General features: G+C 37.8%; 1 long non-coding RNA gene across 1 annotated transcript, besides 3 other annotated features; it reads left to right on the plus strand.

Annotated features, from left to right (window-relative positions):
- Window positions 26,970-27,579: an enhancer, noted in NCBI's record as "OCT4-NANOG hESC enhancer chr2:49518647-49519256 (GRCh37/hg19 assembly coordinates)". NCBI's record gives its function as "activates a minimal SCP1, AML or CMV promoter by ChIP-STARR-seq in naive H9 embryonic stem cells {active_cell/tissue: H9 hESC(naive)}" and the evidence as "EXISTENCE:reporter gene assay evidence [ECO:0000049][PMID:30033119]".
- Window positions 33,854-34,355: an enhancer, noted in NCBI's record as "H3K27ac hESC enhancer chr2:49525531-49526032 (GRCh37/hg19 assembly coordinates)". NCBI's record gives its function as "activates a minimal SCP1, AML or CMV promoter by ChIP-STARR-seq in naive H9 embryonic stem cells {active_cell/tissue: H9 hESC(naive)}" and the evidence as "EXISTENCE:reporter gene assay evidence [ECO:0000049][PMID:30033119]".
- Window positions 34,356-34,855: an enhancer, noted in NCBI's record as "H3K27ac hESC enhancer chr2:49526033-49526532 (GRCh37/hg19 assembly coordinates)". NCBI's record gives its function as "activates a minimal SCP1, AML or CMV promoter by ChIP-STARR-seq in naive H9 embryonic stem cells {active_cell/tissue: H9 hESC(naive)}" and the evidence as "EXISTENCE:reporter gene assay evidence [ECO:0000049][PMID:30033119]".
- LOC105374595 (uncharacterized) lies at window positions 42,707-105,515 on the plus strand. The gene is made up of 3 exons (XR_001739461.2): window positions 42,707-42,751; window positions 43,171-43,231; window positions 105,306-105,515. It is a non-coding gene; the product is annotated as an uncharacterized LOC105374595 (long non-coding RNA).
- The last annotated feature ends 38,664 nt before the right edge of the window (window positions 105,516-144,179 follow it).

Genomic DNA, 144,179 nt, shown 5'->3' on the forward strand with positions numbered 1-144,179 from the left:
ATATCAATTCAAGTAGCCTGGAATTGCCCTGTGATTATATGATGTAAGGTGCTCTGAATAAGTTAGGTAACAGAATAATTGATTGACATAATTAGATAGAACTAAAGGTCCAATATGGGGTCTAAATAGGAAGCACGAGGAACTTTTCAAAAAAGGCTGGTAAATATGGGCCACTCCTTTAAGAAACTCAAGGAATGAGCCAAGTAGACCAAGTAGATAAAATATCCAGTGAATGATATATTCCTATACAAGATGCTGAGAAACTTGCCCATTGACATCCTTACCAGTTAGACAGAAGACATGAAAACAGATGAACAGCCAGATAAATATTGCATATAGTAATTATGCACCAGCTATAAATATGGTGACTTGATGTTTTCTGCCTCCAGGGAAGTGCAGTTAAAATTGGGATCGTGATTTTCATGAGAAGGGAATCAGAATTCAGGGAACCTGAGTTCAGAATTTTAAGTAGCCCTAGAGATTGAGTCATCATAATAAAGCATTATAGACTAGACCACCAAGGAGAACTTTATTTTCTCATGTCACTCCCATGATGTTTGCACGTGAAGAGGTTAAGATTCTTTCCTGCCTTTTTGTTTCTAGCAGGATTCCTTGGGCTATGATATCCATTTGTGTTAAAGCATTTAGCCACAGGCAATCTGGTCTGGTTGCCTTTTCTTTGTTTAGATGCTCCACTGAAGTAATAGTAAGATTAGCTCCCGAAAAACCAAAAATTTTGACCCCTGTCTTTGCTGAAAGTTGTTCTCTAATGTTAGGGAAGTGTAAATTCCAAAGCTAAATCCTGTGTTATAGGAGGAAAAAAGAAGCCTAAGCATACCTCAGAAAGATATCTCTGCTAGTGATTTATGTTTTCTGCTTTGTAAGCTGTGATAGAAATATGGTTTTAGATATGAGGATCAAGTGTAATATCCTAGTGTTCAAAATATATATCCCCAGTGCAAGCTTTCCCCACTCTGAGTTGCTGTAATTTTGGTTAACTGCTTTCTTTCTTTTATTCTTGAAAAATCTGTTTCCTGGTATGTGACACAAATAGGCCAATGATAATTCTAGGAAGTGGCTGCTCTCCATCCATCTTGATAAGGCAAACAAGTAAAGGAAGCAGTTGCCATTTGTATGCTTTTATTTGTTGAAAATTAGTCCAGAGCCTATGGGGGAGGGGACCTCATGCTTGCATTGTGCGTTCTTGTGCATTCCTCTGTTGGAATTCTTCCTTAACATGAAAGTGCTCAGGACACATTTCTACTTTAAAATATTACCTGGGGCTGGGCACAGTGGCTCACGCCTGTAATCCCAGCAATTTAGGAGGTTGAGGCTGGCGGATCACCTGAGATCAGGAGTTTAGGACTGGCCTGGCTAACATGGTGAAAACCAGTCTCTACTAAAAATATAAAAATTTGCTGGGTGTGGTAGCGCATGCCTGTAATCCCAGCTACTCCGGAGGCTGAGGCAGGAGAATGGCTTGAACCCGGGAGGTGCAGGTTTCAGTGAGCCGAGATCGCACCACTGCACTCCAGGCTAGGCGACAGAAGGAGACTCTGTCTTGAAAAATGAACAATAAAAAATAAATAAAATATTACCTTGTTTCTTGTCACTTGCCGGTCTGAGTCTGGATTTCCTAGCATGGCATCCAAAGCCTTTTATAATGTGACCCCAAGCATGCAAAGCTTCTCTATTGCTGTATGATCACTGATCATACATCCCTAGGACTACAACCAGCCCACCACACCTTCATTTCTTTTTGCCTTTGACTAGTCTACCTTCTCTGTTTGGAATTCTATTATTTTGTTTTCCGTATCATGTTTCCTCTCCAACTCTTCTTCCTGACCTACTCATTCTCCAAACTCCAGCTTAAAAGTCATCTCTGTGAAGTCTTCTTGAGTAACTCTCTTGATCCTAATGTAACAAAATGGTCTCTGCTTGTCCCTTTTGTTATAAATTGGTTCAATCAAGGTCAAGGATGGTGTCTCATTAACTTCTGTATTTCCCAGTGCCCAGAAGAGTGCTTAACACATACTAAGTACCAGTAGGAAAAAAAAAAAATCAGAGAGAAAATAATGAATAGGTACTAGTGAAATACAAATATTGGTGAAAAGAGAACTATGTTAAAAATTACATAACTGTCTTTTGAATACACAATTCATATTTTAACTTAGATAATTACATTACCCAGATTCATTTTGTTACTGAGAAATCAAACTATTGAAACTCAAAAGTAAATCACAAAATTCAAGCTTTTTTGTTAGTCCATAGAACTTCAGATTTATATGATATGGACAATTGTTCTGATAATCTATTTTTTCTTAACAAGCCATCCTAGAGCCTAGATGCTTAAAATAAAAATTCATTATTTTATTTATTAATTTTTTATTTATTGTTTTATTTAAAATGTTGTAGGTCAAGAATTCAGGGAGAATTTTACTGGATGGTTGGTCTCTATAGTTGGAGCGTAGGATCTCCTTACACATGGGCATTTTGGTGCTGCTTGGCTTCTTTCTATCTCTCCACGTGACATCTCATCCTCCAGGCCTCTTAACAGAGCCTGGAGTTCTCACATGATGATTTCTGAGTAGTTATACTTCTTACCTGGTGGCTGGTCTCCCACAGGCAGGAAGTGGGCACTGCCAGGCCACTTAAGGGCTAGCCCTAGAACTGGCACTGATTGCTTCCTCCACATATTATTGGTCAAAACAGTAACTGAGTCTATCAAGTTCAATCTCTCTTAATGGGATGTGATGAGATCACATAGAAGAAAAGCATGTAAGATGGAGCATGATGTTGTGGCTATATATGAGAAATGCAACCAATGACACAATATATATTTGATAAATCAGCACCTAAAGGCCCTTGTCATAAACATCAATCAACCCTCTAGAAATGTTCAATGTCTCTCACTCTAACAAAGTATAATCCAGTATAAGCTTCTTTCTGTAGCCTCTCTGCCACAGAGATGGAATCTCTGAGGAAGAGAAAGAAATCCAAGTCGACTTTTCTTCACCTCGATGTTTTGATTCCATGTATATTATGAAATATACTACAGAATACAAGTAAGAGTCAGTTTTGCTTCATATTGTGAGTATTCACCCTGGCATAACTAATTTTCCCACAAGGTGGCTTTAGGTAAATTCATGAGTATTAGAGCCTCACTGGGTTAAATAGAAATAGGAGTGTTACCCCATGTTCTCACTCATTAGTGGGAGTTTAACAATGAGAACACATGGACACAGGGAGGGGAACATCACACACTGGGGCCCATCGGGGGCTTGGGGGGCTAGGGGAGGGAGAGCATTAGGAGAAATGCCTAATATAGATGACAGGTTGTTTGGTGCAGCAAACCAGCATGGCATGTGTATACCTATGTAACAAACCTGCACGTTCTGCACATGTATCCCAGAACTTAAAGTATAATTCAAAAGTATTAAAAAAGAAATAGGAGTGTTAGAAACCTATTCCTAGCCTTTGAGGCTGACAGCAAATAGAGCAAGGTTTCTTAAGCTTTGAGTTGTGATTCTATTAATGGGTCAGGAAATCAGTTTAGTGGGTTGGGGCCAGTAGTTTAAAAAAAAAAAAAGAGAGAGAATAGAATACAAAGTGTTAGTTTTATATACATAAGTATGTATAGGTGTGTTTTGTGCATGTGTGTGAATGTGAGAGCTGGATTACAATGTGATCTCTATTTCTAACTATGAGCCACAGTCAAAAATGTTTTAAAGCCACTAAAATAGAGCATCTGTGTCCTCTCATGAACCCTCTCTTGGTACCACTTTCAAAGGCAAACATGGGACTAAAGGGACCATTGGTTTGATCCAGCATGGCATTTCTGATGTTCTTATAAAAAATATTCTGTTTGGGGCCCAGAATGACAAATAGCTCAGAGTCTAATAGAAACATCGTTTTCTAAGAGAAGAGATTGCTTTACAGACAGTGTACAGCAAAATAAAATATCTCACCTCTACAGCTTGTGCCCTCTATCACCAATAAAGAGTTTTTATATAAGATTTTTTCTCTCTCTTTTCAAACTTACATTTGATTGAATAGATTTCCCAAGAGCTTAATTCTTCACCTATCCAATGTTTCTGACCCTTGACAGGCTACAAGAGATGGTTCTGGCTAGACCCTGAAGTACTGAGAAATGCCTAGTTGTGCAGCAACAGCCATGTCTGATTGGATTGGAGGATTCCTTCTGCACTATTCTCAGCTCAAGTATGGGGGTCTTGACATAGAGGTATTTCTTTAATCTCTGTTCTGCCACATGCTACTCAGTCTTCTTCCTTCCTACTAAATGTTTTACCACTCCTATCTTATCTACACCTATAAAGGAAGAATGATTTATTTTAGTGTCTGTTTTTGACTCTCCAAATTAGGCCCCTTTAAGATTATAATTTGTTATGAATAGTAAATAGAGCTTATACGTTGCTTTTCAAATATGTGGTTTCACTTAATATTCAGAAGAATCTTGTGTGATGGTTATTATAAATATGTTCATTTTAAAGTTGGAGAAGTTGAGGCTCAAAGAGGTAACGTTGCTTGTCCAAGGTCATAGAAATATATTAAGCAGCAGACATAAGATGACTTTTGGCCCCAAATCCTATACCATGCTGCCTTCGGCCAGAGAGGAATAGGTCTGAGCTAACTTTCTGGACTTGTGAATTTTCTTGACTTTATTTTAGGTTTCTTTCCTAAGGATGCCTTTAGGGCATTCATCCCTTTATTAATCCAGCTCTCAAAATCAGAGTTAGTTCAAATCTTGCCCTACTTCTAGAAGTCGATGTCATTGCAAAAAAAATAAAAGTGATATTAAGGCATATATCTAATGATAGCTAAGCAGAGATATTTCACATAGAGAGGTACTTTGTTCTGGGCCTGCCAGACTCTTCTATACCTCTGCCTGGCTCTTAATTTGATTTTTTACGAGATGGAGTCTCAAAACTCTGTCACCCAGGCTGGAGTGCAGTGGCGTGATCTTGGTTCACTGAAAACTCTGCCTCCCGGGTTCAAGCGATTCTCCTGCCTCAGCCTCCCAAGTAGCTGGGATTACAGGTGCCTGCCACCCCGCCCAGCTAATTTTTGTATTTTTAGTAGAGCCGGGTTGCAGGGAGGTTTCACCATGTTGGCCAGGCTGGTCTCAAACTCCTGATCTCAGGTGATCTGCCTGCCTCGGCCTCCCAAATTGCTGGGATTACAGGCGTGAGCCACTGTGCCCAGCCTTAATTTGAGAATGTGGTGAATGAGCCCCCAAAACATTGGTATGTGTCTTAGTCAATTTGTGCTACCATTACAAAATACCCAAGACTGTATAATTTATAAAGAACAAAAATTTAGCTCCTTACAGTTCTGGATACTGGAAGTCCAAGTCACCAGCAGCCATGGTGTCTGGTGAGGGCCCATTCCTTACATGGCACCATTTAGCAGTTTGCATATGGCAGGAGGAATGGAAGGGCGAAAGGGGATGAACACTGTGTCCTTACATGGTGGAAGAGCAGAAGAGAATGAACCCACTCTTCCTCAAGCTTTGTAACATGAGCCCTAATTTCATTTATGAGGTGCCACCCTCCTAACTTAATCACCCCTAGAGCCCCCACATATTTATACTATTACATTGGTGATTAAGTTTTAACATATACATTTTTGGGGACACAGTCAGACCATAGCATTTCACCACCATCCCCCGATACCCCGCACCCAACAAACTTTGCAGATAGATCACTGCTCTACTGATGGATGTTGCGAATATCTCTGCTTTGGCCTCTAGAGGGGACACTGCTTTTATTGGAGTTACTTTAAAATATAGACCAGGTCTTCCAACTGTCGCTGCTGCAAAAAAAGACAATTCCTAAAGACCATACACCTAAATCAGACTTCAGAATCCCTTGGCGTATGAATTCCTTACCTCGCTCCCCTGCTGTTCATCACATGACAGTAACTAGTCTACCTTATCCCCATTTTCCACCAATTACTAAAAATCTCCAGAACTTTCTACACTTTAGAATTCAGACCCAGCAAAATTCCCCTGATCCAGAAAGAGCTGTTGCTACCTCTAAGAAAAATGGTTAATGCCTGCCTTACATCTGTGTAATCAAATGGGCTTTGCAAATCATTCTCTCCTAGAACAAAGAGATTCTCTGCCCTAAAGGCAAACCTCAGAAGCAGAAATGACTTACATCTTTTAAAATGGCATTTTTTTCTCTCAGAAATTGGTTGGCTCAGTCTTTGTTGGACACTCCATTATGCAGAGAATTTTACATATTGCCATTGCAATTGCCCAGAAATTCAAAATCTTCACAACTGTTAGCCAGTTGTTTTTATATTTGTAAGTGGAGTGAAGTTGGGAACACCAATTTCCCTAAAATTTGGGTAATGAAGAAAGCACATGTGTTCCTGTAAGCCAGTAAGCACTAATCTTCAAACCCTTACATTCCTGAAACTTTCTGATAAGTTTTCATTTGATTTTAGTTTTTACTCATCTCCTATTTCATATACATAGCCTCTCCATCGTGTACCCTCAGTAAGGTGTACAGCATGTTGGCCAAAGGCCAGAGGCACATTGTTCCTATTCTATTGTCTCTTCCTCCAAAATTCTGGAGCCTAAAGATAAGTCGGGAAAGTGGCTTTTTAGTGCTGCTGCCTAGTCTAAGTTCTGTCTGCCTTAGGCCTGGAAGTCCATCAGCAGGCCAGTAATCTTGCTCAGCTGTGTATATTGATCAGATTACCAAAATGACAGCTGAATTGCCAAGTCATTTCTGTCAACTTTGTTCCTTACTCAGGGCATACCACCTGGAAGGGGTCCAAATTGTCTTTCGTAACATTTATTGTGAAGGACAGCTGTCTCTGTAACTTCCAAGATCCCCTCTCACCAGCTGAGCTGGGATCCTGGGCCAAACTCCCACATGCACTTATACCAGCTAGTGTCAATTTGCTGACAGCTGACATTTCTTATTGCCAATCATTTATGATAGCATGGCCTATTTGGTTAAGAAATAATAGGACTTAGGAAAGGAGGAGAAATAAGACAGAGTGAGAGAGGAAAAAATTGTGATTCTAAAATTACAAAAAAAAAAGCAGTAATTAAAATGACTGAACACATAAGGGCCAGGCTTTTGGATTATATTTGCAGTATGTCTGTTTTGTTCATGTATTTATCTCTCTCCCACTCTGTCTCTCTCCGTCTCTGTCTCTTTCTGTCTCTGTCTCTCTCTCTCTCTCTCACACACACACACACACACACACACACACACACACACACACACAGCAAACATAAATAAAAAGTCTCGTCATAACACAAGGCCGCTAAACCCACCTTTATGGTTCACAAAGCAAATTCAATATTACCACAACATTCTTCCTTGCTTACCTGGCATTCATCATGATTCTTATTAGGCCTGTAGCCTTTTATGAGATTTACTAATATCGATGAGGACTAGATTGGTAGATGACAGTTTATAAGTTCTTCCTTCCACCTTTCCTCCCTCCCCCTCTCCCTTCCTTCCTTCCTTCCCTCCTTCCTCCCTCCCTTCCTTCCTCTGTCCCTTTCTTCTTTTAAAAAACTGTCATTGAATACCTATAATTCATATTGTACTACTAAGTTTTGTGAAGGATTCCAAAAAGCATAGATGAAGGTATCTTTGCCCTTAAGAATGTTGTACCTTGGAAAATGAAATAAAAGCACAGGAAATGTTAAACATTAAATGTCAAATGTTAATAACAACAACAACAATAATACAGTATATGCCACAAGTTAGAGTAAGGACCATTAAATTCCAAAAGGACAATACAGAGTAGATGCTATGTGCTCAGAGCAGGGAAAGAGTGTAAGCTCAGGAGATGTTTTGCAGAAGTGATAGGACTATGATAGAGCTTTTATGAAAATGTATGTTTGGGATAAATGGAATTAAGGTAAAGGAGAAATAGGTAAAAGGTAATAGGTAAAAGAAGAGTGTCTGTAAGCTTCTTCCTGTTGGAGAACATTCGTCTGCTACCTCTTTAGAGCTGAGAATAAATATGCCTTTTGCCACTGAATGTTCAACAGAGGGCCTGGGACCACATGGTATCTGCCGAACAAATGCTGAATGCAAAGATAGGATTCCAAACAAAGCCACAAGAGCATACACACTTACTTCGTGTGTGTGTGTGGTGTGTGTGTGTGTGTGTGTGTGTGTGTGTGTGTGCGTGTGTATCTGTATACTTTAATATGGAAGAGTTAGGGAGCAAAGTGATTTGTTTTCTGCCTTGCTTTGACTACATCTATAATGGCTACTGAAGAGAGAGCTGTAAGCCACTGTCAGGGAAGAGAAATACTTTAGGGGAAGATGAGCGATAAGGACAGGGAGGTTTATTGCTCACAACTTACATAATTATAGACCCCAAACAAGAAGCCACCTTATGGCCCCAAGCTTTCTAATTGTTTTTTCAAGTAAAGTGGAATGAATAAGTTCCTAACATTCCCTTTTTAAGAGCTGTTCTTGAATTGGGAATATTTCTTTTATTACAATCAAGGGAATATATATCAGGATAAGGTAAGTCGTCCAGTTCTAGCCCAATACCACAGCCAGGAGTAGTCTATGAGGGAAAGTAGTCCCAAACCCACACCTGTCCAAGTTCCCAACTTGGAAAAAAAATTTTAAGAAACAGTCTGTCAAACTGTTCTACTTTACCTAAGATTATGGTAGCTACATAGGAAATAAAACAATGATATTCTCTACCCCTGAGACTTTTTTTTTCCTTGTGGTGAGCTTGGTTCAATTTAGATGGAAGAATTGTCTTTTATCTTTCCTGCTTGTAAATACTAATATGTAATCTGATTGGTTCAGCTGTCAATACTTTTACATTTCTTCCTGACAGCATAGTTGCGCATAGGCACCAAAGTTTGAGATCTTATTGCTAATTTGCCAGATTTATTGGGTTATTTTTTTATTACACTCTTCAGGGGTAAAAGTAGAAAAAAATCCAATTTCTGATGCAGCTTTAATCTAGTGAATACTGCTGGAAACTAATAGAAAAGCAGCCATAAATTCAGCATGCACAAAGAGTGCTGGATGGGTGATGGAGATAGAAAGGAGGTTTGTTCGTGTCAGATTTAGAAAGCAGGCATCTGTATTTCTCAATGATAAGGGATACAATGTAATAGGCAGCTACAGAAGTGCACAAATGGCAGGGGATTTTATGACTAATCCATTTATTTTCTTGAGTCTGCAACAATTATTACATGAGCTTGATGTTATGCTCTTTAATTATGAAGCTTCAGGTCCCAGGGTGCCCAAGGAGTGTGTACCTACTTCTCGTAAGACTCAGGTCAACAGGTTGCTATTGTCTTCTCAACCCACAACCTTGGGCAGCTCTCTTCAGTAATCCTGGCTATGAGGTGACTGTGAGGGGAAAAGGCAAGTCATCCTGCTCAGTGCCCTCAGAACATGCTTTTTTTCTTTCAGTATCTACAGTGCCTAGAACTGTGCCTGGACAAAGAAGACCTGAAGTACACAATTGTTGAACTGAGTCTCTTTTAATGTCTAGTAAGCCTGGTGCTATAACTTTATCCTTATGCAGTCAGCAAATATTCGAATATACACTGAGAGAATCCCCAGAAAAAATGAGTACTATAATGGTTAAGAGTACTATTATGGTTTGGACTATGATTGGTCAACTTGACTGGGTCTTCACCCAGATACCCAGATAGTTGGTAAAACATTATTTCTGAGTGTGTCTGTGAGGGTGTTTCTGGAATAGATTAGTATTCAAATCAGTAGACTGAGTAAATAAGATCCAACCTCACTCCCCAGTGTGGGCAGGCATCATCTAATCTATTGATGGCCGAATTAGAACAAAAAGGTGGAGAAAGGGTGAATTTTATCTATCTTTCCTTAACCTGGAACATCCATCTTCTGCTACCCTCAGACATCCAGAGACACTTGTGGCCCCTCCTGGTTCTTGGTCCTTTGGCCTCAGACTGTGAGTTAGAGCATCAGCTTCCCTGGTTCAGAACTTTGGAGTCAGGCTGAATTATAACACTGGCTTTTCTGGTTCTCCAGCTTGCAGATGGTATGTTGTGGGACTTCCTTGCCCCCATAATTGTGTGAGTCAATTCCCATAATAAATATATATATGTATTATATTATATATAAATATAAATATATAATATATAAATATTTTATATAAATATATTATATAATACATTATATATGTTAAATATATATTATATTATATTATATTATATTATATTATATTATATTATATTATATTACATATATACATTTAGTTCTCTATTTCTCTGTTTGGCTCTGTTTCCCTGGAGAACCCTGACTACTGTAAGTACCATTTAATGCCCCATTTTCTCTAACTGGGCTGGAAGAAGTAGAAAAACAGAGACATTCTCTCTTTGTCTTCTCTATCAGAGCTCTACATGAGTCCTGGTGAATTGCAGAATCCTCAAAAACTCTATTGCTTTTATAGAGTGTTTTTTAAATGGCCTTTTCCAGTCCTGATCCTTTATCTACTCACTGAAATCATGACTCTGGCCATGTCTAAAAGTCCTAAATCTACACCAAAGAAGCCAAATTTCTAATATTCACGTCCAGAACACCAAGATGTAAATGGTAGGGTGAGAATATGCCATTCTGAGGCAGTTCCTAGAATGGTTTCTGCTGTTGTACCCCTGTGCCTTAGCACAAGCTCTGTCTAGAACTGCAGACTCTGCTGGTTACTGCCTATTAGTTCTACAACACTCAGCCCAGGCTCATGTCTTCTGGGAACCTTTCGGTGCACTCCACTCCGGGATAGGAACCATTCCTTTTTACTCCTATAAATTTCCATGTGTTCAGAAACTTTATTACTTGCTTCTCTGATTAAGCTGTTGACTTTAGTTATTCTTACACACAAATATATACACAGAATTATAAACACCTTTAAAGCCAGGTCATGCATTTTATTCATCTCTATTGTCTCTTTAATGACCACAATGTTTGGCAGATCCTGGGGATGCAATACATATTTTTGAATAAAAAAGTGAAGCTGTTCCAAAGATACGAGGATTAGGCAAATGAAAATATGGTAGAAGGAGATAAAGAGTGGAAAGGCTGCTTTGGGTACTTCTTGGATTGATCTAATTTGTAAAATCATTAAAGTCCTAGGTTAAGGATGGTGGGCCTGGGCTCTCTAGTCACTGGGATGATGACTTCTCTTCTTCGAAAAACTGTTCCATTCCTGTGAGAAGAATGGAACAGTTCTGGTCACTTTCCTGAGCATAGAGACAAACACTACCCCAGATTATTCTGTACACAAGAGGCTTAAGGACCAGGATATGCAAGGCCAGACTCACAATAAAGGGAAGGACAGCATCCTTTAGCCCCCTGTCCCACTTTACCATCTTGAGTGCATAGTCCAATGGACTGGACAGTCCACTGGATCTGTCCAGATGGGCTGACTACCACTAATGGGAAAAATAGTGAATTTCATAGAACAAAACAACTTTACAACCCTGAGGGAAAAGATAATACTGTTCCCACAAGCATATTAATACTTATTGAGCCTCTCTTGTTCAGAACCTGTTTCTATAGGTTATGTGAGGTTGCATAGACATGCAATGGTAAAAGATATATGACCCAGTTCCTTCTCTCCTGGGGCCCTGAGCTTACAATGTGGCCAATGACAGGGAACAGTACAAAGCCACATATGTTGACATATTTATTAAAAGGTGAATAAAATCAAGTGTCATAAATGTATGTTCAGTAAATTACCATGAGTAGATCTGATGAAAAAAGTAAGTAATGACTGAAGTTATCAGGAGCTGAGAGGTGAGGTTTTTATACTCTTCAGGTTCCAAGGACATTGCAGCCCTTCAGGCTTTGTTTGATTCGTACCAGTAGTCTTTCTCATATATGCCTCCAATCTTGTCTCCAGAGTTATCAAATATCTAGCCTCTGGCTCATAGCTGCTGTCTCTACCCCACTGCCTGCCATGTTTTGAGTGTGATTTCAAGGTCTGCGTGGGCAACTTTTCCCAAACCTTGTATACTTTGTCTCTTGATCTACTCAATTTTAGTGATGTTCATATCTACTCATCTTCAGAAATTCTTACTTAGCTCTATCTAGGTTCCGATGTCCCTGTAACTATTCCTACTCTAAGATTTTAAATCCGAGCTCTACGATCACTTAGAGAGTGAGAGGGGTATGGCTAGACAAGAGGGCAAAGGCAGAACACTGGGGTACCACAGCATTCAGACCTTGAGTAGAGGAGAAGGAGTCAGCAAAGGTCAGTGAGTCGGAAGAAAACCAGGAGGGCATGGCATCACAGCAGAACAAAGCAAGTTTTTTTGAGACACTGTGGGGTCAATTGTGTCAATGCTATTGAGAGATTGATTAAGATAATGAGAGAAAAATGGCTGTTGGGTTTATTAATATGTTTGAGGTCAAAAGACAAAGTTACAACAAATTTAAAGATTCAAATTGGCTTTTATTTGTTATTCCAGAATAAGGCAAAACTTCATTCTTGAAAATAGAATGAGTTTTCTGATGAGCTGACCAGAGGAGGTTGGTTTTACAGACCAAAAAGAGCAGAGAAAAGCAGAAAGAGGGAACAAATAGCTGATTGGTCATTTCAAAGTTACTTTTCTTATAAAGGTTGAAGCCAAGACTTCCTTATGACACCCACTAAAATTGGCCTGTTTAGGGATTTGGTTATTATTTCTCTCTCTCCTGATTTCTTGGAAGGTCAGTTAAACAGTTTGGTTTCAGCTTGGTGGCATGGAACTTCAGCATGAATGATTCCATTTTGGGTTGGTCTATCGGGAGCTCAGTACAAACCAATGGCCTCCTATAAATTTTATTTAACATTGGTAATCTTGTAAAGTGCAACTTAAAGCTTTCAGAATGATACCCTGAATCAAGCAAACCTCTAAGTAAATACTCCTAGGAAGGTGCTACTGACTGGAGGCAGAGGGAACAGCAGGAAATGAACCAGCTTGTACACAATGGAGAGTATGATTTTTGACAAATTGAAATGACTAATCAATTAAGGAACAGACCTGGGAGATTCTACTGAATCTTTAGACAATACTCTAAAAATGTTGGAGGGAAATTAAGTGTCAGGCCTCTGAGCCCAAGCCTGCACATCCAGATGGCCTGAAGCAAGTGAAGAATCACAAAATAAGTGAAAATGGCCGGTTCCTGCTTTAACTGATGACATTACCTTGTGAAATTCCTTCTCCTGGCTCAGAAGCTCCCCAACTGAGCATCTTGTGACCCCTGCCCCTGCCTGCCAAAGAACAACCCCCTTTGACTGCAATTTTCCACTACCTACCCAAATCCTATAAAACAGCCCCACCCCTATCTCCCTTTGCTGACTCTCTTTTCAGACTCAGCCCGCCTGCACCCAGGTTAAATAAACAGCCTTGTTGCTCACACGAAGCCTGTTAGGTGGTCTCTTCACTTGGACACGTGTGACATTAAGTAGCCTAAGAAGGTCAGGAGGACTAAAACAAGCATCAGTTGGGTAGAGACAGGTGGATAGTAGAACCAAAGTGGAGTTCAAATAAGGACTAAAGCTGAAACTAAATATTTCCTGAACATATGCTGGTCATTGCTCATTACATAAAGAGGAGCTGAAATTTGGATTTGATAAACAACTTCAGGGAGAGAAAGGGATATATAGAAAGGAAGAAAAAGACTTGAGGCTACAGAGGAATTCAATGGTTAATACTATACTCTGAAAGGGTTTTGTCACATGGAAGAACAAATACATGGAATGTATATAATCTCCTTAGCTGACCACAACCCTGTGTTCAGACTTTCAGTGTTATGTAGAGAGATTAAAGCATTCTGCCTAAAAAGACCAGGAGAGTCACAATGTCTTCTGAAGTATAATTAGACCCACAAGTACAGTGTTGCTTTGGGCCAACTATTTAATTCTCTGAGCTTCAATACATTTATATGTAAATTGAGGAGCAATGTACTCAGTAAGTCATAGGAAGCCAGTTACTTTCTCATCTTTTCACTGACCTGCCTAAAGGAAGATAATTATCAAACTGGCCAAACCCAGAACAACCTGTTCCAATGAGGCATATATACATTGCAATGGAGCTGTGGGCCCAGCAGAAGGGAGCTTGAAATAGCAATATCCAGAAAAGAGGTGCTGCTGAGACTCCATCTTTAGCCTCATGCATTATGCCTTTGTTTTAAAAGAGGCAAAAATCTAAGGAAGGAACTGGAACAATTTGCTCTGGGCTGGTGACAAATCCTGTGGGCTGGTTCATGGCAAAAGGAGTTGCTATGTCGTTGTCAGTTCCCTCCTCTCTCTTTTCTGATGTGTCAAGACAATTCAAAGACTTTTTTTTTAACTTACTTATGTGATCCTGTATTAAACATGAATTGGAAACATACTGTGTGGTGGGAATAGAAAAATAAACTTGGATGTCATGGTCTCTGCCCTTGAGGAACTCCCAGTCCAGTGAGGAGGATAAATATACATAACAGAGTTAAAATAACTGTAGGTGCTGTAACACCTGTATAGTACACAATGTGGGTATATCTCCAAACTCCAGTTCACCTGGCCTGTATGGACAGTATAGATAATTGACCCTTGGGAGTTCTGTTTGTTAATTCTGCCCACATCTATGTCTTCATTAGACTCTTTAATTTAACATTGTGAGTTTGCCATCTGTAATTCTGGAAGAACTTTCAGAGTGCTATAAGTAGCAAATATTTTAAAGTACCTACTTTAAGTCATGAGTAATCCACAAGGCAAGTTTATTAGTGCCATTTCACAAATAAGTAAACTGAGGTTCTGAGAGTTCATGTATTTGAACTGAGAGGTCCAATAAACTATCTGATTCAGTATATTTCAGAATCATTTTGAAGGTTTTTTAAAGTTAAGAGTGCTAGTCTTTCCCCCCTGATTCATTAGGTCTGGGTTAAGGCCTTAGAATTTGCATTTCTAACGAGTTTACAGATGATGCTAACTCTAGTGGTCTAGGGACCACACTTTGGGAACCACGGCTCTAGTATTGAAAGTGTCTTTACAAAAATTATAACAATGAGAAAAGTATGACAGTAAAAGAGATATAACATAACAAACTCTATCTTGCCTTTACCTCCAAATTGTCCTGGGTCATTCCTGAACATGGGCCAAGCTGACTTTGGAAGAAACTTAGTTTATAGTTTAAATAATAGCCCTTTCCAAAACTAAACTACCTTTGTAAAACTAGTGAAATACCACCAGGTTAGGAGAATGAGAGGGGTCTCAATTCTGTAAGTGTAGCTAAACAATTACCAGCCATGATTCTGGAGGTCACAAGATTTGCAACTTCCCCAGTTACTCCGTAAATAACATCATTATTGTAGAGCCTAAGATTGACCTTTTAAGATGTCTTTTCAGACTTTTGCATTTCTGACTGTGACTCCACTCAGACCAACATCTCCTCTGAAGCCCCTACCCAAAGGTGGACTCTGTGCATGAAGACCATTTTCCACACCTCCGTGATTTCATCCCCAACCAGTCAGCAGCACCCATTCCCTAGCCTCCTGCCTATCAAGCTATCCTTGAAAAATCCTAGCCTCTTAATTTTTGGGGAGGCTCATTTGCATAATAATAAAACTCCACTTTCATGTTTCACCAGTTCTATGTGTATTAAACTCTTCCTCTATTGCAAATCCCTCGCCTTGATAAATCAGGTCTATCTGGGCAGTGGGCAAGAAGAACCCATTGGGTCTTTACAATATTTGTTAGTATCTGGCAGAGCAGGTTTTTGAGACCAAGTCTGTCTGCCTGTGATAACTATGTCCTTTCTACTACACCATACTTTCTCTTCTTGCATAAGCATTGTTCTTAATGTTTCTTTTATGGAAGCTTAGCTTAACAACAAGAAGTTACATGGAATTAATTTTAGCAAATAGCAACACTCTACTGCCTTTTCAAAGGAATTGCCATACATTCCAGGACGCCTAGGATAGTTCTGTTTTTTGTCTATTAATCTCGCATATGCATATTAGTTTTCCATTTTCCTCCAATAAGTGTTCAAGGTTGGATAATACATTATAGGGCTATTCTGCTTTTAGAGATTCACAGCTCAACAACTCACATTCACATTTTAAAAACTCCAGAAAGTACTTGAAAAGGTTTTTGAACTTCATTTAACCCAGTGTTCTCAAATTTATATAAGCATGGGACTCCTTTATTCTATGCAGGTAACACCTTTCAATACTTTGGTGAATGCTGACCTACATTCATTTTTTTGTATTATCTTTTTAAGTATGTGTACCACTAGAAAGTGGACTCCTAAGCATTATATCTGACACTCTATGTCCTTCTATGGCACCTTGTTGGGTGCATGCCAGGCTCCCAGTCAATGTTTGTTAATTAAAATTGATTTAGGCAAAAATAAATCCCATATTTTTTTAGTAGAAATGTTATGGGACAGGGAAAAATTTCAGTGTTTACTCACACTCTACAGAGATGTGATCTGTGAACAGGGCATTGCATCTGGTGGAAAGCAAACCTAAGGCGCCCTATCATCTTTCAACGCAGCTCTAATCTTCTGAGGTGAAATAGACAAATAACAGCTTCCCCACACCAATAGGCTTATGATTATGAAACGCGTCATCCTGGAAACGTCCTCTTTTAGTAAACCAGTGAGAGAGGAAGGAGTCTCAGCCTTGGACATATCCATATCCATGCTGGTTCTTGGGTGACTTTCTTATGTATCACCTTGCTGTTTACTGATAGGTGGAGACAAAGGGCAAAGAATGCTATAGACATCACACACTTGGGGTTAAAATTGACTTTGTTCACTGACATTATTCATTAAAATAGGCTAATAAATCTAAAATCTCATATAGAGCTTGCTAGGTGTCCAGTACTCTGAAGAATTGTTATACGTACATGCATACACACACACACACACACACACAACCCTCAGCCTTATCCTATTTATAAAAGTGGATTTGTAAAAAGTTTCATAGGTTGTACAATTACTGTACACATGAGCCAGTTATATTTGCAAAGAAAGAAATCTTTCTTGGTCCCAAGTCTACTTCTTAATATCCAATAGACAATTCTCAAATGGCTGTCCAAATGCCAAGGCAGAATTCTACAACCAGACCCAAATCCACCTTCTCTTTAAAGATGAATTTATTCACTTTTCTTTCGTTAACTTTCTTAACCTCATGAATCAACTTACACACCCTCTCTAGGATGACTTCCTTCAACCTCTGTCTGGGCTGATAACCCTTCCGTATGGATGGTGGGAATCCTGAGCTAAGCTCTAATGTATCACTTATGTTATATTGAAATTGTCTGTTTATGACATCTGTCTCCAGTGAGTTCCAGACAGGGATGATGTATTGCTCATTTATGCACCTAGTGTGACCAGGGTCTAACACAGTACCTGACACATAATTTTTGCTCATTGAATATGTGTCGAATCCAACTGAGCTTTCTACAGGGGGTCTCATCTGTCACTGAACTCGTAGAACACATTGGTGATATTTCAACAGGGGTGAAATGCCCCCTCAAGAAGGTGAATAGTAATACTTAGAAGGTGATGATAATGTAGAAATTAAAATGGTTGTATCTTCCAAAGGGCCACAGTACATAAACAGATGTACAGTATATTTTGGAATTACAAGTTCATGGCAGAGTGTGATTTTTTATTAAAATGGTTGAAAAGGCTGTTTGCCTGGTGATCGTTGATAAAAGGTTGAGAAACACTGCTTCTGAATAGTGTTTCTAGAAAAATGGCCAAGAGGACATCCCTCCAAAACCAGCTTGAGAGTTTGCTAAAATGTGGATTACAGGCTCCACTGCAGATGTTCTGCCTCACTCACTTGGTAGGTGACAGAGACTAGCACACAGTAGGTGCTCAATAAGTGTCTGCTAAATAATTGTTTGCTCTTCTAATTTCCCATTTCCAGAACAATGACAGGACACCTTTCTTGTAAAGATTCATTCTTGTCAACTAAGGTTTGCATCTTGCTGACTTATATTCATTGCATTCATTACTCAAGGAAAAGAAAATAGTCCTAGTTGATCTACTGACAATGGAAGAGCATCCACAACGTGGGAAAAATCATGCTTACTCAAATTTGGCTGGGTTAAAATGTTAAGCTGGGATAAACACCACATTCTCAGGCCCCACTGTTAACTTCAGAATGTGTGTAGGAAAGAAGTCTAAAATTCCTTTCTTTTTATCCTCAGCCAGAAGTCACTACTTCTAGAAGTTCCTACTTGCCCCATTATCACATGGCTTAACTGCTCCAAAGGGCCTCAGCTGAGCCAGGGAAATCAGCTTTTTAAAGGCAATACAAACTTGTGTGAATCACAAAGAGACACACTGAGAGTCTCTTCAGAGGGTGTCAGAAGATTATGGATTGCTTTTTTTCTATACCTAGTTGTTAATATTCCTTCCAAGGCTAGCAGTGCCTTCTTGCTTTACTCCCTTGGGTGAGCTCTTTCATCTACCTCTTCTTCCACTCTAGTTTTTCCTTCTGCTATATAACTTGATCTCTTTACTTCCTTCATTCCCATTCAGTGTGTCTGCTTTCCTTTGGGCAATTATCCTGAATTATTTAACAGTTGTTCCATTTATTTCCTGCTCATTTCATTCCCTTGTTTTCTTTCTTTGTTGGTTTGTCTGGGTTTCCTTCTGCCCACATATGCAATGCATCCAGCATTTCTCCTCTTTCTAAACCATAAACCATGGTGGATTGTATTTGAACACCAGAAAGGAGAGATGCAGCCCTATGTGGGTGGTTAGAGGAGGAGCATGCATCAGTGACTTGCTTTTAGGAGATAAATGATTTGATCGTTTTTCGGGGAGCACAGTAGGCAGCCTATAATTAGTAATGAAGATACATCTTTCCATCGATTTGCTAGACTGCACAGAACTTGGGTTCACTGTGTCTGCAGTTTTCAAATTTTTTCACTGAGCCTTTCTCCTGGCAACTCTGGGTCAAAGTAAAAAGAAAGTAATTTTGTTGTTAAGAAAAATTCTATTCTAACTTTTTGAAGTTTTTACATTTGTCAACAGCTGGAACAGTAGTTTTCAAAAGGAGAAAGTCACATATCTACAACTATCTGATCTTTGACAAACCTGACAAAAACAAGAAATGGGGAAAGGATTCCCTATTTAATAAAGCATGCTGGGAAAACTGGCTAGCCATATGTAGAAAGCTGAAACTGGATCCCTTCCTTACACCTTATACAAAAATCAATTCAAGATGGATTAAAGACTTAAACGTTAGACCTAAAACCATAAAAATCCTAGAAGAAAACCTAGGCAATACCATTCAGGACATAGGCATGGGCAAGGACTTCATGTCTAAAACACCAAAAGCAATGGCAACAAAAGCCAAAATTGACAAATGGGATCTAATTAAACTAAAGAGCTTCTGCACAGCAAAAGAAACTACCATCAGAGTGAACAGGCAACCTACAGAATGGCAGAAAATTTTTGCAACCTACTCATCTGACAAAGGGCTAATATTCAGAATCTACAATGAACTCAAACAAATTTACAAGAAAAAAATAAACAACCCCATCAAAAAGTGGGCAAAGGATATGAACAGACACTTCTCAAAAGAAGACATTTATGCAGCCAAAAGACACATGAAAAAATGCTCATCGTCACAGGCCATCAGAGAAATGCAAATCAAAACCACAATGAGATACCATCTCACACCAGTTAGAATGGCGATCATTAAAAAGTCAGGAAACAACAGGTGCTGGAGAGGATGTGGAGAAATAGGAACACTTTTACACTGTTGGTGGGACTGGAAACTAGTTCAACCCTTGTGGAAGTCAGTGTGGCCATTCCTCAGGGATCTAGAACTAGAAATACCATTTGACCCAGCCATCCCATTACTGGGTATATACCCAAAGGATTATAAAACATGCTGCTATAAAGACACATGCACAAGTATGTTTATTGCAGCACTATTCACAATAGCAAAGACTTGGAACCAAGCCAAATGTCCAACAACGATAGACTGGATTAAGAAAATGTGGCACATATACACCATGGAATACTATGCACCCATAAAAAACGATGAGTTCATGTCCTTTGTAGGGACATGGATGAAGCTGGAAACCATCATTCTCAGCAAACTATGGCAAGGACAAAAAACCAAACACTGCATGTTCTCACTCAGGTGGGAACTGAACAATGAGAACACATGGACACAGGAAGGGGAACATCACACACTGGGGCCTGTTGTGGGGTGGGGGGAGTGGGGAGGGATAGCATTAGGAGGTATACCTAAGGTTAAATGACGAGTTAATGGGTGCAGCACACCAACATGGCACATGTGTACATATGTAACAAACCTGCACGTTGTGCACATGTACCCTACAACTTAAGGTATAATAATAATAAAAAAAAGAAAATGATAAAAAGAAAACTGTAAAAATAAGGCAAGAATAAGAAAAGCCATATCAAATTGACAATTATATAAATTGGTTATATTTCCCCATTAAAAGACAGAGATGCTGAGCAGGAAAAAAGAAAAAAATCCAGCTACCTGCTATTTTGTAAGAGATGTAAAGAGATGTAAAGTGGGACAAAAGAAATATTTCATATTGGTGAAAGATATGATCCACCAAAATTATAAAACAATGTAGCTTCAGAATACATAAAGGAAAAATGGATAGAAAGCAGAGGATTTGACAAATCTACAGTGGTAACATATTTTAATGCTCTTTTCTTGGATCAGAGAGAGAAAAATTAGTAAAACTATCAAAGATTTGAATAACCCAGTTGTAAGCTTGACCATAGGTAATTTGCATTCTTTTCAAATACATGTGGGATATTTATAAAAATTTAACATGCATTAAGCCTCAAAGAGAAATCTCATTTTCTAACCGCAATGTAATAGGAACAGAAATTAACAAAAAAAGATAGTCAAAAATAAAAACAAAGAAACAGTAAACTTGAAAGTTAAAAAATTTAAAAAAAAAAAAGGAGAAAGTCCTTTTTCCACATGGCTCCTCACAAATACACATACCCTCATACACATTTGGGAAACTCCTGACATTAGATAAGTTAAGCCTTTGGTAATCTCTTCCTAAATGCTGTCTTTCCCTCCAGGAGCCTAGCCATGGAAGGCACCCAATGTATTTTCTAGGCTTCTCTCTCTAAATTGGAAGAAAAGAATATTATAGGATAAAAATGGCTCAGTATGGAATGAGAGCCTCCTACCAAGGAAGACTGCAATTAAGAGGCACAAAAAGGGAGCCTAATCCACTATAAGCATTTCAATTTTCTGGGAATCCAGTTTGGGAGAGACTTTAGAGGTAGTGACAGTTACATTGATATTCCCTAAATCCTTGCTGTTATTTTCTCCTACTTTAGCAGTAAACTGAGGAGGAACCAGCTACGGGCATTTTGATGTCATTTGCCAGATGCTGCTGCTTAGACTGCTCTTTGGCCTAACTTTGTGATAGGGATGCTACCCAATTGGGTACTTGTGAGTGCTTCATCCAAATTGACATTCCGTCTGTGGCCATTTACATCCTATTTAATCAAGTATGAAGCTTATTCATTCAACCAATATGTTCTCAGTTCCTATATGCAAAGCAAAAGGAGTCTTACTGAGTGACACAAATAAAAACAAAATCTAGTCTTGTGTCTCTGCATTCATGGCTGAGTCTCTGTCCTCTAGTAGGAGACAGAATGTATTCAGGTATTCACTAAATTGTTGTCTCTTTAGAACACCAGAGGCACATGGTGGTGTTATAGAGTATTTGTTGTGGGGAATGAGTTCCAGGGTGAAACAAACGGGGGAAACACGAAATTACACTTGGAAAATCACTGGGAAGTTAAAAAAAAAAAAGTTTATTCACTGCAAAGTCTTGCAGTAAAGTCTTTGATTTGCTAATGACATAGGAGCTGATCCTTTCAGAGTTTTTCCAGATTTTATCTTGGGAAAGGCTGCCTAGTCCAATGTGGATAGTGGTTAAGTACTACAAGAGACATATTACAACTTTGGTTTGAGTGAATAGAGGATTATTTTGATGCCTGGAAAATCAACAATTCTAGAGAGAAGATTGTATTTAAGTGGAACTCTTAAAAGATGGGTAGAATTTAGAATTGGGATTTGTGAGGGCACAACATGTAGAAGAAGGACACCTGAAGATAACATTAAAGAGGTAGGAAACGACACATACGTGAAAGATTAGGTGAGGTGGACAAAAGAATAGCTTGTGGAAAAGTCAGTGGTGGTGGATGAAGGCTGGAAAGATAAATTAAAATTCTGGAAGATTTGACTCAGATGAAGAAGACTTTTTTTTCTTTCGGTATTTGTTTTACAGTAAAAATGATAAGCACTTCCTTTCTAGTCTAAAAAGTCCTCCAAGAACAATGACCAGCACAGAGTTTAAAAGCGTAGGCAGGAAGAAGAGACTTAGTAGTTTGTGTCCTAGAACAAGCTGTGTCATATTGTACTGATCCTCTATTTTCCATCTGAAAAACATGTGGAGGATCATAATGACTCCTTGGGGTATTGTGGTCACTAAATGAATGTTCCATGTAGTATGTTTAGTACAGCATCTGATCTATATGTGTGTATGTGCGTGTATGTGTATATATTCTCCCTATATATATATAAAACCTAGCGAATATTAGTTGCTTGAGTTAATACTTCCTGTGAAGAGAAGAAAAGTATAAACAATGACTATAGGTAATTTTTTTTAAAATGTAAAACACTGGTCAATTCCATCTGCTTTGATCAGCATCTGTTAATTCTTTCATTTGTAAAGATTTCCTGTGACCCAGATTTACACCTATACTTACAAATTTTAAATATGGAAATCTGGACTCATCATGTCTAATTTTCTGTCTTTGGAAATTTTACATTTGGTAATATCTGCTCTGTCTTTACTGGGTTTGTGGTACAACCATCTCTCTTATATATTCTATAACAATCATCTCTCTTATATGTCCTATAACATGTACATACACAAACACACACACACACACACACACAGCACAAACTTATTATGAATCTTACTGACATAAAGGATGTGTGGCACATGATTTACAAATCATAGTAAAATAACCAATATTCTTTATGGTAAATTCCGTAAAGCCAATTGATTAGTATAAAATGTTTTTGTTGAAGTCGTAGACAGCCTATGATTGTATTTGATGAATAAGTATATTTCCAACCTAAATATTGGCTGAAATTTCTCTTTACATTAAAGAGAAAGATGAAAGTAAAACAATGAAAATGCATATAAAATTTGTTTATCAATGGCATAAGAAACTTTCTTGTTGAGTCAGATAAAGTTTTTTAATATTGAAAGAATATTTCTTCAACTTTTTGTGCCATTAACAATGTGAAAACTAGAGAGTGACACACATAAGTTAAATGTGCATTATTACTGTTTTCTCCATCACTTAAAAAAATCTAGACAATCAACAAAACAATAAGCTAAACCCTGATTTTAGGGTTTGCTAGTTACTGTAATATAGATACTCCCACCACGGCCAATTTGAATAAAAGTAAAATGTAGTGAGTTAATAAGGAAGTGATGGGTTTTAAGAATCTGTTTTAAATTTAATTTAGTTGGAAATTTACAGAATTTAATTTGAAATAATGATTGTGTTTAACAACTGACTTTCATAATTCCTGAAAATTTAATAGTCAGATATTGAGGGTAATCAGATATCGACACTGAGGAGTTTTTGCTAAAACTGAACTTTATAAGGAAGTGCACAGATGGGCTTGGGAGAAGGTTCTGGAGTCTGACTAGTTTGGCTGACAAAGGAACCTTTGTCACATTGAATTAGCTTGAGTTGGCATTTATGTTTATGGTACTGGGAAAATGTTCTCATGATTGAGACTTTGGAATAGCCCTCTCTCCTGCTCTTCCCTCAGCAATTTCTTGCATTGTGAAAGAAAAATTTTCTGCTTTGATTTTCCAGCACAGACCTGCCTCCACTAGTGCTATTTTAATTTGGTTCTGCAACACCCCTCAATCCTGCCTGCTCTAATCTCATCACAGCATGTTCCAATAACATTTCTTGGCTCATGTTTTTGCTACTTGGCATCAGCACCTCTAAAATGAATGCAGTATTTCATAGAGAGGCACATGATCAAGCATTAGGTAAAACATCACAACTACGGCCACTGTTTTGGGGGTATTCCGGCTTTAAGTTTCTGAAACAAATTTCATGCATGGAGATTTAGCCATTTCACTTGCATAATAATTTCACTTAATGATTAACTTGTACTTCCAATTTATGTCATCAAAATGTGTCCTTTCCAGAAAATGTCAATGATAACCTGCATGATTTATTCTTAGGACCTTCTCAAAAATGCTACATGTAAATGAGGAACATCTGAGTTTGAGGGCATCATTTCTCCAATTTGATACTTTTTATAAAGCTGCATCCCTCTCTTTGTAATGCACAAGTGACTGAGGCCAAATGGAGGAATTTTTCAAAGCCTCTCTGAAAGCAAAGAAATACAATTATCTGTATACCAACCACATCCTGCTGAGGTTAGAGTTAATTCTCATGACTAAAAATGGAGATATAAGTAGCAATTACATAGTTGTGGCTATCCACAGCACATTTAAACAATGGAAATATTAGTCCCCAGGTTTAAATACGTCTGTATTTCTCCCAGACTCCTCTTCAAAATCATGCAATAGGTTATTGGGATCTGCATTCCTAAGTTGGCTGTCCTTCAGGACAATGTTTAAAGGTATATTTCCCTATCTACACTACTTCCACTGGAATCTGCTGAACCGATCTGTGTTTTTATTTCTTAGAACATACTTATGTTTTTCAATTTAAACTGTGTTGGTTTTTTCTTTTCAGTCCCCTATTACAAAGGCTTTTCTGCAATGTCATTCCAAACTACAACACAGTGATTATTTATATCATTGGCAGCTTGTCAGTGCCTCTCATGTGTTTGGGGTTCTTTTCTTTTCCCTCCTCCCCATCTTATGCAAAGACAAATGTTATCCCTCATCTTAAAGGTTAATATGGATGGTGAAATCCCATGATCTCAAAGGCAGTGCAGTAATTTTTATAAGCATCAATACCTGCATTGTTTACAGAGTACAGCAGGGATGAGTTTGCTCATTACCACATGCAGACTGAGAAAATTAGGACAAGTGCATGCTTAATCATTTCCCAAAGAAACAGAAATGCTATCTTCCTCAAATGTTCCTCTGAGAAGGATGTACTGAATGTTAAAAATATAGGTATCCAATTACCAGATGAAAACTGAGCTACATATTCACTGTATCCTTCATCTAAAAAGTTCCATACATAAGGACCTTGCCATATTTTCAGACTTTTTCCCCTTCCATGTATCTCTCTGAGCAATTAAGTGATTTGCCTACTGGCAGTTCAATAAGCTTTTGATAGAATGGACCCATTTATTGTAAAGAAATATGCCTAAGGCTCCCTCTGGGACTCATAGCTAAGGCATGGGTAGTGTAAATATAATATGGGGTAATATTCAAATGTTGGAGTCAAGTGTTCACCCGTCTCCTGGAATGATTTTTCTCCAACCGATCAACTGTGACTCTTTGCAGGGATAAAACAATGGCCACTATAAAAATGCAAAATATTGAATACTCATCTTAAATCTGTCTAATTTCTCTCAATCTCCATAACCAAACTCATCTCTATTATTGTAATAACTTCCTAATTAGTTTGTTTGCTGTTTATGTTTGTTGTTTATGAAAGATTTGTTTCTCTGTGACCAGGGGGTAACTCAGTGACATGCGGTCATTGTGCATTGGTGCATAGAGGCTTCTCCACCATGTCTTCAGCTATACACATTTCATTGTGCAGATATTCCATGGTTTGCTTAACTGGTCCTTATCTGTAACCACCTTAGTTGTTATCAATCAATTGCTGCTACAAAAAATGCTGTAACTTTACATAAACATAATTTCATGTAGCTAGAAATATAAATTCCCCCAAATAAGGTTGCTGGGTTAAAAGGAAAATGTATACTGTGTGTTGAATTTTGTCTCTAAAAAGTTATGTTCAAGTCCTAACATTTAGAACCCATGAATGTGGCTTTAGTTGGAAATAGGATCTCTGAAGATTTAATCAAGTTAAGATAAGGTTGTACTGGGGTAGGCTGGGCCATAATTCAATGACTGGTGCCCTTATAAGAAGAGAGAAGATTGGACAGAGATATACAGGGAAAAACACTGTGAATATGAAGGCAGAGACTGGAGTGATGCATCTACCAACCAAGGAACAGCAAGGATTTCCAGCAACCACCAGATGCTAGTAAGAGGCAAGGAAGGATTCTTCCCCAGCACCTTGATTTCAGACTTCTAGCCTCCAGAACTGTGACATAATAAATTTCTGTTGTTTTAAGCAACCAAATTTGTGGCACTCAGTTATGGCAACCCTAGGAAACTAATACAATACCTTTGTAATTTTGACAACTATTTCTAGATTATGCTTCATGGACATTGTATCATGCTGTCCTCTCACTAGCAAAGCAAGGCAATGGTTCCTGTCCTTCAGCCTCACCAGCAGAGGGTAATGTTAAACTTCTGGATAACTTATTATCATCTATCGGATAGGCATCAAGGTAGTTTTCATCAGTGTAGTTTTAATTTATCATCAGTATAGTTTTAATTAATATTTTCCTTCTTATGAGTAAGTGTTTTGTCATATGTTTAAGGGCTATTAATATCTCTTTTTCTGTGAATACTCTGTTTATATTTTTTGTCATTTTTTTACTGTTTAGCTATTGTTTTGTTTCAATTCGTAATTATATTAGAGGATTAATTCTTTGTGGCAGATTTTGTAAACATCTTTTCCACTTTATCATTTGTCCTTTAAAATACCAATTCACTAAATTTTTGTTTAGACTAATTTATTAATAATTTGTGTGGGTTCTGGAATTTGAATTGGAAAGATTTCTCTACTCCCAGTTTATAAAGGAATTCATCCATGATCTTTTTTTTTTTTTTCATCAAAGCAGTTCATTGGAAATTTTGAAAGGATAAAGTTGGATCCAACTTTATCTTTTTCCAGATGGTACATAGTTTATTTCAACACCATTTATGCTTGAAATGTTACCTTTATCATATACTGAATTCTCATATATGTTTGGATCTATTTCTGGGAATTCTATTTTGTTATATTGGCCTGACTTTCTATTCATGTGCCAATAGAAACCTGCCTTACTTTTTGAAGTTCTGAATGTGTTTGAATGTGTAAGCCATCTAGTCAATTTTACCACTCACTCTCTCTAACGCACCCACTCCAATTAAGCCTCCATCTACATCACTTTACCCAAACTGCAGCCATCAAGATTTCCAATGAACCCCATGTGGCTAAGACAAATGGTTGGTTCTCAGCCCTCAACTAACTAGATTCGTTCGTCAGTGACATTTGACATAGTTGAAGAATTCCTCCTGAAAATACTTTCTTCAGTTACAGTCTTCTCTCTTGGTTATCTTACTACTTCACTGGTTGTTTCTTCTTAATCTCCTTGCACATTCTTTTCATTTCTCTGACCTGCAAGCCCCATGGCTTAGTCTTCTGACATCTCTATTCTCTCCATACTCACTTTCTGAATGATCCCATTTAGGGATAGTACATTAAATACCATCTGTATCCTAAAGACTACCATATTTTATATCTTTAACCAGGTCGTCTCCCATGAACTCAAGGCTCATACATTTAATTGTTTATTCAATGTTTCTACTTGTACTTAAAAATTACTCTCTTGAAGACTCCATTCACAATTTCCCTCTACCAAATATGTTCCTTTTTTAAAAAAACAAAACAAAACAAAACAAAAATCTTAACTCTTTTTTCCCTCTCACACCTCACATCTATTACATAAGCTAATCCTGTCAGTTCTAACTTCAAAATATTTCTGGAACCCAACCTCTTCTCAACATCTTCACTGCTAAGTTCTGGTCAAAGTCCAGTCCTCTTTTGAGAGGACTGCTGTAATATCCTCCTGCCTGGTCTCTGCCTCACCATATAGTCTATTCTTCCCACTGCAGTCAGATTCTTTAGAAGACATAAGTCAGATCATGTTGCTTTTCTGCTTAAAATTCTCCACAGGAATATCCATCTCGCTTAGAGCAAAGGAAAGGCCAAAGTCTTTGTCATGACCCAAAGACCCTAAAATAATGTGAGTTTCACGATGACCTGATCTCCTTCCACACTTTCATATTCATTTCCAGCTGCAATGCCTCCTTGTTGTTTCTCATACCTGCTAGCTACTCTTTAATATTTTATTTCATTAAATCATCACAATTCTACCATGTGGGGATCATCCTCGCTTTGCAGCTGATAAAGGGACACACAGAGAGTATACTATTCTTCCCAAGTCTGTACCATTAGTAGTAGAAGAACAAGGCCTCTGATATGGTTTGGTTCTGTGTCCCCACCCAAATCTCACCTTGAATTGTAATTCCCCAAGTCCCCACGTGTCAAGGGTGGGACAAGGTGGAGGTAATTGGATCATGGGGGTGGTTTCCCCCATGCTGTTCTTGTAATAGTGAGTTCTCATGAGATCTGATGGTTTTATAAGTGTCTGGCATGTTCCCTGCTTGCACTCACTCCGTTCTGCTGCCCTGTGAAGAAGGTGCCTGCTTCTCCTTGGCCTTCTGCCCTGATTGTAAGTTGCCTGAGGGATTCTGCAGCAATGCAGAACTGTGAGTCCATTAAACCTCTTTTCTTTATAAATTACCCAGTCTCAAGTATTTCTTCATAACAGTGTGAGAATGGACTAATACAGCCTCTAACGTAGATCTCTTTAGAAGTTAATTCTAAATACTTTACTTCCTTTTGAGACAAGTTCTCTCTCTTGACCAGGCTGGAGTGCAGTGGTATGATCTCAGCTCACTGGGGTCAAGCAGTTCTCCCACCTCAATCTCCTGAGTAGCTGGGACTACAGGTATGTGCCACCACACCCAACTAATATTTGTGTATACACACATTTATTTATTTATTTATTGGTAGAGACAAGGCCTCACTATATTGCCCAGGCTCTTCTTGAACTCCTGGCTCAAGCGATGCACCCATGTCAGCCACCCAAACATCTAGGTTTATAGGTGTGAGCCACCACACCCAGACAATTCTTCCTATTATAGGAAATTTCTGGTTTGTAGTTATATCTATGTTGCTGTGTTACCTGGAGCACCACCCTGAGTAACATAACTTGGCCACCTGGAGCACCTCTCTGAGTAACATAACTTGGCCTTAGTTTATTCACCTACAAAATGAGGACTTTGGTCTAAGTGTTCTCAAATTTCCTACTCACTCAGAGGCTTAATAATTTCATGACTCTGGAATAGTCCCTGATACTTCTCAAAGAGAAGTTATTAGTGATTTTGCTGAGATGAGGAGAATGAAACAAAATATGAGAAGACATCAGTACAGAGAAAAACTTACTATAGCAGAAGTGAAGAGGTACTAAATGCATGTTTTTTATTACTCAGGAATTTTTTTTCTAGGTCTGTCCCTCTCAATTGTGGGGCATTTCAATTCAGTGTCCATATGTCAGTAAAATAACTTGCCTTTACCTGTTACTCTTTTCATCACCTCCATTTTCAGATCAGACAGTCAGCATGTGGAGAAAGGAGAAAACTTATTTTTATCCAGGCTCATGAAGCTTAAAAGAACTGTTTCCATTTCTTAAGTTTAGAAGGTTTATATAGCAACTCATCTCCCTAATTCTGCTTATAGTCAGGATAAAAGTTAAGTCACTCCAAAAGATAATGGTATACCTATAATCTACTATCTCAGTATCAATTCCATCAGAGGGCCAAGGGGACAACACATTGGTTCCTGACTCTAAATCTATCCATGCTATCATACCAACATTCCTGCATCCTACTCACCTGAGGCAACTCTTCCATAGCTTCTCTAGGGTTTGTCAGGTGGCTATGACATCATCCACTTGGGTTTAGTGCTGCTCTTGCCATTTCCTTGTGATGTAATTTGCTCTGTCTATAGTTGATGCTCCTCTCTCCTAAGGCCTGACTCTATAGGCTTGGGGGCAAGGCCTTCTCCAACTTTCTCCAATCTTTTACCTCTAGTCTCCTACAGTGCTATTCACACTATCATTCTTTATCTTACATTCATGACGAATTGTTTTTTCCTTCTAGGAACCTGAATGGTTTCATTAGAGACTAGGATAGAAGCTAATTTGATAGAGTATAACGTATTACTGCTCCATGCTTCTGTGGAAGAAATAAAACTACTCAACTTGGGGAGTACACAAGAATTGCTGAATTTTTTTGTTGTTGTTTCTTTTAAATCAGATTAAATCTAACTCAGAGCCTCAGTCCACATACATAACAAAAAATGTAAGCTCACTTTTCACTGAGGAGCCCTCCATGAGCTGAAATAAGCAAAGTTTCTCATTTAGAGATTTTACATGATCAAAAGAGTACCTAGGTCCAACTTTCTGAGATCTCATGGCTGAAATAGCTGGTCAGGGAGCTGCATTTATATGCACTGTGATGTGACTGGAAGCCCTGGGGATGAGCAAATATTTTTTAAAAAGTATACGTAAAATAATAAAAGAAATAATGAGTAGATGATTCCAGATGCTCTTTCTGTATAACTGTGATCCCCACTTTCCTTTAGAATCAGTCCAAATTCCCCACATCTCTGTTTTCTGTGGTCTGCACAGTGGTCAATGACACTGTAACATAAGACCAGAGAGCTCTGTGCTTTACCTGTCATAGCCCACTACCCTGGTGGGTAGGTAGAGGCCATTGTTTCTCCCACTTTACAGAGATACAGACATTTTAAGTAATTGGTGCAAGGTTACACAGAGATTAAATAGCACAGCGAGGATTTGAGCCCAGATGCTGTGGCGCCAGAGTTCACCCTCTCAACACATGCCACTGTTAATCTCACATCAGCCCAAGAAGTTGGCAGTCTTCTGACTCCCACTTTACAACAGCAGAACTGAGGCAGGTGTGGGCTCTCTCTTGCTCATAATTACGCACCTATGAAAGGGAGAATGGAGTCCAGACCCAAGCCTAGATCTTCCAATCCCATAGCCCTCATTTTTGGTTTCTCTTTAATCCTTGCTGCTATAGACCGGTTGTTTCTTTGAATAAACAAAATTCATATGTTAATACTAATCCTCAATGGGATGATATTTGGAGGCAGGGCCTTTGGGAGTTGATTAGGTTATGAGGGTAGAGGCCTCATAAAAGGGATTAGTGTTCTCATAAAAGAGACCCGAGATAGCCTGCTTGCTTTCCTTGCCATGTGAGAACACAGTAAAAAAGACTGCTATCTATGAACCAGGACACTGTGACAGTGCCTTGATATTGGACTTCTCCGCTTCCAGAACTGTGAGAAATCATTGTCTGTTGTTTATAAGTCACTCAGTCTGTATAGTTTGTTATAGAAGCCCAAAAAGACCGAGACACCTGCTTTTCTCTTCGTTCCTCTTGTTTTAGAAAAAAGCAGATTCCCTTGAGAGGGGTAATGGGGCACTCTGTTTGCTGTGTATCCCTGAGCTCACTCTTACATGCAGAGATGAGTCCAGGTGGGAGCAGCAGGGGTAGGAAACCTGTGCAGCGGAGGAGCCCAAGGGGATCCAGTGACTAAGGTCACCTGTGCCTCGTGCATGCTTCACTACGACCCTATTTCTTAGCATTTATAATCAGACACAGGCCAACAAGATGTAGACAAATACCTAGAGAGATAGAGACATCCCTTGCAGAGCACACCAAGAGAGAATACTCTGTCTCGAGCCAGCCTAAAAATATACTCTGTTTACAGCACATACACCCTCCCTCGTGCTGCAGTATCTCAGAAACAGAGGCAGAATTTAATCATCCCATCCTCTGATGTGAAGGTGTCTATGGTTTAATATGCACACATCACAGATTTCAAATTTTGCTGTGGAAATTCAGTCTTCAACAAAAACCTAGCTGTCTCTTTGACTTGAAATGTGTTCTAAAATGTATAATAAAGGTCTACTGAAACCAATAAAGCATCTCCAGAAAATGCTGGTTTAACTCACACAGCCAATTCTCTTTTTCATAAATTCAATTTGTATTATTTGGTTGAAGAGACTGTTCTCTGAGCCCTGACACAAGTGAGTGCTGAGGCTGCTGACACTCAGTCCAGAGTCTGCATGGACAAAAAAATCTCTGGGAAAAAAAAAATCACGTATAATAATTGATCTCATTTGTTTGGTTTGTCAGGCCCTGCCTGGCTCTACCTCCCTGCACGCCTTTTCTCTCCACTGCTGAAAGCTGCTTGACCAACAGGGTTGGTCCTTCTATAATCCCTGGATCCAAGAAACTCCAGTCCACCTCTGGTTGGGATGGAATTGTGTGTGTGTGTGTGTGTGTGTGTGTGTGTGTGGTGGAGGGGGCTTGGCCCTGGAAGGCACTGCTTCTGGAGTGTGCCCTAGTTCTCATAAATAAACCCATGTTGTTTCTGAGACCTAGTCCTCACATTGTATATTGATTCTAGCACAGAACTCCCAGCTCCTTATGCTCAAGTCCCTGTTTGCCTTCCTGTTTAGTTCCCTAATTCTGTACAGAATGGAGAAACCCACCTGCTTATGCTAATCTTAACCTTGACACTATTCGTATTTTGGGCCTGATAACTCTACTGTGGGAGCTGTCCTGTGCATTGCAGGCTGTTTGGCAACATCCTTGCCCCTACCCACTAATACCAGTAGTATCGTTACCCCAGTCATGACCGTCAAAAATGTCTTCAGACATTGGCGAATGTGCCCCAGAGGGGGCAAAGCATATTGGTGCTGGTTAAGAATTCGTGTTTTAATTCAATCCAGGGATAAGCACACTGTCTTTGTACGCCAGTGTGGTTGCCAGCAATTGCCAAGAGGCTTCTATGACCTCAGGGCTGACGAATACAATACAATATAAGCCCTGAACGTGAATCACCAATGTCATTTTAAATTTTCTAGTTACTAGGCGTCGTGGCTCACATTTATAATTTCAGCAATTTAGGAGGCCAAGGCAGGAGGATCCCTTGAGCCCAGGAGTTTGAGACCAGTCTGGATAACACAGTGAGACCTCGTCTCTAGAGAAAAAAAAAAGAAATTAGCCATATGTGGTGGCTCATGCCTGTAGTCCCAGCTACTCTGGAGGCTGAGGCAGAAGGACTGCTTGAGCTGGGGATGATGAAGCTGCAGTGAACTGTGATCACACCACTGCATTTGAGCTTGGGTGACAGAGTGAGACCATGTCTCAAAAACAAATAAATAAATATAAATAAGTAAGCAAAATTTCTAGTAGATACATTAGCAAAGCAAAAAGGAATAGGTAAAATTTATTTTCATGCTATATTTTATTTTATCCAACACATTCAAATTATTATTCTTATTTCTATTGGTAAGTCTTCAACATCAGGTGTGTATATTATGTTTATAGCACATCTCAATTTGGATTAGACATATTTCAAGTGCTGAGTAGCCATATATGGCCAGTGGCTACTGTATGGGCAGCACTAATGTAGATTTCTAAAACACCCACTCCTCTTCAATTCATTCTGAGTATCAGAATCTTAAAGTGATAAGCCCCAGTAAGCATGGGGCTTTTGTGTCAGGAGTACCTGGTTTAAATATTTCTATATCTGACACTGTGAGCTTGAAATAATTAATTGATGTCTTTGAAGCCCAGCTTCAATATTTGTGCTAGGGAAATAATAACAGTTATTCTCTAAAGAGCTGTTATAAGAGTGACATGAAATAATGTACACAGTGCCTGGTATAGAGCGGACACTTAAGAAGTGGGATAGCTGTTTTCTGAACCTTTGCTATCATCAGAGAAGTTGAGTATTTAGTTCCCCTAGTCTAGCCTCTTGCTTGAAGCAACACTCATGCTCCATCTTTTGGACACCATGCTCTATGCTTAACTGGACACTCGGTGTGCTTGCAAAAGATTGCATCATCCCAAAGAATTCAAGATTATTCTCTCGAGGGAGGGCATTCCAAGATGGCCGAATAGGAACAGCTCTGGTCTGCAGCTCCCAGAGTGATCGACGCAGAAGATGGGTGATTTCTTCATTTCCAACTGCGGTACCTGGTTCATCTCACTGGGACTGGTTGGACAGTGGGTGCAGTCCATGGAGGGCAAGCTGAAGCAGGGTGGGGCATCACCTCACCCAGGAAGCACAAGGGGTCAAGGGATTTCCCTTTCCTAGCCAAGGGAAGCCGTGACAGACTACCTGGAAAAACAGGACACTCCCCACCCAAAGACTGCACTTTTCCCAAGGTCGTAGCAACCGGCATACAAAGTGATTCTCTCCCATGCCTGCCTTGGTGGGTCCCATACCCACAGAGCCTTGCTCACTGCTAGCCCAGCAGTCTGAGATGTATCTGCAAGGCAGGCAGCAGCCTGGCTGGGGAGGGGCATCTGCCATTGCTGAGGCTTGAGTAGGTAAACAAAGCAGCCAGGGAGGCTCGAACTTGGCAGAGCTCACCACAGCTCAACAAGGCCTACTGTCTCTAGACTCCACCTCTGTGGGCAGGGCATAGCTGAACAAAAGGCAGCAGACAACTTCTGCAGACTTAAACGTCCCTGTCCCACAGCTCTGAAGAGAGCAGGGGTTCTCCCAGCACAGCATTTGAATTCTGAGAACAGACAGACTGCCTCCTCAAGTGGGTCCCTGACCCCCATGTAGCCTAACTGGGAGACACCTCCCAGTAGGGGCTGACAGACACCTCATATAGGTGGCTGCCCCTCTGGGACAAAGCTTCCAGAGGAAGGATCAGGCAGCAATATTTGCTGTTCTGCAATATTTACTGTTCTATAGACTCTGCTGGTGATACCCAGGAAAATGCGGTCTGCAGTGGAACTCCAGCAAACTTCAACAGACCTGCAGCTGAGGGACCTGACTGTTAGAAAGAAAACTAACAAACGGAAAGCAACAGCATCAACTTCAACAAAAAGGTCATCTACACCAAAACCCCATCTGTAGGTCACCAACATCAAAGACCAAAGGTAGATAAAACCACAAAGATGGGGAGAAACCAGAGCAGAAAAGCAGAAAATTCTAAAAACCAAAGAGCCTCTTCTCCTCCAAAGGATTGCAGCTCTTTACCAGCAATGGAATAAAGCTGGACGGAGAATGACTTTCACAAGTTGATAGAAGTAGGCTTCAGAAGGTCGGTAATAACAAACTTCTCTGAGCTAAAGGAGGATGTTCGAACCTATCACAAGGAAGCTAAAAACCTTGAAAACAGATTAGATGAATGGCTAACTAGAATAAACAGTGTAGAGAAGACCTTAAATGACCTGAAGGAGCTGAAAACCATGGCACGAGATCTTCATGATGCATGCACAAGCTTCAATAGACGATTTGATCAAGTGGAAGAAAGGGTAACAGTGACTGAAGATCAAATTAATGAAATAAAGTGAGAAGACAAGGTTAGAGAAAAAAGGGTAAAAAGAAACAAACAAAGCCTCCAAGAAATATGGGACTATACGAAAAGACCACATCTACATTTGATTGGTGTACCTGAAAGTGATGGAGAGAATGGAACCAAGTTGGAAAACACTCCTCAAGATATTATCCAGGAGAACTTCCCCAATCTAGCAAGGCAGGCCAACATTCAAATTCAGGAAATACAGAGAACACTACAAAGATACTCCTCGAGAAGAGCAACCCCAAGACACATAATTATCAGATTCACCAAGGTTGAAATGAAGGAAAAAGTGTTAAAGGCAGCCAGAGAGAAAGGTCGAGTTACCTACAAAGGGAAGCCCATCAGACTAACAGCGGATATCTCGGCAGAAATCCTACAAGCCAGAAGAGAGTGGGGGCCCATATTCAACATTCTCAAAGAAAAGAATTTTCAACCCAGAATTTCATATCCAGCCAAACTAAGCTTCATAAGTGAAAGAGAAATAAAATCCTTTACAGACAAGCAAATGCTGAGAGATTTTGTCACCACCAGGCCTGCCTTACAAGAGCTCCTGAAGGAAGCACTAAATATGGAAAGGAACAACCGGTGCCAGCCACTGCAAAAACTTGCCAAATTGTAAAGACCATTGATGCTAGGAAGAAACTGCATCAATTAACAGGCAAAATAACCAGCGAACATCATAACGACAGGATCAAATTCACATATAGCAATATTAAACTTAAATGTAAATGGGCTAAATGCCCCAATTAAAAGACACAGACTGGCAAATTGGATAAAGAGTCAAGACCCATCAGTGTGCTGTATTCAGGAGCCTCATCTCATGTGCAAAGATGAACATGGGCTCAAACTAAAGGGATGGAGGAATATTTACCAAGCATACGGAAAGCAAAAACAAGCAGGCATTGCAATCCTAGCCTCTGATAAAACAGACTTTAAACCAACAAAGATCAAAAGTGACAAAGAAGGCCATTACATAATGGTAAAGGGATCAATTCAACAAGAAGAGCTAACTATCCTAAATGTATATGCACCCAATATCGGAGCACCTAGATTCAAAAAGCAAGTCCTTAGAGACCTACAAGGAGACATAGACTCCCACACAATAATAATGGGAGACTTTAACACCCCAATGTCAATATTAGACAGATCAATGAGACAGAATTAACAAAGATATCCAGGAATTGAACTCAGCTCTGCAACAAGCAGACCTAACAGACATCTATAGAACTCTCCACCCCAAGTCAACAGAATATACATTTTCCTCAGCACCACCTTGCATTTATTCTGAAATTGACCACATAATTGGAAGTAAAGCACTCCTCAGCAAATGTAAAAGAAAAGAAATCACAACAAACTATCTCTCAGGCCACAGTGCAATCAAATTACAACTCAGGATTAAGAAACTCACTCAAAACTGCACAACGACATGGAAACTGAACAACTTGCTCCTGAATGACTACTGGGTAAATAATGAAATTAAGGCAGAAATAAAGGCATTCTTTGAAACCAATGAGAACAAAGACACAACATACCAGAATCTCTGGGACACATAAAGCAGTGTGTAAAGGGAAATTTAGAGCACTAAATGCCCACAGGAGAAAGCAGATAAGATCTAAAATTGACAGCCTAATATCACAATTAAAAGAACTAGAGAAGCAAGAGCAAACACATTCAAAAGCTAGCAGAAGGCAAGAAATAACTAAGATCGGAGCAGAACAGAAGGAAATAGAGACACAAAGAACCCTTCAAAAAATCAATTAATCCAGGAGCTGATTTTTTGAAAAGGTCAACAAAATTGATAGACCACTAGCAAGACTAATAAAGAAGAAAAGAGAGAAGAATCAAATAGATGCAATAAAAAATGATAAAGGGGATATCACCACCAATCCCACAGAAATACCAAGTACCATCAGAGAATACTATAAACATCTCTACGCAAATAAACTAGAAAATCTAGAAGAAATAGATAAATTCCTAGACACATACACCCTCCCAAGACTAAACCAGGAAGAAGTTGAATCTCTGAATTGACCAGTAACAGGCTCTGAAATAGAGGCAATAATTAATAGCCTACCAACTAAAAAAAGTCCAGGATGAGATGGATTCACAGCCGAATTCTACCAGAGGTACAAAGAGGAGCTGGTACTATACTATTCCTTCTGAAACTATTCCAATCAATAGAAAAAGAGGGACTCCTCCCTAACTTACTTTACGAGGCCAACATCATCCTGATACCAAAGCCTGGCAGAGACACAACAGAAAAAGAGAATTTTAGACCAATATCCCTGATGAAAATCAATGCAAAAATCCTCAATAAAATACTGGCAAACCGAATCCAGCAGCACATCAAAAAGCTTATCCACCATAATCAAGTGGGCTTCATCCCTGGGATGCAAGGGTGGTTCAATGTACGCAAATCACTAAATATAATCCATCACATAAACAGAAACAATGACAAAAACCACATCATTATCTCAATAGATGCAGAAAAGGCCTTCGACAAAATTCAACAGCCCTTCATGCTAAAAACTCTCAATGAACTAGGTATTGATGGAACGTATCTCAATATAATAAGAACTATTTATGACAGACCCGCAGCCAATATCATACTGAATGTGCAAAAACTGGAAGCATTCCCTTTGAAAACAGGCACAAGACAAGGATGCCCTCTCTTACCACTCCTATTCAACATAATGTTGGAAGTGCTGGCCAGGGCAATCAGGCAAGAGAAAGAAATGAAGGGTATTCAATTAGGAAAAGAGGAAATTAAATTTTCCCTGTTTGCAGATGACATCATTGTCTATTTAGAAAACCCCATTTTCTCAGCCCCAAATTTCCTTAAGCTGATAAGCAACTTAAGCAAATTCTCAGGATACAAAATCAATGTGCAAAAATCACAAGCATTCCTATACATCATAAACAGACAAACAGAGAGCCAAATCATGAGTGAACTCCGATTCACAATTGCTACCAAGAGAATAAAATACCTAGGAATCCACCTTACGAGGGATGTGAAGGATCTCTTCAATGAGAACTACAAACCACTGCTCAATGAAATAAAAGAGGACACAAACAAATGGAAGAACATTCCATGCTCATGGACAGGAAGTATCAATATTGTGAAAACAGCCATACTGCCCAAAGTAATTTATAGATTCAATGCCATTCCCATCAAGCTCCAACTGACTTTCTTCACAGAATTGGAAAAAACTGCTTTGAAGTTCATGTGGATACAAGGCTACAGTAACCAAAACAGCATGGTACTGGTACCAAAACAGAGATACTCACCAATGGAACAGAACAGAGCCCTCAGAAATAATGTCAGACATCTACAACTATCTGATCTTTGACAAACCTGAGAAAAACAAGCAATGGGGAAGGGATTCCCTATTTAATAAATGGTGCTGGGAAAACTGGCTAGCCATATGTAGAAAGCTGAAATTGGATCCCTTCCTTACACCTTATACAAAAATTAATTCAAGATGGATTAAAGACTTAAATGTTAGACCTAAAACCATAAAAACCCTAGAAGAAAACCCAGGCAATACCATTCAGGATATAGGCATGGGCAAGGACTTCATGACTAAAACACCAAAAGCAATGGCAACCAAAGCCAAAATTGACAAATGGGATCTAATTAAACTAAAGAGCTTCTGCACAGCAAAAGAAACTACCATCAGAGTGAACAGGTAACCTACAGAATGGGAGAAAATTTTTGCAATCTACCCATCTGACAAAGGGCTAATATGCAGAATCTACAAAGAACTCAAACAAATTTACAAGAAAAAAACAAACAACCCCATCAAAAATTGGGCAAAGGAAATGAACAGACACTTCTCAAAAGAAGATATTTATGCAGCCAACCAACACATGAAAAAATGCTCATCATCACTGACCATCAGAGAAATGCAAATCAAAACCACAATGAGATACCATCACACGCCAGTTAGAATGGCGATCATTAAAAAGTCAGGAAACAACAGGTGCTGGAGAGGATGTGGAGAAATAGGAACACTTTTACACTGCTGGTGGGAGTATAAAGTGGTTCAGCCACTGTTGAAGACAGTGTGGCAATTCCTCAAGGTTCTAGAACTAGAAATACCATTTGACCCAGCAATCCCATTACTGGTTATATACCCAAAGGATTATAAATCATGCTGCTGTAAAGACACATGCACACATGTTTATTGCAGCACTATTCACAACAGCAGACTTGGAACCAACCCAAATGTCCATCAGTGATAGACTGGATTAAGAAAATGTGGCACATATACACCATGGAATACTATGCAGCCATAAAAATGGATAAGTTCATGTCCTTTGCAGGGACATGGATGCTGCTGGAAACCATCATTCTGAGCAAACTATCACAAGGACAGAAAACCAAACACCGCATGTTCTCACTCATAGGTGAGAATTGAACAATGAGATCACTTGGACATAGGGTGGGGAACATCACACACTGGGGCCTGTAGAGGGGATGTGAGGGGCTGGGGGAGGGATAGCATTAGGAGAAATACCTAATGTAAATGATGAGTTGATGGGTACAGCAAACCAACATGGCACATGCATACCTGTATCAAACCTGCACATTGTGCACATGTACCCTAGAACGTAAAGTATAGTAATTAAAGAAAAGAACAAAGGAAGTTACCAAAAAAAAAAAGATTACTCTCTCTTGTTCCTGCCCACTTGCTGTTAATTAAGCCATGTTTAGCTCTGTCTAAGAAAAACGGCAATTAAAAAAAAAAAACTGAGCTTTCTGTTTATTTTTATTTAAACTGATACTTGCTCTTGTTACTACAAGTCAAATAACACGACGTAAAAAAAAGAAAGTTCTTGAATGCATCTTCTCCATTAAGCAGGGTCACGTGTACAGAACAATCTATTAAGCCACAGTAACAGTACTATATTGCTGGCAGGTTTCCTCTGCAGAGACACACAGTCGACATTTTGGCTCCTGTTAAGAAGAGAACAGAACAGAACAGATCCCTCAGAAATAACTCCACATATCTACAACTATCTGATCTTTGACAAACCTGAGAAAAACAAGAAATGGGGAAAGGATTCCCTATTTAATAAATGGTGCTGGGAAAACTGGCTAGCCATATGTAGAAAGCTGAAACTGGATCCCTTCCTTACACCTTATACAAAAATTAATTCAAGATGGATTAAAGACTTAAACGTTAGATCTGAAACCATAAAAACCCTAGAAGAAAACCTAGGCATTACCATTCAGGACATAGGCATGGGCAAGGATTTCATGTCTAAAACACCAAAAGCAATGGCAACAAAAGCCAAAATTGACAAATGGGATCTAATTAAACTAAAGAGCTTCTGCACAGCAAAAGAAACTACCATCAGAGTGAAAAGGCAACCTACAAAATGGGAGAAAATTTTCACAACCTACTCATCTGACAAAGGGCTAATATCCAGAATCTACAATGAACTCAAACAAATTTACAAGAAATAAACAACCCCATCAAAAAGTGGGCGAAGGATATGAACAGACACTTCTCAAAAGAAGACATTTATGCAGCCAAAAAACACATGAGAAAATGTTCACCATCACTGGCCATCAGAGAAATGCAAATCAAAACCACAATGAGATACCATCTCACACCAGTTAGAATGGCAATCATTAAAAAGTCAGGAAACAACAGGTGCTGGAGAGGATGTGGAGAAATAGGAACACTTTTACACTGTTGGTGGGACTGTAAACTAGTTCAACCCTTGTGGAAGTCAGTGTGGCGATTCCTCAGGGATCTAGAACTAGAAATACCATTTGACCCAGCCATCCCATTACTGGGTATATACCCAGTGGATTATAAATCATGCTGCTATCAAGACACATGCACATGTATGTTTATTGCGGCACTATTCACAATAGCAAAGACTTAGAACCAAGCCAAATGTCCAACAATGATAGACTGGATTAAGAAAATGTGGCACATATACACCATGGAATATTATGCAGCCGTAAAATACGATGAGTTCATGTCCTTTGTAGGGACATGGATGAAATTGGAAATCATCATTCTCAGTAAATTATCGCAAGAACAAAAAACCAAACACCGCATATTCTCACTCATAGGTGGGAAATGAACAATGAGAACACATGGACACAGGAAGGGGAACATCACACTCTGGGGACTGTTGTGGGGTGGGGGGAGGGGGGAGGGATAGCTTTAGAAGATATACCTAATGCTAAATGACGAGTTAATGGGTGCAGCACACCAGCATGGCACATGTATACATATGTAACTAACCTGCACATTGTGCACATGTACCCTAAAACTTAAAGTATAATAAAAAAACAAAGAAAGAAATGGTGAGAGGCTCATGGATATGACCTCAAATCTGAAGTGAAGGCAGAGTTGGAATGGAGTTTAGAGCAAATAGAAATATTGGAGTAATTCGTGCTCATGGCCAGCTCCTTCAAAGCGCTGAAGTGTATAGAATGGCTGCAAGGAAAGACCTGAGCTTCTCTGTCTTGTGATGAAAGTGAGTTTTGTTTTTCTAAAACAAACCAGTTCTCTGCCCAAATTTACATTTTTATAGATGCACATAGATTTTCAACCTCTAAAATATTTTGGTTAAGATGTTTTCAAAATAATAAATCTTCAAAATAAAAAAAAAAAAGAGAACAAATGGCTGGACCAATTTGGCTAGATAAATGGTTAAGTAATCCACCCATTTTTTGTTCTAATGAGTGGGATGCGTAAAAGATATAAACTTAGTATAATATCAAAGACACCCCACATTAAAAGTATATCTTTAAAAAGTATAGCTATTACATTTTCATTTACATTTAGTTCAGAACTCGTATCCAGGAGTAGTGGGGTTAACTGCTTATGATAGGAAGCTTACAGTCTTTCTGTGCAGTATTTATTTCTTCATAGTTTTCCTACCTGTGCAGGAGATTTCCTCCTTTCTTCTGTGTAAATCCCTTTTCACTTGTGTGCAAACATGAACTGTTCAGCACAATGTGCTAATTAAAACACCCATTTTGCTTGAGTGGTCTTCGTCAAAGGCTTAAAGAAAGCTTGTGTTTTGCCTGGATCGCCTTGAGATTACTGTGAGAAACCTATCAGGATTAGTTGAGAGACATATTCTAAGTGTCTACAATTTGTCAGGCACTGAGGTTACCCAGATGATTAAAGGACAGTTTGTACTCTCAAGAACTTCATGGCCCAGGAGGAAGCAGCGTGTAAATAAATGATCAAAGAGGATATGTGACTCATAATGTACAGGACACTGGGAGCACAAACAGAGGGACAGCTTTTTATTCATTCACATCTTTATTGATCATCAAGTATGGGATAGACAGGCACAGGGTGGTGAGGAAAAGTGACAGTAAAAATAAAAGATCAAAGGTAAGAAAGGCATATTTTCTGCCTTCTTTTTCTTTGTAAAATTGTTCCTTTTTCCAGGAAGAAAATAGTAAAAGAAATCTTTTGATCTCTGTGTTCCACCATATAAGCATTTTTTAGATTATCCCTTTTCTAACTGCTATTTGATTCTGAATTTATGTGTACACTCAATTAAACCAGACAATAAAAAAAAAACCCTAACAATTTACCTGAACATTTAAGGCTACTATAAACATTAATTTCCCTGGCCAAATTAATAAAGAGGGGGCTCTAATTAATAGAGTTGCTGTATATATGCAAAATATAATTTGGTAATCCACTTTCTGTTAAATATTATAATACAATCAACTTAACTTTAAATCTCTCTTAAAATTACTTTATTCTATTTTTGCTAAATTACAATGTTTTTCAATATCTTGCAGGGTCTTAGAATCTTTACCAGATACAAAAATAATAACTTCACAATGGAAATGTGGACTTATGGTGAGTTGTGTATTTTTCGAAAAGAATTGTATCCTAGGCAGAGCCTTTATATAGCAAGTTTTTCCTCTTCAAATTTGTTTTTAATTCAGTCTCATAGTAGTCCTATAAGGTTAAAACATTATTACAGTATTATTTTTCTCATTTTATGGATAGATCAACGGACCACAAAAAGATTAAGTGACTTGCCTGGGGTTATGTAAAATAACTTTACTGGCAAAGCCAGGACTATATCTCACGTTTCCCGAGTCTCAGTCTTTGAGCCTAATCAGAGAATTTCTACTTATTTTACGTACAATTTATCTAACTTTTAATTGATTATTTGACAAATTTCTATCCTTTAAATATTTTAATATCATTCCTATTTACCTATTAGTTGGGAAACTTCCTAGTTTGAGGTAATCGATCATTGAATATCTATTAGGTATGGGATGGCCTACTACAAAACAGGCAGAAGAAATGCTTTTCTCAAGAAACTTGGAATGTAAATATTGATGTATAAGATCACTTTCACATGGGTTAGACTAATTATAATGCTTAGCATGAAACATGTTAGTTCTTGTAACCAAGGAAAGTATTATGGTCAGAAATCACTGTACAGTTATTCCATCTTTGGTCCTAGAGTTGATGTGATATTGGCAAGAGGTTAGACAAATAGACCAAAGGAACAGAATAAAGAGTTCAAAGATATACTCACATGTCCACAGTCATCTGATACATAGCAAATATGCCATTACAATTCAGGGAAGAAAGAATGGTCTTTTCCGTAAATGGTGCTTAGTTACATGGTTACTCATATGTGAAATAAATATAACTTGACCTCTACCTCATACCATATGAAGAGTAATTTAGGATTAACCATGGACCTAAGTGTGAAAGGCAAAGGCATAAAGCATCTAGATGAACATAGGAGAATGGCTTGGTGTCTTCAGGGAGGCCCAGTCTAATCAAACAGGTCCTTAAAAGTGGAAAAAAAAGAAAGAAGAGTGGTCAGAAAGATGAGGCATGAGATGGTCTCAATCTACCACTACTGGCTTTGAAGATGGAAGAAGGGCTTTGAGCCAATGACTATGGCAGCTTGCAAGCTGGAAAAGGCAAGGAAACAGATTCTTATAATATCCAGAAAGCAGTATAGCCCCAGTGACGGTTTTATTTTAACAAACTGAGACTTGTGTCAGACTTCTAACCTATAGAATTGTAAAGTTACACATGTGTGATATTTGAAACCACTAAGTTTGTGATAATTTATTATGGCAGCAATACAAAATTTAAAAAAAAAGGAAATTTAAAAACAAAACATTCCTATTCCTCCTTTATGAAGAAGCTTAAAAGTGACACTCACCTGCTTCCTTTAAACCTAGTTACTCTACCCCTGGAGAGCTCAGAGAACTCTATTTTACTACCATTCATCTTGTTTTACCTTATATTTCTACTGGATTGTGGATTCTCTGTAGGCATCTTTACATCTTCCATTGTATATATGCCAGGCACCGTACATGTGTTCACTTTATATACTAGGTGCTCTATGCATCTTTGGTAAATTACTTTAAATTGAACCATTTATTTGCATGAGGGGCAGCAACCAGGAAAGACAAGATTCCACTAATGTGTTCTCTTAGCCTGCTTAGCAAGCTTTCCACTGCAAAGATACATTAATGCTAGGGTTCTGAATAATGAAGCTGAGGTTGTTTAAAACAGCAGGCTGGCATCAGATGAAACATTTCCATATCATTCTACATTAAATAAAACATTTACCATTTCATGCTTTCTTTTCTGGTAATTTTGCCTTGTCCTTCACGTTAGTGATTTGTTCCACATGGCCACTCATTTAAGATAACAGCAGGCCAAGAGGTGTGACAAATGGAGACAGGGCCATACCTGATCACCAGGATTCCATTACGCTTCCTTGAGTTTAGAACTAGTAAAACTGTCAGTATCTTAAAACAAAGGAACTGTGCTTGAGTCTACATATTAGGAATTCAGTGACTGCAGTAGCAGTGATCGCATTATATAGCAAATGGACAGACATGGCTATAAAGGGAGCCTACAGTCAAAATAAATGAACTGTTTTTCTGTGTCCAGTCAAACAACAAATATTTTCCAGTACCTATTATATGTGTAGCCCTGTGATAAGTACTGCAAAGGGATATGAGGGGGAGAAGATAGATGCTTTATATTTCAAAAATATTTAACAGTGGGGAAAGAAAAGATTAGGAAAAGTAACACAAGGGTGAAACAAGTATATGCAATAAAAATTCAGTGGAGCGAGGGAGCATTTCACCAGGAAGGCTTTGGAGAATTGATAGGAATAAAGGTAGTAGTAACATTTAAGCATTAAGTTGGACAGCTGAAGATGTATGGTGTTGGTATGTGCGGGGTACATTCTAGGAAACACTCTCAGTCCCATTTGTCTCAAACAGGGTTTGTCAACCTCTGCTCTACTGACCTCCCAGTCTGTGTAGTTCTCTGTTGAGGTGGGGGGGGGGCATTGTAGGATGTTTAGCAGCATCTTTTGCCCCTACCAACTAGATGCCAGTTACTTTACCTCCTCTTGGAGGTATGACAACCAAATGTCCCCTGAGAAGCAAAATTGTCCCCAGTTAAGAACCACTGTCGTGGAGTAAAAGTTCAGAGAGAGGAGACATGAGAGTTACATGCCATGTCAAAGAGTTGGGAATTTCATTCCAAAGGTAATGAGGAACCACTGAAAACATTTATGCTGGAGAATGGCAAGTTAAAAAATTGTTTGAACGCAATTTATGTGATGGAAGCACCCGAGAAAAACTGGAGGGAGGTGTTGTAGGGAAAGGGAAGAACAACTTAAAAGCTATCACAATTGTCCAAGCATAAAATGAGGAGGTTTGGTGGCAGCAGAACTAGAGAGCACTCGGTGGCTATAGGTATTCTTTTTTGTATTTTTAAATTTTATTTTAAATTCAGGATGTACATGTGCATGTTTGTTACATGAGTATATTGCATACTGGTGGGGATCAGTCCTGTAGTATACCCATTACCCAAATAGTGAACATTGCACTTGATAGGTGATTTTTCAACCCTCAACCCCTTCTTCCATTCTCCCCACTGTTGGAGTCCCCAAGGTCTATTATTCTCCTCTGTATGTCCATGTGTACTCGTTGTTTAGCTCCCACTTATAAGTGACTGCGTGAGGTATTTAATTTTGATTTTCTGTTTTTGAATTAGTTCCCTTAGGATAATTGCCTACAGCTTCATGCTGCAAAGAACATGATTCATTCTTTTCATGGCTGCGTAGTATTCCATGGTGTATATCTACCACATTTTCTTTATCCAGTCAACCATTGATGGAAACTTAGGTTGGTTCCATGACTTTGCTATTACAAATAGTGCTGTGATGAACATATGAGTGCAGATGTATTTTTTATATAATTTTTTTTCCTTTGGTAGGTACTCAGTAGTAGGATTGCTGGGTTGAATGTTCTATTTTTAGTTATTTGAGAAATCTCCACACTGTTTTCTATGGAGGTTGAACGAATTTACATCCCCATCAACAGTGTCTAAGTGTTTTTCCCCACATCCTGGTCCTGTGTGTAAGCTTAGATGGAGAAAGGAACAGCCACAAGCAGCAGCTAAAGCAATCTGTAGCTTGGGAACCTTGGCTAGGAACGATTCACAGACTGTTGGTTAGGAAAAAGCAGTGTAGCAGCATAGAAGCAGGCATGTGGTGCCAATCTTCTGAGACCATCTTTCAGGCCCATGGAGAGAAACTAGCAGCAACTTCCAAGCCACCAGAAGCCTCTAAAACAATACATTTTCACTTTCACTCCATTCTGTCTATAAATTTTAAATTCATATCCAATTATGGTAAAAATATTTTAGTAAGTTTTTTTAAATAGTTAAATAGCACTGAAAGGAAAAAGAGGGGAATATATGCTTGGTTCTCCATTCTGTGGCCATTTTTGAAGTTCACTGAACCCAGTTTGGAATTTTGGAAAACCTGTTATTGTGGCTGAGCTCCATGGAAGGTCACTTCCTTCATGTTTTAAAAGTGACACTGAAACACAATAGGTAATTTTCCACGTTTAGGCTACAATGATATAATTAATTAATAAGATTTCCTCAACTGATTAAAAGTTCCATAAGGGCAATTACCACATCATATATTGTTATTCTCTACGTCTTTGCGCAGTAAAATAGGGGCAAATAACAGCTTACGCTTGTCACCTGCCTGAAGTTAAATTCACTGTTACTCATGAGCAAAATGACTTGTGAAAAGAATGAAGTTCTTGATATCACAGGTTGAGGAAATATTCTACCCAAGAGGCATGTGGTATATTACCTTGGAGCACAGGATCAGGAATCAGACAAACTGTGTTCAATTCCTGCAATCACCACTTCTATGTGTATGAACTTGAGAGATCTGTTTACTCTCAGTGCCCCAGACTGACACCTCACACGGCCGGGTACTCCTCTGAGACAAAACTTCCAGAGGAACGATCAGGCAGCAGCATTTGTTGTTCACCAATATCTGTTGTTCTGCAGCCTCTGCTGCTGATACCCAGGCAAACAGGATCTGGAGTGGACCTCCAGCAAACTCCAACAGACCTGCAGCTGAGGGTCCTGACTGTTAGAAGGAAAACTAACAAACAGAAAGGACATCCACACCAAAACCCCATCTATATGTCACCATCATCAAAGACCAAAGGTAGATAAAACCACAAAGATGGGGAAAAAACAGAGCAGAAAAACTGGAAACTCTAAAAATCAGAGCACCTCTCCTCCTCCAAAGGAACACAGCTCCTCACCAGCAATGGAGCAAAGCTGGACGGAGAATGACTTTGACAAGATGAGAGAAGAAGTCTTCAGATGATCAAACTACTCCGAGCTAAAGGAGGAAGTTCAAACCCATGGCAAAGAAGTTGAAAACCTTGAAAAAAATTAGACGAATGGCTAACTAGAATAACCAATGCAGAGAAGTCCTTAAAGGACCTGATGGAGCTCAAAACCATGGCAAGAGAACTACGTGACAAATGTACAAGCCTCAGTAGCTGATTCGATCAACTGGAAGAAAGGGTATCAATGATGGAAGATGAAATGAATGAAATGAAGCGAGAAGAGAAGTTTAGAGAAAAAAGAATAAAAAGAAATGAACAAAGTCTCCAAGAAAGATGGGACTATGTGAAAAGACCAAATCTATGTCTGACTGGTGTACCTGAAAGTGACGGGGAGAATGGAACCAAGTTGGAAAACACTCTGCAGGATATCATCCAGGAGAACTTCCCCCAATCTAGCAATGCAGGTCAACATTCAACTTCAGGAAATACAGAGAATACCACAAAGATACTCCTCAAGAAGAACAACTCCAAGATACATAATTGTCAGATTCACCAAAGTTGAAATGAAGGAAAAAATGTTAAGGGCAGCCAGAGAGAAAGGTCGGGTTACCCACAAAGGGAAGCCCATCAGACTAACAGCGGATCTCTCAGCAAAAACTCTACAAGCCAGAAGAGAGTGGGGGCCAATGTTCAACATTCTTAAAGAAAATAATTTTCAACCCAGCATTTCACATCCAGCCAAACTAGGCTTCATAAGTGAAGGAGAAATAAAATACTTTACAGACAAGCAAATGCTGAGAGATTTTGTCACCAACAGGCCTGCCCTAAAAGAGCTCCTGAAGGAAGCGCTAAACATGGAAAGGAACAACCAGTACCAGCCACTGCAAAAACATGCCAAATTGTAAAGACCATCAAGGCTAGGAAGAAACTGCATCAACTAACGAGCAAAATAACCAGTTAACATCATAATGACAGGATCAAATTCACACATAACAATACTAACCTTAAATATAAATGGGCTAAATGCTACAATTAAAAGACACAGACTGGCAAATTGGATAAAGAGTCAAGACCCATCAGTAAGCTATATTCAGGAAACCCATCTCATGTGCAGAGACACACATAGGCTCAAAATAAAGGGATGGAGGAAGATCTACCAAGCAAATGGAAAACAAAAAAAGGCAGGGGTTGCAATCCTAGTCTCGGATAAAACAGACTTTAAATCAACAAAGATCAGAAGAGACAAAGAAGGTCATTACATAATGGTAAAGGGAACAATTGAACAAGAAGAGCTAACTATCCTAAATATATATGCACCCAATACAGGAGCACCCAGATTCATAAAGCAAGTCCTTAGAGACATACAAAGAGACTTAGACTCCCACACAATAATAATGGGAGACTTTAACACCCCACTGTCAACATTAGACAGATCAATGAGACAGAAAGTTAACAGGGATATTCAGGAATTGAACTAAACTCTGCACCAAGCGGACCTAATAGACATCTACAGAACCCTCCACCCCAAATTAACAGAATATACATTCTTTTCAGCACCACACCACACCTATTCCAAATTTGACCACATAGTTGGAAGTAAAGCGATCCTCAGCAAATGTAAAAGAACAGAAACTATAACAAACTATCTCTCAGACTACAGTGCAATCAAACTAGAACTCAGGATTAAGAAACTCACTCAAAACCGCTCAACTACATGGAAACTGAACAACCTGCTCCTGAATGACCACTGGGTACATAACGAAATGAAGGCAGAAATAAAGATGTTCTTTGAAACCAATGAGAACAAAGACACAACATACCAGAATCTGTGGGACACATTCAGAGCAGTGTGTAGAGGGAAATTTATAGCACTACATGCCCACAAGAGAAAGCAGGAAAGATCTAAAATTGACACCCTAACATCACAATTAAAAGAACTAGAGAAGCAAGAGCAAACACATTCAAAAGCTAGCAGAAGGCAAGAAATAACTAACATCAGAGCAGAACTGAAAGAGATAGAGACACAAAGAACCCTTCAAAAAATCAATGAATCCAGGAGCTGGTTTTTTGAAAAGGTCAACAAAATTGATAGACCACTAGCAAGACTAATAAAGAAGAAAAGAGAGAAGAATCAAATAGATGCAATAAAAATGATAAAGGGGATATCACCACTAATCCCACAGAAATACCAACTACCATCAGAGAATACTATAAACACTTCTATGCAAATAAACTAGAAAATCTAGAAGAAATAGATAAATTCCTAGACACATACACCCTCCCAAGACTAAACCAGGAAGAAGTTGAATCACTGAATAGATCAGTAACAGGCTCTGAAATTGAGGCAATAATTAATAGCTTACCAACCAAAAAAAATCCAGGACCAGACGGATTCACAGCCGAATTCTACCAGAGGTACAAGGAGGAGCTGGTACCATTTCTTCTGAAACTATTCCAATCAATAGAAAAGGAAGGAATCCTCCCTAACTCATTTTATGTAGCCAGCATCATTCTGATACCAAAACCTGGCAGAGACACAACCAAAAAAGAGAATTTTAGACCAATATGCCTGATGAACATCGATGCAAAAATCCTCAATAAAATACTGGTAAACCGACTCCAGCAGCACATCAAAAAGCTTATCCACCATGATCAAGTGGGCTTCATCCCTGGGATGCAAGGCTGGTTCAACATACACAAATCAATAAACGTAATCTAGCATATAAACAGAACCAAAGACAAAAACCACATGATTATCTCAATTGATGCAGAAAAGGCCTTTGACAAAATTCAATAACCCTTTATGCTAAAAACTCTCAATAAATTAGGTATTGATGGGACATATCTCAAAATAATAAGAGCTATCTATGACAAACCCACAGCCAATATCATACTGAATGGACAAAAACTGGAAGCATTCCCTTTGAGAACTGGCACAAGACAGGGATGCCCTCTCTCACCACTCCTATTCAACATAGTATTGGAAGTTCTGGCCAGGGCAATCAGGCAGGAGAAGGAAATAAAGGGTATTCAATTAGGAAAAGAGGAAGTCAAATTGTCCCTGTTTGCAGATGACATGATTGTATATCTAGAAAACCCCATCATCCCAGCCCAAAATCTCCTTAAGCTGATAAGCAACTTCAGCAAAGTCTCAGGATACAAAATCAATGTGCAAAAATCACAAGCATTCTTATACACCAATAACAGACAAACAGACAGCCAAATCATGAGTGAACTCCCATTCACAATTGCTTCAAAGAGAAGAAAATACCTAGGAATCCAACTTACAAGGGATGTGAAGGACCTCTTCAAGGAGAACTACAAACCACTGCTCAATGAAATAAAAGAGGATACAAACAAATGGAAGAACATTCCATGCTCATGGGTAGGAAGAATCAGTATCATGAAAATGGCCATACTGCCCAAGGTAATTTATAGATTCAATGCCATCCCCATCAAGCTACCAATGACTTTCTTCACAGAATTGGAAAAAACTAAAGTTCATATGGAACCAAAAAAGAGCCTGCATTGCCAAGTCAATCCTAAGCCAATAGAACAAAGCTGGAGGCATCAGGCTACCTGACTTCAAACTATACTACAAGGCTACAGTAACCAAAACAGCATGGTACTGGTACAAAAACAGAGATATAGACCAATGGAACAGAACAGAGCCTTCAGAAATAATGCCACATATCTACAACTATCTGATCTTTGACAAACCTGACAAAAACAAGAAATGGGGAAAGGATTCCCTATTTAATAAATGGTGCTGGGAAAACTGGCTAGCCATATGTAGAAAGCTGAAACTAGATCCCTTCCTTATACCTTATACAAAAATTAATTCAAGATGGATTAAAGACTTAAATGTTAGACCTAAAACCATAAAAACCCTAGAAGAAAACCTAGGCATTACCATTCTGGACATAGGCATGGGCAAGAACTTCATGTCTAAAACACCAAAAGCAATGGCAACAAAAGCCAAAATTGACAAATGGGATTTAATTAAACTAAAGAGCTTCTGCACAGCAAAAGAAACTACCATCAGAGTGAACAGGCAACCTACAGAATGGGAGAAAATTTTTGCAATCTACTCATCTAACAAAGGGCTAATATCCAGAATCTACAATGAACTCAAACAAATTTACAAGAAAAAATCAAACAATCCCATCAAAAAGTGGGCGAAGGATATGAACAGACACTTCTCAAAAGAAGACATTTATGCAGCCAAAAGACACATGAAAGAATGCTCACCATCACTGGCCATCAGAGAAATGCAAATCAAAACCACAATGAGATACCATCTCACACCAGTTAGAATGGCGATCATTAAAAAGTCAGGAAACAACAGGTGCTGGAGAGGATGTGGAGAAAAAGGAACACTTTTATACTGTTGGTGAGACTGTAAACTAGTTCAACCCTTGTGGAAGTCAGTGTGTCGATTCCTCAGGGATCTAGAACTAGAAATACCATTTGACCCAGCCATCCCATTACTGGGTATATACCCAAAGGATTATAAAACATGCTGCTATCAAGACACATGCACACGTATGTTTATTGCGGCACTATTCACAATAGTAAAGACTTGGAACCAAGCCAAATGTCCAACAATGATAGACTGGATTAAGAAAATGTGGCAAATATACACCGTGGAATACTATGCAGCCATAAAAAATGATAAGTTCATGTCCTTTGTAGGGACATGGATGAAGCAGGAAACCATCATTCTCAGCAAACTATCACAAAGACAAAAAACCAAACACCACATGTTCTCATAGGTGGGAACTGAACAATGAGAACACATGGACACAGGAAGGGGAACATCACACACCAGGGCCTGTTGTGGGGTGGGGCGAGAGGGGAGGGATAGCATTAGGAGATATACCTAATGTTAAATGATGAGTTAATGGGTGCAGCACACCAACATAGCACATGTATACATATGTAACTAACCTGCACGTTGTGTACATGTACCCTAAAACTCAAAGTATAATAAATAAAAAATAAATAAATTTAAAAAATAAATAAATAAAATGGGGCTAAACAGCACCTACCTGACAGGGGAATTATAAATAATTAATGGATATATATGCTTGAGGATGAAAACTATTATTAGAATGCTGAAGACAAATTAAATATAAAGTAAATATTTTAATATATATATATTTTAAAAATTGGTATTTGAAATGTGCTGGCTATTTAAAGGCCCACCCCCCTAGAAAATCCTTTGGTACTATAAAGAATCACCTTCTAATTTATTATTTAGTGCTAGTGGAGGTATATTAATTTACTGAAAGCAGACAGCTCCAACAAATCATGGATCATCTAGGAGTCAGCAAAGGGTAGGAAAAGCAAGATTTGGGGTCAGACCTTAGCTGTGACACTGATTCTCTCTATGAACATCCTCTCCTGAGCCCCATGTCCTTGCCTGTGACAAGGAGATAACCACCACCTCCCTTGCTAAGAAAATTAATGTGTGTAAGTCACCTACTGCAGGGTTTGGGTCACAGAGAAGTTTAGTGTCGCACTGACCTGCCTCAAGAAAGGAGACTTTGGTCTGTGTGACTACGTATGTCTCTCCTAATCTTAGAAAACATAAAAAAATCTAAGAACTACTGGTAGAAAAGTTCTCATTCTCCATATAAATGCAAACATATTTCCATTTCAATGACAATCAATCTCAAATGCATGTCTCTCAATCACCTTTACTTTTTCCATCATATACATCAAGTAAATGGGCCTGATTCAAGTGGGCTACAAAGCTTGCTGGGGGAAGGAGAAGCTAAAACATTAGAGAATAAAGTCCTGCATTATGATTTTTGAGGAAGAGCCATATCTGCTTTGTAGCAATCACTTCCATAGCCCATGAAACTCTTTTTTTATTGACTATGGAATGTAGACATACTGTCAAAGGATTTAAATCAATTTTTACAATCGCTTTCTTGAACTATCATTACCTCAACAAGATTCATAGCTGTAGCTGATTTGGAGAGAATTGTGACTAAAATATCAGAGCTGCAGCTCTTGTGGAAAAATTTCTCTCTGTGGATTGTTATTTTTCTGACACTTAAAAGCCTAATGCCAGAAAGAAATGAAATCCCATTTTGCATCTGCCTGTTTAAATGTGAGCTTTTAACTATCATAATTCCTAAGCCTGGCTTCGCATGTATCACTTTACTCCAAACAGAACATTGGGATTAATGGCCTGGTATTAAAAGCAGAAACAAAAAGCAATTGCTTTGGGAGGCACTCAAGTACAGTAATACCTAGCAGAAGAAAAGGGTTTGATACATAGCTGAAAAGCTAGTTTTGCACTAGTTATCAATGCAATCTTGTGGAAAAGTAATAGATCATTCTTCTATTTACTGGCATTTTGAAACTATGGATGCAATAGTTTAACCCTTGAAAAATTGGATTCATTTACTGAAGCATTGAAAATCAATGGAAAAGACCAATCCAGGTATCTCTCCATCTTCACTCTCTGCTAAATACTACACTTCTTGACAGGTGGGATTCCGTGTTATGTTATTAGCCTTCATAAAAGCCACAACCCTCAACCCACACGGGTCCTCAGTATGCCTTCCCAAGGAATTGGGCAGCAACTGGGGTCACAAAGAGGAAGAAGAAATGATTCCTGCCTTTATGTACCAGTAGGAAAGGGCAAAACAGATGCCTTAAAGTAATAGAAAATTGCTGTCTAATTCTAGACTAATTGGAAAACAAGCAGACTACTGGCTCCCTTCTCTAGATATTGGGATCGCCACAAAAGGGATAAGGAGGTGAATGGGTTTCAGAACAGTTTTATCAGACAAAACCAAAACACTGTCAAACACTTTGAGAATAAGATGATTTGACCTCTGGATGTTTGTTTGGTGGAGGAGAATTGGAATTAGTGCTGAAAACCAAGAGAAGGATGTGGTAATATAAATTAGACTGCAACATGAGAGGGGCAAGGGGACATTGAGGGTTATCAGAAATCATTTTCTAATCATTCTCTTTCCCTTCTTTTATATTGAGTTGAGTGGATCACCACATGCCTAATAGCTACCATGGGAGAAAGAAGTAGCAGATCCAGTCTAGCACCAACCATATCCAGTAAGCTCGTATCAGCATGGAAATTGGATGATGGATAGATGCTATACCCGGGACTGCAGGCATGCTGTTCTGATGCAGACCACCCTCACCCTGCTTGCTAGTACTTCTATCTACAACCAATAGAACAATTACATAAAAGGTTGGTGAAGGACCCCAGAAAAGAGTAGTACCTGAAACTGAGGCATTAGGAGATTTCCTGGAGTCAGGAGATGCCTATGGGAAAGGTGAGAGATGCAAAAAGGAAAGGTCAAACTGTAATCCCAACTAGCAGGCTAGATATTTGGGTTGAGAAACTATCTCAGGAGACATCAAGAAGAGATAGATTAGAAAAAAAAAATCCACCATGAAAGTGGAGCTCTAGAATCCTCAGAGAAACAATCCTAACTGGTGAATATTATCTATTTATTTATCTAACCACTTAACATCTCTGGAAATTGTCCTGACTGCTTACAACAAATGAGTAAGTGTTCATTAATGAAACACTAGTCAGGTGTGTACTACTCTGGTCAGGTATGGCCAAGAAGACAGCTCCCAATCAAGGGATATGATGTCTCACTTGGAGGGGCAGGACACTAGCATTTCTCATTACTCCTAGTTCTAAGTTGCAGAGGCTAATGTCCTGGTAAGTATAGTTTAGAAGCTAGGGGTTCTCTTCTCTCACCCATCTCCAACTTGTAAAGTGGAAGCTCTAACCCAAGGGTGTTAGGCTGAGAATGTTGGGCCTAATTACTCTTGCCCCAGCTTGCTTGTAGGGCCTACATTCCACACTGGGTTAGGTAAGCTGAAGAGACCAGAGTCTAGTGCCTGCACCCAGCACCCAGCTAGTAAGCAGGCTGCCATGTGAGAGAAGCCAGCCACCGATTCTACCCTCAACTCCAGGGCTGTGGCTCAGGGATTCTTATCAAATAGGATAAACGCACAATGAACTTCAAGTAGGATAAAAACAAAGGGATCCATAACCAGACATATGATGTTAAAAATGGTGAAATTCAAAGACAGAAATTTTGAAAGCAACAAGAGAAAAACAGCCCCCTGCAAACAAGGAAGACTTAGTAAATTTAACAGCTGACTTCTCCTGAGAAACAATGGAGGCCAAATTGCAGTAAATGACGTATTCAAGGACTGAAAGAAATAAACTGTCAACCAAGAATCTTATCTTCAGCAAATGTATCTTTTAAAAATGAAGGCAAAGTAAAAGTGTTTCTAGATACAAATGAAAAAGTAAAATAAATCATTTCTTCAGATCTACCTTATAAAAAAAACTAAAGGAAGTTCGTCAGGCTGAAAGCAAGTAAACCTAGATGGAAATTCACATCCAGATGAAAAAATAAGGAGCAAAGGTAATTATATAATTACAAAACATTATATATATATGTGTGTGCATATATATACACACACATACATATGTATATTTATTCTCTTACCTGATTTAAAAAAAATTTTTATAAAACAATAGTATATAATTAGATTGTTTGGTCTATAGCATACAGAAATGCAATATATTTGACAATACTAGCACAAAGAAGGTTGGTGAGAACAAGCTCTATTGGAGGAGGAAAATGACACGAGACAGTAACTTGAATCCATGGGAACAAATGAAGAGAACTGGACATAGTAAATAAGATTAATGTAACAAAGTCTATAAATATATCCTTTCTTTCCTTTCTTTTCTCAGCTTATTTAGTAGCCACAAAACTATACAAAGTACTTATAACAATGTATTTTGGGGTTTGTAACAGGTATAGATATTATATCCTTAACAATATTAGCATAAAGAAATAAAAATGGAAGAGAAATAGAACTGTATAGGAGCAGTGTTTCTTTATTTCACTGGAAATATTTTCTTGACAGTTTAAGTCTGATTTTGCCACCATGCAGACAAGGTAGTTTGGTTTTGCTGCTGCATAAGTTATGAAAAAGCGCTCAGTTTTCAGAAATATTTAAATTTTGGGTTTGTGAATAAAGTACTGTAGTCTGTATAATAGAATTTTAATAAATGTAAAAAATACTGAAACATGTTGAATACCAGAGATACACTTAGAAAGTGTGAAAATACAAGGATAGAAAAAGTATACCAGGCATATCAGAAATAAAATATTTCTGACAAAATTAAAGTCAAATGATCAGTGTTATATAGACATACAACAGCATATACCATTTTATGCTTATAAATGGAGCAAGAGAATAAATCAAAATCAGATGTGTGTAGCCTCATAATAGACCGACCCAAATTGCATAAAGTAACAATTGACAAAATTATGGGGAGATAGGTAAATCAACAACTATAATTATAGATTATAGTATATCCTTCTTGGTAACTGTTAAAGCAGAGAAAAATAAGGATAAATAATATCTGAAGAGTACTATCGACAAACTCAGTTTAAATATTTAAATACATGTATATAAATATAGTTCTGCACTGTATAATGACATTTTGGTCAACAATGAACTGCATATGTGACAGTGGTCCCATAATATTATGATGGAGCTGAAGAATTCCCATTGTTCATGATGATGTTGGTGTAAATAAACCCACTATATAGCCAGTTGTATGAAAGCAAAGCACATACAATTATGCGCAGTACATAATACTTGAGGATGATGGTAAATGACTATGTTACTGATTTATGCATTTATTATACTATATGTTTTATTGTTATTTTAGAGTATATCCCTTCTACTTATAAGGAAAAAAAAGGTAACTGTAAAACAGCCTCAGGCAGACACTGTAGGAGATATTCCAGAAAAAGGCATTGTTATCATAGGAGACAGTATCTCCATGCATGTTATTGCTCTAAAGACCTTTCAGTGGGACAGGATGTGGAAGTAGAAGGCAGTGATACTGATTATCTTGACCCCATTTCGCCTAGGCTAATGTGTGTGTCTGTCTTAGTTTTTAACAAAACCAAAAAACTTAGCAATTAAAACATAAATAAAAATGGAAAAGAGCTTATAGAAAAAGGATATAAAGAAATAAAATATTTTTGTACAGGTATACAATGTGCTTTTTAAGCTAAGTATTATTATAAAATAGTGAAAAAAAATTAAATTTGATATAGTTTGGCTCCGTGTTCCCACCCAAATTTCATGTCGAATTGTAATTCCCAATGTTGGGGAAGGGACCTGGTGGGAGGTGATTAAATCATGTGAATGGATTTCACCCTTGCTGTTCTGGTGATAGTGAGTGAGTTCTCAGGAGATTTGGTTGTTTAAAAGTGTGTGGCACTTCCCACTTCTCTCTCTCTCTCTCCTGCTCCACCATGGTAAGATGTGTTTGCTTCCCCTGACACCATGATGGTAGGTTTCTTGAGGCCTCTCAGCCATGCTTCCTGTATAGGCTGTAGAACTAAGAGTCCATTAAACCTCTTTTATTTATAAATTACCCAGTCTCAGCTAGTTCTTTATAGCAGTATGAGAATGGACCAATATAAAATTTAAAAAGTCTATAAAGTAAAAATGTTACAGTAAGCAAAGTTTAGTTCATTATTGAGGAAAAAATATTTCTTTATAAAGCATACAGTAATGTCCTAGGCCTTCATATTCACTCACCACTCACTCACTGACTGTATTAGTCCTAGTTCATTTTACATCACTATAAAGAATACCCGAGTCTGGGTAACTTATAGAGAAAAGAGGTTTATTTTGGCCCATGATTCTGCAGGCTGTACAAGCATGGCATTGGCATCTGCTTAGCTTCTGGGGAGGCCTCAGGAAACTTTTAGTCATGGCAGTAGGGAAGGGGAGTCAGTATGTCACATTGTGGGAGGGGGAGATACAGCGAGAGGGGAGAGGTGATGGCCTTTTTTAAACAACAAGATTCCATGTGAACTCACACAGTGAGAACTCACTCATTACCATGGGACAACACCAAGCTATTAATTAGAGATTTGCCCCAATGACCCAAACACCTCCCACAAGGCCCACCTCCAACATTAGAGGTTATGCTTCAACATGAAGTTTGAAGGGAACAAAAAACATCCAAACCATATAATTGACTCACCCAGAGCAACTTCCACTCCTGCAAGTTCCATTTATAAGAAGTACCCAATGGGGGTATACCATTAAAAAACATCTTTTATACTGTATTTTTTACTGTACCTTTTCTATGTGTAGATATGTTTATATATAAAAATACTTACCATTGTGTTATGATTGCCTACAGTATTCAGTAGAGTCCTATGCTGTACAGGTCTGTAGCCTAGAAACACTAGGCTATACCATATAGGTGTGTAGTAGGCTCTACCACCTAGCTTTGTGTAAGTATAGCCTGTGATGTTTGCACAATGGTGAAATCACCTAATGACACATTCTCAGAATATATCCCTGTCATTAATATTTGGAATCTATAAGGAACTTAAACAAATCAACAAGGAAAAAAAAAACAAATAATACTATTAAAAATGAGCAAAGGACATGAACAGACACTTCTTAAAAGAAGAGATACATACAGCCGAAAACATGAAAAAAATACTCAACATCACTAATCACCAGAGAAATGCAAATTAAAACCACAATGAGATACCATCTCATACAAGTTAGAAAGGCTATTACTAAACAGTCAAAAAATAATAGATGTTGGCAATGATGTAGAAAAAAGGGAGTGCTTATACACTGTTGATGGGAATGTAAATTTGTTCAACTCCTATGAATGACAATGTGGAGAGTTTTCAAAGAACTAAAAATAGAACTACGATTCAACCTAGAAATCTCACTACTGGACAGCTACTCAAAGGAAAACAAATTGTTTTATCAAAAAGATACCTGCACTCATATGTTTATCACAGCACTATTCACAATAGGAAAATGTCCACCAACAGTGGATTGGATAAAAAAAAATTGTGGTACATATACACCATGGAACACTACACAACCATAGAAAATATGAAATCATGTTCTTTTCAGCAACATGGATGGAGCTGGACACCATAATCCTGAGTGAAGTAATGCAAAAACAGAAAATCAAATACCACATTTTCTCACTTTTAAGTGGGAGCTACACAATGCGTACACATGGACATAAAAATGAAAACAATAGACACTGGGGACTCCAAAGGAGGGAGGGAGGGGAGAAGGGTTGAAAAACCATTTGAGTGATAGATTCACTAGAAGCCCAAACCCACCATTACAAAATATATTCATGTAATAAACCTGCACATTTACCTTCTGAACTTGCAATGGGAAAGGAATAAAGTACACTGGAAGTGGTAAATATGTGGGTAACTATAAACAATTTTAAAAATAAACAAAACAATGAAATTCTTCACAATAAAAAGAACACATCCCTATTGTCAAATGAGGCATGACTTCACAGAATTTAAAATTAATACACAGAAAATTTCTTTAATTATACATATATACACATATATATAATTAATAGAAATTGATGATACATTAGGCCACATGTTAAGGAACAGAAAAGGAACACATCAGAAAATGTAAGTTGTTGATAATTTTCTAGTTCTTGCATTAGATGAAGGGCTCCAAAGTGTCTATTATAATATACATAAATAAATGAACATGTAAATAAGCAGACAAAAAAACAAATCAAAAAATAAAAGTAGGTTATGCACGGAAAAATAGTTATAGTGTATTATGATCCAAGGATTAGAATTAAAATTTCTGTACAAAAAAGTAGAAAAACATTTTAAATGTAGGCCTTGGACATCAGGGAAGATAGTAAAGAAGGAAGTGCCAGGTATCCACATGCCCATCTAGACCTAGACAACAATTGTACTGGTAGAATCTGTTGGATGTGACTATTTTGGAACTCGAGAGTCTATCAAAGGCTTGTAGCTTCCAGAGCAAGACATGGACACTGAATCAGAGTTGATTTTGATTAGTTTCAGCTTTCTGTGGGTAGCAGCTACCTATCTCTTTATCCAACTCTCTGTCAGGCAGCCACATTTGCGTTCCTGGAACAGCTTATGCACAGTCTGTGGGAGTCAGCATGGGCAATAAGGATCTTGTCCTCTGCATATCGGAGATGTGTGTTCAGATTACCTATTGCTGCTTTTGATCATGGAGGTGCAGACATAGAGGCAGGCTGCCATTCCTACAATGCCTTCTGCTATTTTTACAACATCCTCTGGCTGAAGTGGATTCCAGAGGATATAAAGCGCCAGACCCTGTGTTTTGTTTAGTTTTTCCCCTTCATTTTCTTTTGGAAATCAAACATTTAAAGACTAGGACATTTAAAACCAACCATATATCCTAGGGAATTTAGAGAGTTACCACACATGCCTAGGAAGGAACAGAGGTTCAGAAAATAATTGAGAAGACCTTAATTATACATCTCAGGCTGATCCCTGGCACAGAGACATCCTCCAACAATCAGCAGCAAACAGACAGACACAAAACAAACGAACAAAAAAACAGTAAACCCTAGGAAAAGACAGGAAGCTTTTCTTCTAAAATTAGAAACAACAAGCCAAGGATGCTTCGTTTCACCACTTCAATTCAGCATAGAAGTTCTAGCCAGTGCAATTAGGCAAGAAGAAAAAAGAGGAATTCAAACTGAAGTGGAAGAAATAAAAATATTTCTGTTTGCTGGTGACATGATCTTATATGTAGAAAGCTAAAGATTTCACAGGGGAAAAATATTGGAATTAATAAATGAATTCAGAAAAGTAGCAGGATACAGACCTCACACACAAATATCATTTGTGTTTATATCCACTAATAATAAATAATCCAAAAAGAAAATTAAGAAAACAATTTCAATTACAATAGCATCAAAATGAATAAAATAATTAGGAATTAGCTAAGAAGGTGAAAAACTTATACAATGAAAACCACAAAACATTGCTGGATAAAATTAAAGAAAAAAATGAGTAAAAAGATATCCTATGTTCATGGGTTGAAAACTTTGTATTGTTAAGATGTCAAAGCAATCTACAGATTCAATGCAATCCCTATTGAAATCCCAACATTTTCTTGGAGAAATAGCACACTTCATTCCAAAATTTGTATGAAATCTCAAGGGACTTCAAATAGCTAAAACAATCTTGAAAAAGAATAAAGTTGGATTACAAATACTTCTAGATTTCACAATTAAGTGTTAAGCTAAAGTAATCAAAACAGTGTGGTTTTAACATAAAGATAGACATATATGCAAATAAAATAGAAAATCCAGAAATTGACCCTCATTGCGTATGGTTGAATGTTTTATTGACAACGGTGCCAGACTCAACAGAGAAATTATACCCTTTTCAATAAATGGTGCTGGGAAAAATGGAAATCCATATGCAAAAGAATGGACCTTTATATACAAACTTATACAAATATTAACTCAAAATGTATCAAAGACATAAGTGTAAAAGCTACAACTATAAAACTTTAGAAGAAAGCATATAAGAGCTTTTTGACATTGGATTTGGCAATGATTTCTTGACTATGACACCAAAGATAGGCAACCAAAGGAAAAATAAACAAATCAGACTTCACCAAAATCTAGATTTTTTTTTTTTTGCATCAAAAGACACTATCAACAGAGTAAAAATGCAACCCACAGAATGGGAGGAAATATTTGCATCAGATGTCTGGCAAGGGATTAATATGTAGAATATATGCAGAACTCTTAAAATTCGACAACAATAAAACAACCCAATTTATAAATAGGCAAAAGACCTAAAGAAACATTTATCCAGAGAATGTGTACAGATAGCTAATAAGCACATACAAAATATTAATATGCTCAGCCTCACAGATATTTAGAAAAATGCAAATCAAAACAACTATGAGATACCACTTCAGAACCATTACGATGGCTATTACTAAGAGAACAGAAAATAACAAGTGTTGGCATGGATGTGGAAAAAATGAAAACCTTGCACATTTCTGGTGGGAATGTAAAACAGTGCAGCTGCTGTGAAAAACAGCATAGTGGTTCCTCAAAAATTAAACATACAATTACCACTTGATTGAATAATTTCACTTCTAGGTATATACACAAAAGAATTGAAAGCAAGGACAAACAGGTATTTCCACACCCATGTTTATAACAGCATTATTCTCAATAGCCAAAAATAGAAACAACCCAAATGTCCATCATCAACCGGTAATCAAAATATGCTGTAAACAATAGACATATATACCTTAAACAAAGAAATTCTGTTACATGCTATGACATGGATGAAATGTGAAGACATTATGATAAATGAAATGTCAGACACAAAAGGAGAAATATATGATTCCACTCTTATAAGGTAATTAAAATAGTCAATTTCACAGAGCCAGGAAGTAGAACAGTCATTGTTAGGGGTGGGAGGAAGGGGACAATGGGAAGTTATTGTTTAATGGATACAGAGTTTCATTATGAAATGGTAAACCTTTCTGGAAATAGATAATGGTGATGGTTTCACAACAATGTGAATGTACTTAATTCTACTGGACTGAACAGTTAAAAATGGTTAAAATGGTAAATTTTATGCTATGTGTATTTTACCATTTTTTTAAAAAGTCCTGAATTAATTTCAGAAATTAACATAAAGAACATTTCCTTGATTAAATGCTATAAAATTTAAAACTATAACAAAAGCATAAAAAAAACTCCTATTTCTTGAAATCAAAGAACCTCTTATTGACACTTTAAGAAAGAAAATTGAAATAAAAAATACTTAAGAGCTGAATGACAATTAAAACACTAAATGTCAAACTTTTCAGAATAAAGCTAAATTATTTATTGGTTATTGGTTTGAACTCATACATTAGAAAAGTAGCAAACAACGACAACAAAATAATGAAAAAGCAAATGATCTAAGCTTTGTACTAAACTAGAAAGATAGAAGAAGGAAAAAAATATTAAAGTTAAGAGTATGAATCAAGAAGTACAAAAATCTCACTAACATGACAAATTAAGAAACTGGTCCTTTAGAAGATTAATGTGATAGAAAAATTTTTGCAAGACTTGAAACAAGTTGATACAAATAAGCAGAGTATTAAAATGCATATATAAAAATATAAAGTATTACGAGTAACACATGATTTATTTGAAATATATACTTAATATAATATAAACAAACTTCTAGAGTATAAAATAATATTTAAAGAAAATATGAATAGACCTATAAACATTTATGGAATTTAAATGGAAATCACAGTATTTATTTACAAAAAAGACTTAAATCCAGATAACTTTATGGTTAAGTTCTGTAAAAGTTTCAAGAATAATCCTTTCTTAATGAAGGTTTTTAGCAGAATAAAGATAAAGAAGGCAATCTGAACAAGTAAAAAGAGACAATCCAGTAAAATGAAAGTAAAGCCAATTTTACAGATATGTATAAATGACTAAATCCTAAATGAAATGTTAAGTACCTGAGGATAAATGTTCACATATGTACCATAATCAAGAGGGATTTATCCCAAGAATGCAAGTCAGAAAATATGTTGATATTATTTTCCCCATTAAAAGATAAAGGAGAAAAACATACGATTATGTTAATCGATACACATAAAGCAACTGAAAGTTCAAAACCTATTATTATAAAAAAAATCCTAAAACATAAACATTTAGAAAAATGGAAATAGGTGGTAATTTCTTATCATGATAAAGGTTATTCAATGCAAGCCTGTAGCAAATATATTTAATGGAAAACCTTTAATCGTCTTTGAAGTAAAAAATATGACAAGGATGCTTGCTACCACTCTTACTGGTTAACAGAGTTCTTTCTCTCTCAATCTCTTTCTCTCTCTCTCTCTCTCTGTGCATACATATGTATGTATATATGACTTAGAAGGTGTGGTAGGCACAGAGATGGACTGTTCACATTCGCCTTCAGCAAAAGCCTTGCCACCAGCCATGGGGAGTAGATGGCCTTCAGCAGTCTGCTCCTTTAGGGCTTTGCTCACTTTCAAAGAACTGAGTCACCTGAGGTCATGCCCTTCTTGGATCACCTGTCACCTGGTGATTGAACAAGGCAGTACATAAAGGTCTGGCTCTTTTGATCCACCAGAGGACAATTCTGATTAGCATTCCTCATTTCAGAACTCCTTGCTGAGACGTCTGAGGCTGTGTTGGATCTGCATAGCAGTTTTAACTTCTCTCATTCCCCTATGCTGAGACCTCCTCTTTCCTTTCATAGGTGTTGATCCCCCATTAAACACCTTGAATTCTTAACTCTATCCCAGAATCTTCTGCAGATGAACCCAAAAGAAACAAATATATGATCAGTGACATAGAAAACTTAATGGAATGACTAAGAGTGTTTAGAAATGTTGCTTAGAGGATCAGTATTTTTTAAAAATCAATTTTCTGGCTATGTTGGACTAGCAATTTACAGATTGAATTTCTCACCAGTAACAACTAAGAAGGCGGGATAAAATATAGAAAACATATATTTGAAAGAAATAGAGAATTGAAAAGAGTAATAACTTGAGAGGCCAAGATAAGCCAACTTTCCCTTTGTTGCATTTGCATATTTATTATTAGTGCAAGCAGAGAGACTAAGAAGCAGTGCATAAAGTAGTTGTTAAGAGTCAGAGAATCTCAACAAAAATTTTAGCAGTCCCACTTTTAGGGGAAAAGAGAAACCACAGATAAACATCTATTTACTAAGGTATAGTTAAAGAAACTGTGTGCCACTAACCAAAGAACCAATCAATAGGTAATAAAATAAAATAGAAAACCTAGGATCAAGCCTACATCTAAAGAGGACACTGGTGTGTAATACAGGTGTCACATATTAGTGGGGTAAAGAATGGATTTCTGAAGAAATGATATTGGAAAAATAGGTTCACTGTACTGAAAATCATAAAAACAAAATTATACCTTTATTTCCCAGCTGAACTCCAGATGTATCAGAAGCCTAAATGTATAACTCCAAGTTAACATAAGAAAAATATAAAAACTTGTGTCATCTTGGAATAAGAAATTTTTAAAGAATACACAAAAAAGGACTATTCAAGGAGAAAAATTGGTAAATTTTCCCACATCCAAATCGCACAGTTCTCTTTACTGAACTACCTAATAGACAAGGCTACTGGTTTTGTGACAAGATTTGAAGGTGGTATTTGCTTCATTTAAACAGATAAGTGATTGATATCTGTAATATAAAACAACACCTGGAAATAAGTAAATGACAGAAAATCCAACAGAAATTTGAGGAAAGCATATGAACAAGGAAGTCACAGAAAGAGACCAAATGACAAATATGTAACAATAATGATGAAAATATTGATAGTAATTGTTATGAATAATTCTATTGTATTAGTCCATTTTCACACTGCTATAAAGCCGCTACCTGAGACTGCATAATTTATAAAGGAAAAAAGTTTAATTGACTCACAGTTCCACATGGCTGGGGAGGCCTCAGGAAACTTATAATCATGGCAGAAGGTGAAGGGGAAGCAAGGCACATGTTACATGGCAGCAGGAGAGAGAGCAAGCGAAGGGAGAACTGCAAAACACTTTGAAAACTGTCAGCTCTCCTGAGAACTCCCTCACCATCATGAGAACAGCATGGGAAAATCACGCCTGTGATCCCATCACTTCCCAATAGGTCCCTCCCTCAATTACAGGGATTACAATTTAAGATGAGATTTGGGTTGGGGGACAGAGCCAAAGCATATCAACTATGTTCCTAGGAATAAAGTACATATATTAATTTTACATATATTAATTTATAGAGCTCCACAGAGAGACCTGCACAATAAGACCCATTTCATAACTGCTTATGGTAAAAGTAGGACAAGAAGAACACAGGTGGTCCTCACTATAAAATGAGAAAAATGTAATATGTGCATGTGGTAGAATACCATACAGTTAAGGAATTAGACATATATATGCCATCATGGAATAAAGTTGAAAACAGCAGGAAATGCATACACAATACCTTTCATGGAAACCAAACACATACGCGTAATACCAATTTTAAGTTCACATGTATATCAAAATATATATGTTAAGATGAGTTTGATAATTATGTACCCAAAACACTAGAGCTTAAGAAGGGAGGAAAATAGAAAAAGTGAGAGGAAATGCTGAAGGGGTGCTGCCCTTAAGAGACAGAATAAACATTGGCTGTTATTTTGAGAATATCATACATTCAGTTTTTTATAAACATTAAGACTTAAGTGCAAAAAGAAGGAAGCAAAAAAAGGAAAGAAGGAATGAAGGAAGGGGCAAGGGAGGGAAGAAAGTTAGGGCGGGAAGAAAGAAATCCCATCAGAAACCAATTTAAACAGTTAGGAAAGTTTTATCTCACATACTTGGAAGGCAATCCAGTGGCTCTGTCTCCATCCCCTGAGACGCTCTACTCTATGTGATATTCATCCTCAGGCTGGCAGCAGGACAGTTGCAGCAGTTCCAGTCCCACCTGTACCCAACAATGTTCAGAAGGAGAGATGATAGTTTTTGGAGGCTCTTTTGGGGAAAGAATATTCCCCCAATACCACAGTAGACCTCAACTCCAGTCTTATTGGCCCAAATTTGGTCACATGTTCTTTCCTGAAACAATCACTGGCAAGGTGATCGACTGACTTTATTCCTAAAAAACTGGTCTTACCAACAACTCTAGAAGTGGGGTTGGCTTCCCTGAGGCTGTGGTTCTCAACTGGGAGCAGTTTTGCCTTTCAGGGCGAATTGGCAATGTCTAGAGACATTTAAAATAATATATCACAACAAGGGGTCAGTTGCTATTGGCATCTAGTGGATAGAGACCAGAGATGCTGCTAAATATATTGCAGTGCACGGTATAAGCTCCCAAAACAAATAGTTACCCACTCCAAAATAGTATAACCCCCAAAAACAAATAGTTACCCAGTCCAAAATGTCAATATTTCTGCCCTAACACATACAGCCTCTATGAATAGCTGAAGAATATAAATGGAATAACTAGATAGGAAGAAGGAAGAAGAAAACATAAATAATTATTTGCAAATAAAATGTTATGGAATCTCAAATACAGGGGGAAAAACTACAGTGGGACGAAAAATGTTTTACTCCATCTGGTGGTGATGAGTAGATGGATATTTTCAGGAATGGCTAAGAAAAGGTATTTAGAGGATAATTAAGGCCACAGTGTCTGATGTTCTACAGACATCAGTTTGTACCCCAACCTTGAAATAGTCTAGCTATATAAATTTGGCAAATTATTTAATCCTTCTGTAAGTTTGCTAGATAAGGCATCAAAATACAGAATTCAGTTGCATTTCTCTATATAACAAATAAAATATGAAATTTAATAAAAATATGATTTACAATAGCATCCAAGAAAACCTTATAATCAAATCTAGAAAAATATGTATAAGACTTCTACCTAGAAAGTTAAAAAATTAATAGTAAATTTTAAAAAATTAAGTAAGTGGAAGAATATACTAATGTCATGGTATGGAAGACAAAAATGAACAGATTAAACACAATTTCAAACAAAACACTACCCTATCCCCTCTTAGGTGGTCTGTAGTTTTAACTCTTGAACTTCCTTTGGGATATATCATCTATAAAATGGGAATAATAGTGTCTATCTTATAGTGGCGGTGGTGGTAGCTTTAAGTGAGATAATCATGCAAAGATATCACCATACTGTCTACAATACATTAAAAATCAACAAATGCTAGACTTCATATAATTATTATTGGACATTATAATAATTAAGACACTTGTGCTAAAAATGATTCTTGAAAGAGGGAGAAATTATCCAGGCATATAATGACAGAAGAAGAGCATTGCAAATCATAGGAAAATCCTAGGCAAAATCCTGAGCCATGAAGCAGTATTCATTAAGAGAATTGTAAGTATTTCTGTTGGGTTGAAGCCAGGGTTGTATGGTTAGAGGTGTCACCTATAAGCAGCTAGAGGGGTGAGAAGAGGTTACAGCAACTACCTTCCCACACTCTCAAAATGCTACTTGGCTTTACTTTAGTTTTAAATGAATGGCCTCTTTTTCCTTTCAAAACTTGATTCTAAGTCATCTGTGATATCCTTGGATTTTCAAAACAGACAGGATATATCTGGAAAGCTGGTTTAATTTGGAGATGGGGTAGTGACTGTAAGGAAAGCTGTATGTTTTCTTAATAAAATCAAGCCTTAATTCTGTAAATTGGGTGATGGAAAGAGGTGTTGCCTGTGGTATCAAAGTCCATTTCAAGAGATCAAATGGGGCAAGTAAAATCTTCAGGTGGTCTATGACTTCCAACTCATTGACCCCTTCTCACATGGAAATTCTTCAAGGGATCCAGAGGTATTACTTGGAGCCCAGGTGGAGAGAAGAATGAGAAGCCCATGACACTGAATTAAGCCCAGTGAATTGTTTAGCTTTAAAAGGACCAAAAAGGTCCTTTTGATTTGCAGATTTTTGAAAGAAATATAAGGTCACCTATAAGAATAGCTTTTTAAAGCACTTAATGGGGGAAAAATAAATTACTAGAGATTAACATTTTTCATTTTTCTTTAAAATTCTACATTGCAAGGATGAACAAAATGGGGAAAAATGCAGCAGAATGGACATTATCTTGTGTTTTATTCCAGGAGAGTAGAGAATACAAATTTCAGAGCTGAAGAAAAAGACATTTATCCCGCCAGCTCTGGGGCGGGAAGCAATATGCTTTATACTTCATTTCTATTCTAACCATCAGGTCTCCAACAGTTTCCCCTTAAAATACAAAAATGAAAATAAATTGCATTCAAATGTACAATGAAAGATAAGAAAGATCTGGTTTGTTTTTGTTATTTCTTTATAGTTCAAATATGTCTGAGGCTCTTTTTTTCAGAATGACAAGTGCTCATGGTCTAAAATGCAGTCAGTCTGTGTCTCCCAGATGGTTTAGCAATCAGCAAGTTGCTGTGCTGCATTTTGAGGGTAAAATAAAGTCAGGTGGGGGCAGGGTCATGCCAGCATTCTTGTACAGACTACATAGGGGACAAAACACACAACCTGATTGGGGTTAGGGTCCACGTTCACTCAATGGCATGATGAAATCACATATTATCCTCAGGGGTCCTTCCAGAGATGCTCCCAGGAATTGCATGGCTCCACTCTATTCCCACCACTCTCTAAACATCAAGTCCAGCCTAACATAAGACTGGTAAATGTCAAGAATTTTGTCTCCTTTCAAAAATGTCTTCATGTAAGTTTCCCAGCAGCTGGTTGTTACTTAGGGGCTATTCCAGAGAATACGTATTGGAGGAAGTACACTCACACTGTGTGTGCAAGTAGGATTCTGTGCTACTGTTGATAGTATTGATTCACATCCAAAGGCTATGCCTCCTGTGCTCCACCAGGGATAGGATCTGTGTTTTTGTTTTGGAAACACTAATAACTGCTACACAATTTTTTTGCAGTATCTGTGTACCACCTAAACTGGTGTTTCCTTGAAACGTTCTTCCTCCCTCCTTTCTTTCCCTCTTTTTCTTTCTTTCTGTATCTATTTTTCTTCCTTCTTTTCTATAAATAAAATTTTAAAGAAAGAAATTATATGTCACTACATTACTTGACAATAGAAAGTAAATTTAAAAAAATGAAAACAAAAACTGTTATTACATTTCAGCCAGATTTAGCTGCCTACCAAAGATCTATGCCTGCAACTTGACTTTTTTAATCAAAAAGGAAATTAATAAATGTTAATGAAATTTTAATTTCCAAAGAATCTCATCTCTGATGTAATCAGAGGGAATGGATGGCAAGGGAATATATATATATATATTTTTAACAATGTGACTCAGTGTTGGCCAATGCCTTGTCCATGTGACACATAAAAGTTCACGTCTGGTAGCACCAGAACAGAAAAACACCGAACTAAGTATATTTTTACAAAATCATGGTCTCAGGGCCAGCTCATGACAAATCTGCTTCTCCACTCAGCAAATACTTATTGCACATGTACTCTGTGCTGGTCACTGTTCTAGGCTCTGGTGATACAGTGGAAAACAAAACTCATAAAATCGCTCTTCTCACAGAATTGCACTGTATGAGTAGAAATTGAAAATACACAAATAAGTGATAAGGAAAATACATAGCAAGGCAGAAGGAGATCAGTGTCGTAGAAAATAACAAAACAAATATTGAGGATAGAGCGCTGGGGTGGTTGTAATGGGAAAGGGTGCCTTTGGCAGCAGGAATGATAAGCACAAAGTACACACCTGCTCTGCTGGAGGAACAGGGAGGGGGACGCTGGCTGGAGCAGACTGAACGAGGAGAAGCATGGTAGAGATGAGGAGAGACAGGTAACATGAAACTGAAATATGGACAGATCATGCATGGCCATGCAGGCTGCTTTGGCTTCTACTCTGCAGAGTGGAATAACAAGTTGATTGAAATTTGCTTGACTGCCCAATATCTCCTTGTAGCACTTTTCTCCTCTTACTAGCAGTATTTCCACTCCTATCTCCCCACCTCAGGTGGTCTGCGGTTTTAACTCTTAGTTTCCTATGTGGTCCTGTTCTCAGCAACATATCTGAAAAGCATACTCACAATGAAATAAAGGTCTGTTATCTCTGGAAAGTTGGTGGGGGGCATTGCTTTAATGAAATTTCTCTCCTGATTGGATTCATGCCAGAGTTAGTTAGGTTAATGCTCTGTTTTTGTGTCCCAGGGCAGAGTCAGAACAAAACCCTTTTGCGATTTCTATTTTACATATCCACACTTGGGTACATGGATTAGTTATCTAACCAGAAGGACAAGGGAAAAACTGTAAGGAAAAATGTGCAGAAAATGCACATTAAAATAGCTTCAAATTTATGCAGAAATATAAACTAGGTAAAACTGTATGAGTCAGAGTAGAGCAATAAACTTTGTGATTTCTAGGTTGGAAAGAGCAAGATCCTTGCAAATTGTGAGGAGTAAGATCCTTGCAAATTGTGAGGAGTAAGATCCTTGCAGATAATAGTTTTCCATGGATGTAAGCAGTGAAAGAGCTGGCTACATGGTATAGTAGTTTAAAGAGAGTTGAAAGTCTCCATTGGTTGCCAAATATATCTCATATTCTATTATAGTGCAAAGAAATTGTATAGAAGGAATTGACTATCAAATATAGGTTTTCTGAGAGTAGTGGCTTAATACTTCAGAATAAGTAATTGACACCATAGCTGCAATTAATCTATCTGAGTATGTTATCTCCTAATTGGAGATAAGACCCAACATGTATTATGTCAGGTATAGAGGAAAGGGGGAAATTAAAGGAAGGTTAAAAAAATAAGAGTTTACCTATGTGGGACTTCCTACTGGAAAGCCATGACTAAAGCAAGTAAGTGTGTGTGTGTGTGTGTGCGCGTGCACGCGCACATGTATGTTATAGAAAAACAAGAACCATACTGTGATATAGTCTTGCTTATTTTCTCAGCTCTGAAAACAGCACCTAGCACATAATGAGTAATCAAAATATATTTTTGAATTAATTTACTGAGTAAACAAATAGTGAAAATGTGAGAGGAAAGAGAAAGTAGGATATAAATACCTCTAGGGCAGGGAGTTTTTCAGTAAGGAGAAAAATGACTACTTGAAGGAACTTTCTGAAGACAGGAATGCTGAAGTGTGGTAGGGGAGGGTGATAAAATAAAACTGATAGGGAGGATAGATGTCATCATTATCATCTGTCCCAGATTATAGAAAACACTTTGAGTATAAGATAGACATGACATTGACACCAAGAGTCTGAGGGTGGGTCAGGCCTAGGGTTTCCTTTGTCTTCCCATTGCCTCAGAGTAAATAAGGGGCTGTGATCTTGTTGCAAGAGAGTGTTTTTATGCCTGAAGGTTCATATGGGTTTAGGAAGTCGTTCAGGTTTGCAGAAAGAGAGAGAAAGACAGAGATCCATTAGAAATATGCTTTGCTAGTATTTTTTAAGTTGAGGAAACAGCATTGACCTGGAATTCTAGTATTATAAATGGGCTGACCACTCTATAAGGCAAATCTAAATTTGTACGATGCTCATCATCTGTATACTGGGGAAAGAATCTGAATTGCCTGGGGACCTTTTAAAAATGTAGGTCTCCAGGCCCACTGATTTATATCTTCTGAATTATAACTTGTTTCTGTTTTTAAGTTGAATCCCTTCATATATTTCCGAAGTTAGCATCCTGGCAATAGGAAGCTACCTGGGTAGGAGTCAGAGCCACCTTTGACAAATCTCAGACTTATACATTTTCTTTCTCCTTGAAAAATAGAAACACTAATAGCAACTTCCCCTATCGTATGTAATACTACAATGTCTCATACACAATATACAGCGAATGTACAGTTATACCTTGTTATATACCATCTCTATAACCTTAGTTCCATTGTCCTCTTAGTTATTAACATGTTTGGTATAAATGACCACCTATCTCAAGGGACAAGATATAAAGGTTAAAAGCTTGGGCTTTGGAGTCAGGTATTCAGAATACGACACTACCAGATACTCGCTGGGCAATTTCTTCAAGGTCCCTGAAGCTGGCTTCTCTGCGTGTGTGCGTGTGCGCGTGTGCGTGTGCGTGTGTGTGTGGGTGCGTGTGTAGGTTTATTTTCTCCCCTGAAAAAGGAGGATAACATTCATACCTGTATCACAGGGTTGGTAGGAGGATTAATATAGTTATGGTGCTCTGAAAGCACTCAGTTTAATGCCCAGCACAGAACAAGAGCTCGTATTTTGCATTCACTTCTATTGCATTGATATTCCAAACCAGAATCACAGTGTGAGACGAAATTGTGTTTTAGGTGTGAAAGGAACATAGAACAAGAAGAATCAGTAGGGAAGTTATGATTGGAGACAATTTTCAGTGTAGGGACAGGAACCTTTGTTTCTGAAAAATAGTATGTTTAAGGTCAGGTGATAGGGAACAGGGAGTTTGGCTATGCATTTGGATATAAGTAGCCTATAGTGAAGTTCATCTCAAGAAGACATTCTCAAAGTCTGCTCAAAACATTGAAATTTTAAAGAACCCATAAAGCAAGGCCAAGCATGACTAAATAACTTGCCTGAGGTCTCAGAGTTAGGGGCAGACTTAAGATGAGCTGAATTCTAATATGTTGCACAGATGTTTAACACAGTCCAAATGACTAAGAAATAACTATAGCAAAAGTAGTTACTGAACATATCCACATCTGTGCACGACATCCATAATTTTTAAGCCTGCTGACCTGCCATCATATACCAGTTTAGTTTCTTTGTTTGGTTTACAGCATATGACAGTAACTGAAATATGGGGGGGGGAGTGATGTTGGGTAGAGATTTATTGATCTCTAATCAGTTGAGGGAATGCCATGCCATTGAGGTGTGTTAGAGCATAAAACGAGTTGAGAACTACTGTTTTATGTCTGCGATTGCCTTATTTTCTTTGAATTTTTTTCAATAACCCATTATTTTGTGTCTTGAGTGTAATTTCATGCCTGCCCTTAGTACCTGAAGAATGATGATTGTGTGTGCTAATGAATCCTGGACTGACATTCCCACCAGGATGGGCATAGCACAGAGTGCTGGGAGGCCAGGCTGCGTAGTCAATGGAGCGTTTGAGATGAAAATCCAGTCCACATTCTGAGGAGGGGGAAAGCAAGAAGTCTGTGAGGGTGGCATCTGGAAGTTACTGCCTTGACCCTCCCGTTGGCCATGATGCCTAAAGAGGAGAATAAGAGCCCTGCCTCTGGTTCTGAAGGCAGCTGTCAGTAAAGCACGAAGCTGGAGTGAGTTGGAAAACAGACACTCATGAGACGGGCCTATCTCTGTGTCTGTTTCCCAGCTCTCCCCAGGTGGAATGAAAGGGAAAAGTGTAGAGGAATCCTTATTCAAATGAAGGGCCAGAGTCATACCTGAACCACAGCAGCTAAGCAACAAACGGCAATGGGCAGTCCTTGCAAACAGTCTACACAGATCAAACCAAGCATACTTTATGTGAGCTTTGCAGAGAGAAAGGCCAGTGCACGTGCAGGGCTTACCTCACCGCAGCACCTCCTCTGCCCCTCATCTCCATTCTCAGATCCATTTTCAGGCCTGTATTCCCTAAGAAGCAACTAACAGCATTAATATGAACAGCTAACAAATTTTAGCAGTTGCTGTGCTTCATGTACTGTGCTGAACCCTTTGCATGTAAGCCTCACAGTGACCTCCCTGGGAAGACACCATTTTAATCCTTCATTCACAAACAAAGAAACTGAGACTTCAATAGGATAATTCCTGAGAGTAGGTTGTGGATATGGGAAGGGAAATTGAGGTGTGAAGGTGAAGAGAGACATTAAAAAGGTCTGAAAGTAGTTTGTGTGGGCTGTTTGTAGGAGCTGCTTACTGCCTTTTCTGCTAGAAATCTGTTAAAAGGAAATCTGAATAAACTATGGACCTTAATCATCATGTATCAATATTGGTTTATTAATTATAACAAATGTACCATAGTAATGTAAGACGTTGATAGTATTAGAAACTGGGTGAAGGGTTTATGGGAACTCTTTGTCCTATCTTTACAATGTTTCTGTAAATCTTAGACTGTTCTAAAGCATAAAGCTATTTAAAAAAAAAAATAAGCATGGTCCCTGACCCCATAATCATTATGGTGTACTAGGAAAGACATACTGGTTGCTGAGAAGGGGTAGAGGTGGTTGAATCAGTTAGGAGGCTATTCAATAATACTGCAAGAGAGATTATGGCACTTTGGAATAGGGTGATGTGCTATCGATGTAGAAAAGAATAGATTTCAGATTTATTTAGAAGGAAAAAGAGCTGAATTGGTGAATGTTTGGAAATAACATTAGTTCAGACTTGTGCAGGCTGATGAATGGTGGTAATATTGAGAAGATATGAAAGGCATATGATTCTTGGGATGATCATGATTTCTGGCATGCTTGGTTCATGGTGCCAGAATAGTGCACAATACATTTGTATTTACCACATACCTAGAACTCAAAGTGGAGGTCTGGTTTGGAGGCACGACCTTTAAAACATCTGCTTAGGAGTGGTAATTAAATCCAAAGGATAAAGTCAAACAGAGAAAAAGTACTGAGAGGGAAGAGAGCCTAGATTCAAGTACTAAGGAACTCCAAAATAGAGTGGAGTTAGATGAGCTTGCAGAATGGTTGAGCTAGAGTTGCTAAAAACATGGGAAGTCGATCAAGAAAGAATAAATAATATCGTGGAAGCCAAAAGAAAAGACTGTTTCCAGGAAGAAGTGGTCATTGGGAATATCTCTGAGAATTAAAGTGAAATGAGGACTGGAGACATATGGCGATTTAGTAGGATGGAAACCTATAGTGGGCACTACTGGATCCCCTTTGCCATTTGTGCACCCCTCACTTGATAGTGGGCTCTTATTCTAACAACTCACAACTGCAGTTCCCTTTGAATGACTTGCCTCAGGCTGTCATTCAATATGTTATATATATATATATATATATATATATATATATATATATGTATATATATACACACACACATTTATTTATTTATTTATTTATTTATTTATTTATTTATTTATTTATTTATTTTTGAGATGGAGTTTCGCTCTTATCACCCAGGCTGGAGTGCAGTGGCGTGATCTCGGCTCACTGCAACCTCCACCTCTCAGGTTCAAGCGATTCTCCTGCCTCAGCCTCCTGAGTAGCTGGGATTACAGGCGTCCACCATCACACCCAGCTCATTTTATGTATTTTTAGTAGAGACGGGGTTTTGCCATGTTTGCCAGGCTGGTCTCAAACTGCTGACCTCGTGATCCGCCCGCCTCGGCCTCACAAAGTGCAGGGATTACAGACGTGAGCCACCTGCGCCCGGCCCACGCATGCACATATATTTAAATCCTTCATATAAAATGGGGATAGGTGAGAAAAGGAGCCCTTTCTACCAAAGATTTCCCCTTTCCAAGACTGGAGCAGTGCTTTAGAACTAGAAGTCCAACATCGCAATTTGCAAACCACTGAACCACAACAAGCCACCTCTCCAGGAGGCCAGTAAGTCCTCATTATTAAAGACAGCCATGGCATTCAATGCCCCCTCTTTATGGGAAGGGTCTAGCATAGAGGTAGGTGTGATGCAGAATATATGTTTGTGTAGACAGCATATGAAGTGGCTGGAATATGGAGGGACTCATGGGAGATCCTAGATTCAAGGGTCCACAGAGACAGAAAAGAATTGTGGAGGACTGGATGTAAGCAAATGTGGCTCAGCTACTTCTAGTAGCTGTTAGGGAGAAAGATATGGGAGTTTATAGTGGCCATGTGGCACTTACATGAGCACACCTACTTGCCTGCATATCATGTAAAATGTTGGAATACCATTTTTAAAAAGGGAGACTTTAAAAAGAGGATAATATCATCTCAGAAAGAAATAAGTTAGTTGTAAACCTTTGTAAAGATAAACTTTATCCAGCAGAATCACATGTTTTGACCTCATTTCTCAAAATATAGTTTTTCAGGATAAAGATCTAATCATTAGCATTTTAGATTTATGATATTCATTAGGCTATAAGAGAGGTTTTATTTCTCAGAACAGAATGAATCAAAGACAGCTTTCAGGCAAAGACCAGGCAAACATATTAGTTTAAAACAACAATGACACCCTATGGCAACAGATAAATCAATAAAAGATTTTTTAGGATAAATTCTTATATATTATGCTCAATTAGCTCATATATACTGAAAGAGTTTTTATGTTATGGATACAGTGAATGTGCTTTAAGTGCAAGAATGATTTAAAGCCCCCCAGGGTGAGGAAAAAGTAGAATGTAGCAAAGGCAAAGGGTGTGAGGTCATCCATTAACCTACTTACATAAACAGGCCGCCTCATGCATTCACAGAGCCAGTTTGCTGCATATGTATGTTATGTCAGGGGACACAGCAGCATCAGATGCCCTGTCTTCCCCTAGCTGATACCTCTAATAGAGCTTTAGTGTACACAGGCATGGCAATCATCCTTCTCTGTGTCCAGTGTTTCTAGCTAGAAAAATTCTACCCATGGCCCCTGCAAGAAAAGAAACTTTGCTCAGGAGCTGCCCCTGATTGGATCAAGAGTGATACCTTTCTCAAGGGTGGCCTGCTCACAGGCTGATCAGTAAGTCCATGGGTGTTCTGGTGCAAAAGTCATGGTAAGAATGATAAGAATGATGGTTTGGGTTATAAGCTAGCTAATTAGGTCAGGTGCTTACAGAATTTTGATGGGCAAATTTTAGAAGATTTCCTAGTTAAAAATTAGAAGACAGAAAAACAGATCCAATTGTAAATCTGAAAACGTGAGTCACAAAAAATCCGGGTTAGCAAAGCACAAGTTGATAGTGATCCTTTTGCATACTACATTTCAAACAAACTATTTTGGTTCCCGATAGGCTGGCCTATGTGCTGGCTGTGGACTTCATATTGACTTCTTAAACCGAGAAATTTATATTGCTTTTTGCTCTCAAGTCTCATCCAAGGCAGTCTGAATTCTAGATCTACTTTATGAGATTACTGCTGTTTTTCTCCCCACCACCCCCCACCCCCGCCAAATTGAGATTATAATGATCTCTGAAAGAGGGAGAAGTGATGTTCTTCAAGGGAAAAAAGGAAAAAGGCATGAGGCCTCATTATAACCCAGTGGCACAATGGTGTTGAACGTAAATTTTAGGCCTCAGGCAAACTTTTGCAAAAGTTCATCTCCTTGGCCAAAAAGTTATCTTCCATTGGCTAATTCTTTCCTATACTTTATATATAATTTGTACGTCTAAATGATTGAATTTTAGAGCTAACAGGATTATCTCATTTGTTTCTGTCCTTGTTTGGATGAGATAACTAAAGCACAAAGATAATGATATGACATTGCCAGGCATTTGAGGTCAGAGGAAAAACTACATTCCAGGTTCCTAACTCTCTCCTGATGGGTGATCTTTCACACCATCACACTGTCTCTAAGGCCAGCTCTCCTAGTTCTACAGGACACCATGCATCAGCTCCATCCTACCCCATCCCATTGTGCACGCCAGAAATTACTCCTGCCTTAGTTTCATTGAACTCCTCTAACAAGGAGCACTTATGTAGACACTGTTCCAGGATCTCCTGACTCAACCATATATTAGGTTCTTGATGACCTCGATTACTCTTTCTTTCCTTAGCTTCAGGATTATAAACCTCTTTAAATTTTATGCAGAGTTTGCGTCTAAGTGCCTCCAGTGTAAAGGACCCATGATTTTCATTAAAGATATTAAGAACCATGGCTTTAAAAACGCATTGTAAGCCTAACTCTTGGCTCTCCTGAATCTAATGAATGGTATGCCTCCCACTATGGTCTCTTAAGAGTCTGTGCATTGATTAGATATGACAAAACCTTTACAGGGAAATAGAGATATTACTACATGTTGCATCAGTTGTCTTTGCAGTATCTGGCTCCAAATATTTCTTGCAAATGTGCCCTGTTTCCTGCTTGAATCTTATGGTAGATGGCACCTTGTTTCCTGATGATAATAAATGGTAGGCATAGGAGGTAAAAGAGAAAGCAGCACCAGATGCTCACGCATCTGCAAAGTTTGAATCAGACTTGTCAAATAAACCTCCGAGAAGCCTTTCCTGATAACTCTTAGAAACCAACAAACCTATTTTCTCTAACCATAAAACTTGGTATGTTCTACAGAACACAGCTAATTTTTATTTTGGGGCAAGATAGTTCTTCTGCACAATTTATTAACACAAAATTATAGCACTTAAGACATGCAAGGCTAATCTTCAGTCCTCTCATCTGGCAGGGGATATGACTAGGACCCAAGTCACTTCCCACTGAGTACCTACATATCTTACCCTCCTTAGTAAAACCTAAAGACCAAATAAGGGTAATTACCGGTTAATATTTTGAGTTCAATACCAACCCTCACAGTGTTCACTTTAGTCCAATTGTGAGGCTAAATTCAGAAAATGGACAACTTGTTTGGACCAGAGGAAAGGGTCAGAATGGACTTGTGCAGGTTGAGCTCTGCAAAATCCCAGCACTGTGACACCTCTCACACATCAGTCCAATGTAGAAACAGTGTCTCCACTACGTTTAGGAAGCATTACAATCACTTACTGTGCATTATTAATTTCTAATAAATATTTATTAAATACATACTAAAGGCCAAGAGACATGCTAAGTGTTAAATACATGTTAAACATATATATGTATATATATAAAGTATAATACATATAAAACAAAATCAAAACCAAACAAAAACCATGGTCCTTGCATCCAAAAGCTCATAATCTAGTAATGGTATTTATGCCTCCTATTTATTGCACACTTACTATGTGGTAGGGGCTCCCTTAGCAATTTCAGCTTTTTATCTCATTTAATTTTCTTAATACTATGAATTTACTTAATACTATTTACTTAATTTACTTAATGCTTCTCATTGTGTAGTCTAGGTATCAGTATCAGTCTGCAAACTGTTAACTTGTCAAGACCAGGTAAGTTTAAAAATCGAGACAAAGTTTAGAAACTTTAATAGAAGTGTGACATTGTTGTGACATTCAGTGATTCATTGACGGTCTCATCTCATTGAACAGGATATAGATCATATGTGTGTTTTTGTACTTACACAGTGAATTGTAGTGGAGTGTAGGTAAACTGACTTTCAAGAAAAAGCAGCAAACAACAACAACAAAAACCCACTTTGACTTGTAGCCTTGGCCAATTTATGATGTAAATACTCCCACATGGTTGATTTGAAGCTACCAATATGATACAGAAAACAGAAAATTTAGCAATCAGCAGTTCCAAGCCAGCACAAGCTGGCTTCAACACATCCTTGGGTGGTATGAGCTGTATACTCATGATATACTCATGCATGACAAGTGGTCGTGCATGATAGGGTCACTTATTAATCCATGACAGATTAGAGGAAAAAGAACTTATCTTTCAGAATTACAAGGTACAAATTACTGGCTAATTACACATTGCTGTGAATTCTTCCTGTTTTTATTATCAGGTCTAAGTTAACCTTAGACGTAATGGTTTAGGGCCATCTTCCCAAAGATGTCAGGTGTGAAGATGAAAATTTAGCACACTTATCAGGATCCATTCCTCCACTTTCCTCCTGGAAATTTTATAAGAGTTTTTATTTTTTATTTTTACGTTAGTTTCCACTGTTTACTTCACTGTCACTCAGTACGTAGTTTTCATTGCTGAGCCAAGAAGTAGATTAATTGGAGCTCAGTGGTCTCTTTCAATCCAGAGATTCGTGATCTTCAATTCTATTATTTTTTTCTTCTTATTTGGTAATTTCCTCTCCTCCATTTTTTCTGTACTGTTGTTCTTCTGGAACAACGGCTTTCTTGCCATTTTTTTTTTCTCTTATTTTCTATCTCTGAGTCTTTCTCTTCCACCTTCAGGTAGATTTCCTCCACTGTATATCTCAACATCTCTACTGACTTTTAAAAATTCAGCTAGTATATTTTGATTTCCAGTAGGTCTTGATCTCTGTTCTTTGATTTAAAAATAGTATACCATTTTTCTTTCCAGAATGTGATGTTTCTCATTATTTCTCTGAAGATTCTATATTAGGCTCATTAATTTTTATTTCTTCTGAGTTTATTTTTTTCTGTGTATTATAAAAACTCTCTTGTACTGGAAGCTTTTTAAATTTGTGGTGATTCATTGATGCTTGATTACATTTTAGAGTGTGGCTCTAGAGATCTAGTTGGAACCACTACGTGTGTTTGTTTGCAGGGATTGTCAACTAGCGAGTTCCTTTGTGGGGCAATGAGGAATAACTGGCTTTCTTGATAAAGAGGCCCACAAATGTCAAATGTACAGGGTTTATTCTCTGGTTCAGTTTCTCTAGAAAAACATCCTCTACTTTGCTGTGTGAGGAACAATGTTGGGTCTCAGTGTTCTTGGCTCTGAGGGACACAAAGACCCTGGGGGTTTACTCCATTTCCTCTATAGGCTTTCACTTAATTCTCTTGTTTTCAATATGGCATCTTTCTTCTGCCTTCCTATGTAACTTTATCAGTGGACTGGAGTCCCCCTTTGGTTCAATTTCGTTTCAGAATATATCTCTGATCTCCTTCCTGGATTAGAGAGAGTTGTTTGTGTAAGACGATTGAGGGGCCTCAAGGATAAAGCCTGCCTAATAGGCTCTCAACTACTTTTGTTTTTTCAGCCAATTCATGAGCATTTCTGGGATTCTGTAGCACAAATGTGTGGTCATCCCCATCTACTGTCACTTAGGATTCAGCCTTCTCCGTTTTAGTAGCTCTTATTTTTCCTTTCTATTGAACAAAATTTGACATCTCATATATTTTATTAAAAAATCTTTCCCAATAAATATTTTCAAATTTTTCTTGTGGATTTATGCCTCTTTTTGTGCTTTTCCTCTTGGTTTTGGGAAAATATGAATAAAAATGTGTTTTGTTTCAACATGTTACCAAAAGAAGGGTGCTTTTAAGTATAAGCTATAATTCATGTCATAAGGCCTTGACCAGCTTATGACAATAAGCCAATTTTATAGTTCATTTTCAGGTAGATATTATTAAGGCATGCAGTTCTAGCAGCTTAATTGCTGAAAATTAGTTTTCTAAAGAGCTCTTTCTGTGATTTCTCAAAGTATCGTTTCATTTAAGATCTGGAAACCCACAGTAAGCCAAACGGTACTATAGTACTGGTACAAAAACAGACACAGACCAATGTAACAAACAGAAAACCTTGAAATAAAGCCACACACCTACAACTAACTGATCTTTTACAAAATCAACAAAAATAAGCAATGGGGAAAGGTCTAACCATTAAATAATGCTAAAATAACTGGCCATCCATATATAGAAGAATGAAATTGGAACCCTATCTATCACCACATAAAAGATTAAATCAAGATGGATTAAAGACTTGAATGTAAGATGTTAAACTGTAGAAGTTCTAAAAGAAAACCTATGAAATACCCTTCTGCACATTGCCCCAGCAAAGAATTTATGACCAAGTTATCAAAAGCAATTACAACAAAAACAAAAATTGACAAGTAGGACCTCATTAAATTAAAAAGTTTCTGCATAGCAAAAGAAACTATCAACAGAGTACAGAGACAACCTACTGAATGGGAGAAAATATTCACAAACTATGCATCCAACAAATGTCTAATATCCAGAATCTATAAGGAATTTAAGGAATCAACAAGCAAAAAACAACCCCATTAAAAAGTGGGCAAAGGACATGAACAGACACTTCTCAAAAGAAGAGATACATACAACCAACAAACATGAAAAAATGCTCAACATTACTAATCACCAGAGAAATGCAAATTAAAGCCATAATGAGATACCATCTCACACTAGTCAGAATGGTTATTATTAAAAAGTCAAAAAGTAACAGATGTTGATGAGGATGTGAAGAAAAGGGAATGCTTATACACTATTGTGGAAATGGAAATTAGTGCAGCCACTATGGAAAGCAGTTTGGACATTTCTCAAAGAACTAAAAATAGAACTACCATTCAATCCAGCCATCTCATTACTGGTTATATAACCAAAGAAAAATTAATTGTTTTATCAAAAAGATACCTGTACTAGTATGTTTGTTGCAGCACCATTCACAACAGCAAAGTCATTGAATCTATCTAGGTGCCAATCAACAGTGAATTGGATAAAGAAAATGGCATACATATACATCACGGAATACTATCCAGCCACAAAAAGGAATGAGATCATATCCTTTGCAGCAACATGGATGCAGCTGGAGAGGATTATCCTAAGCAAATTAACAGAAAACCAAATAACTCATGTTCTCACTTACGAGTGGGACCTAAACATTGGGTACACATGGACATAAAGATAAGAATATTAGACATTGATGGGACAGGGAGCAGGGCAAGGAATGAAAAGCTACCTGTTGGGTAATATGCTCACTACCTGACAGGTTCAACCATACCCCAAACCTCAGCATCACATAGTATACCCATATAACAAATCTTCACATGTATCCCCTGAATCTAAAAAGGAAGAGTTGAAATTTAAAAACAAAACAAATAAAATCTTAAAACTGATCTGGAAACCTTGTTTTCCAACCAAATCTCTATTCTGATTGCCAGCTGCTCTCCTGAGAAGGCCATGGGGCGGGCAAAGCAGGTCTCTGCTGGGCAATCACTGGCCTCCTCACTCTGGCTGTGGAGATGACGGAGTTCTGCTTTGACCTCCCCAAGATATACTTCATGCTCTCCCTAACTCTCCATATACAATTGCAACCAGTGAAAAGAATTGAAAGATAATGTGATTGAAGTCTTGGATGTGACAAAGCTACAACATAGAGAAAAAATTATCTTCAAGAAGCTCACAGGTCTAAACCTCAAAGGTTCCCTTCTACGCTCCTGGTGTGCCATTACTGGGCTAGGGCCAGTTCACTCCCTATTTCTGGTCAGTTCCAGTATTTCAGAGTCCAGTGGAAACTGACCCACATTGCCCAGAGAGGATATTTTCCTTCCATATTTAAAGACAGCCTGATTTCTCCCCTTTTATGATTAACACTGATTTCAGGGGAAGCCCCCTCACTGTCACTCCCTAGAATGTGATCTGACTTCACAGACTTTAGGTTTCCAAAGACTGAACTATTCAGACTTCCCTCATGCCTATACAGAACACCAGCTAGCCAGTTCACACGGTGCTTGGCCAGGCTCATCAGTTCCTTTTCTGAGTCTTTACTTTAAATAAGCAAAAACAGAATAAGCCTTTCAGTCTCCTCTTGCTATAACTTTCTCTCTGCTTCTGATCAGAATACATAACCCAATTTTAAAAAGGGGCAAAACACACTTTAGCAAAGAACAAAGAAGGATGGCAGATGAATACATGAAAAAAAAGTGCAAAAACTTTAGTCATTAAAGAAATGTAAATAGAAACAACATGGATATCACCTCTTATCCACTAGAGTAGCTAAGATTCAAAAAACAGCAGAAACATCAACTGATAAAATCAAGTGCTGACAAAATTGCAGAACACTGGGTCTCTAACACATCACTAGTGGGAATGCAAAATGGTATCATCACTTTGGAAAACAGGCAGTCTCTTTTAAAGTAAGTATAAATCTCTACTCATAGTATGGTACCGTAGCCATCATATTCCTAGGTATTTACCCAAGAGAGTTGAAACTATCCATACAAAGATCTGAACATGAACATCTACAGCAGCTTTAGCCATAATTGCCCCAAACTGAAAGCACCCCAGACGTCCATCAGCTGGTGAATGGTTGAAAAGTTTGGATACATATCTACAGTGAGAGAGTACTTAGCAGTAAAAAGCAATTTTTAAAAAGCAGTAAAAAGCAACATGCTACTGATACAGGTAACAACAATGATGAATCTCAAAAACATTGTGCAAAGTGCAAGAAGCCTGACATGAAAGCCTGTATGATGCTGTATAATTTCATTTATATAACTTTCCAGAAAAGGCAAAACTTAAGGAACAGGATAGATTACATGTCAGTGGTTGTCAGCAGCTGGGAATAGGAGAGGAAATTGATTTCTAAAGGACATGAGGAAACTTTGTGGACTGACAGAAATATACTGTATTTTGATTGTGATGGTGGTTACATGGCTATATAGATTTGAAACTGGATAGTTCAGCCCTAATAGAGCAGCTTGAGATGAATGTAGCCCAGAAATGCTTGAGCAACCTCATGAGGGGCCTTGAGCTAGAACCACCTAATTAAATTGCCCTCAGATTCTTGACCAACAGAAGCCATAAGATAATAAATTGTTCTAAGCTGCTAAATTTGGGGGTAATATGTAATGCAACTATATATTAATCTATATTATATATATTCAATATATTAATATATTACACATTAAAGTTATCCATGTGTCATATTATTTATTATATATTATATAATGTTATATATTGATATATTATTATAACATATATTATGGTGTTTTTTTTTTTTTTTTTGAGACAGGATCTCACTCTGTCACCCAGGCTGGAGTGCAGTGGCATTATCTCAACTGCAATCTCTACCTCGTGGGTTCAAGTGAATCTCCTACCTCAGCCTCCTGATCAGCTGGTACTACATAGAGGTGCATGCCACCATGGCAGGCTAATTTTTGAGTTTTTGAGTAGAAAGGGGGTTTCATCATGTTGGCCAGGCTGGTCTCGAACTCCTGACCTCAAGTGATCCACCCACCTTGGCCTCCCAAAGTGCTGGGGTTAGAAGTGTTAGCCACTGCGCCCAGCCTTATAGTATATATTGTTTTAGTTAAGGTAGTGGACATGTCAGATTATGCTGGATTTTTAGGTCATACATATGTATTAACTATTTTTTTATATCTGCTTTATATATACATATATATATATATATATATATATGTATTAACTATTTTTTGTTATATACCATCTACTGGCCTATCTACCTATCTATCATTATTCCAACATAATCTGCACGGGCTTAGATCCACTGAAAAATATACACACTGTCCTTTCATAAACAAAATACTTACAGTTTAAGTCTGAAATATTATCATTTGTATGACTTTAGTTTTCTTCTTTTCCACAATTGTCTTTTATATGACTAACCTAAGGGGCTTGTCACAATGATTCCTTACGTAATTAAGAGAGGGGCTTTCTTCAAAATACAGTATAGCATTTGGCATAAAAAGCTACAGTTTTAAACTGGTCGTAATTTTTAAATGGCAGTACATTTATTCAATAATTGTTTTGTGAGCATCACTTCTGTTTGAGACACCAAGCCAGGCATAGAGGTTATACTGCTGTAGGACATAAACGTCATCTCCACCTCCATGAAACTTGTGGTCTAGAAGGGAAGAGAGACATTAAATGAATAAGCCAACAATTGAATATCATTGTGATAAGATGCCATGAAGGAGATAGGCAGGATGGAAATTTTTCAGTTTCAAAGATATCTTATGGTTTCTACCAATCATTTCTGTATACAGGAAAATATTAGTTGGTTCATGATTATAAAACATATTTATGCCCATTTGACATAAAAAGAGAAAAATTAAAAAAGATTTAGAGAAAAAAGTATAAATTACTCCAGAAAGCCTTGTGTCCTTTTTAATCTCCTTTACCCATGGAAGTGTTCCTTCCTTTTTTAAGCGGGAGAAACTGGTTCTGTGACTGACCCTACAACTGAGATTCCACATAAGCACCAGCTGTTAAATTGTGACCTACATCCTGCCCCACACCTTGATAGGCTGAATTAGTATGTTGATCTTTCTGTCAGCAGCCACACAGGTCTACTAACAGCAACCAGCAGTGATTTCTAACGGCCCTGAATGGCCTTCAAGTCGTTTATGAGGTTGGTGTGAGCTTAGGCAGTATGGTGAGAAATCAAAGAGGTGGTTGCCCTGGGACTGAGCTGCTGTTGTCTAGGCAACTTTATTAAGAACCTTCTGTTCCTGGGAAAACGAAGCCTAAATTAACTCTTGAGTTCTTACAACTAAGACTTTATTTCCCTATTGGTCTCTGGTATTTGGGAACTTTCTACAGTTTCCAATGGAATTCTTTTTACCTTGTTTGGGGCCCTAAAATATTTAGCAAGTGGTATTGGTTTTAAAGATCTCTTAATCCTTCATATACAATTGAAAACAAACTCTTTTACCATTCAGATGCCGGTCAATATATTTATAGAATTAGATCTAACTCCAAATTCAATGATCAATTTCTGATTTGACCTCCAATTCTAAGGCTTTCCATACTAAGAAAAACCCACAGAATGTGATTTTTTTTTAAAAGCATGTTTCTTCACCTAAGTATAATGTACAAAAAATCACGTGCATTTCCTAAGTTTCAGCAGTGGCAGCCTCACGTTTATAAATTACAGCATGCGATGAGATATGTGCTTCATTGGAAATCAACATACCTTCTTTCAATATTTCCAACATGGAGAGTTTCTTCTCCAGTGTTGGAACAGGAAGCTGTTTGTTCAGTTGAGGAGACAGGAATACTTGCTGTTTTATGTAAATATTTACTGTGCACCAGGGACTGTGTTAGGTACTTTGAAGGTATTAACTCATTTAATCTTCATAACAACCCTGTGAGACAAATGTACTCGTATCCTTATTTTTTAGATAATGAAATTGAGACACAGAGAGGTTAAGCCCAAGGTCACACATGTGTATAATTTGGAGACAGGATTTAAACTGAGGCATTCAGGCTCTAGAGTCTATGCTCAATCATTGTTCCAGGACTTCCCAAAGTGGCCAGCTTGTGCTTAGAAATTACAGTATCGGAAAAATTGCCACTTTTAAATACTGGAACACACTTAGCACACTAAATGCTCACACTACGAGAGGTGTATACAGGGACTAAGACCAAATTATAAAATTGCAGGTCAGACTCACATATCCCAGCTTAGTTTTTTTTAGGGCATATTCCCATTGAACCATTGAGTAAAATGGTAGGCTGGATTGTCAGCATTATGACATTCTCCCTCTCTCTGTCTTTTCCTTGACAAAGCATAGGCTCTGGAGTCCACTTTGAGTCTTGGCTTTATTTTATTTATTGTCTTTTTATATCAGTCCATTAGCTTTTTGATTTTCTCATCTATGAAATTGGCCTGCTATTCCCACCACAAAATTCAAAGGAGGTAGAATATGTGAATGTTATGTAAAATATAAAGCACAAAGAATTTCAGGAACTGATTTTTGCTGTCTATATGTGCAGTAGGTGACCACTTATCTGGTGGAATTTGAAATCTTCCACGAAGGTCTTGCTTTCTTCTAATATATCTCAGTTTTTTTAAAATCAGTGCCTGAAATCCCACCATTAATGAGCAATTAAGTTTTGAAGATTTTATTTTAAAGAACTGATTTTTTAAAAAGCTAATACTAATTACAGGCATAATTCTTAAACCTATTCTGCCAATACACTGGGGATTTTTCAACAGATAAACTGGCCCTGTAAGAGACAGTTAGTCACCAAACAGGAAGAGGACAATAGGAAAAGAGGAAACATACACTTTACAGATAGTACATTGTTGCTAAATCCCAACCTTGAATTATTTGAAAGCCAGATCTCTGTGTCTCTTAATAATGATACTGTGATAGTCTTTACATTTCTCTTATAGCAAATTTGATTGCAACATTCTCATTATAATCATATTTTTATTCATTTATTAGGCATGTATGTATGTATGCATGTATACTGAGCACCCACTCTGTGCCACACAGTTTAAGATGGAGCACATACAATGGTGGGTAAGAAAGATAATGTCTAGTGAGGAAAAGGGAATTGGGACCATAAGCAGGTGATGGTTGCACAGTGTGATGAGGGCTAAGGGAGGTGTTAAGTGCGGGATGCCCTGGAACCACATTGGAGGAAAACCTAACACTGCCTTTGAAGGTCAGGAATGCTTTCTCAGAGGAAGTGATGTCTATTGTAAGAACGGAAGCAAAAGGAAAAATTAGCCAGGCAAAGCTATGGAAGAAGGGGAAGTGGAGGATTGATGTCTCAGACTAAAGGAATGGTGCATTCAGTGTTTCTGAGTTGAAATACAGCAATATGCAGATTCAGAGAACTCAAAGTTCCCCAAATGACTTAAGCATAGAATGTAAAGATAAGAAATTTGGTTAAAAAGGTAAATGAAGATAAGGCCAATGAAGACCCGGTAACTCAAACTAAGATATTTGAATTTTACCATGATTTGTATTATTATTGATCTGGGAGGCCAGATTTGATTCTGCATCTTTCATGGTCCCCAGTGCTCTCTGATCTCATCTTCTACAACTTGTCCCTCTACCCACTGTGCTGTAGCCAGGTACACTCTCATGTTATCACCCGTGCACTTGTGTTCTATCAGTCTTGCCCCTTCCCCAACTCTTTTCCTTCAGGCCTTTGCTGAAATAGCAACTTCTCAGTTAAACCTTCTATGTTCCTCTGATTTTAAGATCAATCTTCCTTCCTAACCTTCTCTATCTGTACTCCTCCTCCTGACTTCCCCTCTCAATTGTATTTGCCACCTTTTGATAAACTATGTAATTTATTTATTTGTTTATTTACCTCCACTCCACTTCTGGTTAAAAAGGAGTTTAAAAATGTACCTCCACGAGGGCAAGGACTTTTGATTATTATGTCCCCAGGATCTAGAACACTCCCTGGAACATGGTAGGAGGTAAAATATGTATACTGCTGAATGAAAAAAGAAAAGATTTTTAGAATGGTTACTTTAACTTCAATGTGGAGATAGGATTGGTGGCAGGCCTGAACCAGAAAGGCCAGCTGGAAGCTACTGGAGAAATCAAGACAAGGGATGGTGGTGAACTATACCATGGATTCTAACAGTCTTTAAAAGTAAAATCAACAGGGCTTAGTGATTGATTGGGAATAGTGGTAGTAGAGGTGGTGATATGTTAAAAATAAGGAGGAAGAAATACTTAATAATGATGTCCCAGTATGACAGATTGAATTATTTGTAGAGAAATATTTACTCTCATCCCCATTAATGTTCGATTTGGCGCTGTGGCTCATTTTGGCCAATGGAATATTAGCAGAGCAATACGAGCAAAAGCCTTAAATGTCTTTGTTCAGTTTTGCATGGCTCTTGCACTCCAGTAATCTGGTATCTGAAGAAAATGCTCAGGGTAGTCATTTGTCCTTTCAGCCTTGGCCCCAGAAGATATATGGGTGGAGCAGACCTGGTCCCAACTAGTTGACTTGACTAGTTGAGCCACACTAGTTGATCTGTAGCATGAAGCAGAGCTGCCCAGCCAAGTTCATACAAGATCAGCCAAATGAAAATCAGCCTTTAGACCTACAGGCATGAGATTAAATGCTTGTATAAACCAATGAGTTTAGAAATAGTTGTTCTGGCTGGGCACGGTGGCTCACGCTTGTAATCCTAGCACTTTGGGAGGCCAAGGTGTGAAAATCACGAGGTCAGATGTTTGAGGCCAACATGGTGAAACCCTGTCTCTGCTAAAAATACAAAAATTTCCCAGGTGTGGTGGTAGCACCTGTAATCTCAGCTACTCAGGAGGCTGAGGCAGCAGAATCACTTGAACCTGGGAGGCAGAGGTTACAGTGAGCTGAGTTCATGCCCTGCACTCCAGCCTGGGCAACAGAGGAAGACTTTGTCTCAAAAAAAAAAAAAAAAGAAAAGAAAAGAAATAGTTGTCATACAGCAACATTTTGGCAATATCTCACTAATACACCCAGGTTCTGGCTTAGGCTAGTTGGTAGACAGTTGGTGCCTTCTACAGATATAGGAAATCAACAAAAAGGAGCAAGTTTAGAGGAAAGATATTCAGTTTAAATTTGGACATACTAGGTTGAAAGTGCTTCTGTGGCATCCAAATGCTTTTGTCATTAGACAGATGGATGATTTGGTCTGTAGCCTAGGAGTGAGAACTGACCAAGAACTATGTTTGGCAATCTTTAGAAAACAGCAGATGATGGAAGCAATGAAAGAGAGTTTTGAATGAGAAAAGACCCTAGGACAGAGACCTGAGAGGCAGTTCACTTTATAAAGGGCATACAAAGCTCTTTTGAGCTGAAGTACCTTTTAAAAAGCTGGGTTTTATATGCCGGTTGAAGGCAGCAGAGTGTAGACAGAGTACATGTTCCACGGTTCTGGTTTGGGGGCTAAATTCAGCAAGTGTGTCTTAGGTCCAGAGAGTTAGTTACACCTCACAGCTTCTCCGAGTTTGATTCTGTCCTGTTGGTCACATATGTCACAGCTCTCAACAGATACAACAATAAGCACAAAGGACTGAGAAGGCCAATTTATATTGCCTTTTTCTAGGCTATATGCAAAGGCCATTTCTAAAATCTTCGTTATGGAAACACATAACAAGTTGCAATTTCCTTCTGATTATTAGGAAGGACAAGGAAGGGCAGAAATGTTCTTCTCTGCTCAATGATCCATGCAGTTTGAACGATATCCATCGTAGGCAAATTCAAGGCAGAGATAAGTTGAGATGTATAGCTCAGCAGCTCTCATAAACGAATTTAGTTCAGGTTGAATTAAGGTGATCTGTGAAAATGTGTTCCAAAACGATTCTCTTCAGTATTGGGGACACCAAATCATTGTGAAAAATGGCTTAGCACTTTTGGTAAATGTTTCTATTATAGCCTCATAACTCTATAGAAGTTAGACTAGGGACCTCTAATGAGCTTATTGAAATGGTGACCACTAAATACTATTTAATATTTGCTGTCCTTTTCTGAAGGCAAAAATATCTCTTCATTATGTTTTTGCTGACTGTTCTCAGCTCTATTGTAAATGGGTAGAAAGACCATATTTTCCCGGCAGGGAAAAAACAGTCTGCTAAAGCTAGGAATTACAAGTGATTGTTCTTGGTGAATAAGGGTGATGGCACTTGAAAGAGACAGGGACTTTTTCTGCTGGAGAATTCTACAAGCAGCATTTTCAGATTTAACGGAAAATGTCAGGCGTCAGATTTCTCTCATTGTTTACTTATCAACCTAGGCCAAATTCAGCTTAGAACTACTTCAATCCCACTTTATAATGTGTTGCAGGGATCAAGGAGATGTTAAGGAGGCCAGGGAAGGTTTCAAGGCATGGGGCACTTCCGGAGGAGAACTAAAGAAGTATGATTTCACTGGCTACTGAAAGGGAAGGGATTAAGTCTCTACATTCAGTACAATTGGGAATCATTAAGTATTTCAAACATTTGGAAAGCATGAGAAGATTTACCTTTGGAAAAAAAGATCACTTGGGTAACTGACTGAAAGGAAGAAAGAGTTTATAAAAGTGAATCAGTTAGGACCCTATTGCAATTGAGTTGTCCAGGTAAGAGATACTGATAGGTTGTATGAGGGCAAAGATGGTGGTTATGTACATGAAAATATGTATTTGAGACATAATTAATATGTAATCTAGGCAGGATTTGAAAATAGATGCAGAACAAAGAAGGAAGTTGTAAGAATCACCTTAGGAGGCTGAATAACTCTGGAAGAGGTCCAGTTTCTACTAATTAGTTAGTTAGGGTGCAAAGTGGGATAAGTTGGTACAGAAAGATTATTGACTTGGTTTTGGACATTTTAAGAATAAAGTCTTATGAAGACATCAAGGTGTAGAAGTACAGTAAGCAGGTGAATATACTGGTCCGAACTGCAGGGGTAGTCTAGCCTGGATATAAAGATTGGTGAGGATCCTGCATTGGTGGTAATTAAAGCTAAAGGAATAAATATATTCTTGTAGGGGGAGGATACTGAGTAAAGATCTTGGACAGGACTGAGGACCTACAAAATTTAATGCTTAGGAGAGAAGGAGATGTCAGAAAAGGGGGATAAGCAGTGAATAGGAGAAGAAGAAGGACAATGAGATATCTCAGAAGCAAAGGAATGAGTGTTGTAAGAAGGATGAAGCATCAGCAATATCAAGTAAGATCAGAATTGAGACACATCCCCTGGATTCAGTGACATGGAGACATTTTGTGAAACAATGAAGAAAAGAAAGCACATTTGAGTAGAATATGGGCAGTGAGTACATGTAACGCCTTATGAAATTTGACTCTGCAAGGAAATAGAGAGACAGGGTATTAGATGAATCAGGAGGGAAATGGCATGTCAAGAGGGGTTTTTGTTTACTTGTTCTTTATATGGGGGACACTTGATCATGTTTAAAAGTAAATAGATTAAGAACAATAATGAGGTAGGAGAAATAATTTTCATTATTTCTAAATAATGGAAATTATTTAGAAAATGGTATAGTTCAAGGGTCTAGCAAGGACTAAGGTAGATCAGGGAGTGCGCACTGAAGATGGAGTGGCAATGTGGGTCACTGGAGGAGGGAGTCAAGGAAATGAATGGTCAGCGGGTTGGACCGGGAATTCATGTGGATGATAAAGTGCTCAGATTTATAGCAGGACTTGGAGTGAAGGGCTGTGGACCAAGTACCAAAGTCTATAACTCATAAGAGCACAATCAAACACGTGATAAAAGACAGCAATGAGGAAGGGACAGAGTGGTATTGCTGTATGGCCTAGAAATCAAAGCAGCAGAAATTTTCATTAGAGGGTCAAAGCAGTGGTAGAGAGTAAGGAAGACGCCTCCACCTTTGAAGCCTAAGGTCACAACTGAGAGGGCTGTACGAGAAGTAGGATCTTCAAGGAAGGTGCATATTCAGTTAAAACCAGTCGCCAGGCGCGGTGGCTCACCCCTGTAATCCCAGCACTTTGAGGGGCTGAGGCACGCGGATCATGAGGTCAGGAGATTGAGACCATCCTGGCTAACACAGTGAAACCCAGTCTCTACTAAAAATACAAAAAAAAATAGCCAGGCCTGGTGGCGGGCGCCTGTAGTCCCAGCTACTCGGGAGGCTGCGGCAGGAGAATAGCGTGAACCTGGGAGGCGGAGCTTGCAGTGAGCCGAGCTTGTGCCACTCACTGCACTCCAGCCTGGGCAACAGAGCGAGACTCTGTCTCAAAAACGAAAACAAAAAAAAAAAAACAAAAAAAAAACCAGTCATCCTGAGGATGCTCAAGGGTGAGACTGGGTTTTGGGGGTATTTTTACTATATGTGGAATAGCAGACCCACTAGTTACTATGAAAGGTTTAGCATTCCAAAAATAATAATTATCTTATAAAGTATCTTTGCTAAATACTTAAAACTTAAATACTAAAAACAAGTATACATAGTAAATTTTTAAAAATTAATTTCTCAAAACTTATCTAAATTTGCTTTTGGTCAATTCAAATTGAGTTTTTAAATTAATAAGTCCTATTTCTCTGTATGCTACACTTCAGAAACAAGTTGTTTCTGTCTGCGATATTAGTGATCTTGCTATTTTCTTAAAACTGGAAATAATCATAATTACATTTTCCCTAAACATTATACATGGCATATCTAATTGTGCCACCGGAAGACTTCATCAAACAGCCACTCTAATAAGGAAAGCATAGCTTTTATTTGAATGGGGATTTTCAGTGCACTCAATGCCAACGTGCATGGTAGACTGTGATGTAAAAATGCAAGGCTGTGCTTCACCCTGAACGCAGTGGGTCTTCTACATGGATAAAATTTGGTAGCTGTCCAATGGCTCCCTACAGTTGCCCACAATAACCAGAACCTCAAGAACCCTTACCAACTCAACCAAGCGGGAGGATTGAAAGGCAAAGTGTTAGCACCCAGATGGGTATACTTTTTATTATTGTTACTTCTATATCTATCTGTATTCATTTTTCTTCCTTGGAATGTACTCAGCTCTATTCTGGGGAGCTTAGAGAATCTTATCCTCTCATCAGAAAGTTGATGAAGGAATGAGAGATGCTGTGGAATGGGCAATTTTAATTAGAGACATTTGAATAACATGGAAACTGAGGACAGAATTTATAAAATGAGTTACTTGTTGAACCAGAGATTTCTAGATCTCAATTTGCCAGTTAGCTTTGGGCCTTAACATATCATATAGTGTCATTTTCAATTCCATTTTAAATGCCTAGAAGTGCTTTATTCATAGACACCTATGTTGCCAACTATCTTTTTAGAAACTGGCTCCAATTTTTTCCCCTCTCTCCAATACATAACAAGCATGTATGCTATAACTTGCCAAAAAAGAAACAGGCACCCATTCCTATAAGATTAGCTCTAAAAAGCTACAATCATCACAGCCAGTGATAAAAACTTCTATTCCTAATTGGCTACGGGGATTAGGGATATAGTTCTTGAGACCTGAAAGTCACACAGACACTGGAAAAATGAAGAGAATGGTAATTTTCCAGTGTCCCTAATTAAAGCCATCTGTGTTTCCCCAGTGTGGTTCCCCTAATGTATTCTAATGCAAAATATCCTCTCCCCTTGTTTATTTTGGAACACAGCTGTTGTCTTAATTGAGCCTAACAGATAATGGAAATACTGTTGCTTTCCTTCCCCTTCTTCAAACCAGCAGTTTGTGGGATTTGAGGGAGATGGAAGGGAATCTTCTTTACTGCTGGGAATCTATATGTTCGTTTTAATTCTCCAAATTTATTTAGTTTAAAAAACGGGGATGGAATATATATGTATAGATGTGTGCACATACATGTGTGTATGCAACTTCTCTTGGAAGTTGAACTTTGGATAATTGCTTTCCTCTGAAGTCTTTTAATAGATACTTTTTCCCCACATTGTTATCACGTGATACATTCAGTGATTTCAGTTGGACTTACAAAGATTTTTTTTCTAGCATTTACCTTCTCCAAACTGAAGGAGGTACAATAATAAAGATTGGTTGGTTTGCACTTTTCCCACTTCCTACCCATTCCACCTGCCCACCTCCCCCACCCCAAAGTCATTGCATGCTACTTTGAGCAAGTTAAACTATTTCAAATTCCATTGTTGTCTTGATCTCTAGCAATTTACTTATATCATTACAGGATATTTCAGACTTCTGTAATTTAGTTTTTGCGGGCATGAAACATAAAATCTCATGGGCTGTCATGAATGAAAATAATGCAACTTTTAAAAACTAATAGCTCAGAATTTGCAATTTTAGAAAAATATTTTTATTAAGTCCCAAAAACAGTTCTATAGGAGCTTCTTTTTCCTATACATTTTCACTTCACACCTTTTTCTTGTTCATTAGATAATGAGTTTTAAATTATTTTCTATTGGGAGAATAAAAAGACAAGTCAGTCTTTTCTACAGATTTTTTTAATTACTGTAGTTAGTGTGATACATGAAGAGTGTGATTTCACACACAATTGTAATTACTGTTTTGAACATGGCTATAAATTTGTGCTGTAAAATACAGAAATTCCAAAAAATTTATATTGCATGAGTTTCAGCAAAAAAAGAAAAAAGAAAATGTATGGGGTTCCATACACAATGTAACTAGTTCTGGACTTGACCTCCTGCCATAAACTATAACACTGGACAAAATATAAAGGACTGACATTGACAATAGGAAGGACTGTAATTCCTGGAAGGACATCACAAAAAATGTGCCTCACATTCACCATGGCTTTCTGATTGAGGCTAGTTTCCTGATTCTGGCAAGAGGTAGAATCCAGGCAAAAACCTAATGAGTGGTATTCCTTCGGTGAGAAGGCAGATATGGAACCCAGGAGTGCTGAAGTCCATGGAACTTTCCAGGGAAGATATAGGAAAGGAGAGAATTCTGTATATGGGGGAACCACAGAAATTGCGTGGAGTTTCCTGTAGGACCTTAGTGAAGGCCTGGGCTGCATAGGTATGGAGTGAGACCCCTTGACTACTAGCAGAGAACAGCCAACATGGAGTGAAAAGTGAAATAATGATACTAAGGGTCACACAATGCTGGCAGAAATAAGTGCTCTAGCCCAGTCAGAATGGTAAAATCCTGTAAAGATCCATTCTTTTACCTAAGACACCAGAAAGGGCACCCCTTTGCAGTAAGAACACCCTAGAATAAGGGCAACTCTAGTGAAACTTAAAACCAAACCTCAACAGGATCATAGAGAGTTGCCAAAAATATTAACTCCCTGGCCCCCAAAATAAAACAAAAAAATAGCAGCAGCTCAATACTCTTCAAGTTGAGATTTGGGTGGGGACACAGCCAAACCATATCATCCCGCCCCTGGCTCCTCCAAATCTCATATCTTCACATTTCGAAACCTATCATGTCTCCCTAACAGTCCCCTAAAGTCTTATCTCATTTCAGCATTAACCCAAAAGTCCACAGTCCAAAGTCTCATCTGAGATAAGGCAAGTCCCTTCTTTCTGTGAGTCTGTAAAATCAAAAGCAAGCTAGTTACTTCCTAGACACAATGGAGGTACAGGTATTGGGTAAATATAGCCATTCCAAATGGGAGAAATTGGCCAGAAAAAGGGGGTTACAGGGCCCATGAAAGTCCAAAATCCAGCAGGGCAGTCAAATTTTAAAGCTTCAAAATGATCTTCTTTGACTCCAGGTCTCAAATCCAGGTCATGCTGATATAAGAGGTGGGTTCCCATGGTCTTGAGCAGCTCCACCCCTGTGGCTTTGAAGGGTACAGCTCCCTCCTGCCTGCTTTCATGGGCTTGTGTTGAGTGTCTGTGGCTTTTCCAGGTGCATGGTACAACTGCCGGGGGATCTAGTATTCTGGGGTCTGGAGGACGGTGGCCCCCTTTTCATAGCTCCACTAGGCAGTGCCCCAGTAGGGACTCTGGATTGGAGCTCCAAGCCCACATTTCCCTTCTGCACTGCCCTAGCAGAGGTTCTCCATGAGGGTCCAACTCCTGCAGCAAACTTTTGCCTGGGCATCCAGGCGTTTCCAGACATCTTCTGAAATCTAGGCAGAGGTTCCAAAACCTCAATTCTTGACTTCTGTGCACCCACAGACCAAACACCACACATAAGCCACCACAGCCTGGGGCTTCCACACTATGAAGCCATAGCCTGAGCTGTACACTCACCCATTTCAGCCATGGCTGGAGAGGCTGTGACACACGGCACCAAGTCCCTAGGCTGCACACAGCATGGGGACCCTGGGCCCGGCCCATGAATCCACTTTTTCCTCCTGGGCCGCTGGGCCTGTGATAGGAGGAGCTGCTGTGAAGGTCTCTGACATGGCCTGGAGATATTTTCCCCATGGTCTTGGGGATTAACACTAGGCTCCTTGGTACTTTTGCAAATTTCTGCAGCCAGCTTGAATTTCTCCCCAGAAAATGGGTTTTTCTTTTCTATCGTATAGTCAGGCTACACATTTTCCAAACTTTTATGCCCTGCTTCCCTTATAAAACTGAATGCCTTTAACAGCACCCAAGTCACCTCTTGAATGCTTTGGTGCTTAGAAATTTCTTCCACCAGATAACCTAAATCATCTATCTCAAATTCAAAGTTCTACAAATCTGTAGGGCAGGGCCAAAATGCTGCCAGTCTCTTTGCTAAAACATAATAAGAGTCACCTTTGCTCCAGTTCCCAACAAGTTTCTTATCTCCATCTGAGGCCACCTCAGCCTGGACCTTATTGTGCATATTGCTATCAGCATTTTTGTCAAAGCCATTCAACAAGTCTCTGGGAAGTTCCAAACTTTCCCACATTTTCCTATCTTCTTCTGTGTTCTCCAAACTGTTCCAATCTCTGCCTGTTACCCAGTTCCAAAGTTGCTTCCACATTTTCGGGTATCTTTTCAGCAATACCCCACTCTACTAGTACCAATTTATTGTATTAGTTCATTTTCATGCTGCTGATAAAGACATACCCTAAACTGGGAACAAAGAGAGGTTTAATTGGACCTATAGTTCCATGTGTCTGAGAAGGCCTCAGAATTATGGCAGGAGGTGAAAAGTACTTCTTACATGGTGGCAGCAAGAGAAAAATGAGGAAGAAGCAAAAGTGGAAACCCCTGATAAACCCATCGGATCTTCTGAGACTTATTCACTATCACAAGAATAGCACAGGAAAGACCAGCCCCCATGATTCAATTACCTGCCCCTGGGTCCCTCCCACAACACGTGGGAATTCTGGGAGATATACTTCAAGTTGTGATTTGGGTCGGGACACAGCCAAACCATATCACCAGGTATAAAGATGAGTTGAAGAAAGTAAAATATAAACTGGTACAATATTAATTCTATGTAGACTTTGATAAGAATACAACCACTAAAGAGTAATAAAAAGAGACATTACTAAAAACTAAAAAGCCAGTATAGGAAATAAAGTGGAATACAAAGGATGCTTAACTCAAAGACAGCCTCAAACAGTGTAAAATAGTGTAAAAATAGTATAAAAAGAATAGTGTAAAAAAAGACATAAATAGAAAAACTAGCAAATTGTTAGACTTAAATCTGACCATAACAATATTACATTGATATGTAGTAAACTAAATACTCCAGTTGAAGTTAGATATTGCTAGACTAGATAAAATAGCAAGGCCCAAACATATAAAAGGGAAACACTTTAAATATAATGATGGAGATGGTCTGAAAGAGTAATAATATGTCATGTAACAGCATAAGAAAGAAAAAGAATATTACACATAAAGATGACCATTTCATAATGATAAAGAGAGGCTAATTCAATGAAAAGACAAAATAATTATAGATTTATATGTAACTAAAAATAGAACTTCAAAATTTTTAAAGCAAAAATGGACAAAACTAATGGAAGAAATAAGTCAATCCATAATCACGGTGGGGAATTTTAATATCCTATTATCACTAATTGTTAGATGAGCAGTCAGAAGAATTCATTGTCAAAAGGATATAGGGGATCTGAACAATACAATCAACTCAGTGGATCTGATTCACATATTCAGAATACTAAACCCAGCAGTTACAGAGCACAAGAGCACACATTTTTTTTAAAGTCTCAACATTCTTGAAGATAATTAATTCTTGTAGACTATGTTCTTTAACCATAATGTAATTAAATTAAAAATTAATAGCAATAAGATACTTGTAAATTTATCAAGTAATTAGAAATTATAAAACACTTCTAAATAACTCAAACCTCTATAATGAGTCAAAGAATAAATCACTTGGGAAGTCAGAAAAACTTTCAAACTGAATGATAATGCAAATATAACTTTACAATTTGTGATGCAGCTTAAGCAGTTCTTAGAGCTATGTGTATAGGTATAAATGCATATTTTACAAAAGAAAATAAGTTTAAAATTAATAATCTATATTTGTACATTAGAAAGCTAAGAAAGAAAAGGATATTCAAATCAAAGTAATCAGAATAGAGAGAATAAAGATAAGAACAAAAAACAAAGTAGAACAATAAACAAAGTCAACAAAAATAAAACTTGGTACTTTGAAAAGATTACCAAAATTCACAAATCCAAGCAAATCTTAATAGGAAGAAAAGAGGAAAAATACAGATTGCCCATATGAGATGGAAGAAAGAATCCACTACAGATTTCAGAGCCATAATAAAAGGATGGTAAAAAATATTGTGAATAACTTTTTCAATAAATTCAATAACATAGGTGTAATGGAAAAGTTACTTGAAAGTCCTTCTTGCTAATACTTATAAAGGTGAAATCAGAAATATGATTATTATTTTTAGGAATGAAATTGAATCCATAATCAAAACCTTTCCTGTTACTATAACTTCCCATGTAATATAACATGATTTCATTAGTAAACTTCATCAAACATATAAAGAATAGAAATCTTAAACTCTTCAGATAAAGGAAAAAAGGAATACTTACCCATATTTTTTATTATACCAAAAACTGTCAAAGGCATTAAAAGAAATCAGTATCTTTTATAAACATAATAAAAAATCTTAAAAATCTTAGAAAATTGAATCCAACAATATATAAAAAGGTAAAATGTCACGATCTATCAAGTGGATGGATCTAAGATACAAAAACTTCTAATAATACAAAAATTTCAACATTAATCATTAGTCAACACTAATCTAAGTTAATAGAATAAAGGAGAAAAAAAATCTTATTATTGTCTCAATAGAAGCAGTAAAAGCATGTTACAAAAGTCACTTGGGATAAAAGTTTCCAGCAAATTAAAAACCAAAAGAACTTTATCCATTTAATAAAAGGGATCTGTGGATATATTGAATGCTTTTCACTAAGACTGGGAAAAAGCAACAATGGCCACCCTTAACCATTTTATCTAGTATTATCTTGGATATTCCAGCCTGTATAATAAGGCAAGGAAAGGTGTAAGGATTAGAAACATATTTTCTATATGTTCTTTCATATGGAAAATATTAAAGAATATCTCAAAGTTATGAAAATTAGTAAGTGAATTTGATGTTACAATATACATAAATGAACAAACAATTGGCAAATAAGGTTCTTATAATAGCAAATAGCAAATATTAGATTTTTAACAAACAACAAAATATGTGCAAAATCTCTATAATGAAAACTATAAAATATTGCTGAGAGAATTTAAGGACCACTTACAAAGTAGAGAGATATACCATATTTGTCAATTACAAGATACTGTTAAGATATCAATTCTTTCCAAATTGACCTATCTATGCAATTCCAATCAAAATCCAAGTGGGCATTTTAAAGAATGGGAGCTAATGAAAAAATGAATTGCTCTGCGTAAAGTAATAGAAATCTTCTGTTAAAAAACAAAAAACAAAACAGCAAGAAACCGATGAAAATGACAACTGACAATGAGTCTTCTTTTCCATGAGACAATAGAGGTGATGGGGTCTATGTCAAACTGAAGAGCACACTTGTCTCAGAAGGGTCACACCTACTGATTTAGTGTTACTTGATGTGTCGAAATGGTAGTGGCCAGTATTATGAATTTCTGACTTTTCAAAGGAAGCTAGAAATTATTTATGTGAAAGTTTCTAATTTCAATTTTCAGAATACTTCAACCCATTTTTTCTAACCATAAGAATGGGAAAAATGAGATGTCTGAGAATCTGAGGTTCATATTCCATCATTATGTGTTCTGGTATAGACTTTAAGAGATGGTAGTTTTGTAAAGAAAATAGCCAATGGGAGATAAGGTTGAGTTGGAATTTAAAGACCTAAGCCCATAAATTTTAATATGTATTGAATACTTTCTTTGTATCAGGAAGTAAATGTAGGAACTACTTGTATTTTTGAAAAGGAAACTGAGTCTTCAAAAAGTAGCACATACAGGGAAGAGCTGGTGTTTAAACTCAAGTTCGTATGATTCTTGAGCACAAACTGTCAGCCACATAACTCTGTTTCTCCCCAGTCCTTAGTAGGTGTCTGGAAAAAGTCCAAGTTAAGGAAGCAGCACAAGTAAGGGGTGGAACTTAGAACTCAGCACAAAGCATACCTCTTATCTTATCTGTGTTGTTTCCTCCCAATTGCCACCATCAATTGCCACCATCAAGAACAGCACAGCTTTGTGTTACCATGTCAGGACCAAGACAATCAGCACACTTACTCTTTGCATTGAGAACATCCTCCAGGAATGTCATTCATTGTTTAAGACTTATCACTGTCTCTGCAAGCAAAGCTCATAGTCTCAGCTGACCTCAGTGAACACAGTAATTTCCAGACATGAAACTAATAATCTACTTGAGCATTTGTGAGTCCAGTGGAGTGAACTGCATTACCCACTCCCATGTGTGATTAAAATCAGAACAAGAAGACAGGCTCAGGAAGCATAGTAAAGCCCAGGGACACACAGGGGGATACTGGTTATGCTTTCCAGCCTGCCTGCCTCCCAGGTCTTCCACCTCCATCACTTCCTGGGAAACTCCACCACCTCTGCAAGGATCCTAATGTGGTTCAGGGGAGGAAGACCCAAGGACAGAGAATGTTGTTCCAAATAAAGATGGATCCTTGTCCTCAGAGAGCCAAGGGGACACTCCTGCTCCCAGAGGGCTCTAACTAGATAAAAACAGAGTTGAGTTGGTATGTATTAGTATAGCATGCTGGTAGGCAATCCATAGACAAATGTGGATGCCTAGTCATCTCCAGTACACATGGGGTCTTGGCTTGCCAAGATGCACTGCTGGTACCTTCCTTTCCTTAATGCCTCCCTCCTGTTCCTTGCTGCATCCACCTCTTTATTCCCCCAAGTCTTACGTGGGAAATATCAAGAACAAAGGCAAAGCAAAAATAGTCCTGAGATGTTTGAAAAATACCACTAAGGGAAAGACTGTAGAGTGTGTTTGCTCAAGGCAGTTTTTTAAAATAATGTTAATTCAGTGGACTAGTCTTCAGAACATTCACAGCTAGTGGATAGAACACACACTGCTGTAATATAGTAAGTGCCACACAGAGATCTATACCCAGTGCTTTCCTTACCCCCACTTCCAATTGGCTTCAGGCAAAATTAATCGCACTCTGGAAATCCTCATACATTGAAGTTGGGGACAGGACAACACAGCTTGAGCTCTGCACATGCCAAGAGGGCAATTTTCCAGCCCCACACCCTACTCAGTTGTGCAATGCAAACTCATCTATAATTTCCTACCTAAACTGGAGCTGTTTCAGTGGGAGGACTTTATTCCCTGTGGTTTTTAGTACATTTTGACTTTCACTGCCATGAGGTGACTTCTCTTAGTTAAGCCAAGCAGAGGCATCTCACTATTTGATTGGCATGTGCCTTCACAGGAGAGTGAGCAAACATCCTGGACAGCAAAGGAATGATGCCTGACTTGCAGATGTTTCATTTTGATGGAGGGTCTGATGCTTTACTGCTCCAACTCTTCCTGTTTTGTGGGAGAAGAGATGAGCTTCCCAGTTAGATGAGTCTGGGTTTGAATCACAGTAATGAATGTCCTTGGGCACATTATTTAAACTCACCGAGCCTTAGTTCCTTCACATGTAAAATTATGACAATAATACTTGCACTACTTAAATCATAGAGTTGTTGTGAGTAGTTAATGAAACCATGCCCACAAGCTACTTAGCACAGGACCTAAAACATATGAATTTTCAGTAAAGGTTATTTATTGCACCAACTGCCACCCACTCACACATAAGAGATGTTCAATAAACACTGTGCAAAATCAACAAGGGAAAAAGACAAAATGAGAACATGCAAACATACATCCTTCAAAGCTGAAGTTACACTTATAAAGTAAACTCATTGCATACGTTCTTCTCAAAGCCACCTTCCCTGGGACAGAGAGGCTATATGGTGCACTGACAGGAAACTAAGAGGAGCCACCTGGCATGGCTGACTCCTGCTTTGTTCAAGAATGGAAACCTTTAGTTGTGCTGAATTTGTGAGATTTGCCATCTCTGGATGCACAAACACAAAACACAACCACATAATGCAGTGTGGAAATTAAGTATGATACGCTATATCAGTTCTAGGCACATTAGTGGAGATTGAAAATGGTTTCACACTTAGACATTTTCAATGGATGATAAATAGGGTTAATGGATTGTGACTGAAATACTTCTGCCCTCTTAAATCTTCCAGGAAGCTTTTAAAACTGGTAAATACATATTCTTCATGATGGCTTGCTAAAGTCTGCTCTAATTCAATTTCAAGCTGCTTAGGACTGTGCAAAATGCAAAAACCTGCTTGCAGAAACATCCAAACGTTGGCACTTTAAAAAAATTGAAAATGATGCTTTAAATCATTAAGCTTCCTAGAGTTTTTTGAAGTCCTATACATTAGCATTGGCCTGGTGATATTCTTTTAAGAATAGAATCCAAGGATAGTATTTTGTTTGCCTGTTTATCTCTGGAAGTTTTGGAATGCTCAGGCATATTCCTTGGATTGATTTGTGTAATGCTCCACATATGTGGAAAGTCAAAGAGGGATTTTGAGCCATGGATCTTGTCATCTTGTAGGATGCAAGGTCCCGCACTTTAAGACACTTAGTCGTGAGGGAACCAGGCTCACTTGAGTCAAAGGAGGAATAAGACAGACAGTTAGCACTGCCACGCTGTGTAAAGTTACCCACCATTGTTTCCTTAGTATAACTACAAAGGCTTGACAAACATATTCCATGAAGAGCATTATGATCCAGTTATCTTTACCAAAGTATTCAGTAGTTACCTGCTGTGTTGCCCTCTAGTGATAACGAAGAAATCATCAATGGCAAGAAACTAGTAGCTGTGACATCTCAGCAGGATAGATAAAACACCAGGAACAAAGAAGAAATCGGAGGCAGCTGCAGTTTGCCATGGAGCTGGTGAGCCCAAGATGGAAAGGATGTAAGGAAAGAACAGCGAAGCATGAGAAATATTAAGACACGAAGCACACAATTCAAGCGGAGACTAGATAGGTGTGTCTTAACTTCCCCAAACATATTACCTTTGAGGCAAAAAGGGAACAAAGTCATTATCTTTTAACCCACATCCTGGGGATTGTAGAAGTTTTTCTACTGGAAGACCAACATAGCTGTGCATTACAGAAGCATGCTTTAATTTGGGTGGGAACTCTGGTTTCAAGCCACTTTCCAGCTAGACTGGCTTTTCATTTCTGTTTTTTAAATTTTTTCTTGTCTTGAGATTTTAATTGTATCTTTTGAAAAGGGGAATAGTCAAATCTGCTGCACAAGACTTCTTTTCTATATTCAGTGAGACAGAAATGTTTTATAAACTTCAGTTCTACACAAATGTCAATCATCTACACTAACACAATCATTAATTTCTCATTAGGAAATAAACCAACAAGACAGAGTTTCTCCTTCAAAGGAGCTCAAGTCCAGAGACCTTGAACTAACACGAGTACTGATTCCTGGTGGATGGACTGGAGAAGCAAGTTTACCTAAATTATGTTTTCATCTTACTTCAATGTAGCCTCCACAGCATCCAAATAGTAAATTAACTACAATGAGTATTTCTAAAATGATTTGCTAACAGTAATGGTGAATCGAATATTTTTTTTTTTGTCTTAGGAATATTCTCAAGAGATTTAGAAGAAATGACTCCTGGGGGCCAAGCATTGTACAGATTGAAAGTGGTTCCACTTTTTTTTTTTTTTTTTTTAAGTTCAAGGACCCTTAACATCTGTGCCAACCTGGGAAACAGATAAAGAATTATCAGTGCTTTGGTTAACCCAGTAAAGACTCGACTACAAAACAAAACAGAAAATTACTATCTATTCTTATTCTCATTTTATAAAGGCAAGATCATTTTAACGCCCTTTCTTCAAAGTTGGAAGGACACAATCACTTTTTTTATTTTTATTTTTGTAATAGCATCAAGAAAAACATACTTAAAATCCTTCTGGTGTCCTAGAAAAGTCAAACATTGCCAAGCTGGTAGTGTCTGCATACCTGCATTTGAAAACAATTTCAAATTGTTTTCAATTTGAATGGTTCTGGGTACATTGGTCTTCTAAGACATCTCCCAAACCTAATTATTTCTTGCCTTCTTCTCTCCTATAAGTAGCTACACCATCTTCAGGAGCACTGAGGACAGATGAGACTCTAAAATTTATATTCTCAGAAGCTTGTAACCCTTGTTATGGTACTTCCTGGAATAACTGATTTCTCACTGTACTGGGCATTTGACAGCCACACTTTTCCCCCTGCATGTCTTTCATCATATAGAAAGAAAACCACTCAGGATAATGGAATAAAGTACCACATTAGGATCTATAAGCATATGTGTATTTATTCATAACAATCCTGAAAATAATTTAAGGCATTTAAATCAATTGCACATGTATTCACCATATAATTTAATTAGCAATTATGGAAGGCACCATAAGAGCTCCTATTACACTGTTTGTTTCTATTAGAAATAATTACAAATGAAAAAATACTTGCAGCATTAGGAATGGTATTCTCTTTGTGACTGTAAGAGGGCAATTTGTTTAAAAGCTTCACTGATGTCATATATGCAATAGCTATTTGTCATTTCAGCAAAATGCAGTAGGTATATCTCTGTTAAAGGAAACACTGTCACTGTAGCACTTCACATTATTTAAATATACATAATGAAGCCAACAGAGTTAGGCACTCACTATCTACTTAAATGGTCTGATTTTTAAAATCAAATGGAATTTTGGGGAAAAGGAAGGGAAATATTAACCTCGATTTTTATATTTACCATAATAATATTTACCACCATTTATTATATACCTGTTTGTTCCTGGGTAGGGTACTAGATTTAACATATTTGATGTCTCCAGTCCTTATGAATAACTCTAATTCTTACAAGTAATCTCCATGTTACTCATGAGAAAAGTAAAACTCAGCCAGTACTTTATGTAAATTGTACAGGGTCAAGTTACATGCATCAGAATGTAAAGTTGTATAAAAATGTCCATATTATTTCCAGAATAGCACATTTTCATCACTAAGGTATAGTGCTTTAGTGTAAATAATCGGCGAAAAATCCACTGTGACGTGCTTTTGGATTTCCTTTTAAGAAGAGCCAAAAGAGGCTAAATTATACACTGCTAGGTGCAGAAGATCCCATGAACAGTCATAGAAATTCAGACCTATTCATTGTTTCTAAATTTCATTGCAAATATTTTTGACTACCTTAGTGAAAGCAAACAAAAAATGAATTCCTTTCTCAACAATTTTCCTAAGAAAAATGAAAGACCTTTTTTTCTTCTTCTACAGAGATCAAACATAATCAAAAGACCTTCTGAGCACTTAAAATATAAGATCAAAGGGAGAACCTCATTCATGCAAACTAAAACTCAACTTGAATGAGACAGTCAGCATATGACCTTAGTTACTTCCTCGTTCCTCTTTCAAATATTTTTGATGAGTTCTCAAAAGCATAGCAGGCTCACCTCCCAACCCATTTCTTTTCTTTCTTTTCTTTTCTTTTTCTTTTTGAGATGGAGTCTTGCTCTGTCACCCACGCTGGAGTGTAGTGGCCGGGTTCAAGCGATTCTCCTGCCTCAGCCTCCAGAGGAGCTGGGATTACAGGTGCACACCACCACACCCAGCTAATTTTTGTATTTTTAGTAGAGATGGGGTTTCACCATGTTGGCCAGGCTGGTCTCGAACTCTTGACCTCAGGTGATCTGCCTGCCTCGGCCTCCCAAAATGCTAGGATTACAAGTGTGAGCCACTGCGCCCAGCCTCCCAACCCATTTCTTTGGAGAAAGAACAAATTCATCTGGTAAACACAACTGGCAAGTTTTTTTTTTTTTTTTTAGTTGGTGTTTCAATACCTTTAAAAGTACTCCACTTTTTTTTCATAATTTTAACTTTTACTTTAAATTCAAGGAGTACCTGTGCAGGTTTGTTACCTTTTATCTGGGTATATTGCATGATGCTGGGGTTTGGGATATTAATATTCCTGTCACCCAGATAGTAGGCATAGTTTCCAACAGTTTTTCAACCCTTTCTCTACTCCCTTCTTCCCCACTCTATTAGTGCCCAGTTGCCATCTCTATGTTCATGAGTATCCAATATTTAGCAATGTTCTATTGTGGCCATCTTTATGTTTATGAGTATCCAGTGTTTGGCTCCCACTTGTAAGTAAGAACATGTGGTATTTGGTTTTCTGTTCCTGTGTTAATTTGCTTGGGATAATGGTCTTCAGTTGCATCCATGTTGCTGCAAAGAACATGATTTCATTCTTTTTTGTGATTGTGTAGTATTCCATGGAGTACAGTCAACTCAAATTGTTAATTAATAGAAAATTACATCTCTAAAAGAATTCTAAGAGTGATTGCTTTATTCAGAGCTTGCTTATTTCTATGACTCTGAAACCATTCTGTATGTTGTTGGAAAGGGGTACATATCTGATACATTTCATTGTGAATATATGTTCCTCAGGAACAGGACTTTACCTGGGACTTTATCGTTGTAAGAAAGATACTATCTGAATGGATCAGTATTTTTTCTCAATTGGTATAAACTAAGTAAAAAGTATCTGGAAGTTTTGTTGTTTGGATCTAGGGAACCACAATGCACATTAGTATTATAAAGGCTCTGAGACGTTCTGCAATAAAGAAACATGTTTAAATTAGTTTAACTGAGCAATTATGGTTTGAGAGTATTGCACTGTTTTCCAGCACTTCTGTTAACATCCTGTAGAACAATTATAGTGGACACAGAAATGTGCTATCCAGATATCCCTGTAAGGAAGGATTTCTTGCTCCAACTATCAGCTCTTTTAGGGTTTGCCTCAGCTACAGAGAGCCTTACCCAAGCGTCTGCCCCTTCCAGTGGTCAGGAGGGGAGTGGCTCCACATCCAACGGCTTATTGAAGTGCTAGTGTAAATGCCTAACCATTCTGGCCAAAGGTAAGATAGCTTTGACTGGCTGCATGTAATTCCAAAGCTCTCCATGGGGTTGAATAAGGTTTTATTGGGCTTGAGTGGCAGTTTGACTTTTCCTCTGCTTAATCCTGCTTCATCTCCCTCCTTTCCACCGGGTGGAACTCAATAAATACCTTAAACACCAAGCTCCACTTCAGAACTGTTTCTAGAGAATCCTATATGTGAACTTGTTACCAGGAGTGTTCTGAGAAAGGAATAAGATAAGATTTTAAAGCCAGGTAACTTATTACCCAGCAGGCAATGGAGACCCTGCTATTGGTGTTAGGGGAAGCACAGAGGGCTTCCAGCACCAATATGTCAGTGAATTGTTTAAATTCTTTTCAGTAGTGAACCAGGATGGTGCATTGGTGAAAAAGAATGCAATGGCTGGTGTAATTTATCATGTATATGAGAAATCCAGAGGAAGTAGTAACTATATTGATATGAGATAGGATGACTAGTGATTGCTTAGCTCCACTGGTATCCACCCCTCGATCCCCCTAAAAAATAATAAAAAGTTGTGATTGACTGCCAGGCAAATGAAAGCCAATTTTAGTGTCAGACAGTCTCCCTGGTAGCTTATAAAGATGCTCTTATCTTTCCAAGTTGAGGTGGGGAAGAGCAAGTTGTGGACAGGACTAGGACTTAATAGTCACAGTGGCCAATCTATGACTAATCAGAGGAGAATAAATGCTCAACCAAGGCAGATCTATTACTCCAAGGTCAGGGCACTATCTGGGCAATATATGGATCATGGATATCATTCCACTCTGTTAATTGGGGCACATGAGCAAGAAGTGGTCAGCACTCTGGAAGCCTTAGTAAAACACATGATCTTCAGAAGATAGGAGATAAATCTTAGGAAGATTCAGGGCCCTGCCAAATCAGTGACATTTTTAAATTTTATTTTATTATTATTATACTTTAAGTTTTAGGGTACATGTGCACAATGTGCAGGTTAGTTACATATGTATACATGTGCCATGCTGGTGTGCTGTACCGATTAACTCGTCATTTAGCATTAGGTATATTTCCTAAAGCTATCCCTCCCCTCTCCCCCGACCCCACAACATTCCCCAGAGTGTGATGTTCCCCTTCCTGTGTCCATGTGTTCTCATTGTTCAATTCCCACCTATGAGTGAGAATATGCGGTGTTTGGTTTTTTGTTCTTGTGATAGTTTACTGAGAATGATGATTTCCAATTTCATCCATGTCCCTACAAAGGACATGAACTCATCATTTTTTATGGCTGCATAGTATTGCATGGTGTATATGTGCCACATTTTCTTAATCCAGTCTATCATTGTTGGACATTTGGGTTGGTTCCAAGTCTTTGCTCTTGTGAATACTGCCACAATAAACATACGTGTGCATGTGTCTTTACAGCAGCATGATTTGTAGTCCTTTGGGTATATACCCAGTAATGGGATGGTTGGGTCAAATGGTATTTCTAGCTCTAGATCCCTGAGGAATCGCCACACTGACTTCCACAATGGTTGAACTAGTTTACAGTCCCACCAACAGTGTAAAAGTGTTCCTATTTCTCCACAAAAAGGATTCCCTATTTAATAAATGGTGCTGGGAAAACTGGCTGGCCATATGTAGAAAGCTGAAACTGGATCCCTTCCTTACACCTTATACAAAAATTAATTCAAGATGGATTAAAGACTTAAACGTTAGACCTAAAACCATAAAAACCCTAGAAGAAAACCTAGGCATTACCATTCAGGACATAGGCATGGGCAAGGATTTCATGTCTAAAACACCAAAAGCAATGGCAACAAAAGCCAAAATTGACAAATGGGATCTAATTAAACTAAAGAGCTTCTGCACAGCAAAAGAAACTACCATCAGAGTGAACAGGCAACCCACAAAATGGGAGAAAATTTTCTCAACCTACTCATCTGACAAAGGGCTAATATCCAGAATCTACAATGAACTCAAACAAATTTACAAGAAAAAAACAAACAACCCCATCAAAAAGTGGGCGAAGGACATGAACAGACACTTCTCAAAAGAAGACATTTATGCAGCCAAAAAACACATGAGAAAATGCTCACCATCACCAGCCATCAGAGAAATGCAAATCAAAACCACAATGAGATACCATCTCACACCAGTTAGAATGGCAATCACTAAAAAGTCAGGAAACAACAGGTGCTGGAGAGAATCTGTGACATCTTTAGTCAGCTAGTGTTCAAGGGTGTTTTGCAATATTTCATACAAGTAAAAGACAAGTTATTGCACATTGTACCTCCACTATGAAGAAGGAAGGACAACACCTGGAGGCCTATTTGGGCTCTGGAGTTAACATATCCTACAGTCAGGAATAGAGCTAAAACCCATATACCAGATGGCATGAAAAGCTGTCAGTTTTGAGTAAAACCCAGAGTAGGAAAAGACTCCACAGCAAGTCGAGGCTGTTGTGCCACTTGAGCCATATGACCAGACTCTACGGTAATGGAGGTACCAGTGGTGATGTCACATGGAACTATGGAAAACCCAAGTAGGAGTCTTCCAGTGAAGATTCCTGGGGTTCTCAAGTGAGGCCAAGTCATCAGCAATATAAATTTTAGGTCTTTTGTTAGCACCAGGTTGACAACTCGCGGTATGCTATCTCATCCTACTAGAAAAGGAATACCTAGTGATGAGACACTAAATAACCATGCATCTGGATTTCTTATGATGAGCTGGGTTCTTTCAAATCCACCAAGTCATAAGGTGAGGCAGGCCCGTCATTCCTTCATAAGATGGGAGTAGTACTTGGTATATCTGGGATGAAGTATTTTAGTCATGAATGGAGCACAAGCAAACTGGTAACCCAAACTCTCATGTTAGCCACAATGGTGCAACAGAGCTTCTTCCTCAGCTCACATTTATGGTCATATAAAGAATTCTTTAAGATCAGGTAAGAGAAGAGCAAAAAGCCTAAATGTGGCTTGCAGATGTGTGAACTTAGCATGTGAATGTAAACCAAAAATGACCAGCAGCTGAACAGCAGCCTCACTTAGGAGTGGCCTTGAACGACAGTGGTAGAGGAAAACGTCTCAAGGGGTGGAGTGAGGAAATGGATTTTCATCTTGTGTAGAAAGAGAAGTGGCTTGAGATTAGAGTATACACAAACTCATGAAAGTGGTAAAAGGCCTGGCCAGCTGGCCAGGAGCTTTAAAAAAAGAAACCTTAGAATTGTGGGACAAGATCTGAGCTAGAGGGATGTAGAAAATCAAACACAGGAATGTGGAAAAACAAATCTAGGAATGAGCATGAAGTGGAATCTTTGTGTTAATACCCACAAAAGAGTACCCAGCAGGGAAGAGGCAATATGCGACTGTGTGGACGGAATAATAACTTGACCATTGTTACCAGTCAGCCTCAGACATTGCCCACCCCAGGGTTGGCACAATAAGCATATGAATGGAGTGGTCAGGGTTGGAGAGATTTAGGCTGTTCAAGGGCATAACAGCATAAGCTTCTGTTTACAAAGGTTGATTTGGTTATTTTGCTGCTGAGTGTCCACCTGTCAGCAACAGAGATTAACACTGAGACCCCGATGTAATGATATTCCTCAAGGAGACCAACTAGCCACTTGATAGCAAGTTGACTATGTTGGAACAGTTCCATCCTGGAAGGACCATATATTTGTTCTAATAGTAATGGATACATATTTCATGTATCAGTTTGCTTTTCTGACTGTGGCATAACCATGACCAGTTTTTCAGAGGCTTATAGAGTATTTAATCTGCCCAAATAGAATCTTAAATACAACCATTATGTCAGACCACAGGACTCATCTCACAACAAAGTAAATGTTGGAGTGGGCCTATTAGCATGGGATAACTTGGTCAATCACATACTATACCATTCAGGAGCTACTTTGAAAATGAATAATTGGAATTGTCTGTGAAGGTCAGCAGAGATGCTACCTGAGGGTAAGAGAGATTTAGAATAAATAATAGCAGTGGAAGAAAAACACAAGTATCAGTTGTGGCTTTGAGAATATACACAGTATCAGGGATTGTGGTTTGCCAAACTAACTTTCATCTTCAAAGATTCATCCAGAAAGAGAGGCCCGCTGGAATGTTAGAGGAGCTGCTTCCTGAAGGAATATGAAGTGTGTCTGAGCAGCACAAAGGGGCACCACTGTGAGAGAGAGAGGTGTGTTGCCCACATGCCTTTTCAAGGAAGAAATTGTTGCCCAAGGTATAATACCTTCAGGGTTTGCCTTGGCCACAGAAGGTTGCTTCTCACAAAGGCTGAACCTTCCCAAGGCAGCCCATACGCAATGAATGATGGAAGAGAAAGTACAAAGGCCTGGCTCACGCAGACAAATGCAAGACGGTTCCGATGAGCTGCATTAAACACACAACTTCCGAAGGGGTAGGTTGAAGGTTTGTTATACCCGAATAACGGTTCAGCCTTTCCCTCAGCCCATTCTGCTGCCCCACTTCCTTTAAGAGCCATTGATCCCTAACCTCCAAACTCAGTTCTAAGCGTCTGCTTCAGGAAATGCTACCATGACAAAAAGTGTTCTTTAAAATACGGATGTGGGAAAATTTATACTAGAAGATTGTAAGAATGAATTGTGTGCTTCTTACTAATAAACTCCGAAAAAATAAGTATCTTAAAATTATGACTGCCAAGTTTCTATCTCAAACCCTTTCACTGAATTTTATTTTAATTAGGTACATGTGGATTCGAGTAAGCAAAAAGAAAGGGAGAAAGAAAATATTGTATACTTTCATGCAAGACATTACTAAACCTGCAAACTATAAGGATTTTATGGCAGTATGGGTTACCATGTTGACTGTAAGTGGCTTAGAATCCTATCGAGAGACTAGAAATATGTGAAAACATAATCAGAATCACAGTTATGGTACAATGGTCATAAGGCAGTACACGGTTAATTTCTAAATGAGGGAGTAGAGCAAATACATGCTGTAGGAGCTGGAGTCACAAAGGGAGGACACTCAAAAGACTAAAAAAAATTAAAAATAAGAAAATAAAATAATCTCAGACTGAAGTGTTTGGAACCTCTAGAAAAACAGAGGGCTTTGAACTGAATTGGCCCCTCCCTTTCAAATATAACTGCTCCTGTATAAGATCAAAACGCTTGGAAAATTGTTGGAAAACTCTGCACATTTGTAAGGCACAGTGCAGTATTCTACAGATAACATGTGCTATGGACTGAATTGGTTCCCCCCAAAGTTTACATGTTGAAGCTATGAATTTGCTATATGAATTTGGAGACAGAGCTTTTACAGGATAATTAAGGTTAAAGGAGGTCATGAGTGTGGGTCTTATTCGACAGGATAGAAAGCTTTATAAGAGGAGGAGGAGAGATCTCTCTCTCCACTTGATGGCACAGAGGAAAAGCCATGTGGGACCTGGAGGGTAGGGGCTGACTGCAAGCCCAGGCAAGAATCCCCACCAGGAACCAAACTGGCCCCAGTACCTTGGCCTTGGACTTCCCTATAAATTTCTATTGTTGAAGCCACCCATTTTGTGGTATTTTGTTATGGCAGCCTGAGCTGACTAAGACAGAAATTACCCTAAAAGGAGAGGCAGCCTCTTCCCTGTCAGAGTTTATTTTCTGCCAGAAACAGAAAACACTGGCAAGACCCATGTCAAGAAGGGAAATGTTCCAAACACATGTGTTGTATATGAGTGGGAGAAGAGAAAGATAAAATACACACATATAGCCCACTTTATTTTCGTTTGATATACCAAGTTTATTTGATTATAAGATATTATAATCCTTTAATTCCATAAGTACAAAATAAGCATGTTGTGTGAGAGACATAAAGAAAGGAAAATATTCTTTAAGTAGGAATAAGACCCTACAGAGAATGTATGGCAGTTTGGAGGGTAGGGCTAGTGTAGGGGGAGAATTGATGATATAATCTTTTGATTTAAATAAGAGAGAGCAATTAAAATGAACAGAAGCCACAGCACCTAAATGCAGAACTGCATTTACATAGAAATAAGAACATTTCATGTTCAAGAAATGTCAGTTTTCTATAAATATAGAGGTTCAGTCATTACCACCAGAATTATTCATCATACTATGATTCAAAACAAGATGAATATACTGGGCCAATATTCGGACTCCAATCCCAAATGAGGCCTTTAATGCATTTTTCAAAATGTCTTTGTCCATTCAAAAATAGAAGTTTGCTGAGTATCAGATAAGGTCAGGAAAAAAATGCACTAATTTCTTTCCAGGTTCAAGTGAGTAAGGATTAGTTACTAAAAACATTTGGGGCATTTAACTGACTTGCATAAATTCTCATTTTTAATATTAATTTATTATAATAAATCTAAAATTTGGTAATGGAAGAATATTAGTATCTGAGTTCTCATTCTAATTTTCTGATTCCCATCCAAGCTTCAACCTTTTCTCTTTTTTCTTTCTATAATCTACCTGTCTATGTCATATTCATTCTTCAAGTCCAAATTGAGACTCTCAGTTCATCCACAGAAGTATTTTTTTATGATTTGCTTTTAGGAATTTTTAGGGGACTGTGTGTGTGTGTGTGTGTGTGTGTGTGTGTGTGTTCAAATACCCATGTGCATTCTTATATCTTGCTCAGAGTTTAGTGTACACTTTAAAATATAAATCTCATTCCCAATCTTCACTTTCAGGATTTTTTGTTCTATTATTTCTTTCATTATTTCTTTACTATCATTGCCTGTATTCTCTCAGAGCTCCAATTAGACATATTATATTCATCTTGAATATATGATACTGGTTTCTAAATTTTTCTCTTGTATGTTTCATCTTTTTTTTTATACTTGAAGTTCTAGGGTACATGTGTACAACATGCAGGCTTGTTACATATGTATACATGTGTCATGTTGGTGTGCTGCACCCATTAACTCGTCATTTACATTAGGTATATCTCCTAATGCTATCCCTTCACCCTCCCCCCACCCCACAACAGGCCCCGGTGTGTGATGTTCCCCTTCCTGTGTCCAAGTGTTCTCATTGTTCAATTCCCACCTATGAGTGAGAACATGCAGTATTTGGTTTTCTGTCCTTGCAACAGTTTGCCGAGAATGATGGTTTCCACCTCCATCCATGTCCCTACAAAGGACATGAACTCATCTTTTTTATGGCTGCATAGTATTCCATGGTGTATATGTGCCACATTTTCTTAATCCAGTCTATCATTGCTGGACATTTGGGTTGGTTCCAAGTCTTTGCTATTGTGAATAGTGCTGCAATAAACATACGTGTGCATCCTATCTCCGTTTGATTCCACTGTTGCTACCAGGTCACAAATTTTTTCTTCAATGGTGATAATTCTAGTAAGTTAGTTCAGTTATAAATATGTATTTCCTTTTCAAACACATCTTATTTTCTATTATTTTGTCATAGCATGCTAAGTTTATATTATGTATAAATTACCTTCTCTGATCTCACTGAGACTCAATAGGATTGTTTCGAAAATCTTCTTCTGGCATCTCAATTATTTTTCTTCTAGGACCAGTCTTTCTGTTTGTTCTCTTTAAATCACGGCTTTGGCTTTACTCAAATGAGTGGTGGTTCTTGGTGGTGTTTGTTCGTATTGACACTTGTACTGGGTTAACGAAGTCAAGTGGCATGGTGTTTTTCTGAATTTCTTCTACTCTTTTCTTCCATAGATTTCTACCCTGAATGGAAAGGCTTAAATAGGTTCTGGGTGTGTAGTCAGGTTATTTCAACCAACATGCTGTTCTTTAGGTGCATGTCATAGAGTTTCCTCAGGTTTAGATCTACCTATTGCCAAAGAAGAAGAGATTTATTCTGGTAGTAGAGAAATTTAGTGTGTTTCTCTCACCAATAGAGCTGTCTCTTTCTCATAAGAATTGGACTTATCCCTCAGATTGAGTCTGAGCCTTCCCCTTGTAGTCAACATATTTTCTTCACTTTTTGGATTTTAGCCTGGGGAAAAGTGTTTTTGTCCCCACTGCTCAGTGTGTGTGTGTGTGTGTGTGAGTGCGCATGTGTGTGTGTGTAGAGGTCAAATAGCACTATTACTTTAAATAGAGTTCTTTAATATTAAATAGTTCTGATGGATTGCTCCAGGGGCACTTTTAGTTTTTTTTATGTTTTGTTTCATGTATTTACTTTGAGCTTGGAATTTCTCTGCGTCTGTGATTATCTCCATGATAATTTTCACTTGCTCTTGCTTTATGCTGTGATTTACTCAGTTTCATCAAGTCTGATCCATCTGCTTTTTATGTCAGGACTCTCTTAAATATCTTCAATTTTCTTGTTTTCCATCTGTTATGGACCCTGTCTTCATCTCAATCTGATATGATAATGTATATTCTTACAATTTATTTTACTTACTTTATTGACTGGACAAATATAACTGAGAAAATGATACTTCTTTTTGTCCACTAAAATGTTAATATTGAGGTATATGTGAAAAATAGCAAAAAGGAGGTAACTTTTTAATCTTTTTATGCAGAATTCAATGTTGGCCATATCTTAAAGCTACATGGAACCTCAGGTTGTTCATTACTGGTGTAAGATGATTACACTCCCAGGGGTATTTGCATTTTAATAGGGAACTCCTGTAGCACAAAAGCCTTAAGACCAAACGAAATTAATCTCTAAAAGTGAAATTTGAGATATTATGACAAAACTCTTGGGGCAAAAGAGAAAGAGGATCTTTCAAATGGCAGGATCTCTCTCTACTTTCAAATTACATCATGCCTATCGTAAGACAATCTTTAGTAGGGAAAAGCAGGAAATCTTAGGACCCCCACATTTCCCATAGGAAGTAAAATTTATTTTCAAATAGTCAAAAATATTAAAGGGCTGTCAAAAACACATCAAATTATTTACATATTTTGAAAAATATACACCATGGCTCTTTTAATTTTTATATAGTATATCACTGTATGAAATGCTACTTTGAACTATTACCTAGTCCATATAATGTCCTTTCTTCTAAAACCCACCAAAGAGTTTATTAAGATGATTTATATTAAGTGTACAATATTAAATGACACCATGCAATATGAAATGACATTCACACCCATGTAAATCAATACAGTGCCTGCTGTGACTTCAGGTATTTTGGAATAATTAATAATAATTAATTTCTCTGAGTTGGGCAAACTTCCAAAATTCCAAATGCCCATAAATGAGACTGAGCCCATGATTCTAAAACATGATTAAAACTAGACTTCTCCATTAAGACACAGTGGATCAGATAAATGACATGTTCTCTTACAGACTCTACGTTACTCAATTCTTTTTCTTTTCTCTTTGATTAAACCATATACAAGATTAATACACCTTAGGTTTCCTTTCCTCCTTATTTTCTTGTCCATTTTACTCCTGAACCTGGCAAGTAAGTAGAAATGGTGAATAACACTCTCAAAGCCTAGCACTTATTGTGATTATAGAAGATAAGTTCCTTAGTTTCTATTTTGATTGAAGAGATAAAATAAGAGAAAACATCAAGATGGAAAACAGCAAGAAAAAGAGATAAATACGATTTCTGTATCTGTTCAGATAAACCTAAAATAGAATTTTGACCACAACACAACTAGAACAATTGGTAGTGATAATGTAGACATGTTATTTTGCAAAATGGTACCCATTTTTCCTTTTATTTAAGCAACATAAATAATTGTCTTTACTTAAAAATCCAGTTAAGAACTGGAGAAAGATGCTTTTTTCCCCCTCATTGTGAAACAAATATAGACTGGAGTATATAAATATCTCTCTCATTAGATACAAGGAAAACATATTAAAAGTTGTATATCCTCAAGAACTTATAAAGACAAACATTTCTGGTCATCTTAGGCAATCTGTTGTCTGGACTCTGTGAGTCTTGATCATATCACTTTCATATTTATATTGATTAAGCCACAGCAATTACTGATTTTACTCCATCAAGTAGCCATTTTCTTAGAAAAGTCTCCTCTCCATGAATAAATGAAACATTTTTACCATGAAACAATTAAATATGAGACTTGGGGACTATTATTTTTAGCTTAGAAGAATTGTCTATCTGGCTTTTTGAACTTTAAGAAGCATTATCACAGGCTGCTGTGGAAATAGCAGATGTCACAGATAAGAAGAAACTCTTTAAGTCAGGTGTCACAGAAAGAGCAGGTGTGCCCTCCAGGAAAAAAATTTTGTTTTCATGCAGTTATCTTTTTTAATGAAAATAAATGAAGGAGAAAAACTCACAAGAGCATATCAACATCAGCATCTTCTTTTTCCATCTCCCAAACATTTTCCCCTGAAACTAAAGCAGCTCTTTAACCTCTTCAATTCTTGAATCATCTACTAAGTAAGCACTCATCACGATAAGTACTGAAATCTGAAAAGAATCTTACTGATTGAGTTTCAAAAGCAGCCATTCAACCTCATAAGAGTAACTTCTTTTTAATTAAGAACAGAACAGTAGGTAGATTACAAGAAGATGGTAGAACAGATAAAAGAAGGCATTATAAATGCAAAGAGAATCTTAGATAATAGATGTGAGAAGGCATTCTAAATATACTGCCCTCAAATGCATTTTATGTTATAATTTAAGAGATCAGATGGGGAGAAAATCAGAACATTATAGTCCAGAATAACAAATTAAGATACTTAGATCAGAGAAGAGGCTGAAGTATTTCATAATTGTACTCTTACTCCATTTACAGAGAAAAGAACAATGGGAAAATTGCAGTGGTTTGGAGAAAAGTGTAAAAACAGTAGATTCCTTGGAAACCAGTTGGCTAATACTGAGAAATTTAAGTGTCATAACCCAATGAGTCTAATTTGTGAGTGGTGTGAGTTGTAAAGTGTTGAGGATTAAACTCTTCATTTGTTCTGCGCATGTTAAATAACCTCACCTTTCCTCATTTCTTCTCCCATCAAGAATTCTTTCTCTCTTTCTACAACACTTACTTATATTCTATCATTCTTCATCTTCTACCTCATCTCTTAATACTCATCCTTCTTTTTTCAGTCAATGGTGTCAAAAGAAAAGAGAGGGACAATTAAAAGGAGTCAGTGTGTCACCCACTGGATGCTTCCAGTAGGTATTTTAAATAAACAAAATACACTTCAGGTTGGACCTGAAGAGTAGCATATATGTTTTTAAAAATATAAACCTGTAAGTTTTAGATTCTTAAGGATTATGGAAGTTAGAAAAAAAGAAAGGATGTCTAGAGTGATTAGGAAACACCAATGGAAGACGATGGACTTAAACTTTGTTTTGAAAAGTAGGGAAGACAAGTGGGAAGCGGAGGGACAGGAGGGCAAATCAAGGAAGTAGAAGATCAAAGGCATAATGATAGGAGTACCAGGTATTCTTAGAAGGAAGCCTAGGCTGAACTTTCAAAAATGTAAATCAGATCATGACCCTCCTCTGCTTAAAAACCTTAAATGATTTTTCATTGTAAATAGAATAGAATACAAATTACTTCTATGACCCTCAAGATCCTATATGATCTAGTTGATGTAGGTCCTACCCACTGCTGAGATATCATCTCCTACTATTTTCTTGCTTGTTCATTCCAATGCAGTCATTAGCCTTTTTATAAAAAAATATTGATTTGTTTGACACATTGTAATTTTACATATTTATAAGATATGTTTGTTGTTCTTGATGTTTCAATACATACCTATGTTGTGTAATAATCGAATCAGGGTAGTTTGTGTATTTATCACTTCATGCATTATTTATTTATTTGTGGTGAGAACCTTCAGAAGCCTCTCTTTTAGCTATTTTTTAATATACAATATTTTTACTCTTTTTTTTTTTTTTTTTTTTTTTTTTTTTGAGACGGAGTCTCGCTCTGTCGCCCAGGCTGGAGTGCAGTGGCGGGATCTCGGCTCACTGCAAGCTCCGCCTCCCGGGTTCACGCCATTCTCCTGCCTCAGCCTCCCAAGTAGCTGGGACTACAGGCGCCTGCCACTACGCCCGGCTAATTTTTTGTATTTTTAGTAGAGACGGGGTTTCACCGTTTTAGCCGGGATGGTCTCGATCTCCTGACCTCGTGATCCGCCCGCCTCGGCCTCCCAAAGTGCTGGGATTACAGGCGTGAGCCACCGCGCCCGGCCAATATTTTTACTCTTAACCATAGCAACCCTACTGTGAAGTAAAACACTAGAAATTATTCCTCCAATCTAATTATAACTTTGTAGCTGTTGAACCAGCTTTCCCTGTCTTCCTCTCTCCCCTCTCTTCCCCACCTCTGGTAACCACTGTTCTACTATCTGTTTCTATGATATCAACTTTTTCTTTTTTCTTCTTTTCTAGATTCTACATATAAGTGAGATCATGCAGTATTTGTCTTTCTGTGTCTGGCTTTTTTCGCTTAACATGGTGTACTCCATATTCATCCACATTGTCAAAAATGACAGAATTTCATTCTTTTTATGGATGAACAGTATTCCACTGTGTATATATACCATGTTTTCTTTATCCATTCACCCATTAATAGACACTTAGGTTGATTCCATATCTTGGCTATTGTGAATAGTGTTACAATAAACATAGAATGGGCGACTGTGCAGCTATCTCTTGGACATAATGATTTCATTTTCTTTGGATATCTATCCAGTAGTAGGATTCTTGGATCATATGGTAGTTCTACTTTTAATTTTTTGAGCAACCTCTGTACTCTTATGTAATGGCTGTACAAGTCTACAATCCTGCCAAAAGTGTGTAAGTTTTCCCTTTTCTCCACATTCTTGCCAATAATTCTTTTATTTTGTCTTTTTGATAATGATCATTCTAACTAGGATGATGTAATAACTCATTTTTGTTTGCATTTCACTGATGATTAATTATGCTGAACAATTTTCACATACCTGTCAGCCATTTGCATGTCTTTTGATAAGCACCTAGTAAGTTTTTTTTTTTTTTTTTTGCCCATTTTCCAATCAGGTTATTTGGTTTATTTTCCCTTGAGTTGTTTAAGTACCATATATATTTTGGATATTAATTCCTTGCCAGATGTATAGTTTGCAGATATTTTCTCCGATTCTGTAAGTTGTCTCTTCACCCTGTTGATAGTTTCCCTTACTGTTCAAAAGTTTTTTAGTTTGATGTAATTCCATTCATCTATTTTTGTACTTGTCACCTGTGCTTTTGAGGTCTTATTTTGAAAAATCCTTCCCAGCCCAATGTTGTGAATCATTTTCCTTATTTTTTCTAGTAGTTTAATAGTTTAAGGTTTTACATTTAACTCTTTTTTTTTTTTTTTTAAGACAGAGTTTCACTCTTGTCACCCAGGCTGGAGTGCAATGGCACCATCTCGGCTCACCACAAGTTCCGCCCCCTGGGTTCAAGCGATTCTCCTGCCTCAGTCTCCCAAGTAGCTGGGACTACAGGCGTGTGCCACCACGTCCAGCTAATTTTTGTATTTTTAGTAGATACGGGGTTTCACCATCTTGGCTAGGCTGGTCTCGAACTCCTGACCTCATGATCCACCTGCCTCAGCCTCCCAAAGTGCTGGGATTACAGGCATGAGCCCCCGCGCCCGGCACATTTAACTCTTTAATCATTTTGAGTTGATTTCTGTATATGGTCAGAGTTAGGGGTCTAATGTCATCCTTCTGCATGTGGTTATATAATTTTCCCAGCATCATTTATGGAAAAGACTGTCTTTTCCCCAATGTGTATTCCTGACAAGTTTGTTGAAAATCAATTGGCTAACTGAGCTTCATAAGTGAAATAGAAATAAGATCCTTTTGAGACAAGCAAATGCTGAAAGAAATTGTTACTGCAAGAATTGCCTTACAAGAGCTCCTGAAAGGTATAGTGAACATGGGAAGGAAAGACCATAACCAACCAATATACAAACACACTTAGGTACACAGACCAGTGACACTATAAAGCAACCATACAAACAAGTCTGCCTAATAACCAGTTAACATCATAATGGCAGAATCAAATCCACACATATCAATACTAACCTTTAATGTAAACAAGCTAAATGTCTCCCAGTGAAAAGGAACAGTGTGGCAAGCTGGATAAAGAAGCAATACGCAATGATATGCCATCTTTAAGATACCCATCTCACATGCAACGACATCCCCAGGCTGAAATTAAAGGAATGGAAAAAAATCTACTAAGCAAATAGAAATCAGAAAAAAGCAGGAGTTGCAATCCTAATTACAGACAAAACAGACTTTAAACCAACAAAGATTTAAAAAGACAAACAAGGCATTACATAATGGTAAAGGGTTCAATTCAACAAGAAGAGCTAACTATCCTAAATATATATGTACTCAATACAGAAACACTCAGATTCTTAAAGCAAGTTCATAGAGACCTATGAAGAGATTTAGACTACTATAAAATAATAGTGGGAAGTTTCAACACTCCACTGACAGTATTAGACAGATTCTTGAGGTAAAAAATTAACAGGTATTCAGGACCTGAACTCAACACTTGACAAAATGGACCTAATAAACATCTGCAGAACCCTCCATCCTAAAACAACAGAATATACATTCTTCTCATCACCACATGGCACATACTCTAAAATATACCACACAATTGGACGTAAAACAATTCTCAGCTAATTCAAAAACAAAAACAAAAAAACACAAAATCATACCAACCACACTCTTGGACCAGAACAGAATAAAAATAGAATTCAATACAAAGAAATTTTCTCAAAGCCACATATTTACATATAATTCAAACAACCTGTTCTGGAATGACTTTTGGGCAAATAATGAAATTAAGGAGAAAATAAAGAAGTTCTTTGAAACTAATTAGAATGAAGTTACCACATACCAGAATCTCTGGGACACAGCTAAGGCAGTGTTAAGAGGGAAATTTATAGCACTAAATGCCCACATCCCAAAGTTAGAATGATCTCAAATTAACAACCTAACATAACAACTAGAAAAACCAGATAACCAAGGGCAAACCAACCTCAGAGCTAGCAGAAGACAAGAAGTAACCAAAATCAGAGCTAAACTGAAGAAGATTGAGACATGAAAAACCATTCAAAACATCAATGAATCCAGGAGTTTTTCTTTGAAAAATCGAGTAAGATAGACCACTAGTTAGACTAATAAAGACAAGAGAGAAGATCCAAACAAACACAATTAGAAATGACAAAGGGGACATTACCACAGAAATACAAATAATAAAGACTACTATGGATACTTCAGTATAAGGACTACTATGGATACCTAGTTTGTGTGGATATGCACACAAACTAGACAAACTAGAATAAATAAATTCCTGGAAATATGCACCTTCCCAAGACTGAATCAGGAAGAAATTGAATCCCTGAACAGACCAATAATAAGTTCTGAAATTGAGGCAGTAATAAATAGCCTACCAACAAGAAAAGGTACAGGAACAGAAGGATTCATAGCCAAATTCAACCACATGTACAATAAAGAGCTGGTACCATTCCTTCTGAAACTGTTCCACAAAATTGAAGAGGAGAAATTTCTTCCCAACTCATTCTGAGGCCAGCATTATCCTAATATCAAAACCCGCCACAGACACAACAAAAAAATAAGACTTCAGGCCAATATCCTTGATGAACATGAACACAAAGATACTCAACAAAACACTAGCAAACTGCATCCAACAGCACATCAAAAAGCTAATCCACCGTGATTAAATAGGCCTTATCTCTGAGATGCAAGGCAGGTTCAACACATGCAAATCAATAAATGTGATTCATCACATAAACAGAATTAAAGACAAAAACCACCTGATTACCTCAATATATGCAGAAATAGCTTTTGATAAAATACAACATTCTTTCATGTTAAAAACCCTCAATAAACTAGTTATTGAAGGAACATATTTCAAAATAAGAAGAGCCATTTATGAGAAACACACAGCCAGCATTATACTGAATAGACAAAAGCTGGAAGCATTCCCCTTGAAAACCAGCCCAAGACAAGGATGCCCTTTCTCACCACTACTACTCAATATAGTATTGGAAGTTCTAGTCAGAGTGATCAGGCAAGAGAAAGAAATAAAGGGCATCCAAATAGGAAGAGAAGAAGTCTAACTATCCATGTTTGCCTATGACATGATTCAGTATCTCAAAAACCGCATAGTCTCACCTGAAAAGCTCCTTCAGCTAATATCTTCAGCAAAGTTTCAGGATACAAAATCAATATAAAAAATTAGTAGAATTTCTATAAACTGACAACATCCAAGCTGAGAGCCAAATCAGGAATGTGATCCCATTCACAACTGCCACAAGAAGAATAAAATACCTAGGCATACAGCTAACCAGGGAAGTCAAAGATCTTTACCACAAGAATGACAAAACACTGCTCAAGGAAATCAGAGATGGCACAAATGAATGGAAAGACATTCCATGTTGATGGATAGGAAGAATATTGTTAAAATGGCCATATCACTCCAAGCAATTTACAGATTCAATGCTACTGCTATCAAACTACCAATGACATTCTTCCCAGAACTGCAAATATCTATTTTAAAATTCATATGAAACCAAAAAGAGCCTAAATAGCCACGTTAATCCTAACCAAAAAGAACAAAGATGGAAGTATCACATTACCCGACTTAAAACTATACTACCGGGACACAGTAACCAAAACAACATGGTACTGGTACAAAAACAGATACATAGACCAATGGAACAGAAATGACAGACCAGAAATAATGCCACACACCCACAACCATGAGATCTCCAACAAAACTGACAAAAACAAGCAATGGGGAAAGGACTCCCTATTCAATAAATGGTGCTGGGATAAATGGCTAGCCATATACAAAAGATTGAAACTGGACCTCTTCCTTACATCATATACAAAAATCAACTCAAGATGATTAAAGACTTAAATGTAAAACACAAAACTATAAAATCCTTGGAAGACAGCCTAGGAAATATCATTTTGGACATAAGAAATGACGAAGGTCTCATGATTAAGACGCCAAAAGTAATTGCAACAAAAGCAAAAATTGGCAAATGGGATCTAATTAAACTAAATAGCTTCTGTACAGTAAAAGAATCTATCAACAGAGTAGACAGACAACCTACAGAATGGGAGAATATATTTGCAAACTATGTATCTGATAAAAGTCTAATATCCCTATAAGGAACTTAAACACACTTATAAGCAAAAAACAACTCCATTAAAAAGTGGGCAAAGTACATGAACAGACACTTTTCAAAAGAAGACATATATCCATCCAACAATCATAAGAAAAAAAGCCCACTATCACTGATTATTGAAGAAATGCAAATCAAAACCGCAATCATATACCATCTAACCCCAGTCAGAATGGCTACTATTAAAAAGTTGAAAAAAAAAAAACAGATGCTGGCAAGGTTGTGGAGGAAAAAGAATGCTTATACACAGTTAGGGGGAGTGTAAATTAGTTCAACCATTGTGGAAAGTAGTGTAGTGGTTCCTCAAAGACATAAAAACTGAAGTACCATTTAATCCAGGAATCTCAATACTGAGTATATACCCAAAGAAGTATAAATCATTCTACCATAAAGACACATGCACACATATGTTCATTACAGCACCAATTACAATAGCAAAACTGTGGAAATCAACCTAAATGCCCATCAACGGTAGGCTGGATAAAGAAAATGTGCTATATATACACCATGGAATACTATGTATCCATAAAAAAGAATGAGATCATGTCCTTTGAACATGGATGGAGCTGGAGGTCATTATCCTTAGTGAACTCAGGCAGGAACAGAAAACCAAATATCACATGTTCTCACTTATAAATGGGAGCTAAATAATGAGAACCAATGGGTACAAAGAGGGGAACAACAGACACCGGGGCCTACTTAAGGAAGGAGAGTAGGAGGAAGCAGAGGATCAGCAAAAATAACTATATGTACTATGCTTAGCACACAGGTGACAAAATAATCTGTACAACAAACCCCCACGACACAAGTTTTCATATATAACAAACCTGCACATGTACTCCTGAAAGTATAATAAAAATTAAAAAAGAAAATCATTTGGCTGTAGGTACGTTAATTTATTTCTGGGCTTTCTATTTTGTTTCATTGGTTTATGTATCTGTTTTTATGTCAGTACTATACTGTTTTGTTTACTATAGCTTTGTTGTATATTTTGAAGTCAAGTACCATGCTGCTTTGAGCTTTGTTCCTTTTGCTCAGGATTGTTTTGGCTATTTCAGGGTCTTTTGTGGTTCTATATAAATTTTAGGACTTTTTTTCTATTTCTGTAAATAATGTTATTGAATGTTCTGATAGGGATTGCATTAAACTATGTATTATGTTGGGTAGTATGGCCATTTCTATAATATTAATTTTCCAATCCATGAATACAGGATATTTGTGTCCTCTTCCATTTCTTTTATTATTAAAGTTTTAAATGTAGAGATCTTCTCCCTCCTTGGTTAAGTTTATTTCTAGGTATCTTATTTTTTTGTAGCTATTAAAAACATAATTTTTTGACTTCTTTTTGAGGTAGTTAGCAATTAGTGTATAGAAACACTGCTGATTTATGTATGCTGATTTTGTATTCTGCAACTTTCCTCAATTTGTTAGTTACTTTGAACAGTTTTTTCGTGAAGGTTTTAGGGTTTCCTTTATATAAAATCATGTCATCTGCAAATGGACAACTTGACGCCCTCCTTTCCAATTTAGATGCCTTTTATTTCTTTCTTTTGCCTAAATGTTCTGGCTAGGACTTCCAGTACTCTGTTGAATAAAAGTGGTGAGAGTGCGAATCCTTGTCTTGTCTCTGACCTTAGGGGAAAAACTTTCAGATTTCCCATTCAGTATGCTGTTACCTGTGGAATTCTTATATATAGCCTTCATTGTGTTGAGGTATATACCTTCTATACCCATTTTATTGAGAGTTTTTATCATGAGGGATGTTAAACTTTGTCAAATACTTTTTCTGTACCTATTGAAATGATCATATGTGGCTTTTGTCTTCCTGTTAATGTGGTGTATCACATTTATTGGTTTCCATATGTTAAATCATACTTGCATCCCTGTGATGAATTTCACTTGATTACATGAGTGATCTTTTTAATATGCTGTTAAATTCATTTTACTAGTTTTCTGAAAATTTTTGCATCTATGTTCATCTAAAATATTGGCCTGCAGTTGTGTTTCTTTTTTTTCAGGTTGTGTCCTTGTCCAGTTTTAGAGTTGGGGTAATGCTGAACTTAAAATGTGTTTGGAAGTATTCTCTTCTCTTTGGTTTTCTGGAATACTTTGGTAAGAATTGGTATTAGTTCTTTAAGTGTTTGGTAAACTTCAGCAGTTAATCCATCAGGCCCTGGGATTTTCTTTGATGGAAGACTTTTTCTTACTGATTCAATTTCGTTACTCATTATTGGTCTGTTCAGATTTTCCATTTTTTCATAATTTAATCTTAAGGTTATATGTGTCCAGCAATTTGTCCCTTTCTTCTGTTACCAAATTTGATGGTACACAGTTGTTCATAAGTCAGAATTCTTTGTATTTTGCATATTTTACTGTAATGTCTTTTTTCTTTCATCTCTGATTTTATTTATTTGAGTATTTTCTCTGACCTTTCATTTTCTGGGCAACACCAAGTTGTTTCCACTTTAAGGTTATGTACTAGACTTTTCCTCTTACTGGAATGCTCTTGCTTCCACCCATCTTTGCATGCCTGGCTTCTTGATATGCTTTAAGTCTCCTTCCAAATATTACCTCCTATGTAAGCCTTCTACCATTTCTTCCAGTTTCACTCTATCCCATTAATCTTACTTTCTTCTTAGCAGTTATCATGATTAAAATTGAGTAGCTTGTATCATAGTGTTGAACAGTGTCTCCTTCATCACTCCAAATTCATGTAGAAGATGGGCAGGAGAGAACAGATCTTTTTATCTTGCCCAGTGTTGTATCTCTAGCATTTGCCCAGGTTCTAGCTTGGTGCAATAGCTAGTCTGTGAACAGTTTGTTGCCAGTTTGCTAAAAGATAAACCAACACAGAGCTTTCTACTAAAAAAAATATATATATATCAGCTAAACTAAACAGTATGCCTAGTGACTTAGTTGATTTATATTCTGACAAACTTCTTTTCTGCCTATGGACTTCTAATAGTTTCTGGAATGCTATGGTCCACCGACTGTACCTTGAGTAGCGTTGACCTCATTTCTAAGAGGGGCTGGAAGATTTTATTTCAGTAAAAGCTAAAAGATAACAAAATGTGAGGGATTTAATAAAATATTTGATAGTTTTAGTAGATTGTTTATATTTCAAGTATTACAATCAGTGATAATTTGTTAGTAAAAAAATTGCTTGTACTTAGCTTGTGAGAAGTAGGGTGGTGTCATCAGAAAAGTCTACTAATAGCCATTAAGGCCAGGTGAGAATAGAGTGTGAGAGAAAAGGCCAACCCACTGAAGCAGTAGATAAAGCTTAATACCAGAAGTCCTATTAGAAGGTAGGACAGACATGGGAATATTCTAATGACAACTAGGGAGAATGTTATTTTGTTTTCCCACAAGAGATCAGCATACTGTATTCCAAACAGAAAAAAGAACTCCAAACTGAAAGAGGTTAGTGGGCTTGAAAAACACCAACCTACACCTCAATAATCAGAGGCGGTGAAGATTTCCATAAAGGAAAATAAAAGTTTAAGATTCCAATAAATCGGCCGGGCCCGGTGGCCACGCCTGTAATCCCACCACTTTGGGAGGCCGAGGCAGGCAGATCACGAGGTCAGGAGATCGCGACCACCCTGGCTAACACAGTGAAACCCCGTGTCTACTAAAAATGCAAAAAAATTAGCTGGGCATGGTGGCGGGCACCTGTAGTCCCAGCTACTTGAGAGGCTGAGGCAGGAGAATGGCGTGAACCCAGGAGGCGGAGCTTGCAGTGAGCCGAGATCGGACCACTGCACTCCAGCCTAGGCGAAAGAGTGGAACTCTCTGTCTGAAAAAAAAAAAAAAAAAAAAAAAAAAAAAAAAAAAAAAAAGATTCCAATAAATCATTAAAATACAATTGTTACAATAACTTACATTTGTGGAGTACTGCCAATGTACTAGATACTGTGGCACATCCATTATGTCAATGAATTTCCTCAGTAATTCTTTAGGGCAGATACATCTGTTACTCACTTTAACTGAGGCTTAAACATGTATTAAGTGGCAGAATCAGTACTTAAACACAAAAAGTCTTAAATGGGAGTCTATGCTCTTAAAATTTATGCATACGGCCTTCCTGTGTAAGAAGCTTAACCCCAAATATTCACAGATAGATAGATAGATAGATAGATAGATAGATAGATAGATAGACAGACAGATAGATATAGATATAGATATAGATATAGATATAGATATAGATATAGATATGTCTAGAAGGAACCTAGACAGATATTCTAAACACCAGGTCTTGGGTGAGATACGAGATTGAATATAGAGTGATAAGTGCTGAAAAATAGCTTTTTACCAGAAGACCCTCAAAGCCTAAATGTCTGTAATTAGGAATTCTTTTCTTTGGATCTTGAAAGCTTTTCCTATTACTAAGATCTCATAATAACAAGGGAGAAATAAAAAGTTCTGAAACTTGCCTCCTACTGTATCAGAATCCCTGAATTTCTGAATCTGCATTTTTCAAAAGCTCCACATGTGATTCTGATGAACAGACAAGTTTGGAAACCATTGCCTCAAGCTAACCTTTATGAAGAAATGGTTGGAAGTTTGCTCAGTGACAGAATGATGGTGTTTGGACAGTGAGAAAAGGGTAGGAAAAAACAAAGCATTAAATAGAAACAACATGATTTTTCTTTCCCAAGAGAAATTTTTTTTTTTAACACTTTCTTACTCCTTTCAGGGCTCTGAGGGACTTTGAAGCAAATTGACCCAATGTACTAAATAGAATAGTAATTGCATATTCGACAGGTGTTAGTGTGTCTCTTGGAGGAACAGGTGTCCTGGGGATAGAAAGCTCAGATGAATACGATATCATCCTTTGGACAGACAGCTGGAAGTCAACGGTAAGCGTCACTACATGTGGAACAGCATAAACAACGTCCTGTGCTAAAGTGAAGGGACATGGCTTTCCCAGTAAGTTCTTTATTTCAAAATCACATATATTAGGGACTTTTTGTTTTCTAATGATGAATCGATATTCTGCCTGCTATTTTGGGATGTCACTCTGACTCTTGCTCTCATACAATAGAAAAATGGAACTACATAGCAGGAATCCTTGGAAGATTGTATTAGTCTGTTTTCGCACTGCTATAAAGAACTACCTGAGACTAGGTAATTTATGAAGAAAAGATGTTTAATTGACTCACAGTTCTGCAGGCTTAAGAGGAAGCATGACTAAAAGGTCTCAGGAAACTTACAATCTGGTGGAAGGCAAAGGGGAAGCAAGGACCTTGAACTTCTTTACATAGTGGCAAGAGAGAGATAGTCGGGTGAACTGCCACACACTTTTAAAGCATCAAATCTCATGAGAACTCCCCTACAATCATGAGAACATGGAGAAAACCACCCCCATGATCCAATCACCTCCACAAGGTCCCTCCCCTGACATGTGGGGGTTACAATTCAACACGAGATTTGGGTGGTGTATTAGTCTGTTCTCACATTGCTATAAGGAAATACCCGAGAATGGATAACTTATAAAGACAAGAGGTTTAATTGACTCACAGTTCTGCATGGCTGGGAAGGACTCAGGAAACTTAGAATCAAGGTGGAAAGCGAAGGGGAAGAAAGGCACCTTCTTCACAGGGTGGAAAGATGGAGTGAGTACAAGCAGGGGAAACGCCAGATGCTTATAAAACCATCAGATCTCATGAGACTCACTAGCCATAGAGACAACAGCATGGAGAAACTGCCCCCATGATCCAATTACCTCCACCCTTGGTCCCACCCTTGGCATGTAAAGATTATGAGGATTACAATTTAACATGAGATTTTGGGTGAAGACACAGCCAAATCATATCAAACATAAACCAATACTGGGAAAATCTCAGCCAGTAGGTCTCAAATTGAGGTTCAGCTTCATGTTCTTCTCTACGCCCATTTGTGGCCCTGAATAAAGCTGAATTTTTTTTTTTTTTTTTTTTTTTTTTTAGATGGAGTCTCAGTCTGTCACCAGGCTGGAGTGCAGTGGTGTGATCTCAGCTCGCTGCAACCTCTGCCTACTGGGTTCAAGTGATTCTCCTGCCTCAGCCTCCTGAGTAGCTGGGACTAAAAGCCCCCGCCACCACGCCTGGCTAATTGTTGTATTTTTAGTAGAAATGAGGTTTCACCATATTGATCAGGCTGGTTTCAAACTCCTGACCTTGTGATCTGCCCACCTTGGCCTCCCAAAGTGCTGGGATTACGAGCGTGAGCCACTGCACCTAGCCAGAGTACAGCTGAGTTTCTATCAACCTATGTCCATTGGTCTTGTATATCTGTTAAAATGTGCCATGAGACTCATAATGCCTTATCTAATATTGCCAATATCCATTGTATTCAACTATTGTTTGAGTTAATTTAATCTAAAAGAATTCAGGAGAAGCAGCAAGACTACTTTAAGTCCACATTATAACAAAATATGAATTATCCTTTATCTGTAGCTCTGAATGCAGTGCACAACATACAGGTTTATTTGTATCAGTAGATAATGGTGATGCTAATAACACTTCATATTTGACATAAGTGAATCCTAAATGGAATAACACTTCATATTTGACCTAAGTGAATCCTAAATGGAGTCTTAGAGAAAAAGTGGAAATATCTATATTTTTTACTTGAGTTTAAGAGTATTTACACAAAATTTATTCATTACTTAACTCATAAATATGAAAGTAGGAACAAGAGGAAGCTTATGCCAGATGTTTGCCTAGGATTGGCATATATTTATTGGAAGATTATGAGAGTTATTGAGAGCAAGTCTAGCTATTATCTGTTTAATTTTTTAAAAGTATATTTATCAGAGAAGTTTACTTGACTTAGAAGTTTTAAAAATGTCATTATTTGCACAGTACATGCAAGCAAGAAGATTTAACTGTCAATAGTTGCTAAGAAAGTGTAACATTAGGTTATACAAGTATGGGGGAAATAAAGACATTTTCATTCATTAAATGTGTGTACTATCATGTTGCACGATATTGAATGTATGAAAGGTGAGATTCATAATAATTAGCATGGGTTAAATTCAGACATTTATATTTGGTGCCAAAAAAAATTGTATACTTACATGATATCCATGTGCCCATTCTGTGCTTTCAGCAAAATGATGAGAAAAATACATCTAGTTAATTTATTTTAGAATAATTTATATATTTGCTTCATTATAGGTGAGAAAGTAGAGGAGAATACATTCCCCAAATGAGAAGACTGAGGAAAAATAATAACTATTTGTAAACCTGAAATTTGTTTGAGGTTTGGCGCAAGTGCAAGATAGAGTTTAAGGTCATTTCTTATTTCATCTAAATAAATCTTCTTAGGCTGGATGATATATTAAGGGGATATAATCTATAAAATGTTTTAAATCACTTAACTCTATGTCACCTGGATGCATTTACTGTGGCTGGAAGGCTCTGTTCAGGAAATGAAGGTTTCTAAATTGTGACTGTTTTTATCAGGGGGTGAATCTTTCCGAAGAGAGAAGATTGGGGATGTGAGAAAAGGTCCTGGCCAGCAGCAATAGCAGACTGTGTCACACTGCCAGCAGCAGCAGCAGGGGAATAAAATCTAAAAATGAAATGTGCTTTTTGAAGGATGCATCCTCTTTGTCTTTTCCCCAGATGTACTCTCTTCCCATTGGTTTACCATATTCTCTTGGCTTGGATGACCACAGTGAGGATGAGACATAGAAAGGAAAACTAAGTCTTTGAGCGAGTTAATAAAATGCTTAATTATTAGTGATATGTAATGTTTCCATTCTTATTGCTTTATATAGAATTTCAGGAAAGATTTTGGAGTCGATAGATCTCTGATCCTTGCATCTGATTTCTGCCTAAGCAGACATCTCTCCCAGAACCTATTTGGGAGCAAGGAGAGAAATGGAGTCAAAGGTGAAAGCTAGCATGAAGATGATTTATTCCAGTAAAACTTGGGCAATGCATCCCCGTCACCATGTCAGCTGTCAAAAATGCCACCGGCCTTTTATTTAGATGTTTGAGTACTTACTCCTAAAAATCATCAGTCTTTAGAATTGGCACTTTAATTAAAACCTAGAGGGAAGTGGTTGGTATGAATTTGTGCACGGGTTTAAGTGTATATGTGTGAATATGTGCACTTATATGCTTTTGGAGTTTCTGTTTGTGCATGTATGTTAATATATTTTTCATATGTATACACTTACTAGTCTCTTTATACTTTATGCACTTAGGGTTTATTTAAAGCCGTATTTGTGGTTTTGAGAAACCTATTTATAATCACACTGAGATACAGATACATCAAAAATTGTAATAAGTGAATGTATTCTTTGAAGGAGACCTATTGTAAATACCGTAAAAAACAAATATTTATTCTAAAAACAAATATTTATTTCTAAGCTATATTCTAAAATATATCCACTGCAAAAACCACAAATTTTTATTCTAAAGGTAGGTTATTCTGGATAATCTAACTTTTTGTAATTCTTATGCTTTTTTTTGGTAATATTTTAAGTTTTAAACAAGAAACCTGTGTATGACAGTACTGACTATGGTCAGGCAAAACACAGTTAGATCTGAGGATGCTCTCAAATGGCCCAGTGTCTAGGAAACCAATGTCTTAAGTCTCTACCTTTGTGAGAACTCTGGTTAGATTTTCCACACAGAGCTTAGCAAGATGATAATATTTCTGATTTCCTTCTCATCTTCCTTATTAGTGGCACTCTTCATTTTGGGCCTGAGTCACTCTCTTCTGCTATCCCCTGGATAACTAGTCAGACCCCTCCCATCTGGCACTCAAATGGGTACACTCTTTTCTAAGAGGAACTTCTCTCTATAAACCCCAAACTCCATGATAAATTTCCTGTCAAGGAATTGTCTTTAGCTAATATCCATGTTGAATAATGCTAATCACTGTAAAAGTCTGATGAAATATTACAAGGGGAATTTCCTTAGTTAGGGCGAAGCCATGACCGAGACAAGTGATTGTCTAAAGGAATGTCAGATTTCAGCAACATGGTCAGTGAGACACATAAAGAGAAAAAAAACCAAGCTCTTTTTCTCCAAAGAGCTCACACTCTGGGTTATCTTTCCACAGTGCAAAGAAGTATGTGATGTTTTTGCAACAGTGCAAAAAAGTACGTGATTGTCAAGACTGTATTCTAATTTACATAAAGTGAAAGGCCAAGTTGAATATTTGTCCTGTTTAGTGTGAACACCATGAAAATTCATCCAGCAGGACCCCATGCCTGCTGTAAGGGACCCTCATTCAACAAGCCATAATTGCCTTCACAGATTGACCCCCAAAAAAACAATGATTCTAAAGAAGAAAATTCCAGGCCAGTTTTCTTGCATCAGTAACAAACAAAGAGGGATGTTATAATAGCTAAGAGAGGAATCATCTGCAATTAGGATCTTCTGGACAACAGAATATTACAAAGGTATATGATATTTTAGGAACAACATCAGTAAAAGTAACTCTGAACTGGCAATGAAATAACTGATGGTTCTGTTTTACTGTGTTGGCCTAGGCTGAATATAGAAAAAAATACATATGTATGTTATATTTCCAGAATCTCCATTCTTTGTCTCACAGGGATGGATTATATTTGGCAAGCTGTGGCATCTTGGCAACTGTCACCTCACATACAGATGGAGATAGGCATGGGTTGGTGAAGATAAAGTAGAGGGGCTGTGAGAATGGCTTGTGTGAAAGTGGGAGAGGACAAGTACTTTTCAGAGTCACAAGAGAATGAGGGGACACACCTTGTGTAAGAACAAGAAGAGACTATTGTAGGGGCTCTAATGTATTAATTTGCTAGGGCTGCCGTAACAAAATATTATACCACTGATATGGTGGCTTAAACAACAGAAATTAATGTTATCATGCTTCTGGAGGTTAGAAGTTCAAGACCAAAGTGCTGGCAGGGTTGGTTTCTTTTGTGGCCTCTCTCCTTGGCTTGCAGATGGCTGCCCTCTTGCTGCCTCCTCACATGGTTATCTCTATAAACACATGTTCCTGTTGTCTCTATGTCCTAATCTCTTCTTAACAAAAACACCAGACAGACTGGATTTGTGTCTCCCCTAATGGCTTTGTCTTAATTTAAGCACCTCTTTAAAGACCCTGTCTCTAAATACAGTCACATTATGATACTTGAGGTTAGCAATTTAACATACGAATTTTGGAAGGACACAAGTCAGCCTTAACACCCACATTACCATATACTACAACATGCTCCTGTCAAATCCAGAAATTAGCTTGGTCTTGGTTACTTACACAGGTGGTCAAAGCTCTGAGGCTGAGTTTTGTTTGTTTCTCTTTCAGCCTTTCAGCAATAATGGCTCCAGGCTGACATATCTGGGATATTATTCCATGTATTTGCTATTTCTACCCATTATGCTATCTCTACTTCTAGTTTTATTAAACAAATATTAATAGCTACCTCTGTAGTATATCTCTGTCCTCAAATGTTTTTGTCTGTTTGATATTTGGTTTAGATCAGGAATCACAAATTAAATCCCTACAGAGAATGAGTAGACAGCACAAATGATGAAATTGGCCCAGCATAGGCTAACAGGAGTGTTGAGATATATGGTGAACCAGAAATGAGAAAGCCCTGGCCCTTCTAAAGGGAGAAGTGCTGCTGATCTCTACTTGCTTGGAGCCATGTGGAAATTCTGGTAGTACTAGGTTTTCTGGTTTTTATAGTGAAGTTGGGAATACAGATTTTAATTGAATACTTATAATTTAAAATTTTTGAACTATTTCAAATAAAATACTGTGTTGGCCCTTAGTCTATATTCCCTCATAAAGATTGTGTCTTGCATCTACTAGAGATGCTGTTTCCGAGCCCATGGTCAATATAGAAATTCTCATTGAGAATAGGAAATACTAGAATAGGGTGTTCATTTGTAGAAGATAGAGACATTTCTATTTTCTAGGATTCACCTTAGATAAAGCACTATGTATATTTTTTTTTTCTTTTTTTTTTTTTTCTTTTGAGACAGGGTCTCACGGTCGCCCAGGCTGGAGTGCAGTGGCACCATCTTGGCTCACTGCAACCTCTGCCTCCTGGGCTCAAGTGATCCTCCCACCTCAGCCTCCCAAGTAGCTAGAACTAGAGACATGAGCCACCATGCCTGGCTAGTTTTTTATACTTTTTATAGAGATGGGGTTCTGCCATGTTGCCCAAGCTTGTCTTGAACTCCTAGACTCAGGTGATCCACCTGTCTCAGCCTCCCGAATTGCTGGGATTACAGGTGTGAGCCACTGCATCTCTGTGTGTTTCATTTAAAAAAAAAAATCTACTTAGAGTAAAAAGAAAACTACATGGACATTCTCAAGCAATAAAAATCTATTCACCTTAAATTATAAATTAGAAGACTAAGGAAGGCTAAGAGAAGAGAAGGACAGGAGAGGTTCAGCAGCAACAGGTGAGCCAGTGAGATACAGAAAGGTTGTATATCTCAGAAGGTGAGAAATAGTCCAAGCCACCACAATCAATCCAAAAGGCCTCATGGAAGTAAGAGTGCTTAAGCTGGGTTTAAATCATGAGTAGAAAAGTGACTTCTAATTTTAGGATGTGGTAAAGGCAGAAGCAGCATGATACATTTAGGGAATAGTGAGGACTAACTCTTAATTGAGAATGGAAACTATCCTTCTGTAAAGTTAAACCAATGGGCATTTGTAGTTTGGTGTCATTTCTGGTTGCATTTCCTAACCTTGAGATCTTTGCCTAATTAAGAAAATAGGTGAGAGAAGAACAGAACACTAAAAGAGAGTCTGTACAGAGTAGAAGTTCACAGGCGTTTTTTCTGTTAAGGACCATCATATAATCTCTGCAAGTGCTCAACTCTGTGGTAGCATGAAAGCAGCCATAGAGAAATGAGTGTGGTTGTGTCCCAATAACATTTTATTTACAAAAGAGGTAGTAGGCAAGACTTGATCTTGCCTCTAATCTGGAGGGAAAAGAGACACTGATGTAGGCTAAGAGGAGGAGAGCAAGGAAGAAGCATCCAGAGACAGAGGCCCTAAATAGTGCCAAACGCAACACTGAACACTTTCAAAATGACTAATATGTTTTTTGAAACTCTATGGAAGTGTAAGAAAGGAAGAAACCAGTATGGTAGGAAGATGATGGGTAGGTGATTTTTTTTTTTAATGCAGACAGAAATGACAGGCACTATATGGGAAAAATAAAATCCAAATGAAATGAGAGACCAAGCCTATCTGAGGAGGCCAAATGGAAGAAGAAAGCCAGAGCATGGAGGTCAGATCATTCAGAGACATATCAAACATTAGAACAGAGAGGATCCAATGGTAAAACAGTAGATGACGACACAAGCCCATTGCAATAAAAGGGCTCAAAAAGGGGATCTGAGCTCTTATTTTACTGGGGCTACTTCTTTGAACAAGGAACTCATCAACCTCATTAAGCAAGTCCTGTTTTTTCTTTCAGCAGCTGTCCCAAATTTCTTTCTTCATCTCTAGTCAACTATTCCAGCCCTGAGAGGCATCCAGGAAGATAAGAAATGATGAGGGACATGAGCCTCTGTTGGCGTTCCTGTGCAACTCCCTCAACACCAGGCCCACTTGCCATCCCTCTTTATTTCTGAAAGCTTTATTCCAGTGAGGTATGAATGATCCCATAGGCACAGTGTGGAGTCTACAGAGTATTAAGCCTTGCAGATGTCATTAAGGCAGTGTTCCCAGCTGAAGTAATGAATGCAGCCAGCAGGAGACCCAGAGAATTGAGTTTATTGAGGGGATTGTTGCAGTCTCATTATCTAGTTTAACAATTTGGGGATCACCAAATCACATATCATCATAACTCCCTTCTTGCCAATGTTTTCCCCTTCTCTTTCGAGACCTGCCACTGAATCATTTCACAGTATGCTTTAATGACAGTGGATATGGGATTCACTGTGGTTTTATAATAACGCTGCAGCTGCCAGGCTTGTCTAAAGAATTACAAGGTCTCTTTTTTCAAGCACAGTGAAATGAATATCCCATCAAAAATAACACCTTGGATTTTAAAAAAAAAGGTGCTTGGATACAACTTGCAAGAACTAAATTCTCTTTTAGTTTTTATTCTAGAGTAATTCCTAAGCCCTGAGACAATGCCCTTTGTGTGAAGCAGAATATGAGGTACTCACTGGCTTAGGGTAAAACTGACTGTACTTGTCTCCATCTTCCACAAGCCCAGCTGATATTTTATTAACATCCCTGTGCAGGCAGCACCTGGCTCAGTGCCTCGCACATAACAATTGCTCAGTAAGTGGGAGGCAGGTTGGAGGGATGAATAATTACAAATTTCCCTTGTGTTTCACAGGTCTTGGGAGGAAGCCGGTTAATGTCCTCTTCTCTTGTTATTTACTTTGCAAACTACCATTAGGATTCGGATGCGTTCCAGAGAAGGCTTTTTATTTAGCAACATGAGAACTAGGCAACCTACTTTTTTGTTCTCAAATTTGAACCATTGCTATGAAAATATTTTGAATTGATAGACAACTGGAGCTTGTTTTCTGTACACCCAGCTATAGGCTATCAACTTAAAACTTGAGACGTTTTTTTTAGTGAGGCTTGTTAATGTCTATTATGTGACCAGTCACAACTTTATAATTACATGAGGACCATCATGTGGTTGGATGTTTTCTTACACTGACAAGCAGATAGGCGCTTTTTGACCATACATTCTCCATGTTTCTCCATTGTCATCTCTCTGCTGTTTCTGCTGATAATTAAAACCTATGAAATTCATGACTAAATCCGATATTTAAATAATTTATTGTATGTTTTACAGACAAGCTGTATCCTTCACTTATTGAAGGTACAATTAAAAACACATAAAACTTTAATTCATATAATGTTTAATTGGTAGGTTTGAAGCCAATTATGGTACCAGTGTACTCTTTCCCCAGTTTTAATTCCTATATTAGTTTTCATTAAAAATGTTAAATTAAAAGAAATTGTCATTAAGTATCAGAGAAAGCTGTCACTGAACCTAGCAGGTGGTATCTGTTAACAAAGCTAAAATCACTTACGAAGATGCTTCCAATGGAATCATGTCTTGATAACTACTGTTAAGCAACAAGAATCCCATTGGCCCCAACACACACATCCTATGATATCCTATACTAAAAGCTACAGCACATATCCAAGCCAGAAAATTGGAAAGTCTTAAAAAATAAAAAAACATAATGAAATAAACATCAGTTAACAATTATATGACAATAAAATTGGCAACCTTTAAAAAAGACAAATGTGCCCTAAGACCCAGGATTACCCAGCTTAAAATTTTAAATGCTGTTTGGTAGTATCTTCCATATTCTTGGTTTTCTCTCTTTCCCAGAAGGTCTTTCCCATCTGAGAAAAAGTAAGGAAAAAAGTCAAGGCCATTAATAACATTGAACCCCTGGTCTGAAGCATAAAATTATCTCTGCCCCTTTCTGTTTCAGTATATCTCAAGAAAGGGCTATAATTACTATTAATAGCCTGAATCAAAGAAATTCTAAAAATTATAATTTTCTCTTTGTCTTATTCTTTTTCTCCAATTTCTATACTTTCTGTTCTTTGAGACACAGTCTCGCTGTGTTGACCAGGCTTTGATGCAGTGGTGCGATCTTGGCTCACTGCAAGCTCCGCCTCCCGGGTTCACGCCATTCTCCTGCCTCAGTCTCCCGAGTACCTGGGACTACAGGCGTCCGGCACCACGCCTGGCTAATTTTTTTTTATTTTTAGTAGAGACGGGGTTTCACCGTGTTAGCCAGGATGGTCTCGATCTCCTGACCTCATGATCTGCCCGCCTTGGCCTCCCAAAGTGCTGGGTTTACAGGCAGGAGACACCGCCCCTGGCCATCTGTACTTCTTTAATTAAACGCACTGAGTGGAAAAATATTTTGTACTGGAGGGTGAGGAAAGTTGCACAACCTTTACGGTGAGAATATTGAAAATTCTATTTCAGCTATTTTGAAATATAGATTATTGTTGATTATAGTTACCCTACTAATAGAACACCAGGACTTATCCCTCCTAACTGTATCTTTGTACCTGCTAACTTCTCATCCTTCTCCTCCCATCTCTCTCCAGCCTCTGGTAACCACTCTTCCACTTTACTTTTATGAAATCAACTTCTTAAGATTCCACATATGAATGAGGTCATGCAGTATTTATCCTTCCGTGCTTGGTTTATTTCACTTAACATAAAGACCTCCAGTTCCATCCATGTTTCTATAAGTGAAACTTTTCTTCTTATGGCTAAATAGTATTCAATTGTATATATATGCCACATTTCCTTTATTCTTTTATCCATTGGTCAACATTTAGATTTATTCCATATCTTGGCTATTTTGAAGAGTGCTGCAATAAACACAGAAATGCAGATATCTCTTCAATATATGGATTTTATTTCTTTGGATATACATACAGTAGTAGGATTGTCAGGGCCTATAATAGTTCTATTTAAATTTTGGAGAAGCCTCCATGCTATTGTCCATAATGGCTACACTAACTTACATGCCCAACAACAGGGTATAACAATTCCTTTCTCTCCACATTCTTGCTAGCATTTATTGTTTTTTGTCTTTTGGTAGCCATTTTAACTGGAGTGAGGTAACATCTCATTGTGATTTTGATTTGCATTTCCCTGATTGGTGATGTTGAGCATTTTTTCATATACCTACTGCCCATCTGTATGTCTTCTTTTGCAAAATGTCTATCAGATACATTGCCCAGTTTTAATTTGGTTGTTTTTTTTTTTTGCTATTGAGTTAATTCTTTATATATTCTGGTCATTAATTCCTTGTCAGATACATAGTTTGTGAATATTTTCTCTCATTCTGTAGGTTGGCCCTTCATTCTATTGTTTCCTTTGCTGTGCAGGAGTCTTTTTTGGATGTAATCCTATTTGTCTATTTTTCCTTTGGTGCCTGTGCTTTTGAGGCTTCATAAAAAAAAAATAAAAAAATAAAAAAACTTTGCCCAATCCAAAGTCATGAAGCATTTTACCTGTTTTATTCTAGTAGTCTCATAGTTTTGGGCTTTACATTTAAATCTTTAATTCATTGTAAGTTGATTTTTTGAAAGTGGTGAGAAATAGTGGTTCAGTTTCATTCTTTTGCATATGGATATCCTAGTTTCTCAGAGCCATTTATTGAAGGGACTGAATATGTTTTCCTGAATATGTGCTCTTGGAGCCTTTATTGAAAGTCATTTGGTTGTTCATGTGTGGATTTTTTTTTTTCCTGGATTATCTCTTTTTAGTACTTCCTGTACTCACTCAACACAGAGTCTCTAGAACCTCCTGATGAACCCATTTAAAATAGTTTTGGATCTATGAAGAGAACAGGGATTAGGATCCCTTAGTCTAAGCAGTGTGTGGTGTCCCTCAACTGGATCTGCTCTTCAATTTCCATGATAGCAAGTGCCCACCAGACTGGGGAATTGGAATAGATCTATACGTTTCTTTTCACTAAAATTCTGTATTGTATTCTGACTTTATGTATTATATAATAAAAAAAGGTTTAAAAATGAGACACCACATCACCCCTGCCATGACTTGACCTGGCCTACTACTTCTTAGACAAACAATCTGAATTTTGCTCTTAGTTGGACTTTTTGCTAATTATATGCCCTCTTGTTCTATTCCTTCATACTAACTTTGAAAATATATGTGCATTTTTGTTAGAATTGTTATTGGGTTTTACGTTGTGTGTGTGTGTGTGTATGTGTGTGTGTGTGGGTTGATCAATAAACTACGTAACTGAGGATGGAAAAACAGAAGTTTGCCCAAGTTTTGAATAGTCTTCCTCAACCGTATTTTTCTCCATAAGCACTGTTATTTTTAGGGATCAGTTTTGTGGATTCTAAGATTTTTCAGGAATGCATATATTGTGTTATGTTATGACTTGTAGTTTTAAAAAAGTCAAATAGTGCCAAAAGGCTTATAAAAATAGCTTTGGCTTTCTGTCTCAAAACTGTTAGAAACTCTTCTTTATCCCTAGCATTCTAAGATTTCATGATGTGCCTTTTTGTGGGGCTTTTTAAATTCATTTTGTTGGGCACTCAGTGGGTACTTTTTATCTGAAGTTACATGCTTTTCACTTTTGGACAATTTTCTTGTATGATTTCTTTGATAATTCTCCTCTCATTTTTTTTCTAGAACATCTATGAACACAGTGAAAATGGATGAAGATTTAAATGAAACTTCCTCAGTTATGTAATCCAAACTACAAAAATCGAAGTCAAGGGAGATGGATGCCAGGTGTTAGCCTAAGAGCTGGCATATATTTTTTGGAGTGCTGTGAGGTGTATTGCAAGTCTTGCCATTATTTGTTTACATTTTTCAAAAAGCTAAAAGTCGAAATAGCCAAAATAACTCAGACTATTTCAAAAGCTCATTATTTGCATAGTGTACTCATTTGAGCAAGAGGAAAGTCTGACTGCTAAGAGCTGCTAGGAAAGGATAAAAGTGAACTGTATGTGTAAAGAAGGGAATGAGAAAGTTGCACACAGGTAATAGGCTCTTTATCAGCCAGTGCTGCCATCCCTAGTTGCTGGGAATATAGGCTGATATATAACAATATCCCCTTTCCTAGACAATTTTCTGATCAACCAGGAGCTGCCTTTCCTCAGGGGCTATGCAACCACCTCTTGGAGTTCAGAATTTAGATGATGA

Source organism: Homo sapiens, chromosome 2 (assembly GCF_000001405.40).
Source record: "Homo sapiens chromosome 2, GRCh38.p14 Primary Assembly".
Taxonomy (NCBI): Eukaryota; Metazoa; Chordata; class Mammalia; order Primates; family Hominidae; genus Homo; species Homo sapiens.